The sequence below is a fragment of the Leucopleurus acutus genome (genome assembly GCF_964270905.1).
Source record: "Leucopleurus acutus genome assembly, chromosome: 3".
Lineage (NCBI taxonomy): Eukaryota > Metazoa > Chordata > Mammalia > Artiodactyla > Delphinidae > Leucopleurus > Leucopleurus acutus.
In genome coordinates this window covers 175,567,770-175,699,394 of record NC_139145.1, presented here as the reverse complement: position 1 = coordinate 175,699,394, position 131,625 = coordinate 175,567,770, and the positions used below count along the sequence as shown (strand labels likewise).

General features: G+C 61.4%; 2 protein-coding genes across 3 annotated transcripts; one reads left to right on the top strand and one right to left on the bottom strand.

Annotated features, from left to right (window-relative positions):
* Window positions 1-54,535: 54,535 nt before the first annotated feature.
* NKD2 (NKD inhibitor of WNT signaling pathway 2) lies at window positions 54,536-81,625 on the top strand. The gene is made up of 10 exons (XM_082835557.1): window positions 54,536-54,722; window positions 54,825-54,860; window positions 55,194-55,291; window positions 76,224-76,284; window positions 77,480-77,607; window positions 77,934-78,029; window positions 78,747-78,894; window positions 79,293-79,377; window positions 79,866-79,993; window positions 80,167-81,625. Exons 1-10 carry the CDS (start codon window positions 54,698-54,700, stop codon window positions 80,730-80,732), a joined length of 1,371 nt encoding a protein of 456 aa, XP_082691683.1. The 5' UTR covers window positions 54,536-54,697; the 3' UTR covers window positions 80,733-81,625.
* Window positions 81,626-85,021: 3,396 nt separating this feature from the next.
* Window positions 85,022-127,180, bottom strand: SLC12A7 (solute carrier family 12 member 7). Of its 2 annotated transcripts, XR_014326136.1 has the most exons (25): window positions 127,021-127,180; window positions 112,630-112,724; window positions 112,230-112,352; window positions 109,436-109,582; window positions 108,185-108,239; window positions 107,127-107,257; window positions 106,662-106,903; window positions 105,828-106,039; window positions 105,173-105,340; window positions 103,650-103,748; window positions 103,036-103,093; window positions 102,556-102,730; window positions 101,791-101,909; window positions 101,446-101,544; window positions 101,017-101,136; window positions 100,093-100,197; window positions 99,479-99,647; window positions 94,298-94,493; window positions 93,916-94,085; window positions 93,331-93,462; window positions 92,598-92,705; window positions 91,243-91,421; window positions 87,599-87,732; window positions 85,717-86,490; window positions 85,022-85,685 (listed from the first exon to the last, which is right to left on the bottom strand). XR_014326136.1 is itself a non-coding variant. In XM_082837427.1 (24 exons), the coding sequence occupies exons 1-24, from the start codon at window positions 127,142-127,144 to the stop codon at window positions 86,399-86,401; spliced, it is 3,252 nt and encodes a 1,083-aa protein (XP_082693553.1). In that variant the 5' UTR covers window positions 127,145-127,180; the 3' UTR covers window positions 85,022-86,398. The 2 variants fall into 2 exon arrangements, 1 of the variants encoding a protein (XP_082693553.1); XM_082837427.1 differs by having other exon boundaries at window positions 85,022-86,490.
* Window positions 127,181-131,625: the final 4,445 nt, after the last annotated feature.

Sequence of the window (131,625 nt, the reverse complement as noted above, 5' to 3'; positions counted from 1 at the left end):
CAAAGCAGAAACCACATTGCCTTAAATAAGAATGTAATCATAGCATTAAAAGAAAAGTGCACATCACTCGAGGCAAGACAGCGTTTGCCTCCTGCGTGAGCTTGTTCTGTTCAGTGCAGACATTTGGAGACTGATGAATAAGAAAAACCTGTTCCTATGTTAACAGAAATCGAGAAGAAAATTCTAGGGCAGGTGCTCTTCTCAGTGAGCAGACAGGCTCCACTTGCGGGGAGGAGAAGCTGACGCGGGGCGAGCCTCCCTGGTGCCCAGTGCAGGCCGGCGTTACGGGGACGTTTCACGGTCACTCATGGCCCAAATGCAGATTGACGTTAACACGTGTAAAATAAATTGGCCAATAATTGATGTATTCCACAGAATATCGTGTTTGTTGCTTTCACCTCATGCTAAAATAAATTTCACATTAGTGTTTCGTATACACTTTTAAAAGAACACGTTACCTTTTGTCACAGAACTTAAGTGTTAAAATTGTTTTTCCAAAATTTTCTCGTTTTGATTCTTTTATCACTCTCAAATGCTTTGAGTTTTATTTTAAAATTACTCACACGATCACTTGACTTTTAGCCTGTTTTACGCCTTGAGGTGAAGGTGCATCGTCTGCTCGTGGCTGTGCAGCCCGGGGAGGCCCAGGGTCAGGGCTGGGCTGGGGGTGGGAGGACCTGAGTTTCTGCCCCTGGGCCGTTCGCCGTGCTCTGGTCAGATCCAGGACTAGAGCGACTGCGGCCCTGGGGCGGGGGCCTGGCTCTGTGGTCTCCTCAAGACCCTGAAATAGGGTGAAAGTGGTGTCTGTGGGTCCTGGGGTCAGAAGAGGGGAGGGGGTGCTCCACGCTCCAGGGTTGCTACTGAAGTGCCCAGCGTCAGGTGTCCAGATGGGAGGAGGCGGGAGCGCGGGGGCAGCGGGGGAGGGAAGCCCCGAGAGGGACGGCGGCGGGGCCTGCAACACAGGTCTCAGTGGGCTCCACCGGGCGTCTCCCAGAACGCGGGTATGTCTGACGCCGCCGCCTCTGGGCACCAGGGGTCAGCGCTGCTCCGCGGGACGGACAGCGGGGGCTCCGGGTTCAGCCAGGGCCCCGGGGCGGGGCGACAGTGGTCAGCAGAGATGGCCAGCCTTGCCCCGCGCTCCTGTTCAGGCTCTCTGGCCTCCTCCCCCGCCGCCATGTGTGCCCGTGCCCACGGGACGTCGGCACCCGCGTGCCAGCCAGGTGGGGGCGGGAACGCGGATGCTCGGCGCCCATCCTGCCTTCTCGGGCCCCCCAGGCGGAGGACGCGGACCCCGGGCGCCTCACCGGGCTCAGGCTGTCGTGGGCACGTTCTGGGCCGCGGCCAGAAGCCGAGTGGCTGGGCCCTGGGGCCAGGGTGGGTCCGCGCGGCCCACCGCCTGGGGGCAGGTTCCTGTGGGGGAGCCCGGTGAGCCCGCCGGACACGGCGCCCGCTGGCCAGGCCTCTCCTGAGCCCCTGGCCTGGCGCAAAGGGCTCCGGCCCGACCCCTCAGCCGGGAGGGGCGCCCTGCGGGAGAGGCCGCGGACACGGGGTGGACAGAGCAGAACTTCCCGGGCAGGATGACCTGGAGGACGAGGCGACGGGGATCGGGGTTGGCGAGGGCGATTCTCACGGTCACGCCACCGAGGAGCCAGGTGCTGAGCTGGGGGCGCCGTGGCCGCAGCCCCTCCACCCGGCTTGGAGGTGACACCTCGCAGAAAGGCCCAGGAGCAAGCCGACGGCGGCTCCGCCTGCCCAGCCTGGAGGCCCTTCTGTGGAGGCCGTGGTTCCCACCCTCAGCGGTGCCCCAGGGCTGCGGCTCCTGTCACCATGGCAACATGGTGGCAGCCTGTCTCCTCGGGCTGAAGTGTCCTTTGTGATGGGGAGGTGGGTTTTCCATCCCCCGAGTTCTGATTTCCAACTCAAACTTCCTCCCTCCACCGTCTGGTTACTGTTCAGCACAGGAAATATTTTGTTCTCAGTCGCCTTGTATCATTCGGAATTGGAGCCTCCTTTCTCTCTCACCTGAGCTGTCACGGATGGAGACCTTTATTCTCCATCATCTCCAGATTTATCTATTCTGACCGGAAACCTCCTTTTTCTCTAATGTGACTTATCCTTTGTTCCTGAAAGCTTCTTTGTCTATAATCTGGGTTCGCATTTGTTATTGGAAACCTTCCTCCTCTATCAATCACCTCAGTTAGAATTTACGACAAGACAGTTTCTTCCCCTGTCACCTGAGTCATTCATTATTACTGACTGGAAACCTTCTTCATTATCACTTGCGTCGTCATCTGTGACTGGAAACCTGCTTCCTCTATCCCCCGATGTCATCACAACGCGAAGGCTCTTTTCTCTTTCAGAGAATCGCCACTTCTGAGGGGAATCCTTTCTTTCTGTATCACTTGGGTTGTCTGTGTCTGCAAACTACCTTCTCAGTCGCTCGATGTGCCTCTGTGACAAGCGGTCTTCTGTCTGGACCACCTGAGTTACGATTTATGATGAGGAAACTTCTTTCTGCATCACCCCACTTGGGATTTATGACTGGAAAGGTTTTCCGTTGCCTGAGTGACCATTTACGACTAGAAACTTCTCCCTGTGTCACGGTAGTTAGCACTTAGGGCTGGAGACCGTATTTATCTGTCTCCTGATTTAGCATTTGTGACTGGAGGTCATCTCTTTCTACCCCCGGTGTTGTCACTTATGACTGGAAACCGTCTTTCACCATGACCTGAGCTATCATTCCCTTCTGGAAACTTTTCTTTTTTACTAGTTTTGAGCAACCTTCAGTTTTGCCATCTGAGTTGTCATTTGTGACTGTTATCCTTCTTCCTCTGGCACCCGAACCCTCGTTTACGACAGGACGTCTTCTGTCCTGTCACCTGAGTCATCACATGAGGCTGGAACATTTCCTTCTCTTGACCCTGTTACCTCCGTGACGGACGGTCGTCTTTTTTTCTTTTTCCAAGCGTGCACTGGTTTATTGACCATGGACGGTCTTCTTTTTCCGTGATCCGACTTATCGTCTGTGATGGAAACCTTTTTTTATATATAATGTTGGTTACCATTTATGACTGGAAACCTTCCTTCTCTATCGCCTAGTTATCATTCATGACTGAAGTTTTTTTCTCTCCTGATTGATCATTTATGACTGAAAAGTCTTCTTTCTCCATAATTGATGACTGGTACCTTGTCTCTTTATCACCTGACATCATTCAGGCCTGGAAACCTTCCTTGTCTCTCACCTGAGTTATCATTTATGAGTGAAACCTTTTTCCTCTGTCACCTGAACTATCACTAATTATTGGAAACCTTTCTTTTTCTGTCTTATTTATGACTAGAAACCTCTCCTCTAGCGCCTTAGTTCTCTATTTTGACTAGGAACCTTCTTTCTGTATCACCTGAATGATTATTTATGACTGGAAACCTTTCTTTCTCTATAATAAAGTCTTCATTTGTGACTCAAAACCTTCTTCTCTAGCTTATGAATTATTATCTCTAACTGGAAGTGTTCTTTCCTATTACCTGAGTTACAATTTTTGACTGGAAACATCTCATTTTCTCTCACCTGAGTTTATCACCTGAGTTATTATTCACAACTGGAAACACTCTTTCTCTATCATATGATTTATCTTTTATGACTTGAGAAAGACAAATATTATCACTTATATGTGGACTCTAAAAATTAAAGCAAACAAGTATAACAAAGTGGAAATAGACTCACAGACACAGAGAACAAACCAGTGGTGACCAGCGGTGAGAGGAGTAGGGGAGGGGCAAGGTAGGTGAAGGGGAGTTAGAGGCACAAACCACTAGGAATAAAACAATAAAGTTCCAGGGATATAATGTACAGCACAGGGAATACAGCCAGTGTCTTATCGTAACTTTGGAGTATAATCTATAAAAGTACTGAACTACTATGCTGTACAGCTGAAACGAATATAATATTGTAAGTCAACTATATTCAAATAGAAAAATGTGAAATGAGGATTTAAACCACTTCATAATTAAATTACCTTAGAATTTATTTTAAAAATTTTTTTAATGAATTTAAGAAAATAAAATAAAAACAGGAAATGCCAGTGGGAAGACTTAATCACAGAGGCACTGGCGACTGGCCTAACGTTTCCCAGTAAACGGGGCTGGTGCCGCCCGGGGCTGCTTCATCCCTGCGAGGGCCCAAGATCCCCACGGGCAGAGGGCTCCCCGGGCGGGGCTGGGGTCCCCATGGTGCAGGCCCCACGGCGCGCGTTTCGGGAGCCCAGCGGCTGGGCGGTGGTGATTAAGTCCAAGTGCCGCCCAGCTCTGGACACAGAACAAGCTGATATTAAACTCCTGATAGACACTGACGGATGGCGGAGGCCGAGAGTCTCCCGCTGTATCTGTGAAGCAGCCCGTGTCCTCTGAGGGCCTCACGGGAGCCCCACCCACCCAGCAGAGGGCATGTGGCCCCAGGGATCGCAGGTCCGGCCCTGCTGAGATCCACCGGCCCAGCTCGGTCCTGAGCCCACGGCGGGGGCTGGGATCCCTTGTGGGAGGGTTTGAGCTCTAGCTAGGACCCTCTCCTTCATGCCTGCCGTAACAAAACACGTGAACTGGGGCCTAAATAGCAGATTCACTCTCTCCCAGCTCCGGGGCCAGACGTCTGAGATCCAGGTGCCCTAGGGCCGCGCTCCCTCCCGAGGCCCCAGAGAGGGTCCTTGCCACCTCTTCCGGCTCCCGGGGCTCCAGGTGTCCCTGGGCTTGTGGCCACGTCATCACATGGGTCTCCTCTGTGGCTGTGTCTCTCTTCCCGTCCCTTGTAAGGACCCTGTCTTTGGGTTTACAGCCCGGCGGATAAGCTAGCATTCTCTCATCCTATGACACTCGACACAATCACATTTGAAAGAATCTTTTCCTAATAAGCCAATAAGTTCATAGATCCTGGGGTGAGGCGGTGGACATCTTTTGAGGGCCACCCTCAGCCCACACGGGGCTCTGGGATCAGCCTGCGGCCCTTCCACCCTCCCCTTCTGAAAGCAGTGCATCTGTCGCGGGCAACTTCCTTCCGGGCCGGCCAGCCTTCCAGACGCAGCGTTATTTCCAGAGTTTGGCCGTGTCCCAGAGGTCCTTCAGAATTTGTTCCAGAAGTAGAGCAGCAAGAGAGGAAACCCCAGGCCCTGCACACGGATAGGAAACCCCAGGCCCTGCACATGGATAGGGGTCCCCGCACAAGGCCTGCCCTCGTGGGCATCAGCAGGGCTCACCCGTGGCCTCCCGGCCTGTGGGTGCCCCCGTCACACCTGTGCACCAAGGACGTGCCGGTGTCCCAAGGAACTCGTGGGGTGTGGGGTGCCTCCTCACCCCCTCTCCCGTGGCCCCGGGGCCCTTCGCCACTTCTGGTCCCTGCAGGCGACAGGCCGGAGTGCCACACCTGGGCGCAAAAGAAACAACAGCTCTCGTCCAGGCCTCTGGGCTGTCCGGCCTCCCGAGACAGAGGCTGACTGTTCCGTGGTGGGAGGGGCTCCAGGATGCCCCGCCCCCTGCTCTGTCCGCCATCCTGGGACCACCCTCCTTGTCCACCTGACAGCTGCGTTAGTGACTGGGGCCCAGAGAGCACCCCGAACCCCGCATGCTCGGGAGCAAGGGTCTTCCTCTCCCCGCTCCCCCTCGCCCACTTCTCTGGTTCTGTTGAATCCCACACTCCCCCTCAGCCCCGGCCTGGCCTCTGCATCCCCCCCGCTCCACCTGTGGACATGAACCTGGTGCTCCCTTGGGTCGCCCCCCCAGTGCCCCGCTATCAGCCCCCCTGCATTCCGGTTCCCTGGAGGGAAGCACTGCGTGCTGATCAAACGTGCAAATGGCAGGAAGCCGGGAGGGAGAGCTGGTGTACTGCAGGATGAAGTGAAGGTTCAAGATGCCCTCGCCACCCTGGAGAAAGGGCCCAAGCTACAAGACGGAAGGTGGTGGGAGAAGTCCGCAGTCACGCTCTCGGGCCCACTCGCTTCACACGAGGAGCAGAAAGCCCCAGCCTGACAGCTTGTGAAGAAGATCTGAGAGTGTCAGTGGACCACAAGCTCATCAGGAGACAGCTGTGTGACTCGGCTGCTTAAAAGCCCTGACGTAGCCTTGAGCAGCCAGAGAGAAGAGGACCCTCAGGCCAGAAAAGGAAGTAAGCCTCGCCTTGCCACGGTCTCCACTGGTCAGTGCCCACCAGTCAGACACAGGGTGACAGCAGCCCACGCTGACGGGGCAGTCCTGTGGTCCTGTGTGGACATTTCATGGGTTAATAAGGGTGTGACCCTCACATCGTGCAGTGGGTCTTTCCACCGAAGGGGACAGGAGGTGGGCCCAGGCAGTGGGAGGCGAAGCTCCGCCCTCGGGTGCCTCTCAGGGGTCCTGCAGGGTGTCCGGCCCGGCCTCAGGGTTTCCAGAGGGGCAGTGACAGACTCGTGAGGTTGCAGCAGAAGGGCAGGGTGGCCGGAGTCACGTACTGTGGACTTGGACGTCGGCAGTGGGACCGTAGACACTCAGCCCCTAGAAGAGCCTTCACTGAAAAGGGAAGAGAAATTGTCTTTTCTGCGGCCACGAGGTGAGTTTTCAGAGCCGTGGGGATAAACCAGCTGGGCAGGGGCAAAGGAAGGCTGACTGAAGGGCCCAATGAGCCGTGTAAGCGGCCCTGGCCACATGCTCGTGGTCTGTTCTGTTCTGGTTTGGTTTTAGAATTATGAGATAAAGCGAGGTGACAGGACAGCGTACAAAAGCGCGTGTGCACAGCTTAAGGGACTCGCCCTGACCAACGCCTCTCTCCTCCTCAGCTCTAACCACCACCTGGAGGGTGTGTTTCTACCAACATCCCTGGAGAAGACGCCGCTCGGTCCTGCCCGGCGTTGGCCTCTGTGAACGGGCCACACTCTGCATCCCTGGAGAAGACGCTGCTCGGCCCTGCCCGGCGTTGGCCTCTGTGAACGGGCCACACTCTGCTCCGTGACCTGCTGCCTTCGCTCACTTTGCTTACTTTGCACTGGAGCCTCCCCTGTATTTTCACAGACGTTCGTTGGCTACCACAGGCCGCATCGGTTTGTCCATTCTGCCGCCGTCGAAGCCCCCTGGTCCAGACCCCCCACCGCAGCAGTGACGCACGGCCCACAGGCACTGCGGGCCGCCCGGCCGTGAGCCTGCTGGGACGCACGTCTGAGGGCCTGACTTGACCCCGCGGCAGTAGCTGTTCTCTGCAGGGCTTCGTGGTCTCCTCCTCGCCTGCTGTCGATGAGAAAGCGGGCTCCTCTCGGTGTCCGTTCTCTCCAACTCTTGGTGTTGCCTGACCTGTAAATTCTGCCACACGGTTGGTGTGAAATGATGTCAATTATACTTTTAATTTCCACTCACCTGATCACTAATGAGGTTGAACATCTTACAATGATTGGGTCACTTGTGGTTTCCTTATCGAACGTTGGGGGTCTTCACGTATCCTGAGTATTAACACTTGGTGAAGGGCGGAACGGATACCTCCTTCCTGCTTCGTGGCCTCTTTACTCTCTGGGACGAGCAGATGTCCTTCCTCTGAACGTGGTTGAATACATCAGAGTTTTCTTTGCTGTCTGTGCCTTTTCTGAGTTGTTTAAGGAATCCCTCCATACCTTCAGGGCTTACGGATAACCTCCTGCCCCATATTCTAATTTGTTGTTAACAGTTAGGGCTATGGGGGCACTAGGATCTCTCTACGTGTGGGGTGAGGGAGGAGTGCAGCCTTTTTTTCTTGCAATGACTAACTTCCCTACGACTTTCACATGGGAGTCCAGCCACATGGTCCCCAGCGTGGGCTGGTCTATCCCTGCACCAAAGCCACCCGGCCCCTCAGCAACAGCTCTCAGTATCGGTGGGGAAGGTCCCCGCCGTGGTCTTCTGCTTCTGGTTCATCTCTGCAACTCGCATTCCTCTGCCCATCCACGTGAACTTTAAAGTCATCTCACCAGGGTCCACAGCAAACCCGCTGGAAGCTGACTGGAATTGCGCTGGATCCACAGACCCGTTGGGAGGCCCCGGCTTCCTCACCGCACGAGTCCTGCCCTCTGTCTGCGTGGCAACCTCTCCTGGATTTAGGTCTTTATTAATGCCTCAGTAAAGTGTATGATTTTCTCCTCAATTGCCCTGTTCATGTTTCGTTAGATTTTTAAATGTTTTATCTGGGAGATAGAAACGCAGGTGATTTTGTGTGTTGGGTTCACATCCGACACACTCGCTGCATCTTGCTATGTCTAAAGTATGTGCAAATTCTTTCTTTTGGATTTTCTATCTTTATCTTCTTTTATTTCTTATCTTTATTTTTCTTTTTGTTCATTTTTCCTAATTTCTGTAATATAATAATACCATTTGTGAATAATCTATTTTTTCTTCTTCCCTTTCCAATCCTTAGCCATTGTCTTCTCCATCTTCCTCTGTCTCTCTTTGTCTCTGTCTCTGTCTCTTCCTGTGTGTGCGTCTCTCTCTTCCGCAGATGATATGACCGCCTACCTCTCTCTGAATGTAGCAAGATGTACAGTTGGAGGCATACTTACCAATCCTGTTCTTAAGGGGAACACTTTCTGTTTCACCCTTTGGTGTTATATTTGCTGAAGGCTTTCTGAAGAGACCCTTCATCCCGTTAAGGAAATGCCTTTCTAAGTCTGATAAAAAGTTTTTCGTGGATGACTGTGAGTGTTCTCAGATGTTTTTCTATAAGCTGATCACATGACTAAATTGGAATTTTTGTCTGTCTGTTCGCTGCCGGACGCCCACTGCTTAGAAGGGCTGCGGGGCCAAAGCATCTTGACTCCTCCATCTGGAAAATGGGTTCATCTCGGTGACCCGGGCCTGGAAATCTGGCTCCTGGGTGCTGTCTGTGGCCAGGTCAGGGTGGCCCCGGCTGGGCCCAGGGCTTGGGCCAGTGGTCAGCGTGAGCCGTTAGGCCACCAGGAGGGACAGTCTTCCATCTCTGCCTGCTCTCCTGGCTCAGGAGACGTCCCAGAAAGTGGGGGCCCATCGTTGCCGCTCCTCTGGGGTCTCAAACCCGAGAGGCGGCCTTCAGGGGACTGCTCCGGCACGAGGGATCCACGGGGTCTTTGGACTCGCCCGTGAAGCCCCCGACCCCTGGGGGCAACTCCAGCGCCCATCCCAGGGCTGCTGGGCATGGAGGAGAGGCCGTGGGGCGCCGGGCCCTCCAGGAAGGGCTCCGCAGGCTGGGTCTGGGTGTGAAGAGCACACGCAGCCCGAGTTCACCCCTCCATCCCCCGGGCGCCCTGCAGGCCCTGCCCCTCACCCCGGGCTCAGCCTCCGCCGGGCGGGCGGCCCCCTTCAGCCCCCCCTCCCCTCCCCTCCCCGGCCGGCAGCCAGCGCGCGTCTCCAGGGTGACTGCGCGTTCCTTCACCCCCGGGAAGCGAGAGCGAGCGAGGTGCCGATGCTCCAGTTCCTGGAACGGTTTCCGGTTGCTTGGGCCGAGCTGAGACCCCAGACTGTGGGGCTCGCCCAGAAACCCTCTTCTGTGGCATTTCATCAAACTACTGGGAAAGAAAATGAAAGGCCCTGATGACCGGACAGTGGGGACCTGCCGGCCCCACGGCTCTGGCTCAGTGGACACCGGCTCTGTCCCCGGACACCCGGCCCGGCTACTCCTGCCCCAGGGCTTCCTGTTCTTGACCTTAGTCTGCGGCGGCCACGCTGCAGGGAGGGACGGAGCCTCTTCATGTTTCAAGACCAGAAACACCTGTGTGGGTCCTGCCTCAAAGGGGGCTGTCGGGAGGAGAAGGGCGAGCCCACCCCGAGAAGCCACGTGGTCAGCTGGCCCGCAAGAGCCAGCGTTTGGGAGAGACGGACAGACTCCAGCTGCTCTGTGCGCTCGCCAAGTATTTTAAGCGGTCATTTGATGAAACCCCATGTGGGTTTGGCCAAGTCCATTTCCCAGAACTGTAAACACGCATCACAGAGGGGGAAAAAAGCGGCACAGATGTTTCTGATTCCTTCGCACTTGAGGGACTGTTTCCTGCTGTTCGGAGACTCCAGGCCCCTCCTGGGGTCCCTCCCCGCTGGGCCAAGAAGGGGAGGTGGGTGACCTGGGCGGGAGGGTGGGGAGCCGTGCTGGGGGCTTTGTGAGGGGGACGGGTCTTCCCACGCTGGAATTTCAGGGTTTGTCAAATCTGCAACTGCCCACCTCTCAGGGCCGAACCGGTGCCCCAGGAGGGGCCTGCCTCTCTCTGCCTCTGCTTCCCAGGACCCCGCACCCCTCTCCTCCCCAAACCCACGTTCTCCTCCAAGTCGCCCCTGAGCACGAAAAGGGGGCTCTGTGCCTACGATCTTATCTCAAAACTGAGCGACGTGTTCTCCGCCAGCTTTATGTTAAAATGTTATTGCCGCTGCTCTGGGAATGGCCTTTATGGGGGAGTTTCCCTTCCTTCCTCTCTTCCTCTTACCAGTCCCTCCCTGTTGACGAGTTACAGATTCTGTGCTGAAACTGAGGAGGAGAAAATGCACGACAGAGTCGACAAAACCTGACCAGAAATCTTAGCCAGCCCCCAGTGGCCAAGGGCGCAAGCCTGGTGACACACAGGGACGAGGCTCAGCAGCGCTGCTTGCCGGGGACCCTGCTTGGGACAGCCAGCCCCCAGCACCTGCACGGTGGCCAGGATCGGAAGCCGCTCCCAGCAGATTCCTACCTCCGTCACTTTCTCTGAGGAAAGCACATTCGGTCCAGGCGAGGACGAAAACCAAACGAAACACGGACACGGTTTGGGAAAGTACATCACGTCACAAACGCCAGTGCCTTGTGGTTCTGTGTGATCACCACCAGCTGGTAGATCATCGAAAATGTGTCCGTTCACAGTTACAGTCGCAGGCTGCTTCCAAACAAGGGGAGAAGGGGGCCTTCACGTTTCCAGGAGTGAGGATACAACAGGAGTTTAAGGGACACAGAAACACTGTGACTGAATCAAACTTGGGTCCCCGCGCCCGCGTGCAGTGGAGCCAGTCTACTGACCCCGGGTTGTGGTGAAGGAAAGGGGAGCGCTTATTGCAGGTGCCAGGCGAGGAGTACGGACGGCCAGTTCTCAAAGGGCTGGAACTCCCCGAAGGCTTCCGGGTGGGGGTGGTTTAAGGGCGATCTCAGGGCTGAGGACTGTAGGGTGCCTGGTCGGCTCACGGGCACTCTTCTGATTGGCTGGTGGTGAGGTCGTCAGGCGTCGGCATCATCAACCTTCTGGTTTCAGCTGGTCTGGGGTCTACATGCTTGTGGGCAGCACACAGTTAACTTCTTCCTCCTGGTACGGTTTCAGTATCTGCAAAGCAGCGCAAAGATGTGGCTCAGAACAGTAGCTATAGCCCTTGACGAGGAACCAAAGGTCATTAATTTTGTGACGGGTTCCTTTGTCTCACATTTTCTCACTTCTCTGATTAAGTTTTCTCTGTGGAGCTCAGGGAAGTCCTAGGAGGGCAAAAGCCTTTCTACAGACAAGAGGCAGGAGGAGGGCACGGCAGGGTCCTGCTTGGCCTCAGCATGAGGTTGCAGAACATCCATAGACTCTCTTCAATTCCTTTGCTAAGGGGCTGACCCAAAAGTCAACCTGGCTCTACGATAATGGGAAGCAGAAATGTCGCAGGGAGGGGGAGTTCATTTGCAGTGATATCATTTTATTTGTGGATGTCACAGCAGAGCCACTTCTCAACTCCATGTTCACATTCAATGTTCTCTCTTCACAAACAAGAACCACAGATTAACACAGAGAATGCATCTTTAGTAACCAACAGTCTCTGAGAGCTTTCTATGTACAAACCATCTTCCAATCAGTTCACGCATGTCAATACACCCAGTTCTCTCCTCAACGCTGTGAGGGAGGCGCCTTCCACCCCATTCTACAGATGTGGAAACAGAGGCTCCGGACGAGAAGCAGCACCCTGGAGGGTGCCAGCTGGAAGGGCACACCCAGGATGCCGCATCTCTGAGAAGCGGCTCCCTGTGTTTGGGACTCCTAACTTGGGGAGCAGACGGGGAGGAGAAACGCCCCAGGCGTCAGGGAGCCGATGCCACGTCTACTGGTGCCGACCCAGGCCTGGAGGACAAGGGTGTCCTCGGGACTTCTTCCTTCCAGGAGCACCAAATTCAGAAACTATCAACAGCAGTCTCCTCGGGGAAACTGAGTGATGCCGAGGACTGTTACTTTTCAGCTTTTGTGTACATTTTTAAATCCGTGGACACTATTCTTTTATACTTTTCACTCTGAGATAATTTTAGACTTAGAGAAAAGTTGAGAAAGAGTCCAGAGCTCCGGTGTACCTTGTGCCCAGCTCCCCGAGCCGGCGTCCCGCGGCGCTCCAGAGCAGGGATTAACACGGGGGGAATACGGTCGGCTACGCTGCTGGCTGGGGTCAGGTTTCACCAGAGTTTCCTCACAAGTCCAACCCCTGTTCCAGGTCCTACAAAGGACCCCCCTGCACTTTGTCTCCTCGTGACCTTCACACTTCTGAAGGTCAGGGGTTTGTCAAGTGTCTCTCAGCTGGAGTGTCTGTTATTTTATCACGACTCGGTTGAGGTTACGTATCTTTGGCAAGAAAACTGCAGGAGTGCTGTGCGTTTTCTGGCGTGTCTTGTGGGGCGCAGGAAGCCAGAGTGTTTTGACTTGATTCCCCTGGGAAAGGTGGCGTCTGCCAGGTTCCCCCACTGAAAAGTTACTGTTTCCTTTGAAAGTAATAAACATCTTGGAGAGATTCTTAAAACTATGCAGATATCCTATTTCTCCTCAAACTTTCGCCCACTAACTTTAGCATCCATTGGCGGATTCTGCTGCGACGATTACCCCTGTGGTGTTCTAATGGTGACCGTATTTTTACCTCATTCCTTCTACATTTAGGAACTGGAATTTCTGCGTAAGGAAGAAGTCCCCCTTTCCCTCATTTTCTGCTTATTCCATTATTTATTTACATCAGTATGGATAGCAGATACTCACCTTACACTGAGGTTATACCCCTGTACTGCTGTTACTTGTTTGACTGCTCAAGTGGTTCCAGTTCTGGCCATGGGGCTCTCCCAGGTTGGCTCCTGTGCCCTTTGACACACACCTCCCTCCTCACCATCCTCTTCTGAGCGCTCCCTTGCTTCCTGGCACAATGAGATACTCTGGGCTCATCTCATATTTTCGCCCAGCTCTGGAATCAATCACTTCTCCAAGGAGCCCTGGTGCCTTTTATTGGGAAATGGTATTAGAAACCGTATCTGGGCATTAGGTGTGCTCTTTGCCATTGGGGTGTCATTGAGCAAAGAGAAATTTAAGCAGAAAATTAGCCTGTAATTAGTATTAAAATAAATGTGTATCAGATAAATAAATGAAAGAGTGAATGAAGGAACCGATTCTTCAAAATAGTCAAAAGATAGATTTTGACTGACTCATTTCTTCTTTATAAGAAATAATTTAAAAGTAAATAAACATATTTTACTTGCATTGTCTTTCCTCTCCTCCTTGCGTTTAGAGAAAGAAAATTGCTGAAAATATTTTGACTAAATAATGCTGTCGTTCCCTCTCAGCTCCTTTCCAACTCTGAAACAGCAACTCTCACTGTCAAAAGGAATTCCTGGGGGTCTCAATAACGTAAGTGAACTTCTCAGCTGAAACAAAGTGATCCAGATTGGGCTTTTTCACCTGAAAGTAAATGCTTGCACAATGCCACATAAGTAAGAGAGGTGCAGGCAGCAGTGTATTCAGAAGGCAGGGGCATAGCCCCACAGGGATCTCTGGAGCAGGAACTGTTCCAGATGCACTGGGTGCTCTGCACACACATTGGCTTCTTAGCCTGGGATGCTAAGAAGCCAATGGCCTGCTCCTTGACCTGCACTTATACTGATTTTACTTTGCTTTGGTAATTAAATTATTTTAGTAACATTTTAATTGCATTAGTAGCAATTATACAAAACTTTTGGGAGGAGCTTCTGTCCTTCCTTGAGACATGGGTTGTCTGTGGCAGGCACTGCTCCCCTGCCCCCCGCTGCACCCAGACTTGACTCTGGGTGAGAACACTTGTCACACCGCAGCACAGCCTGATGTTATGTTTTCACATGTGCTTCCTCCATCAGACTGTGGTGAGGCAGGGCCCGAGTGCTAGAGGCCCAGCCGAGCGAGGGCCTTGGCATCTTCCTGTGTGCAACCTGCTGAGACACATCAGAAAGCAAGAGGCGCCCCACTGCGTGCAGACAGAAATGCTGACGAAGACACAGCAAAGCAAAATAAGGGTGGGAGAGGAGTAGCTGAGCTTACGAGAAAGAGACAATACATTCAGAAAAATGCCTGCCTCCTGATAAAATGAGATGGATTCACTAACATAATCGAGCCCACGTTTACATTACTTCTGTGATCCAGGAAGCACAAAGGTAAAATGACAAACGAACACGTTTCCAAGCTGGCGATAAGCCAGGATTCCTGCTGAAAGTAAAGGCCAGGATGTGCTGAAGGGGCACAGCCTGCTCGGATCCCCCTGAACAGCAGCCCGTAATCCTAAGGACAAACGCGCAGGGAGACAGGGGAGCACTACAGAGTGGGCAGAGGCCACAAAGCAAAGGGTTCAAACCCTGGAATCTGCCCCAAGTCACTATGTTTAAAATCATTAATTATAAAGGAGGGACTTGGAGCCAAAATAAAATATAAAAATGAAGAACAAACATGAAATGTGAAAAGTAAACAGGAATAATTTTTAAAAGGAAAAAATAAAACTTTGTCTTATCAGTTCAGCTGCTATGACAAAAACACCACAGACCAGAGGCTTACATGACGACGTGTATTCCTCACAGCTCTGGAGGCTGCAGGTCTGGGATCAGCAGGATCGGGTTCTGGTGAGGACCCTTCCTGGTTCATAGACTGCCATTTTCTCACTGTGTGCCCAAAACACAGGAAGTGTGAGTGAGCTCTGTAGGGTCTCTGTCTTCAGGGCACTGATCCCATCATGGGGGCAGCACCCTCATGACCTCATCAGCTCCCAAAGCTCCCACCTCCTAACACCATCACATCAGGGGTGAGGGTTTCAGCATATTAATTTGGGGGGACACAAACATTCAGTTCATAAATAAACTCCTACGGATGAAGTATACCGTTCATTGAAATTAAAAATACAAAGAATGGGATAAGCAACAGATGAAACATCACTGAAAGTTATGCTTTGAAGAAATAACCCACAGTGTTCATGCATAGAGAAAAAGAGATGGAAAAACATGAAAGAGGAATTAACATACATGGAAGAGAGAATGAAAATGTTCAGCTAGTTTTCATGGGAGTCACAGAAGAACAGAAAAGAAAAACCTTAATGGCTGGCAGTAAATAGCGAAAGAAATAGAATAAACCCAACCTAGATCCATTGTATCGTAGTGAGATTGCAAGATACGAACAATAAAAACAGCTTGAAAGCATGTTGAAAAAAGGCAATTTGCCTGCCAAGGAGCATTTAGACAGACGCAAGCTTCTCAAGATCTGCAGCAGTGGCCAGGAGACAAGACAGTAACACCCAGATGTGAAGGAGAAGGACGTCGGCCTGAGGTCCACGGGAGTCACGGGGTGAGACATGCTCAGCCTTGACAGTGGTGATGGGTTCACAGGTGTGTATCTATGTGATGAGACTCACCAAATTGCACACTCTAAATACAATCACTTTTTGTATTTTTGTATATCAATTATTTCTCCATTAAGTTATAAAAAGAACGTTTAAGACAACTCTTCAGAGGCAGGTTTAAAAGCAGATTACACACAGGAGAAGAGGGGGTTGGAAAGCTGGACTGTAAGACGTAGGAAGTACCTGGGCTGAAGAAGAAAGACAAAAGAATGAAAATAGAAAATAAACATGGTTTAAAAGGTGAAGACGTGATGAAAACACCTAACCCCACGTACATATTTGGAGCCCTAGAGAGAGAGTCGGGAAGCAAGACCAATTCCAACGCCAAGGTCAGTGCTAAGGAAACCATGTATTGATGTCTCGACAAATCACAGGAGAACTGCTGAACACCAAGGGCCAAGGGACATACTTTATTTTGTTTTTTATTGGTTATCTATTTTATACATATTAGGGTATATATGTCGATCCCAATCTCCCAATTAAGGGACATATTTTAAAAGCCAGAGAAAAAACACAAATATCACTTCATAAGGGGCAATAAAGTGATGCAACCCAGAAAAGAACAGACTGGCATCTCTGTGGTGCTAAGAGAAAGTGAGTACATCCAGACTCCTGTACCCATGTGAGTAGCCTTCAACACGAAGACGGAACAGACATTCCAGGCTGAACACCAGAGATAAGACGTTGCCGGGAAACGCCAGGTGAGTTACTCGGGTGGAGGAAGCGCATCCCAGGTGGAGGTACCAGAACGCAGGTGGAGTGGAGGCCACGGAAGGGCCGCCCGCCGCCACATCCGACAGCCGGGGTGTCGTGTGGGACCCGGGATGCTGCGGGCTCACGGGGTGCCTCACGTGGGAGGGGCGGGGCAGGGAGGCACCGGGCCTGCGCTGCGAACACCGGCGGGACCCTAAGGTCAAGGTTGGGGCAGACTGTGGGGCTGGAGTGCTCACGGGGGTGAAAAGGCCATCCAGCGGGCGGTGCGGTGATTCTGATTTGTGCACGAGACACAGCCTAAGTGGTGACGGATGTCAGGTCCACAGAACCAAAGGATAAAGTGGGTGAGTCCACAGTCATCGCGGGAGATTTTAGCTCAGGAAGCTTAGCAACTGGGAACAAACTGCGTAAAGACATAGGTTTGTAAAACACATTTACATAATTGACAAATGTAGACCAGCGCGTTCAGTGCATAGAACACAAGCCTTTCAAAGGTACGCAGGACATTGAACTGACAAAGTGGGTCACGAGGCAAGACTCCGCAGAACTGAAGGACTGGATCGCTGGAGCGTGTTTTCTCTAACTGCAGCGGGACAGCAGAAACACGATTTAAGAAATCCTCGAATGTTTGGAAATGAAGCAATAACCTTTTGGATAACCCGTGGGTCAAAAATAAATCACCATGGAAATTAGAACGTATTTGGACTGAGCGACAAACATATGACATATTTATACTTGGGGGATGCAGGGGTTTTATAGCCTTAAATGAATATTTAGGGGAAAAAAGAATTTAAAAACAATGACCTGACTTCCATCTTCAAAAATTAAAGAAAAGCAAATTAAAGCCAATGAAAGTGGCAGGAAGGAAATAATAAGGATAAGGACAGAAGCTAATAACATAAAAACCCCACAGGCTAAAGCATTGTTTTTAAAAAGATGGCTCTTTGAAAAGATCAAAAACACTGATAAAACCCGACAAAAGTGAACGAAAAGGGGAAAAGGCCTAAATTACTAACATCGAAAATAAAAAGTGATGTTGCTGTGTGTTCTGCGGACAGTGAAAGGCTGTAAGAGCGCACTCTGAAACACTTTGCGCTGTTACATCTGAAAATGCAAAGGAAATGGATGAGACCCTCAATAAACACAATTTTCCAAAACTGACACAAGGGAAAAAGGAGAGACTGAATCCCTTAGCGAAATGAACGTGTAATCAAACCTCTCCCGCGGAGAACACGCTACGCCTCACCCGCTTTTCTCGTGAATTTTCGGGCGAACCCGGGCACCGGAAGTGCTGCCTTCCCTCCCCCGCCAGGCGCTCGGGCCCGGGTCTCAGGCGCCCGGAGAGCACTGGCAGGCCACGTGGGTGGCGCCGCCGCCGCCCCTCAGCCCCGGCCCAGGGCCGTCCGAGAACCGAGAGCACCCGCGGTGCCGCCGGCTCTGTGCTCGGCTGCTTTCGGCCGAGTGACCCGAGGCCTGGGGCCCACCCTCTGCGGACCCAGCCCTGGGGCGTCCGCGCTGAGAGCGTCCGGCCCGCCCTGCCCTGAGCGGCCCCTCCCTCCAGCCCGAGGGCCCGCTTCTCCGGGAGAAAAGGCCCCGCCCCGTGGCCACCGGGCGGTCACGTGGGCCCCAGGGCCGCGCCGGGCCGGGTGGGCTGTTTGTGTTCCCATGCGCATGCGCACCCCTCCCGCCCCCACGGGAACTTCCGCCTGCCGCCCTCCGCGCAGCTGTCGCCGTCCTGCAGGCAGGCGCCGCGCGAGTCCTCTTTCGCTGGCGGCTCCGTGGTAAAGGTGCCGGCCGCTTGGCAGACAGGACCAGAGTCTCACGCGTGTCACGGAACTCACACCTCGCCCTCCAATTTGCACAAAGGGAACCAGATGGCCCACGAACAGCCCACGGAGGGGGAGGGTCTCTGGGTGTGGCACGTCGTGCCCCCTCTTCTCCACGGGAGCCCAGCTGGGTGACGGGACGTGCCCACAGGCCCCTGGCGTTCCCTCTGCTTCGCTCTGAGTGCTCGCCTGGGGAGGGTTGCATGTGCTAAACCTGCATCGAATCCTGTCTTCATGACTTTAAGAGTGTCGGTCCTGCCCAGAGGGCCGAGAGCCGGGCTGCAGCCACTCCGCCCCAGAGCACCCGGAGAGGCCCCCGGAGCGGAGGGAGGACCTGGGGACGATGAGAACCCTGACCCCGCACCACACCCAGCGGGGACGCGTGGGAGAGGCAGGGGTGCCCAGGTCTCAGCAGGGGCCGGGGGCGATGGGCGTGTGTCCCCTTCCTCCCGAGGGGCCGCCCCCAGCAGAGGGACCCGCCCTCCTCTCTCTTCTCTTTGGTGCTTTACTTCCCTCCCTCTCGGCTTCCAGGGCTCTCACAGCAGGAACTGTCTCCCCGATGTCCCTGCGCCCACCGAGCGCCCTACACACACTAGGGACCGACACACGCCGGCGGGGCGAGCGGTGAGCCGTCAGGGCAGGGGACGCAGGAGCTCCGAGCCTCGTACAAACTCTGCGGGCACGGCAGGCTCGCCGGTCTGCCGGCCTTTCTGCAGGAGCCGGAGCCTGGGAGGGCTGGCCTGCCTCACCTGGGCAGGTGACGTCGCCCACCGCCGGGCCAGGTGAGGCAGGAGTGCGCCCCGTCTCCTCGGAGACACAGGGACGCCACACTGGGACTCTGGGTGGGTGAGGGGGCTCCTGAGCTCTAATGAACCGGGGGAGAAACGGGGGCCCAAAGGAGATCAAAGATTGAGACAGATGGTCCGGGCAGCGGCCACATCAGACAGCCTGTCAGCTTTGTCCACTGTTCAGCCCTCGCGGGCCAGGGACTCGAGTTTTGCCTTAATTGACTTAACATGGTGTCATGGAGATGCTGACAAAGAGTGAGTTCCTGGCCAGAGCTTAAACTTAAGAGCGGATTTCCAAGGAGGCCTGCGTTCTCCCCTCCGGGGACTCTGGGCAGAGGAAAACAAGAAGGGAGGCCGAGGGCCTTTAACGCGGTTGGTTTCTGCCCTCCTGGACCACCAGAGTCACGAGATGAGATGCAACACCGACAGGTACATTTTAAAGGATCTTGTGTGCTTTCCGGAGTGACGGGGGTCTCATCCGGAGCCAACGACTAATTCTCAAGTAGGTCGGTGTGATGAACACTTACAACTAACCTCTTATGCATTTTAACATGTAGCTCGTCTTTTTAACAGACTTTTAGTGAATACTCATGCACGGGAGGCCCTGAACTGAAGTTTCTAGAAAAGGCCCAACTGGGAGAAGGGCTTGTTCTAGGAAGTAGCGTAGCCTAGAGCGGACCTTTAGACAGCATGTCGCTGGGCGTTGGGCAGACTCTTCTCTGAGCAAAGGGAACTTCTTCCCTTAGAACAGTGAGGACAGACGTCCTTCTGTCCTTCTGGGCACGAAGCTGTGTGGTGACCGCAGAGGCGGGGAGGGCATGGTGGCCTCCTTCCAAAGTGTTTCGCAAGCCTCCTCTCAAGATTAGACCCTGGGCCGCTGGTCGGGTTTCAAATCCTAACTGGAAACAGATTTGCTTTCTCTGCTTTGATGAAGTTCTGCTGTTTTGTGGGGCTTTGAAGCTTATTTTTTTGTCCTTAAATTGCATTAATTATTTTTGAAGTTTATACTTTTGTTCACGAAGTCTCTGTGAAGGGCATAACATGCGTGTAGGTTCAAGTAATTCAAAGGGATGTGTCTAATAGTTACTTTTAATTGGTAGCAGGGGACGGCATCCAGCGTACTACAAACCTACATGCTATGGTTGAGAGCTAATTAAACTTCCCCTTGAAGCTGGAATTCAAAGCCTCACTCGTGGCCGAAGTGGTATTATCTGGGGAGAATGTTTGTTTCATAATTTGAAACAAGAACCAGGATCTTGTATGAGGCCCAGTATTACTTCCATATGAGGGGGCTGGACGGAAGGGCAGAGCTGGACCCCTGACTAGTGCCTCTGCCCTGGGGGCGCTGGCCCCTGCACTGGGGGCTGCCCTGCCCTGGGCCCAGGGTGCAGCCACCTGGTGAGGCTGGGAAGCCATGAACATGTCTGTGTGCCATGTCCACGCAGCCACCGTGAAAGCAGGGGCCCAGGGCATGGGGTGCGTCCGTGGTGCAGCCTCTGGGCAGAAACCGAAGGCCTGTGGGACGGGGCCCAGAGAACTCCTATCCTGGGGGCAGGACAAGTGGCTTGGGCTGGAGGAAGCTGGGGAGGGCAGGCAATGACCTGGGGCTGCAGGCATTCTGGGGACTCTAGCTCCTACCGGGAGGGAGGAGGGTGGGCACGGGGGGCTTCTTAGGGGGTGGCTCCCCATGGAGGATACACTATGGGGGGCATAAGAGCAAGACCTGCCAGGAGGCTGTGGCCAGTGCCCAGGGCGGCTGGATGGGGACAGGGGTGCAAGTGCCTGGGTCCTGGGTGGGTTGGCAGGAGAGCTGAGAGCATCTGCTCATGGCTGGGTGGAGTGTGAGGGGGCTGCCAGGAGAATCCTGGGGTTTCATCTGGAACCCCTAGAGGAGGGGCTGCCACTTCCTGAGAGCAGGGGAGATATGGGGGACACGTAATGAACGTGCTGGAGGGGCACCCAGAGTGAATGTCATGGAAATGCACATCTGGGGTTCCAGGGGGAGGAGCCAAGGGCATCACGTGACCACCAGAAGGACACATCCATGCATCGCAGTACAGAGACCTAGGCGCTTGAACTCTGAGGCTGGGGACCAGGAGGAAAGGTCAGTGAGGTGAAGGGAACTGCGAAGAGGTGTCCAGCAAACCCAGGAGGCCTGGCACAGCCCTGTCAGCCCACCCAGGTTTTCAGATTTAGTGATGTATTTGGACGTTTCCTATCACCTCTTAAAGTTCAATTTGCTCTACGTTTTCTCATTCATTTTTCTTGTTTTTGCCTTTATTCAGATTGATAGCAAATGCTCGCTCGACCAGAGGAGGGTTTAGTGGCTCTCAGAACCCCTGGTCTCCACGTCCTGGTCCCTCATCTGTTGAAACTACTGGGAGTTCTGGTTCTGGGTTCGTACATACGTGTGTCCATGTTTCTTTTCTTTGGTCTTAGTTTTTTCTTAAGACAACAACAAACTTTATAAAGTTATCGTTTTAATCTTTCTTTTTTTCTTCTCACATCTCTTGCAGCTTTTCTGGGTTTGTTTCTTTATATTTTGAGGTTTCCTCCAAAAATGTTTTCATTGTGGGTTTTGTTGGCAAATCTTTTGAGACCTTGTAGAATAGCTTTATTATGCCCTCAAAATAGTTTGTTCTTTCAACTACTGTGTACCTACTATTTCTACTTTCTTCTTTTTTCAGGGTATTTTTTCCTTTTTCCTATTGCTAATGTCTTCCTTTATTTTTAAAGCATATTGTCATACTTATTTGAGATAATCTGTCCTACACTTCTGCTTCAGATGTTATAAGCTCCCTGGTTTGTGGCTCTCTCTTTGTGATTTTTAAACTTCTTCAGTGTTTAGATTTCTTGACTCACTTCCCCCTAGAAGTGAATTAAGTGATCTTTGGAGGAAAATACATCATCCAAGACCTCTGTTTCCATGCATGGTATCCACAACACCCTCAAACTTTCCAACCATACCAAGGACCAAGTGGCCAAAAACCTTGGGACAAAAAGACAATGTAAATAGTATCGAATGTGAACAGATGCTGGACTCGCCAGATGTGGATTTTAAATTAACTGTTTTTAACCCCTCCCTGCCAGTTTTAAACAATTAAATTAACTATTAATATATAAACAGAACTATGACAGGATGACCAATTTCACAGGAGAACTGAAATCGTTTTTTTAATCAATGGAAATACTAGAGCTAAATCTACATTAATTGAAATTAAGTACTTGAAAGGTGGATTTAGTGATGGGTTAGAGCACAGCACAGAGGTCAGTGAACTGGCAGAGAGGTCGGCAGAAAATATCAAAAGGAGCATAAAAACACCTGAGATTTAGTGAAAAGCTATAACATGCATGGATGGGAATCCCAGAAGGAGAAGAGAGAGAACGAGGGGCAGGAAATATTTGAAGAAACGCTGGTCAAGAAATTCCCAAGGCAATGGAAGACATCAAACCACATATTTGTGAAAATCTACAAACATGAAGCAAAATGGACACAAGGAAAGCACACCTGGGCACATCATAGTCCAACTGTCAAAAATGTAAATAAAGGGAAAATTGTTAACAGGGTTACAGACAGCTGACTTCTTCACAAAATGATGGAAGCTGGGAGACAATTGAAGGGTATATTTAAAATCCTGGGGAAATACAGCTCACCTAGAATTCTCTATCCAGTTAAAATGCTTTTTGAGAGTAAATATGAAGTTAAGATATATTAAAATGAACAAAAATTGAGAGAATTTGCCAATAGCAATTCTCACTAAAATAAATGTTAAAGGAAAATTTTCAGGCAGAAGGGAAATCTTGTTTTTTTAAAGAAAGATAATAGAGAAAATTGTGGAAAACAATAGAAAGGGTACATATGTGGGGAAACCCAGATATTGTATTGCTGCTGACTGACTGCAGCAATACAACATCTCGTAGAATTTAAATAAATGTAAAATTAGGATACAGAAAGAAAAAAAAAAATCTAGGATAGGTAAATGGGATTCAAGAGTTGAAGTGTGGTTGCTTTGTCCAGGAGGCTGAGTACTAACTCTAACATATCAAGGATGCATGGGGGAAATCATTAAAAGAAAAACAGAAATCGTATTTAGGGGAAATAATAGGAAATATTTAGATATTAGTCAAAATGTGTCAGAGAAAGATTTAAAAGGGACAGAGGAGACCACTACAAAGCAAACTGTAATATGGTAACTTTGACACAAATGTACCATTAATTACACCAAAAATAATTATTATTTCGTTAAATCATTAAAATACATTAATCCTCTAACTGAAGACAAAGATTGTCAGGCTGGATTACAAAAAACAAAACAAAACAAACAATTGTTCCTCCAAGTGACGCATGTAAATGTGAGTACCTCAGCATGAAAGGATGGGGAAAGGTACACCACGCAAGCAGACAAAAATCAGTGGAAATATCGAAGATTTGAAAATCATGATAAACAAATCTGACCTGGTTGACATGCACAGAGCCCTGCATCTAATCGATGACTGCAGTATACACTTTTTTTCCAAGTGCACAAGGAACATTTACCAAAACTGATGACCTTTTGCATCCCTCAACAACTTTTGAAGTGTTCAAAACATACAATACTCTATGACCACATTGAAATTAACCTAGAAATCAGTAACCAAAAGGTACAAAGTGAGGAAACCCCAAATGTTTGAAAATAACATGATAAAGTTCTAAATAATCCATTAATCAAAGAGAAGTCCCAATGGAAATTAGGAGATATTTTGAATTGGATGATGATAAAAATATGAAGTATAAAAACTTGTGTGGGGCTTCCCTGGTGGCGCAGAGGTTGAGAGTCCGCCTGCCGATGCAGGGGACACGGGTTCGTGCCCCGGTCCGGGAAGATCCCACATGCCGCGGAGCGGCTGGGCCCGTGAGCCACGGCCTCTGAGCCTGCGCGTCCGGAGCCTGTGCTCCGCAACGGGAGAGGCCACAGCAGTAAGAGGCCCGCGTACCGCAAAAAAAACCCAAAACAAACAAACAAAAAACTTGTGTGGCATAGTTAAAGCTATACTGAAAGGAAAATGTACAACTTTGGGGAATTTCCTGGCAGTCCAGTGGTTAGGACTCAGTGCTTTCATTGCCGTGGCCCCAGGTTTGATCCCTAGTCTGGGAACTAAGATCCCACAAGCTGCAGCCAAAAAAAAAAAAATGTATAACTTTCAATTGCATATATTAGGCAAAATGCTGGATATCAAAGAAATAAGTACTTTACTCAAGAATTCAAGAAAATATTGCCAAAATCTCGGCTTCCCTGTGCACCGAGGCCGAACAGAAATACGGAGACAGGGATTTTGGAGGAAGACAGAGATGGCTTTACTTTTCTGCTAGGCAGAAGGGAAGACACAGCCGACTAGCGCCTCAAAAACTGTGCGCCCCCTTGAAAATCAGGGAAGATTTTATATGTGGAGCTCGCAGTCCGGGGTATAGGATGAGGATCAAAGTAGTGAAGGTCTTGCATTCCTCCTTTCCTTTGCATTATTTCAAAACAGTCATAGCTGGCATCAGGCCACCTGGTAATTGGGGTCCAGCAGTCTGGTAATTGCGTCCGTTTGCCTCTAGTTTATCGGCGGTGACCTTGTTTCTGAAATGCAAAAACTATAGGGGGTGATTTGTTATGAGGGGCGTATAGAATGTAAGTGCTGGACATAGTAAGGTTAGGGAGTGAGAGGCAGGGGGTGTAACTCACACGGAGTCAGGGGTGATGGGTGCCGAATGTAAGTTACATAGTGTCAGGGAGTGAGGTTAGCTTGGTAAAGTACAAATCTAGTTACTACAAATCAGTGAGGGTTAAAGTAAAACAAGGAGTGATTAACTCTTTCAGGCCAGGCTGTGTTTCTTCTCTAGCTGGTTTGCCGTTCCCTTTGTTTTCCTTGCTGTCAGGGAAGAAGAAAGAAAACTCTCACTTCTATTTACATTGCAACAAAAAATTAAACAATAACACTCAATTAGAAAGAATACAGCAATGATAAAATCAGTAATTAATGAAATATAAATCATACAGGAGAAGAAAATCAGTAGCCAAAGATTGTTTGCTTGAAATAGAATAATTAAAATGATAAACTAGAAAGTTTAATCAAGAGGAAGATAGGGAGGCACAATTAACAGTGTCAAAGATGAGAATGGAGACATCACTAAGGATCCCACAGATATTGACTCACAGAAGGACGTGCTGAACAATTTATGCCAATCATCTTGACAATGTAGATAAATTGAACAAATTCTGAAAAATGCAACTTGCCTTAAGTAATACAAGAAAAAAATTTAAGTCTAAATAGTCCTACTGGGGCTTCCCTGGTGGCGCAGGGGTTAAGAATCCGCCTGCCAATGCAGGCGACATGGGTTCAAGCCCTGGTCCGGGAAGATCCCACATGCCGCAGAGCAATGAACCCCGTGAGCCACAACTACTGAGCTTGTGCTGTAGAGCCCGAGAGCCACAACTACTGAGCCCGAGTGCCACACTACTGAGCCCGTGCACCACAACTACTGAAGCCCACATGCCTGGAGCCCGTGCTCCACAACAAGAGAAGCCACCACAATGAGAAACCTGCGCACTGCAGCCAGGAGTAGCCCCTGCTCGCCACAGCTAGAGAAAGCCCACGTGCCGTTATGAAGACCCAACACAGCCAAAAATAAATTAATTTAAAAAAAACACCATAAATAGTCCTACTGAAAACATTCCCACAAAAACTCCAGATCCAGTTGGCTTCACCAGTAAATTCTTCCAAATGCTGTGGAAGAAATGACATCAGTCTTACACAAACTCTTCTAGGGAAGAGAAAAAAAAGAGGTGATACTTCACAACTTGATTTAAGAGAACAGAATGACCTCATTATTCATATCTGACCACAAGGTCATTGCAAGGAAGAAACATTACAGCAATCTCTGACATGAGCATGGACACAAACGTGCTTTAAAAATTAGCAAGTCACAGTCAACTGTGTGTGCAGATACACACCATAGCCAATTGAGGCATAATCCGGATATGCACGGATGGTAAAACATTCAAAAGAATCAATATAAATCGCATGCAGTCTGACGAGAAATGCTACAACGTGGTTGGACCTTGAGGACATTGTGCTGAGGGAAGTAAGCCAGTCGCAAAGAGACAAATACTGTGTGATCCCACTTATACAAGGTACCTAGAGTCATCAGAGAAATGCAAAGTAGGTGGTGGGTGCCAGGAACCGAGGCGGGAGGGCTTACCGTGTACTGGGTACAGCGTTTCAGTTTTGCAAGATGAAAAGAGTTACGGAGCTGGATGGTGGTGATGGGTACACAACAGTCTGAATATATTTAATACCACTGAACATACACTTAAAATCATTAACGTGGTACATTTTATGTTATGTGTATTTTACTAACATTTTTTTGTTTTTATGTTTTATTGTTTTGGCCACGCCATGTGGAATGCAGAATCTTAATTCCCCGACCAGGGATGGAACCCACGTCCCCTCCGCAGTGGAAGTGTGGCGCCTTAACCACCGGACCGCCAGGGAAGTCCCAACTTTTTTTTAATTGGAAAAAGTAATAAGGGGAAATAGCTATGGAAAGAGAGTAAATTTTTAAAAATCAGAATTGATTATTGTCGAAATCAATTTAAACCTCTGTCAGATGGAAAACTTTATAGAAAAATATACTTTACCAAACGGAACTTGAAGACATATAAACTTTAAATAGACCACTTACCATGGAAAAAAATAGTGGAATTTGTCAAAGACCTACCTCTGAAAAAAGCACCAGACCTGCCCTTTAAGCTGTTTTAGAGCATAGAATAGGAATAGACAATTCTAGATTCTTTTTACAAATTGCATATAACATCAAAGTCTGGAATGCATCAAAAATAAAACGGGCCAGTCTTGCATCATGAATATTGATGCAAAAGCCTTTTTAACATCTTAGCTAACAGAATCCAGCAACACATTAGGACCAAATGGGGCTATGATGATCAGATATTAGAAGACCTGCAAATATTATATGTTCTCAATAGATGCTGAAAAGCCAACTGACATATTTCAAGGATAACTTGTCTCTTTTGTAAAAAGGGGGGGCAGACTTGTGTTTTCTTGTATAATATTTCTTGTATGTAAATTAAAAGAAGAAAACCTCTGGAAGCATGCACAAAAAAGTGTTACAGCTGATTACCTCTTGAAGGAATGGAACTGGGAGAGTTCGCAGGGGCGATAATTTTCACTCTCTACCTTTCTATGTATTTATTAAACCATATGGATATATTATTCAGAACTGTTAACTAAATAATAAGTCAATTTATGCCAGCTATGTAGACGAGAAAGCAATGAAAGGGAAGATTATCAACGAAACACCGATAAATTCAAGAACCTAAGTAGAGCAAACTTTCCTGGGAAAATAAAGAATGCCAAAATTAGTGTGAGAAGAAACCGAAAATGTGATAGTCCAATACCCACCGGAGAATTAGGGCTGCAGTCAGAGACTTAGGGCCACCAAGGCCACAGCCCCCACCACGTCAGATGCACTTTATTACCCTCTTCTATGGGACACGCAGCAGAGGAGCTGGTGCACTTCTCCAAGACCAGGAGCAATAAGGGTGACCTCCACCCCCACTGCGTTTCGAAAGAGCTTTGTAGGTTCCTGACTCCAAAGTAGAGGAGTTAGGAGTAGACGGATGATTGGATCGTCTACAGCCAATGCACAGGATCAATCGACAAACAGTCTGACCTGACCCAGGAGAAAGTCAATATTACAGTGTTGTCTTCTACCGGCAGCAGCCAGGTGTAATAGGAACAGACTCTGCAGAGCTGTGACATAGGAAGAGGAGCCGTTCTTGCTGCTACTGACTCCGAGATACGGCGTGGCCATAAGGCAGGGGACTGGTTTGCAAGGACAGGCAGGGAGAGCCAAAGTGCAGCCCCACACGTGGGACCAGCTCTATGCCAGATATCCATGGAGAAAGGATGCTCCGTCCGGTCAGAGGTGTGCACACTGGCTACTACCTGTGGCATCCCTGCCTCACACCATATGCAAAAAGGGGGAGCTGGAATAAAGCTCCAAAAGTGACATCATGATCCTTGAAGCTAACAGAGGAAAATGTAAGGCTGTCTTCACAGCGCAAAACCCACAAACCGTAAGGTGAAACGTGCTGGGTCTGCCTGCGTCAAAGTTAGATGCGTGTGTTCCGTGGAGGGTATTGCAGGCAACACTGTGGATGAGCAACAGGCGGAGGGGAGCCGTTTCCATCGTCAGAAACCTGCCAGGGTCTCTGCCCTGAAGAACCCACCAGAGCCCCCGCCCACCACCAGGCAAGGGGGAGCCAGGACTGGGGCAGAGGAGGTGGGCGGGCGATGCACAGAGGGGCACTCAGGTGAGTGAGCAGCCTCACCGTAACGGGGAGTGGGGGCAGGCAAGGGCAAGCAGCAGGCCGTCACTTCACGCCCACCAGAAGGGGGAGAAGGCGGGGTGCTGGGAAGCACCGCCAGGCGGGGGGACCGGCATCGCGGGCATCTGGAGAGCAGTGGAGAAGAACCTGGGTGACGGGCACTTACCCTGCCCCCGGGGCACCATCGGGGGATGCAGGCAGAGGGCCAGAGAGACGGGCTCGCCTATCACTGCTGCCTTCTCTGGGGAGGAGGATGGTGGTGGCCACTGGCTGAAGGTGCGGTGGTGCCTGACCCGCCCCCAGAGGCAGTGAGCGGGGCAGCCCTTCACCTCTGTGCACGTGGCAACCACTAGGCCTGCTTTTAAGACATGCGGCACCCAGGCTGCACCCCAGATGCCGTCAGTCACAGTCTCTGGGGCTGGGACCAGACACAATTTGTTCTGAAGCCCCAGGCTATTCCAAACGCAGCAGGTTTGAGAACCAGCAAACCGGCTGTGTGACAATAGCGTAAATCTGGACGTAGCTTTAAAACAGTGTTAAGTTTAAAAAATCAACAATTATGAGTAAGATCATTGCAAATATCAATTATGCCACTAAAATCAGTTCAGGAAGCACCCTGTGTGTTCGCACGGTTCATACACAAACAAGGACATACCCAGTCACATTGGGGGACTACATGGAACTCGCTGGAGGAACAGGGCAGGGCATAAAGCAACGTAGCTGGACCAGAAGTGACCCACTGGAACAGCGCACGTTCCAGAAGTGAGAGGTTTGATGAACTCTGCACCCAAGCTCCAAAAGTAAGCAAAAGTCAGAAGTGAAACCATAAAGGATTAGAATAAAATACGGATGGGTATTTTTACATAGTGTAATCAACATATCGGTTTGGGCATAAGACATGAAGAAGAGATCAGTGTTATTTTCAGTGTTAAAATCATTTTAAAAAGCTCCGTCTCTTCACACCCGACCTGAGATGCTGTCTCAGTCAACAGTGACTTCCTGAAATCCTGGAATCCACTGCCGGCTTCGCACCCCTGCCACGCGGGGTTTCATATATTTTAACATCTCTTAGGGAAAGTCACTCCTTCTTACTCTGTCTTTTTAGGACTTCCCTGGCTATTATTGGATTCTTTTCTCCAGATAAACTGAAGAATTATATTGTTACAAGTTTCCAACAACGACCATTGGGATTCACTTTACAGGCCAGTTTGAAGGATGTTCACTGAACACTGCGGACAAGTGTCCCACCTTCTCACGTGGCCTCTGGTGTGTTTGCTTTACCCTTTGTCTTACTGAACGTTTCATGAAGCTGGTACCACGTGCTGTTGAAGCCCGAATGAATGAACTGGATCCTTCCTGCACATCACCACACACAGGTGCGGGGATGCCACACCACAGCCCCTGGGGCAGTTCCCGTGGCAGCCCCCGTAGCCCGGCCCGCACCTTCCGCAAACAGCCACTCGTCACACTGGGAGGCGGTCAGGGCCACCACGTCTGCTCGAGACCCTGTCTTTGTCCACGAGGCCCCTGTGACAGGGCAGGAGGGGACACCGTGCTCTCAGGCAGGTTGTCCTGGGGACCTGCGTGCTGGTGAGAGAGTCAGGCCCAGAAACGAGGAGCCCACGTCCGCTCACGGGAAGCACGTGACTCCTCCCAAATCAAGTCGCATTTGCAGACAGTTGCTGGGACGGGGTGTAGCCGTCGAGCGGTGGTGAGGGCCCAGTGGGGTGTGGACCCGCCCCGTCCGGCCGGTCCACAGGGACCCGTGGGGTGGCTCCTGGAGACCTGCATTCCCTTCGTGCATTTGCTTTTCTTATTTTCATGCATTTATCAACGTACCAGTTGTTCCTTCCCTACAGCGAGGATGACGAGAGCAGTTCTCAAGCCGCCGTCCGCTCTCCCCTGCATGGCTGTCAGCCGGGAAGTCGCGGGCTCTGTGGCCCGCACGGCAAACATCTGCTTTGTCCTTGCGGGCGCTGCCTTTTGAAACGGGAATAAGTAAAAGTTGTTCTGGTTCACTTGCTATACTTTCTTTTCCTCTCGACTTTGGTAGGAATTGTTTCTTCCTGCTGCCATCGAGCTCTAAAAGATGCCGTCAGAGGGAAACGTCAGCCCGCTCCCCGTGAAAGCCATAGCGGCGTGAAGCGGGCAGAGAGGGGGGATCAGGCCAGAATGTGTCTGTAAAAACAGCCTAGTCTGAACGTTTTCAAATAAAGGATTCAATTGTGCGCCTGTATTCCTCTTGTGCCATCTTGGCTGGAGGGCCTCGTTAAAGCTTTCCTGGAAAACAATGCGTTCCTCCTCTCCGGAGCACTTTGGACGCCCCAGCGGCTCATAAAGGGCCCTCTGTGGGGCTGAGCCTGCGGAGGTGATGGGAGATGGGCCTGGGGGGGCACACCTGTCTCCCCCCCCCCCCCCGGCAGCTTCCACACCCCTCAGACCCTCAGGGGTGGGCTGTGGGCGGCCGTGGACCCTCGGGCGTGGGGCGAGGCGAGGCCACAACAGTGAAATGGACCCGAGCACCCGAGTCGCGTGGCCTGGACAAACGCACGGCTGCCCGTAAGGGAAGTCTTCTCAGTAACCGGTATCCAGTCAACCGAGGGGAACACGGACCTTGAGCCACACTTCACATCAAAAACGAAAATAAGTTTGAAATGGATCTGAAAGGACACAGGAAAATAGCCTCATGACCCGGGGGCAGATTTCTCAAACCGGGCAGAGACAGCATGACTCAGAAGAAAAGAGGGAGGAACGGGGCAGTATGAAAGTTGAGAACGTCTGTGCATCCAGGACTCCAGGGAGGGAAGGCCAGCCCCAGCCCGGGAGACTCCGGGACACGCGGGTCTGACGCGGGCGGCTGGAGCCCGTCAGGAGGGAGCTCACTCCGGACACGAAGGCACATCCAGGGGCTTTTCCAGGCGACAGCAAGGGGCTCCGTGTCCCATTAAGCCGGGAGACACAGCTCAGACCACAGCAGCAGACTCTGCGGAGGCCGCGTGGGTGGTGGAGCCCGAGGGGCAGGCATGGGGGCCGCGGGAGGGGAGAGTCGGGCCTCCCGCCGAGGCTGCACCCGCAGCGGGTGAGTTCAGGGCCTGGCCACCCCCGGACGGGAGCTGCACCGACCAGAAGCCAGAGCGGAGAGCGGCCGCCTCCCGGGCGGGGGGCGTGCAGGTGGGGGGCGCAGCCCTGGGCGAAGGCAGGGACCGGGGCGAGCACCGCTTCCGTTTCGGGTCAATCCAGCTGCACGTGGGAGCCGCCCTCCCGAACGTTTACCCGCGTCGAACAGGAGAAACAGACGCACACTGCTTGCCGGTCCTGCCCCGAGCGCCTTCACTCCCGAGGAAAGCACGCGTGTGTCTGGGGGCGGAGCCCTCCGCCCGCACCCGAGTGAGTGGGCTGCTCCTGGCCCTGAGCTCTTCCCTCGGGTGAAAAGGGATTGGGAGATAAAAACACACGGTGAAGACGTTCTCGGGGGCACTCAACCACCCGTTTCCAGATTGGGGCTCCCAGGGCCACGGGCAGCCGAGCAATGCCGCCTGCTGTGTCTGGGCAGCCGCGTCCCCTGCCGGAGCCTCGGCCGCGGTGTCTCCCGTGCAGAAAGAACAGCGTCTCACCCTGAAAATGGCCCAGTCCACACTGACGCTCGCCGTACACTCCGTCTCTGTCTCTATCTCTGTCTCTGTCTCTCTGTCTGTGTCTGTCTCTCTGTATCTCTGTGTCTGTCTCTGTCTCTCTGTCTCTGTCTCTGTCTCTCTGTATCTCTGTCTCTGTCTGTCTCTGTCTCTCTGTATCTCTGTCTCTCTGTGTGTCTGTCTCTCTGTATCTCTCTCTATCTCTTTCTGTATCTCTCTCTGTCTCTGTCTCTGTCTCTCTGTCTGTCTCTCCGTCTCTGTCTCTGTCTGTCTCTGTCTCTCTCAGCCTGGGCAGGGCTGAGTCTGCTCTGGGCGCTGCCGTGAGGGTGTGGGTGAGAATGGGAATGAAATTCAGCAGGAAGAATCCATGATTCCCTGAAACTCCTCAGAGGAACTTGTGGTCCCTGGGAAGAGGTGGCATCAGGCATCCATGCACATTTCCCAAGGTCACCTCTGTGCCCATCTGAACATCCGTGCATCTGAATGCGGGATGCAATGGCCAGAACCCACAAAGACCTCTGCGTTCTAATCCCCGGACCCGGGAGCGGATACGTTAGGCTATGTGGCAAAGGGGGATTAAGCTCTGACCAGCTGGCCTCGAGGTGGGGGTGTGATCCTGGGTCATCGGGGTGGCCCGGTGCAGTCACAGGGGTCCTTCCGGGGCGGGGGGAGACGGAGAGTCAGAGGGTGCACTCAGCTGCGATGCCAGCTCTGAGATGGGGAGGGCTGTGAGCCCAGGGCCACGAGGGGCCTCAAGAAGCCGGGAGGGGCGGGAATGGAGTCCCCCCTGTAGCCCCGGGGGTCTGGCCCCCTGCACACCTAGAGCGGAGCCCAGTGAGACCTGCTTTACTTGTGGCCTCCGGAGCGGTGGGGCAAGAGATGTGACGTTCATACCTGTTCACCAAGGGCTCGGCCACACAATCCGTCAGGATGGGGACCTGGGGGGGGGAGGGGGCAGGGGGAGGGGTGGCCATGGGGGAGGGGACAGAGCTGAGCCCTCCTCCTCCCTCAGTATCCTTTCCCCGGTACCTTCCCCAGGGGCCCCTCCTGCCAGGCCGCAGCCCAGTTCCCAGGGAAGTTCAGGGTCTTGGTCTTCAGGCGCAGCCCGGCCCACGGGCAAGGGGTCGAAACAAGCGGCTGCCCTACCGTTTCCATGCACTCTGTCCTCCTGCGGCCCCTAACGTCTCACACACACGTCCACTTTGTGTCCAAAATGTTTTGCAGTTGCCATAGACACGGGGCCTGTGGTGACTGGTGCGGGAAGCTGCCCCTCGGGGCTGCCCTGCCTGATGTCCCCCGTGACCCCTCGCCTGCCCCGTTCTCCCGGGGGATGTCAGACGGCCCGACAGTGTTTCTGGGCGGGGCGGCAGCTTCCCACAGGGCTGCAGTGGGTGGGAAGGGCAGGGCTGCATGGTGATGCCCACTCCAGGCCGGAACTCTTGCTTATGTTCCAGAGCCTTCTGTTCATCCCCATCCCTCTCTCAGCTCCAGCTGATGCAGCTGGAGGGCGGGGGGGCGCGTCCCCATGAGGGCAGAGGGCACGTGGGATACTAAAGACAGACAAACCACGTGCCCACGTGTTCACACAGCCAGACGTGCAGACAGCCCGCGTTCCCCAACTGATGCTCGGGTACGCGGGGTGTGGCCCCCCTGCAGCGGGAGCCCCCAGCTGTAAAGAGGGACGGGCTCTGGTGAGACCCCGTCATGCATGAGCCTTGAAAACACCGTGGAAGAAGCCAGACACATATTCCATGAATGTGAAATGTCCGGAACAGCCAAATCACAGAGGCAGGAAGTGAGTGGGTCGGTGCTGCGGGGGCTGGGGGAGGGGGTGGGGAGTGGCGGAGCGTCTGTTCGGGATGATGAAAATGCTGTAAACTGGGTCCAGTTGATGGCTGTGCAATTCAGTGATGAGACTGAAACCACTGGAATATACACTTGAGATGGGTGAGTGGTATGACTTGTGAATTATATCTCAATAAAGCCATTAAAATTTTAACAAGACCTCTGAAAATAATAATGTTCCCACAAGTAGAAAAAAATTAATGTAAGATTTTTCGGTAGATTTTGAAAGACCAAAACAGTATATGCTCAGTGTAGAAAAAATTTTAAATATAGAAAGCTACGAAGAATGACATTAAAACTACACCTAGGGCTTCCCTGGTGGCGCAGTGGTTGAGAGTCCGCCTGCCGATGCAGGGGACGCGGGTTCGTGCCCCGGTCCGGGAAGATCCCACATGCCGCGGAGCGGCTGGGCCCGTGAGCCATGGCCGCTGAGCCTGCGCGTCCGGAGCCTGTGCTCCGCAACAGGAGAGGCCGCAACAGTGAGAAGCCGGCGTGCCACAAAAAAAAACACCAAAAAACAACCACACCTACACCTTTCAGTGTAGGTACCACGTGTTTTCTGGTTTTACGTCTGACTTACTCATGTAAAATTACGAGTGTCTCCTGTGTCATCAGAAAGTTTCTCCGACGGCATTTTTACGTCTGTGTGGGCATCCGTGCTCCGGTCACCAGGGTCCACCAGCTCGTCCCCGCTCGTCCCTCCCAATGTGTCCCAGGACTTCGCTGCTGTCAGGACAGCCATGAAGAACGTCTCTGGGCAACAATCCTTCTGTTCAGTGGTTCCTTAGAAATAATATCTAGAAGTAAAATTATGGAATGAACGCAAATGGACTGTATTTTAAAGACCTTTGAAGAAAAAAGGGAGTAAGCGTCCCCAGGCTGTGGGCTCCTCCAGGCTCTAGTGTGATCGACGGCACCTCAGTGAACCTGGTGGATTCTGGCCTGAGTAATGCTGACGTCTCTGACTGTCATTTGGCCACAGCAGACAGCGAGCTGGCTGTTTTCTGTGGAACGACCTTACTGAGGTTAGAACAACAGCGGGGGTTAATGCTCTTTCCTCGCAGATAGCATCTGGCCGCTGGCTCCTGGGATCTGCCTGCTTCTCCAGCCCCTGGCAAAGGCGTTTCCGGGGCCCCAGTGGGACGCTGCAGGGAGCCAGGGCCGCCAGCTTGCCCACAGCCAGCAGGGGTGGCCCCAGAGCAACCCCCGAGCAGGGCCACGCAGACGCCCCTCTGGGGGGTCCCGTGCGTCTCACCTGGCCGTTCCCGGCCTGGGGGAGTGCGTTATCATCCTGAGATGGCCCGGAACTCAGCCAGGGGCCACCCGGGGTCCGAAGCCAGCTGCACCCCCTTCTGCCCCCGGGGCCCCGGGATCATTTCCCTTCTTGGGCCTGGTCTCAGAGAAAGCTCCAGGGCCAGTGGGGGAGGCAGGGAGCCTGGGGCGCCAAGGCCTCCCCAGCAGGGCTGGGCGTGGGGTGGGGACCTCCTCCTCTGCACCCAGGGCAGTCACAGCGGCGCCTCCCCGACGTGCGTCTGGGTATTGCACCTGCTTTAGGCCAACAGTGCAACCCAGCAAAGGAAACCCTGCCGTGGGCACGACCCCTCCGTCCAGAGCTCGGTGTGCAGAAGCCCCCCCTGGGGTGGTCTCCGGGGCCTCCGTGCTGGGCCCTCCAGGTGGGTGTCCCCTCCGCGCCCTGCTCTGGCTGTTGAGGAGAAGCCAGGCCACACGCGGTTGGCCCCCAGCCACCTGGGCCTGAGCTGTCGGGGAGCACATCTGTTCCCCACCACTGTTAGGAGTTCACTCTCGCTTTTGAAATTCAGGGGGAGGCCGTGACCTTTGGCTCTGATGTGCAAAGGGTCGGATGGCAGACGTGGGTGTCTGCGGCCATGGCCCACGGGCCCAGCCGCTCCGCGGCATGTGGGATCTTCCCGGACCGGGTCACGAACCCGTGTCCCCTGCATCGGCAGGCAGACTCTCAACCACTGCGCCACCAGGGAAGTCCTCCCTCTGTTCCTAAGGCCTGGAAGGCTTGATGATGTTGTGCACAGCTGTGTGTGCACGCATACTTGTGTGTGTCTGCATGGGCACCACGGGTATGTGTGTGCCGTGCGTACACCTGTGTGTGTGCGTGTGTGCACGGGTGGGGGCAGGCGCTGAGTCAGCCCTGGGTCCCCCGGCTTCTCGCCCCTCGAGCCCTGTCGGCTGCTGCCCTGCTCTCCTGGCACCTGCAGGAGGGACAGAGCACGGACCAACGACACTTCCCGGGGTGAAGGGCGCGCTGGGAGGTGCAGTGTGTCTGCAGGGGAGGGGCCGGGTCTCCAGCGGGGAGGGAGGAGTGACAGGTGGAGGGAACTGCTGAGATGGCCTTGTCCACAGGGTGGCCCCTGGCCTGGGGGTCCCTGTCCTCTGCTCAGGCCCCTGGTCTCCCTCCACACCACATACCTGTTGCCCTCTCAGCACGTGTGCAGCTGAGGGAAGTTTGGGGTAAAGGAACGAAAGAATAACATGTTTTCTTCCCCTTCAGCTTTGCTTGGGTCTGGGCCATTGGTGTCTTTACAGCAAGAGAGAAGCTCTGTTTCTCTTTCTCTTCACTGAAGGAAGAACACCCACCTTTCCCGGCGTGGCTTGTGAGGCTGATTTACAGAACCACCTGGAAAGAGAAAGGTCTGCCCGTGGGCTGTCCCTGCAGAGCCCCCGTCCCCCTCCAGGCTGTGGAGGCAGCACGGGGGCTGGGGGTCCAGGGTCCAGCCCCCGACGGTCAGAGAACCAGCCCAGCGCTGGAGGTGCGGTCGCCGGAACAGAGGGTGGCGCCCAGAGCCCGGCCGCTGGGCTTGACGTCTGCCTGGTGCTGGTGAGACACTGGCCTAACCATCACCAGAGCCCAGCCGCTGGGCTCGACGTCTGCCTGGTGCTGGTGAGACACCGGCCTGACCATCGCGGCCCTGCATCGGCTGTCACCCTGGACATCGGCGGAGGATCTTGGTACTTATTCTCGTCATGCGTTTAAAGCCAAATGAATAAACCTGTACCCACCCAGGCCACGCAAACTCGGGTCCCATGCACTGGTCTAAAGGAAACAAAGCTCTCAAAGCATCTCCTTGGCCTCTCTTTCTGGAATTGCCCCTGCCCCTTGGCCCTCCCTAGTGGAGGCTGCCCTGCCTGGAGCTGCAGGGCTAGTCGGTTACCTTAGAAGCAAAGTTAACTGCCTGAGCGCTGGCTAACCAGCTAACCAGTCCTCTGAGCGAGACTGCCCTGCAGCGGGATCCTTGCCCACCTCAACCCCACACACAGTCCCCGGAATGAACGCTCCCGGGCAAGAGGGGGCCACACTCTGCCACGCTTCAAGCCTTCTCCTCACACTTGCAATTTTTAAAAGTTTTCCCCCCATCTATTAAAAAAAATGTGTTTATTGTAGAAAAGAAAAAGTCCAGAACTGAAACAAAAGTCTCCCACCCCCAACAGAAGTAACTTCTGCTAACAATTTAATGTGTGTCTTTCCAGAGGTTCCCCACGCAAAGGCAGACAGAATGATTTTTGTACAAATAGGATTGTGGCAAAAATATGTTCTGAGACCGGCTGTGTTTTCTCTCAACAGCGAGCCCTGGACATCCTTCCTCACGAGCTGGTGCAGATTCTGACCGTTTTAAGGGCTGCGTGGTGTCCTACCCGGTGGCGTGGTCACTGTGCTTCTTCCCATTGGCGAGCATTAGGGCGTTTCCAACTATTTCATCTATTAAAAGCAGGGCTGCGATGAGGACACACACGTGCACATGCGCACACGTGTGCACCCCCAGGTGTGTCTGTAGGGGGAGGTCCTGTGGGCGGCGCCCCTGCTTCTCCGCGGAATCCTGGGCCTGACGAGGCCACCACGTTCCCGCTCAAACACCCCCCCAGATGAGCCCGCCTGCTGGGAGAAGGGGTCGCCAAGCCCTGAGGCCCCTTCCTTCTCTGTCACGTGTGTCCAGTGCCCGCCCAAGCCTCGAGGCCTCGTCACCGAGATCAACAGAAGCCCCTGGGGCTCGGCACTCAATGCAACACGGCCCTGGCATTAACAGCTGTCAGAGGCCAGCGCTGGGCCGTGGACGCCAGCTTCTGAGAGGTGGACGGAGCGCCTGGCCCAGCCTGGGTCCTTCCAGGCCACCGTGAACATGGGGCTGAGTTGAGTTCACGGCGCCCGCAGGGACATTGAGGGGACCACCAGAACCGAACTCTGTCAGCCTCATTCGGGGCAGCAGGTCCCAGTCTGGACAGCCGCCATGACCGTGACCGCAGTGGCCCCGGGGCAGACCCAGTGGGTCTGAAGGGTCAGGAAGCCTTGAACTAGGGAGGCTTGGGCCCCTCGGTGGGACCCCCATGGCCATGCCCTGGGAACTCCTCAGAGCGGCTGAGAGGCCCACTCCCGGAGGCCTGGGGGCCCCGAGGATTCTGCCGAGGAGCCGGGTGGCCTGCAGTGCACTCAGCCGGGGGTCACTTTGCTCCCCTGCCCCTTTCAGGGAGGAGGGGACACTTCCTGCAGCCTCCTCTTCAGGCCGACTGGCCACACAGGCCGGGGTCATCCTTTCTCTCTCTTCTGCCTCTTTCTGCAAATTCTTCTGGCCAGCACTTGCCCTGTGCTTCCCAGAAACCAGCCCCCGGGGTGGTGAGAGCCCAGAACAAAGTTTTCCTGGGTCCCCGAGGAGGGGGGCTCCGGTGAAGGTCTGAGGGGCTCACGGGGAGGCCGGCCCTCCACCTGAGAGGTTCTACTTTCTTCAGGGGGACTGACCACAGAGAGGCGGCACCTCAGCGGAGGGTGTCCCCAGGGGCGTTTGACTGCACGTCCGGGACCCTGAGACCCTCTGCACACCAAGGGGGCAGCCTGCCCTGTCCCCTTGAACCTGGGGGATTCTGATGACCTCAGAGAACAGAACACAGCACAAGGGACACCCCACCCCCCGAGCTCAGACCCAGGCCGGAAAAGACCAACCTTTCCCCGGCACACGCCGAGGGCCTTGGGCCTCCAGCACTTCCAGGTGTCCTGGTGTCCGGAGGAGGGGATGTGGCACTTGGAGCCACCCAGCCCTGGGGACCCCGTCCCGTCACCCCAGACGGAGAAACAAGCACCGGGGTAGCCGCTCGGACCACACCCTCGAGGTTCCTGAGAGAACATTTCAGGGGATCCGTCACACGTGGTTCCCACACGCATCCCCCATCCAAGGCGGACGTCCACTTGCAAACTGCCCAGGACAGCTCCCTGCCCCAACCTGAATCAACCTGAGACGTCCAGGTTCCCCCCGGGGAGTCGCGCGGGAATGCCTCCCCTTCTAAGCTGGACTTGGAAGATCCTCGGGGGCCCCCTTGGACCAGAGTATTTCCCCGCAACCCCCTAGGCGTTTAGAATTCTCAATTCATAAAGTTTCTATTGACCACGTGATATGATATGAATGGGATGCCGTGTCCTGCCGGGTTCACACATTGAAGCCCTAACCCCTCCGTGAAGGTGTCTGGAGGTGACTCGGGGGAGGTGAGCCCGTGAGAGTGGGGCCTCCTCGGGGGTCCGTGTCCTTGTGGGGTCGCGAGGGAGCCTCCGCTCTGTTCTCTGCCCGCGAGGCCACGGCGAGAAGGCGGCGTCTGCACCCGAGAGGCCTCACCGGAACCCCACCCCACTGGCACCCGGTCTCGGGCCTCCAGCCTCCAGGACTGTGAGAAATAAGACCCCCCCCCAGCCTGTAGGTTTCTGTTAGGGCGGCCTGAAGGGATTAAGACACACAGCCTCTCCCAGATTCTATATCCACTGGATATAGACTTCACCTGTGAACGCAAGTGCAGGTGACTCCCCTGAAAGGTTCGCTGGCTCTTTTCACTCGCCCATTCACTCGTTCACTCATCCAGCAAGTGATTTCTCAGCACCTGTCCTGTCTGGGCAGTTGTGCAAACACTCAGATTCCCAGGCTCCATGGAACTTAGAGTGGCCGGAAGGTGTGTTCAGGCAGTAAACAAACACACAAGGAGGAGGGGGCTTCCTGGGGACCGAGGACGTGCCAGCCACGTGGAGGAGGTGGGGAGGGGCCGCAGAGGAGTGGGAGGGGCGCCCCAGCTCCGGGCCGCACGTGCAGAGGTGCCGAGGCGGGACCGTGCTGGCACACGTCCTACAGGCAATGAGGCCGCCGTTGCTGAAGCAGAGGGGGCGAGGACGCTGCAAGGGACGTCCGGTCAGAGGGGAGCTGGGAGGTCTTGTGGGTTCTGAGCTGGGAAGTGGCCTTGCCGCCCCACTGGTTAAGGAGTCCCTATGCCTGGCGGGCTGGGCGGCAGCAGCAGGGACATGGGAGAAGGTGCTGCCCTGCCCGGGACAGGGCCCAGGAGGCCGGGGCCACAGCTGCCACGGGCTGTGAGAAGGGGCTGGACGGCACGTGCACACCACAGGCGGAGCACACGGGCCACCACAGGTGTGAGAGGCAGTAACAGCTGGAAGTTTCTGTTGACTTGGGTGGATGCGAGGGGAGATTTGGGGGAACAGGAGTTGGGCTGGGACCCTCTGAGAGTGTCGTCCCCCTAGACAGCCAGGTTGGGGGGCTGCGGGCTTTTGCTCTCCTCCCTGTGGTCACATGTGGGGCCTGGGGGATGCTCCTCAACCGGGTGCCGTGGATGCCATGAGGACACCGCCCGAAATGGGCCCGGCCCGTCTGGGCAGGTCTCTGAGCCTCAGAGGGGTCAGAGCCACCCCTTCAAAGCAAATCCTTTACCTGCTGTGTGCCCTCGGCAAACTCAGAACAGCAACCGTGCGGCGATGCTGAAAAAGCAAAGGTGGGCAGAGCGAGGGCGCCGGCTCAAGCTTCAGGGAGAAGGTGGCTGAAAGCTGGGGGACTCGGGGGCCCCTCTGGCTGCCTGGGGGGGCGGCCCCCCGACACTCCCCCAGACGCAGCCCCGCCGGGACGAGGGTGACACCCGGGGCTCCATCTCCCGCAGGGGGCGAGCCGCGCCCACGTCTCGGGTGCCAGACAAGCCCAGCGTCCCGCCTGCTGACGGCTGCCTTGCCCTATCCTCACCACCCATGTTTGGCTGGAGAGGCCATGATTATCCCCATTACAGGGGTGACAAGGCGGAGGGACCGCCCAGCATCACGGGGCCACGCAGAGCCCTGACCCCGGAGCCTCCCTCCCACTCGCTTGGCTACACACAAGCAGGCACCCCGGGGCCTTGAGATACAGTGTACGGGGCCCCCACCGACCACCGACTCAGACTCCTGGGAATCTGGGGGGCTCACCGGACAGGATGAGAGAGGCGGCGCCCCTGCCCCCGCCCAGCTGAGGAGGGAGCAGGTGCACAGTGGCCTCAGAACGGGGGTCGCAGCAGCACGCGAATCCCCTGCCCTGGGCCGTCCCGGGGCTGCGTGTTCTCCCACCTCCTGTATGTAGACACCACTCAGGGAGGCGCTCGGGAGACTGGAGGCCTCGCCCTAGGTGCCCCCCATGCCCTACCCTGGCCAAGCTGCACTGGGGAGACAAGAGACCCTCTGTGACCGTCAGGCAACAGGAGCCCCGGAACATTCCGGATCTCCCCGTGCTCCTGGTCACTGGGGTCTCTCCCTGTGCTGGTCACAGGCCTGCCCCCCACGATCGCCCAACTGCCCAGCAGGACACCAGACACCCAGACGGCCGGCCCCCCTGCGGCAGGGGCTTCCCCGACTCCCTCTGGCCACTGGGTGGCTGGGTGTCACGGGGCTCGGGGGGTGCGTGGGGCCCGGGGCCCGGCCTCTGTGTCCGCCCAGCCAGCTCCAGGCCCTGCGTGGCCTCCGGCCGTGGGGACTTGCTTACCGTGGCCGGGGGCGGGGGCCGCGGGGGAGGCGGGAGAGAGAAGGCTCTGTGTCGACCCTTCCGATCGCCGAACGGAAAGCAGGTCGTGCCCGGCGCCCCCCAGGCTCCTGGCCGCCTCCAGCTCGGGCCTGGCCCGGGGTCTCTCTACTCTGTCTCCCGCCCCTGCTCCCTGGCCCGCGTCTCAGCGCTCAGATGTGCACCCGGCTTCCCCCGAGTAGGGGCCGACAGGAGGGCCCTGGCCCCGGGTTGGCCCTGAAGGTCGGGGGGCGGGTCGAGCTGCTTCCCCGCTCCCGGGGTGATTTACGGGACTGAGCTGAGTGGGTGCCCAGCGCGGGGATGGTCCTTCATCCGCCCCTCCCCACCCACCCGCTGCTCTCAGTAGCACACGGGGCGGCCAGTTATCACTCCGTTTCCCGTGTCTGCGGGCGCGACACTGCCCCAGGCAGCCAGGGGTCAGCACGCGAGGACTGAGTCCCCTTTCTAGGGGAGCAGAGAAGCCCAGCAGCCCGGGGTGCCCCCGTGGGGAGCCCTTGCTGGAGGTCCCGTCGCTGGGCTCCACGCCGAGGCCTGGGAGGAGAGGCCGGGGGAGGCAAAGGGAAGCACAGCTGGGAGGGGCTCTTGTGCCTGTTCTCAGCCCCACAAAACTCTTCTGAGTCCTCATCGAGGCCGGAAGGAGGGACGTGGGGAGCAGAGACAGACTTGGAGGCTGGGGCCCACTGGCAGCAAGGAGAAAGCGCCCCGAGGGGCCTGGGGACACTGGGAGGGAAGGCCCCCGATGGAGACCCCTGTGCTTGCCTGAGGGCATCGAGCCAGGTGACCCGGGGCAGAGGGAGGCCCTCCGGCAGCAGGGACTCAGTGTTTAAGGTGCGTCCCAGCTTGGGATGTCTAGGACCCCGGGAAACGCAGGAAAGCAGAGGTCAGTCCGGCTCAACAGCGCAGCACCGCTCGTAGGCCCTACTGTGTGCCCTGAGCGTGACAGGGCCCGCCCTCAGAGGCGACGTAATTCTAAGTTCCCGGGGGCTGGCTGGGGCTCCGAGGTGCTGAGGACGGACTGGACACAGGGGACTGAGTCGCGTCCCCCGAGGCCCGCAGCTTCCCCAGTAGCCGCCAGCTGCCGGTCGCAGGCTACACGTCCCCCGCCCAGCCCTGCTCTGAGGGGTTCTAGGACTGGTGGCCAAGGGCACCCTTGTCTGGCGCCAGGGTCCCCACCCCCAGCCCGGCGAGAGAATCCTGGCTTTGGGCTCAAGGCCCTTGTGGTGCAGATGAAGGAGATGATCCCCTGTTAACAGCTGGCCCAGCACGGGGCCCACCTCCTCCCCTGCATCCTGGGCCCACCTCCTCGCCTGCGTCCTGGGGCCCACCTCCTCACCTGCGTCCTGGGCCCACCTCCTCGCCTGCATCCTGGCTGCTCCGGCAGGAACGCACCCGCAGGGCAAGCTCTGGGTGGGCACGGGGCGGAGGTCAGGGTTCAGCCCCCAGAGTCAGCCAGAACGATGGAATTTGTGGCTATTTCCTAACAGTCTTGCGCAAGCAGGAAGCAACTGGAAGGGGGTGATGACAGCTTCAAAACCGTTTCAGTTTCTTGGTTGATTCCAAGTTTTGGAGGCTTGCGGTCGCGCTGGCCCTGCCTCTGCTGCCGGCCTGGAGGAGAGACGGGGCTGCGGGGCAAGTGGCCGAGGTCCCTGCGGGAACTAGAGCCAGGATCCCACGGAGGGGTCAAGACAGCGACAGCAGAGCGTTAAACCAAGCGTGTGGCCCAGGAATCGGGGACTAAGTGCAGAGGGTGGGGGGCCCTGGAAAACACCGAGGGCGCCTGTTCCCACGTGCGTGTATGTGCGTGTTTGTGAGCACGCGTGTGAACGTGTGTGTTTGTACAGGTGTGTGCACATACGTGTGTGCATGTGAGCACCTGGGGGGAGGAGGGAGGAGGACCCGCCCCACAATCCCCTTCTGCCTTCCGGCCCTGAGCTCACCCGGCCCTTCGGGGGCACACGGTGAGGGCCTCCGCATGGGGCCCTGCAGGACCCGCCCCCCCCAGCCAGTCTCCTGAAGAAAGGCGACGTGGGCCCCTATGTGGCTTATTGAGTGCACGCAGGGCACTGGCCAGCAGGCGGGCCTGGGGCCCGGGAAACCGACTTGACAGCACGGGAGCAGGTGGCATCCTGACCAAAGGGCCGTGAGGAGGCCCCTGGAGCAGGCTGACGGGAGGCTGCGTGCGGCACCCCTTTCACCAGGGCAGCTGGTCCGGCCCCATCGAGAGGCAGCCTGAGCTGAGGCCACCCAGCTCCTGCCAGCGGCTCCCAGGGTGCGGGCTGACTGGACCCCCAGGGCTGGGAAGGGCGACTCAGACAAGCAGGGCTGTGGCCGCCTGGCCAGGCTGCGTCCTGCTCGGCCACGACCCCACAGCCCTCAGGGAGAAAAAGCGTGCGTCCCCACTGCTCGGAACTGGCCTGGGGAGCTTCACCCTGGAGTCGTGTGACCTGGGCCCCTCGGTAGCTGGCCAAGGACATCAGGCGTCCAGGCAGGCGGCCGGGCTTCCTTCCTTCCAGGAAACCGGGGGTGGGCCTGGGCCCACGGAGGAGAGACGTGGCGACTGGGGAGTGCGCAGAAGACCCTCGCTTCTATGTCTCCTCTGATGGGGCCTTTTGGGAGCCGGGGGTCCCGGGGCTCCTCCCACCAGGGTCTCCCTCTCTGGCCGGATGTCCTGAGCTCAGGTCATGGGTCCACTCTGAGCCAGCCCTACCGCCGGGACTGCAGGAGACGCTCTTTCCCTCGGGACAGCCCGGCCCCGTGGTGCTCCTGCTGGCTGGAGCTGTGGGCACACGTGCAGGACGACACAACGCCCGTCACTCAGGCACCCCAGCCCCGGGCTCGCCCTTGCCCTGCAGCACATACTCGGCCGGGCCCCTGGTGCTATGAGTCGGTTTCTAGAAGCAGGTGAGCCTGAAAGGGTGACCCCACTGCCCTCCCATCCTGCCGAGGCCGCCAGCTCGGGGGAGAGGAGAGCCAACGGCCTGGTGAGCCCTGCTGGACCTCCAGGTGCTCCAGTGGTGGACAACGGGCGTGGGGACACCACTGGGTGGTCACTGTCCACACCAACTGTAGAGCAGCCTTCTCCATTGGGCAAAGACTCTCCAAGGATAAACACTGTTCAATTAAATAAGAGAAAATGTAGGTTGTTTTTTTTTACTACATAGAAATGTTAAACTTCTGTAAATCAGAAGAAAAAAAACAAAAACCAAGTCTAATGTGGCACATGTATACAATGGAATATTACTCAGCCGTAGAAAGAAACAAAACTGAGTTATGTGTAGTGAGGTGGATGGACCTAGAGTCTGTCATACAGAGTGAAGTAAGTCAGAAAGAGAAAAACAAATACTGTATGCTAACACATACGTATGGAATCTAAAAAAAAAAAAAAAAAAGGTTCCAAAGAACCTAGGGGCAGGACAGGAATAAAGACACAGACCTACTAGAGAATGGACTTAAGGACACAGGGAGGGGGAAGGGTAAGCTGGGACGAAGTGAGAGAGTGACATGGACATATATACACTACTGAGCGTACAACAGACAGCTAGTGGGAAGCAGCCGCATAGCACAGGGAGATCAGCTCGGTGCTTTGTGACCACCTAGAGGGGTGGGATAGGGAGGGTGGGAGGGAGACGCAAGAGGGAAGAGATATGGGGACATATGTATATGTATAACTGATTCACTTTGTTATAAAGTAGAAACTAACACACCATTGTAAAGCAATTCGATTCCAATAAAGATGTTACAAACAAACAAACAAACAAAAAAACCAAGTCTAAGAGCAAACTGGGTGAATGTTTGCAACAAAATGATGGGGCAAACATATCCTTCATATACAAAAAGCTCTTAGTCATCAATAAAAATTATGCCATAATAGCAATAGAAATGTAACTGTAGACATTGATACAGAGGCCAACCTTGATCATAGCCAAAGAAAGAAATATTGAAACAAAAATAAAACTTCATTTTCCAGTTTATCATGTTTTGGAATGTGATGAGCTTGCCTATAGGTTGCCGATGGAAGTGTAAACTGGTGAGGGCTTTTGAAAAGCAATGTGCCTCTAGACATCACAAGTAAGAGAGGTTCCATACCTCTGCCAGGCAGTTCAGGGGACAGTTAGAACAGAGACAGTGATTTGTGACAGAGGACAGGTGTGACGATGTCACCTGTAATCATGACAGGAGGGAACCAGTGACACATGTCCTATGGTCGTGCCACGGAGCATCAGGTAGAAATGTAAATTGTGCTTTTTAGAGACTATTCAGGTGTACAAGACAGTGACCATGAAACAGTTTTCGGTAAAATGAGCAGAAATAAAACCCTGGATAACGAAGCGGTTGTATCTCAGGGAGGTGGCATTGGGGACAGTTTTATTTCCTTCTTCATATCTAATTTCTACATTTTCTAAATTATCTATAAGGATCAGCCAGAACTTTTATAATGAGAAAAGGTAAGGAACTTTTCTTTTTACAAAAACCCAATTCTCATAAAAGTGTATAAGGTATATTGTGAATATCATGAAGCTTTCCGATCCACACGGGCAGATCTCCAAAACCGCAGGTGTTGCTGCCAACGTGCTGGCCCTTGGGCACTGCCGGGCCCCTGGGTGGCTCTGGGCCCCTGCTCCTGCCCGGCTCCCCGGGGGACTGGCCATCCCATATTGGAAAACCTTTCACCCTCCGCTTCACGGCCACCGGGCTTGAATGGAAGTACCCACCTCTGCCCAGCTCTGCTGATTCAAACGCACTGGGCATCCGCGGTGGGAGGCGTATGTCCATGTGGTCCTCTCCTCTCCCTCGAGTTACGTGTGTCATCCTTTCTGGAGGAAAACATTCAGTGTGGCTCTATTTGCAATAACGAGTCAGTCCCACTCGGCGGTGACAACAGAGGAGATCTGAGGTCTGAGGGTCAGAGACCGAGAACTCGCCGCGCTCGCCGGGCCTCCTGCTTCGGGCCGGAGGCGCGTTCAGGACCCGGCAGGTGAGGGTGCTTATTGGCAGAGGGCTCTGCTCATCCTGGTCCGGCCCAAGTTCCCTAAATGAATGGTCCAGGCACCTGGAGCCGCCACAGGACCACAAGCAGGAAGGAGGCTCCCGGGCCGCTTCCCCGGGAAGGTCCCGGCTGGCTGCGGCAGAGCGGGGCCCCCGCAAGCTCGCGGCCAGCTGGTGGCTGCCACCCAACCAAGTGCTTCTGCCCGGGAAGGGGCCAGGCCCTCCGTCCTGCGTCCTGTGGGGTGGCCCGTCCTGGGGGTCCTTACGGGACTGCTAAGCACGTCACAGCACACAGACCCAAGCCTTTACTAACATGGTCAGATGGAAAGCATCTTCATTTAGCAAAGAGGACGCCCAAGAGACGCCTGGCCTGAGGGGCGCTTCCTCCCAGGTTGAGCTCCGGCGGCCCCGTCTGCCCCTCGAGGCTCTGGTGAGCTTCCTGCATGCCTGTGCTCGGGCCTCCCAGCACTGCCCTCCGCCAGCTGCGTGTGGGCCCCTGTCCGTGGACGTGGGTCCTGGCGGGGGTCCCAGGGCGGCCACCCCTCCCCCCAGCACCCAGGCGAAGGCTCGGGGTAGGCGTAGGGCCCACAAACTGTGCTCCCCAGAAGTCGATGCAGGTTTTCAAGATCGGCCACTAAACACACTGGGGGGGAGGGCGTCCCCACGATGGACCCCAGCAGCCACGAACCCCACGCACCACCCCCTCCCCCAGCCTCTGCACTCGGCACGATGGGGAAAGAAGCCCCAAAGGAACGCAGGCGTGTGACCCCGAGCCCCGCGGCGTGGGAGGGTGGGAAGGAACGTCCCAGACCCTGAGCTGGGGTAGGGCCGCTGTGCACACGGGCCCACCCCCACCAGCTGAGCCCCTCACAGCCATCAACGGAGGCCACGGGCAGGGCATCCTGGGAACACAGGGCCCCCAGGGCTACGACGCATTTCAGAGCAGGAAATCCCCCAGCCAGCTGAGAGTGGTCTGGATCCGGCCTCCTCATTGCCTGCAGCCCTTCTCAACAGAAACTCTCCCCGTTCCCCGCCCGCGGATGTGCTGGGTGAGGGACGTGGGGAGGACAGAGGCCGAGCGTCCCCCCTCGGGCTCACCCCACCTCCAGACGCGTCTCCTCGTCTTAGAGACACGCCTGGGCCCTGATGCGATCGTGCCGACGCAGATTTATGACTAGAGACGCAGCTTTGGCACAGCTCTGCCCTTTGAAAGTGCTGAGAACTGATTTCTACCAACAGTGGAACTGTCCCAAAGGCGCCATGCCTGGAAGGGGGCTCAGGACGGGGGCAAGGTTGCCTCTGAGTGAGCCTGAGCTGGTCTCAGCTTCCGGTCTGCCCCGGTTCTCCACCGGCAGAGGACAGGACACTGCAAGTGTCCCCGCCCAGACTGCCCATCCGCGGGGGGCCAGGACGCTCAGAGGGGCTGGGCTCAGCAGAGGGGAAGGGGCCTCGGAGGCACGGGGGGCCCAGGCAGCACGCCCGCCCTGACAGTGGATGGCGTCCCACAAACGGGCTGTGGCGAGGACACACCAGTCAGCGCCACGTGAGGGGGCCACACGCAAACCACACTGGTCTGAGACTTGCGGGAAGAACAGATGGCAACCCCGCAGGGGTTGCATCATAGCGAAAGCACCAACGCAAGCACGATGCCCACCGAACCAGTGGACGACAAGGAGAGGCCGCCCCAGAGAAAGTCCAGGACAGGGACAGTGGCCAAGCACACCCCTGACGACCGGGGTAACAAAGAGGGCGTGGCCGCGTTGCACTGTGAACGGTCACAGCGGCTCCAGGCCTGAGTCTCAAGAACGCGCAAGCCGGGCTTCCCCGGTGGCGCAGTGGTTGAGAGTCCGCCTGCTGATGCAGGGGACACGGGTTCGTGCCCCGATCCGGAAAGATCCCACATGCCGCGGAGCGGCTGGGCCCTTGAGCCATGGCCGCTGAGCCTGCGCGTCCGCAGCCTGTGCTCCGCAGAGGGAGTGGCCGCAGCAGAGGCCCGCGTACCGCAAACAAAACAAAACAAAACAAAAAAGAATGTGCAAGCCAGCGGCTGTGCTGGGCCCTGGAGCTGGTGGCGCATCCTGTAGGGACCCCAGCTAGGCTTGGCCCCACCTGGGGGGACGGTCAGAGAGGGGAAGCGTCCAGCAGGTGCCAGGGGCTGGGAGCCACGCGTCCCAGGGCCACCTTTGAGCGGGGATTGCCGGCAGGGTGGGGGACTGGGGTCCAGTGGAGGGTGGGCGTGAGAGGTCTGGGTTCAGCTCGGGGTGCCCGGGCCCCTCCCCTGGCACCAGCGCATGTGAGCTCTCTCTGGTGCCCGGGGTGGAATCCGTGAGCTGGCTCTGGGTCAGAGCTCCACCCCTTGACCGCTATCAGGGCTTCTTGTCTGCGTCCGTCTTTACATGCGGGGCACTTTTACGTGGCGTTGGTGTCTGGGCTGTGGCAGGCGCTCCATTCAGCTGTGCGCGGTGGCCCTGGTCAGACTCCCAGCGCGGTTGCCAAGTGCGTGTGCTCAGCCTGAGGTCCTAAGTGTGCGTCAGCGCAGAGCCATCTGCAGACTCTTAACTTGGAGGCTCCTCCTGAGAACTGAAGCGATTGCTGCATCAGTGTGAGCAGAGAACTTGCCTTTCCTGCATCCGTGCCCTCCAGCTGGGCGGTGCCAAGGTCAGCGGGCAGGTGGCCTTTTTCGGGAGCCCGCGGCAGCCTGCAGGACCGGGAGCCCAGCTGGGGGACGGCACGGGGTGTGGGGCTCCGTGGGGAGCCTGAAGATGGATGGAAGGCAGCTTGAACCAGCTTCCGCTGAAGGGCCTGGGGGCCTGGGGCCCAGACGGCGGGCGCAGCCTCGGCCCCCGGGGCCTCGTGGGCTTGGTCAGTGATCTGGCCAGGACTCACCCTTTGGTGGGGAGGCTGAGGAAGCAAGGCCATCCAGACAGGGGCGGGCACAGTTAGAAGGTAGAATTTTCAGTGTTTTTTATGGAGAAAAGGGCCTCGAAGGCCAAAGTGCCCGGTCTGGGCTGCTGAGCCCAAGAGCTGGACGGACGCCCGCATCTTCCAAGCCGGCGCTGCAGACCCTCCTTCCTGAGCTCAAGCGGTGAGTGCACCCCGAAATCTGGGGGCAAGGGCTCCCCTCACCTCCCAGCCCCCCTGAGCCTGGGGGCTTGCCGGACCCTCAGGACACCCTTGGCCCTGTGTGGACGACGAGGGACACGCACAGGACCCACCCGCGTGGGAGGCGCCCGTGGGCACTGACAGCCCGGCCAGGAAGCTGAGCTGAGGAGGACTGCGGGCCCTTCCTGCCCCTCAAGGCACCCAGATGCCACCCCGAGCCCAGGGAGCGGGCAGAGCGGGGCTCATGTCCCTCCTGCGGCAGGGGTAGGGCGCTGCGTGCCCCGTAGGGACGTGGCCGCAGCCTTGCCTGGTTGGGAAGCACAGTGTCCTGGGCCGGAGGGCCTTTCCGGCATCTCTGAGGTCAGCGCCCCCAGACAGGGGACCTAGGTGAGAAGGGAGCCCGTGCTCATCCCTGGAGTCGGCAGACGTGTGGTCTGAGGCTCAGGAAGGACCACGTGGAGTCGGGCGGAGTTCCCACCAGCTTTTACAGGTGGGAACAGGAGCCCTGGGGGCCTTTCCGAGGAGCAGGTGGGGGTCGCCAGCGGAGGAGATGGTGGCACGAGACAGCGAGTGACCAGGACGCAGGAGACACGAGCAAAGCACAGCCTGTGGCCGGGCCCAGCCCATCCTAGCTGCTGCCTGGGCCTCGCCGGGAAGGGTCTGCTGGGACCTGGGCCTGAGGGCAAAGGGGGCCTGGAGCCCAGTCTGCTGTCTGCTCTTCTGTCAACGATCTGCCTGTCCAGCTGAGGGCACTGCGGTAGCAAGGGGGGTGGGGGGACAGTGGCCATTCTCTGGAAACTTCAACCCACGCCCTGTTTATGCACCCACTGTGGACCACCTGGGAGCCTTGCTGGGTGAGGCTGGGAAGCCATGGGCCACTCTCCACCCAGAACAGGACCAAGTGGTGGACACAGGACCTTGCAAACAGACAGCACTTCTGCCTGGCCGAGCCACAGACGATTCAGGATTTCATAGACGGTGCACGGGGCACCGCATTGCCTCTGTCCTGGCCGGGACCCACACTCAGACGGGGCTCTGTGAGGTGATGGCCGTGGTCCGTGTCAGTCCTGCCCCTCCCCCTTCCACCATCACCCTCCCCGCACCAAGCACAGGAGTGGACGTTCAGCAGGCTGATGGCCACTGCACACAGGCCCTTTCTTGGGACCTTTCCAGCCAGAGCTGGTGGGACAGTCCTTGCTTCTTCCCCAGTTTTGGGTGTGAGTGGGGCTGCTGGAGCTGCCGTGGCCGTGTCTACACGCACCGGGGGAGCCCAGAATCTTCAGGCAGAGATACGCCCCAGAGTGTCCCGGTGGCTGAGTCCCCTGTCCCGTGCCCAGGCAAGCCCCACCTCTGCTCGTCCGTGGCTCTGGTTCGTGACCCACTTTGGGGTTCAGAGAGTCTGAGTCGAGTCTCTTGCAGTCGAGAATTCCCGGCACCAATAAGCTTGAGGGACTTCCCAGGATGACCAGCTGTGCCCTGCCCCCTGGCTGCAGCCACGTGGGCAGAAGGTCAAAAATTAAGACTCAGAGAAATTGGAGGTATGCCACCAAAAGCACGATCAACAAAAGATGAAATGGATACATTGGAAATATCAAAATTAAAAGGACAACATTAAGAAAGTAAAAAGAGGGCTTCCCTGGTGGCGCGGTGGTTGGGGGTCCGCCTGCTGATGCGGGGGGCGCGGGTTCGTGCCCCGGTCCGGGAGGATCCCACGTGCCGCGGAGCGGCTGGGCCCGTGGGCCGTGGCCGCTGGGCCTGCGCGTCTGGGGCCTGTGCTCCGTGGCGGGAGAGGCCGCAGCGGTGAGAGGCCCGCGTACCGCAAAAAAAAAAAAAAGAAAGTGAAAAGACAACCCACAGGATGGAAAAAAATATTTGCAGATCCTACATCTGACAAAGAACTTGCAACCACAATATGTAAAGAACTTTTACAACTCAACGATAAAAAGGACAAAGATTTAATAGACATTTCTCCAAGGAAGATATGCAAATGGAAAAGAAGCAGGCGAAAAGGTGCTGACAGCGCCACTCATCAGGGAAACGCAAACCAAAACCATGTGAGACACCACGTCACACCCACCAGGACAGCCAGGACCAAACGTCACAGGACGGCAAGGGCGCGGAGCCTCCCACACGGCCAGCGGGCTGTGAGGCGGGAGTCCACATTGAAAACACCTGGGGCTCAGTGGGCTCGTTCTTCTCGACGCGAAACAGAGGCCCCACGTGACCCAGGCGCGAACCCAAGAGAACTGGAAAGCTGTCCACAGGCTTGTGCGTGAACACCCACAGCCGCCTGAGAGAAGAAACAAGCCAGGTGTCCACCAGCAGATGAACAGCCCAACAAAACGGGGTCCATCCACACCACGGAGGAATGAAGCAGTGACAAGCTACAACACGGATGAACCCTTGACACGTTATGCTGAGTGAAGGAAGCATACGTCACGGGACTCCCTTCACACGAAATGTCCGAAACAGGGCAATCCACGGAGGATGAACACAGGTCGTGCGGCTCCCTGGGGGTGGTGGGAAGACGGGGGGTCGGGGACGTGCTCTCTGAGGAGGGCGAAGATGTTCCGAAGTTGCCAACGATGGTTGCGCACATCTATGAAAATACTAAGAATCATGGGTTGTACACGCCACGTGGGTGGATTGCGGGGCATGTGAACTAGATCTCAATACAGCTCAAGAACGAATTTAAAGAAAACAGTCACCAGCGAGCCCAGGTCAGGGTGGAACAGGCGTGGGGTTTCTGCTTTACGGTCCCACTGCCTCACACCATGTGACAAGGTGGCCATGAGGACAGACACCAGGCAGCCCCAGCCTCACGCCACCCGCCTTCCCAGGACCCTCGCTCTCCCTCTGGGCCTTCTCCAGACCTTGTGACATCTGCACGGAACAGGAACCAGAGCCTCTGCAGAAAGAATGAGGCTCAGTGGCCTCTGCCAGCACACCTGGCTGGGCTCCCAGCCAGCGCCCCTCCGTGGAGTACGGGGAGTCCGGCTTTGCAGCCGCTGCACCAGTGAGCACGCAGGTGTCACGCACAGCCCCACCCAGGAGCAGATCTGCACACGGCGTCGCACGCCTACCCCTGAGCTGCCGCCTCGCGTGGACATAAACACGATGCCTTTGGAAAGGCTGTAACCCCCGAGTGGTCGCTTTCACAATAGCGTCATCATTACTGTTGTCACAAAAACATTAACAAGACGCATGAAACCACAAGATGACGAGCCTTTATATTCTCAGTTGGGATCAAAGGCGGTATGGATGGTGGAGACAGAGAGGGAGGGCTGGGAAGAGCCTGGAGCGCTGCTGAGAGAGCCTCAGACCCCGGCCTGGAGCTGGGTGCCCCATGGAAGGCGGCCGTCACCAGGGTCAGAGCCTGGGCCGCCTGCAGGTCCGGCGGAGACCTGTCCCCCAGGGCTGGGGACGTCTGCTTGCATGGAGTGGCCCACTCTGCGGCCGGGCCTTTAGAAGGGACGAAGGGAAGGGCTCAAGGGCCAGGCTGCCCACAGCACTGTTCACGCCTGTGTTCACAGCCCCCGGGTGCAGCTTGGCTCCAGGCTGAGGGTCGGCCCGGGTCACAGGAGCAGCTCTCCAGTTCAGCCTCCCACCCTGTCGCTGACCAGCTGTGCGCCTGCGGGAACCACGGGGCCCCGTGGGCCGCTGTAAAATGGGGCGATGCCAGCACCAGAAACCACACAGCCTGAAACCTGGACCAGATGGTGTGTGTGAACTGCCCCCGGGCTGCCTGGACAGCAGCTCGTCAATGCGTGTTATGCGGGGGCTGGGTGCTGGGGGGCCAGGCAGCGGGGCGGGCTGCAGCGGTGAGCTGGGGAGGCCCAGCTCCGTTGAGGGGCTGACCTCAGCCACCCACGGCAGCCCACCTCCAGGGCTTGGTGCCGGCCCTGGGCTATGTGGGGTCACCACACCACCACAGACTGGAGATTCGGCAGTGACACAGAGTGACGGGCACCTGCTGAGCTGAGGCCCCTGCAGGAGGTTCAGGTGCTTGGCGGGTGTTCGGGGGGTTCAGCTGAACGGAAGGGAGAGGCAAGCGGGGGCCCAAGCAGGAGGTGAGGCAGGGCAGTCTCCGGAGGCAAGCGGGTAGGGGCCGATGCAGGGCAGGCGCTGCAGGGAAAGAGCAGGGAGAGCGCCCAGGGGCTGGGCGATGCGGAGGGGGCCGAGCGCAGGAGACCCCCTGCCCACTGCCCAGGAGTCCAGCCAAGGCCAAGGGGATGGGGGCAGGGCGAAAGCAGCCCTGGGGCCCCACCCCAGCCCTTCCCTGTCCTTGATGAACCCGAGGCAGAAAGAGGCCAGCGGGTCCCCACCAGCCGGGCCAGGACCTGCAGTTGGCTTTTCCCAGAGACCCCCTCCTCTACCTCCTGTTCCCTGCAAAGGACCCTCCCCAGGGGCCTCCTGTCCACTCGGATCCCCCCACCGTCTCTCCAAGACCCAGGCTACCACCAGACAGGGAAGCCGGTTGCCTCTGAAGTACCGGGTGGTGCCCCAGGGTCCTCTCCTGCAAGTGGAAGGGCCTCTCGGGCGCCTCTAGAATGGGGGGTGCGGGGACACGGGGTGAGAGGTAGGGTGGGGTGGGGAGCTGTCCCCCAAAGGGCCCGCGCAGAACCGCGGGGACTACTGCACCCTCGACACCCTAAGAGGCCGCCTGCCCCGGGTCTTCGTCGCCGGCTGGCGCCAGCCGCCTACGCCCCTGGTTTGGCTCCGCCCCAGCGGGAGGCGGGCGGGAGTCCCGGGGGCCGGTGCGCTGCGGCCGGCGGCCGCGAGGGGCGCTGCGGGGGCCGCGGTTAAAGGCCGGGCACGGGGGCGCGCGCTCAGACGGAGCCGCGCCGCCGCCGCCGCCGCCGCCTCCGCCGCCCGCCCCCGCTCCCCGCGGCTGACAGGAACCCGGTCGCCGGGCCCCTGCCGCCCCGCGGACGCCGGCCCCCGCCCCGGACCCCAGCCCGGCACCTGGGCTCGGCGCCGGGAGCGCGCGCGGGCGGGCGGGCCGGGGGCGACATGGGGAAATTCCAGTCCAAGCACGGTGAGATGCGGGGCGGCGGGCAGGCGGGCGGGCGGGCGGGCGGGCGCGCGCCGGCCACTCACTGTCCCTTCCCTCTCCCCGCGCCCTCCGGCCGCGCCGCAGCCGCTGCAGCCTTCAAGCGGAGAGAGAGCCCCGAAGGTGAGCGCGCGGGGCGGCGGCCAGGGCGCGCGACTGCCACCGGGGCTGGGACCCGAGCACAGAGCGCGACGCGCTTTCTGCCGTCGAGGCCGGGTGGGGTGGGGTGGGCGGGGGCGGGGAACCTTGCCTTGGGGCCTCCGGGAGCGCACAGGTTTCCCCGCCCCAGACCGCGACCCCGGTCCCCCGCCGGAGCCCCGCGCCCCAGGCCGCGCGGCGAGGGGTGGACGCGCCTGGCGGCGGGGCATCGTCCAGGCGCAGCTCCCGCGGGCTTACCGGGCGTCTCCTTCCCTCCTCGGCGCCCCGTTTCCCGCGCGTCCGCCCACGGGGCCGCAGGGGACAGCTTCGTGGTGTCTGCGTACCTGGGTGGCCGCAGAGGCACGGAGGAGGCGGAGCGGCGGGGCTGCGTGGAGCACGGCACAAGGGACAAGCAGGTAGGCGTGGTGGGCCCGGCGGCCCCGCCGGGGCCAGGGGACCTGAGTAGCAAAGTTGTGCCCTCTGACCCGGACCCAGGACCCCAGGACAGAGAAGGCGAGGGCCCCGATGGCCCAGCGAGAGTGACTCGGGCTGGGCCAGACGGCCCCTCCCTCTGGGGGAGGGGATGTGGCGCGAGGCCTCGCTCTCCCAGGCTGGAGGAGTGGGGGCAGGGCTGGGGAATGACCTGCTGTAGGATCCGTGTACCGCACAGCAGTGGCGGCCACAGCGTTAAAGGCCACCGTGCTGCCCATCTGCCGTGTGGGTGACCGCAGGCCTGCGGGGATGCTCACGGGAAAGCCCAGGGACACCCGGGCTGCAGGTGCTGTCGGGTCGCAGGGGTCCCACTCAGGACCCAGCGCCCCTGAGAGTGGATTTGGAAGGGTGTTCCGTCCAGGCCTGGGGCACCAGAGGGGCCTTGGGCAAACCAGACTGCACACGTTCGCCAGGGAGGAGAGAGGCCGGTGGATGGCCTCGGGCATTAGTGTGGACTGGAGTTGGGTCGGTGGCCGTGCCAGACGACGGAGACCCCCTCCTCGACCACTGCTTGTTCCCCTCAGAGTCCCCTGCAGAAGAGTACAGCAGCGCACGGGCGTGTCAGCTCTCCTTTTGGAAAGACACTTTTCTGGCCGGTTGATAAATGAAAAGTTCTGAGTGTATCTGTAAACACTTGTGTGGCCTCGTCCCGAGAAGGGGCCCAGATACGCCCTGAGATCACACACACAGTAAAGTTATGATTCCTGTGTCTGGGAGTGAAATTTGAATCCCACGCCCGTGAAGGTGGGAACTCCAGTTGACAGTGTTTGCCGGGCACTCATGGGAAGGTTGCGTGGACGTGTGCTCCTGGGCACCACGGGGCCGCCCCAGCTGCTCTCTGGCCCTCCTTTGGTCTGATTTAGTTTGCCTGGGCAGGTGGGTGCTGATAACGGGACGGTGTTTCCTTCCCACTTGGTCCTCCTGTGTGTAGGGGGCGGCAGGCAGTCCAGAGCGGTGAAGGGCATGTCCACCACCTAACGCTGTCCTGCCAGCCACCCGGCGGGGCCGTCGTCAGCTCAGCACAGCAGGTCCCACACGCAGGCGGTGTTCGTCCCGGGCTGCGGGCTACGGAGATGGAAGACAAAATGCTTCCGCTCCGGCCGCGGGTTATACTGCCAGGCTATGATGGTTTCTTAGGCCAGTGGACCCCGCGCTCTCGGGACGCTCTTGAAAGAACAGTGTGGGGTTTGGCTTGGGTTGTTCCCTTGTTGTTTCGTTCTCAGCTCTGGTCTGAATGTTTGTGTCCCCCCAAAATTCATGTGTTGAAACCCACCCCCCGTGTGATAGATTCAGAGGCTGGCCTTTTGGGAGGCGATTAGGCCCCGAGGGCAGAGTCCTCACGACGGGATCAGTGCCCGTATGCGAGCCCCAGAGCACACGTGGCGTTACAGGCAGAAGCCACGTCTGCCGGCCCCTCGGGCTCGCACGTCCAGCCTCCGAGACCGTGAGCAATGAATTTCTGTTGTCTATAAGCCACTGCTCTGTGGTGTGTCGTCGCCGCAGCCTGAATGTACCGTGACAGCCTCATTTCGTGACGCCACGACGTAGGAAGAAAAGAATCTCAGAATAAGGGATGGGCCTTTAAATGTAATACATTTGATCTTTTCTCGCCTTTTCCCATCTTTCCTCATCTGGCCATGGGGCCGTGAGCCACGCTGGGAGTTTAGACCCCCCCGGCCCAGGTGCTCAGGTATCGCTGCCGCACCGCCGACCCCCCTCGCCGGGCACCTCCACTCCTGCCTCTGCCCGGAAGTTGCTCTGTCGGGGGACATTGGGGTGTCAGGTCCTACGTTCCTCCTGTTTCCTGTCCTTCCCCTTGTGTGGTGTCCAGAGCCCCGTCACCGTCCCTGCCCTCCCAGGCGATGTCCCAAGGAAGGCCAGCCTGACTGTGCAGTGCCCCCAGAACACCTGACTGGGGTCAGCGAGGGGACACGTCCTCCTGTGCTTCCACGCAGGTCAATCCTGGTGCGCCGTGTTGCCACAAGAACTGTCCCAAATGACCTCGTGGAAATTAAGTGCATGTCCACCACCTAACTCTCACCTGCCCTCACTCACCGTCCACCCCCCGCCCCCAAAATAAAGGAAATGAGGTTGATTTTGCCCACTAATTAGTGAGCCATGCTGGCCCCTGGTGCCCACGTAGTGCACGTCTAATAAGGTCTCTGATAACTATTAGTGTTTTCGGGCAGGTAGTTGCCCGCTTCATGGTCTAGAGTGGTCCTCCTCCTTGATTCTGAGAGACGCTGCCTCACTTCATTGCCACGGGCCCCCAGGGGCCTGGGGTTGTGCAGGTGCCGTCCAGCGACACGGGACATTGGCAAGAGCGGCACAGAGGATGCAGCAGTGGGTGACTGAGGCTGCACGTGCGTTACAGTCAGGAGGAGAGACGGCGGGAGACGGTGGTCACAGCGTCAGCGCTTGACTGTGCTGTTCCAGAGGTGGGGCTGGCGGAGGTCAGGGCGAGGCCCTGTGGGGGTCCAGCTGCCCCTCCTGGGCACGTGCTCACTCGCCATCTGCCCATCTGGTTTCTCCATGCTCCCTGCGGGGCGGGAAGAGTCCAGAAGACAAGAATCACCACTAACAACTGAAACTTTGCTGTGACTCAAACACAGATTTCTATTGAGTGAGCGCAAGAAAGGGGATTCCAGCGGCTCCAGAGGCGTGGGGGCGCCCCGAGGCTTCTGGTTGCCCCCCGTCCCCTGCCCCCGTCCCAGTCACCGTGGAGCCACGGTGTGCGGTGTAAACCACACGTTACGGGGCTGTATCCTGTCCTGTGGGCGCCAGGGCTCCTCCTCAGCCGTCGGGCCACAGCCACGTGGAAGGAGTGGCCTGGGTGGACAGGTGGTGGCGCTGTAGCCACCGTGCAGCTCCACAGGCCGACCCCTGGCCTTCCATGACCCGAGCTCTGGGGACGCGTGATCTGTGGAGTCCTGGCCTGTGTGGGCGTCTGGGCACCACTCCAGGACCAGCCAGGGGGGCTTGGCTTTCTCTCAGGGGCCCTGTTTCTGCCCTTGGATGTGGCCTGGCCGTGTGCGAGGCCAGCACAGGTGCGCACAAAAGCCTGCGGGCTCCTCTGGGTTTGGGGGGGCACCAGCCACAGGCCTGAGGGCCCAGACCTCACAGATCGGCAGGGAATCCCCCCAAGGTCGGGCGGTGTCAGTGTCCCTCCCCCCGCCCAAGCTTCCGGAACTGCAGATGGCCTCCCTGGATGCCGCTTGGCCTACGGATGAGCCAGGTGGTCCTGACTGAGGCACCTCTGGGGAGCCGCCGGGCTGGGGACCCTGGAGCCACAAGGCCGCTTTGTGGGAAATGCCTGGAGGGGGTGGGGAGGACGGGGCGGCCTGAGGACCCCGGGAGGCAGCCAGCTGCTCAGCGTGTCCAGGGGTGACTGGCTCACGTGTGCCTCTTCCTCACCTGGAAACCTGGGTGGGTGCTGTCTGCAGGCGGGCCTCCCGGCGGGGAAGGGGACCCACCGTGCCCCCCTGGCTGTCCCCGGGGTCGGGGGTGCAGGAGGTTGGGGTCGTTTGTGGGCCTGCAGCCAATGGCATCTGACGGCCAGTGGGCGCCGAGGGCACGCGGACGGGCCAGACGCCACGCACGGGGCACCCGCCCCAGCCAGGTGCCCAGGGAGGGCGCGAGGGCAGAGCGTGTGCCTGCCTCGCACGTGCTCTGGCATCCTCACGTGGCTGGCAAGGACTCTGGGATGTGGACCCGGCGAGGCTGCGGCCGGCGCCCCGACCTCAGGGCCCGGGTGGATGGGCAGAGGCTGTGCCCCAGGGCAGGACGGTGGTGGACGCAGACACCGCCCTCGGGGTGCTGGTCTCTGGAGAAGCCCCCAGCTTCGGTGGGAGACGTGGCATTTGCCTGCCTGCCCTGGGGACACGTTGGCACGTGACACTGACCCACCACTCTCACGTGTGCCCTTGGGGGCAGCCCCTGAGAAGCCCCGTGTGCAGACCAGGGACGGTGGTCGAACGGAGGCCGGGGAAGTTCATGGAGCGCCCCAGCTCGGGGACACTGTTTTGAGAGGAGGAGCCTGCAGGACGGCGGGGGGTCTCGAGCAGCCCAGTTGGCTGCTGCGTGAGCAGAAACGTCAACTTTGCAGGAGTGAAAGCAGAGACCCGCCGTCACCCTGCTCTCCTCAGGGCGTGGCAGGCCGCCGTGGGAGACCACGGTGCCACATCCAAGCGGCCCCTGTCCCTTGTCTCACCTTCGCTCTCCTTCGTGGAGAAGTAGTTAAAGGAACGACTTAGAGGGCTTTTGTCGAAGTCTTGCCTGTTATCTTCTTTGAAAATCCATGCCAGTCTGCAGTCTTCAGAAATCAGCCCTCAGCCCTGGTAGCTGCCCGGCGAAACTACCAGCTTTTAAGCGGGGGTGAGCGCAGACCCAGATGCAGTGGGAAACCCAGAGCGTCGGCGCGGCCCCGGCCCCCAGCCCGGCAGTGCTGCGCGGCCGGCTCGGAGCTCTGCTGAGGGGCGAGCCCGGCCCTCACAGCCTCGACGCTGTGGGGTTCGCGGTGAGGTTAGGGCCGTGAGCGCCAGCGGGTAGATTCTGTCCTGGGCGCCGTGGCCCCGCCGTGTGTGCCGAAGCAGACTGATCTCTCATCTGAGCCGCAAAGTGACCAACGAGATCTGTAGTTTAGCTTCACGTCCCTGTCGGCGGCACCTGGTTCTCCAGCCGCCGCCACCCGGGCGGCCAGCGCTTCGCAGGGCAGCACGGCCGTGGCTCAGCCGGTCCGCAGACCCTCCCTGGGTGGGGAGGGGGCGGACGGTGCTGCCCTGTCCCTCTGACCTGCCTCTCCAAGGGCCAGGAGTTAGGCCACGGGTCCCCATTCCCCGGGCCGGGCCGCACAGCAGGAGGTGAGGGGCGGGCGAGACAGCGAACCTTCACCTGCCGCTCCCCATCTCTCCCCACTGCTCCCTGCCGCTCCCCGTCACCCCCATCGCTCCCCATCTCCCTATTGCTCCCCATCTCTCCCCACCGCTCCCTGTTGCTCCCCATCGCTCCCCATCGATCCCCCTCGCTCCCCGTCACCCCCATCGCTCACCATCGCTCCCCATCTCTCCCTATTGCTCCCCATCTCTCCCCACCTCACCCCACCGCTCCCCGTCGCTCCCCGTCTCCCTGTCGCTCCCCGTGTCTCCCCGTCGCTCCCCATCTCTCCCCACCTCGCCCCACCGCTCCCCGTCGCTCCCCGTCTCTCCTCGTCACTCCCCGTCTCTCCCTGTCGCTCCCCATGTCTCCCCGTCGCTCCCCATCACTCCCCGTCGCTCCCCGTCTCTCCCCATCGCTCCCCGTCTCTCCCCGTCGCTCCCCGTGTCTCCCCCTCGCTCCCCGTCTGTCTGCGTCTCTCCCCGTCTCTCCCCGTCTCTCTGCATCTCTCCCGGTCGCTCCCCGTCTCTCCCCGTCACTCCCCGTCGCTTGCACTACTGCCTGAGCCATCCCCCACCCCCGTCCGTGGAAAAATTGTCTTCCACCCCACCAGCCCCTGATGCCAAACAGGTTGGGGACCGCTGGGTTAGGCCGACTCTTCCTCTGGAGGTGAGACATCGAGGCCACCCATGTCCCCTGTTCTCACTCCCACCGTATGGCCAGGGGGCAGCCCCAGCAAGGTTGTCACAGAAACACTGCCCGCAGGTGACGACTGGGAGCCCCGTGACGTGGCCCTTTTGAAATGTGGGCGGCTTCCCCACCCCCAAGCCTTCCTCTATCCCGTTGTCCGCGGGAGGCAGCCTGCGCGGTGGCCTCATTGCCACCCAGACCCCGCTCTGGGCCTGGAGCTGCCCGCCTGTCACTTGCCCTCAAGTCTCTGGGCCACAGCCTGTGCTCCGTGGCGCGGAGGCCGCATGCCTCTGCTTGGGTCCTACGAGGAGACATGAAGCGAGGGACGTGCGGAGAGCAGGACGGGAGCGGGCGCTGGTGCCGCGGGGCAGGGGCTGTGGTGGACGGCAGCCCACCCGTGGTCAGTAAGCGTGACGGGCCCGAGCTTCCTGCCTTTCACCCCAGGGCCCCGAGAGACTGGGTGCTCCAGGCGGGCCCGGCGGGCGTGGGGTCGTGCTGGCCCCTTCCTCTCCTTCTCCCTGAAGAGGGGAGGCCTGTGGCTGCCGTCCCCAGTCCCCGGTCCCCGGAGTGGAGGTTCGGTCCCGGCCAGGCACGGCCCATCTCCTAGTTTGTCCTGCGCTGGGTCCGAGGGAAGCCGCCTGCTGGGTTGCTGCATGTCGCTGCCCCGGGCCTCGGCCCCTCCTGGGCGTGAAGTGGAGCCTCTCCCAGGTTGACCCTGCATCAGACAGTCGCTGGCTTTGGAAGAAAACGCCTGTGTCGAATGGAAGCCCTTGAGAAGGATGCCGCGGCCGGAAGCAGGCCTGGCGTGTGGGTCACCGCAGCGCAGCCGGGTTGGTGACCAGCCCCCAGGAGTGCGCGGCGGGCCTGCCCTCCCCATGGGGCCCGGACGCCTGCGGCCCTTTCTACCCAGCAAGGTGCCCTCTGGACGGCTACGCGTGTGGAGCGAGGGGCTGACAGCATCGCCGCAGGAACCCTGGCTGCTGGGAGGGGAGGAGGGTGCCCGGCCCTCGCGGGGAGAGGTGGCGATGGGCCGAGTATGGGTTTCCTGGGGCAGCTGTAACAAAGCCCGATGGACAGACGGACAGACGGGGCGGTGGCCTGCTTGTCTCCATCCCGGAGGTGGAGGGTCCAGGTGTCCACAGGCCACTTCCCACCAGGGCCTCACTCCCCTGCCAGGAGGCGCCGCCCCCCCCCCGTGTCCTCCCAGAGTCACCCCCCTGAGACGTGACGGTCTCTTCGTCAGGACACAGGCTGTGGGATCCGGGTCCGCCCCTGTGACCTCATCTTACCAGAGGGCCTCCGCGGTGACTCCACCTCCGCACATGGTCACCTTCTCGGGAATTGGGGTGCGGTGCGGCCCTAATGGGCCTGAGGCTTTCCTTGGCTCAGGGCCGGCTCTGTGCCCTGCATGTCCACCCTCCACGTGCACCCCGTGCAGGCCCTGCCGCTGCTCTGACAGCCGACACTCAGCCAGCTTTCTGGGCTCTGCCGTCCCGACCAGGCCGGCGGCTTGAGTCCCTGCGCTGGTGCATCTCTGGGGCGGGGTCTCCTGGGGACAGAGGCCCGAGGGGGGCCTGGGCCTCGCACAGGGGAGGCTCCCGTGGCCATGCTGACCAAACGGTCATCCGCCCTCGTGCGGCGGCTGCCTTTGCACCCCTGCTGGGAGCTGCACGGGCGTTGCTGCCCCGGGTCCCCCTGGAAGGGCTTCGGGGAAGTGGGGCCTGGGGGAGGGGACCGCGTGCCTGCCTTTCTGGTTCCTGCCTCCAGAGCTGAGGTCTGTAATCCTCCGGTTGTCGTGCTTGGAAGAGGGTGGATATTTCTACGCTGGTTCCACGGCCTCCCTTTAACAGCTCTTGTAAAAGAGCCTTCTCTGTTCTGTGGAGAAGAAACCCTTGAAACGCGCCTCCCTCCCTGAGCACTGATTTCCTTTCCCTGCAACCAGGAGGCAAAGAATCTCTAGGAGGGCTGGGCCCTGGGGTGTCCCACAACCCCCGGGTCTAAGCCTTGCCCGTGGGGGTCTGTCTGCAACTCCCGGTCTCACCCGCTCCGCTCTCTTCTCCCCCCACCCCTTCCCTTCTCCCCCTCCCCGCCTTCTTTGGGCTGTAGGAGGTTGGCGACCCTATCCAGAGACCAGTGGACCCTGACATCCTGGGGCACGTTGCATCCTGGCCTGAGGGCCATCTGCCCCTCAGATCTTTCTCCCCCAGGAGGACGGAGCCGTCCCTGCCTGGGGGGTTGCAGATGCCCACGTGTACACCCTAAACCCACGAGGCGCCGGCCCACTGCCCTGGGGTCCCTGGATCCTCAGGTGAGGGTTGGGCAGACCCCAGACCTCACCGGGAGGCGTTGGGAATTCTTCCTGAGGGAGGCTGGACCCGTGATCTTCCCTGTGGTCAGCAGGCACTGGGGCATCTGACCGTGGACCTTTCCAGAGTTCTAGGTCTTTGATGGCTAAAAGCACACGTTGGGAATGCCTTAAAGTTAAATGTTTTAAAATAGTTATGTAGAAGAGAAGCCTTGGGCTCCCTTCGTGGGTCTCTTGGGGTGGCCGTGACAAAGTACCACCAACTGGCCGGCCTAAAATGACAGACGTTTACTCTCTCTCCCCGTTCTGGAGGTCAGAACTCGGACACTGAGCTGTCCCAGGGCTGCGCTCCCTCTGCAGGCCCTGCGGGGGGTCCTCCCTACCTCTTCCAGCTTCTGGGGGCTCCAGGCCCGTGAGAATGTAGTCTAACGCCGCGGATTTCTACGTGGGCGCGAAAGGGATTCCGACACTTTCTTTCCGCGAGCTGGTCGGGAAGAGGCCCTGCACCTCGCGGCCCGCGGGCCTGTCCGGGGCACCTGGTTTCTGTGTTCAGGGCTCGCGGCCTGCGCCCTTTCCTCTCGGCACGCGCCCCTCGGTGGCCCCTCTGGCCCTTTGGCAGCAACAGGTCAAACGTCTGCGTTGGCCTCTCCCCGGCCCGGGAGTACCTGTCCAGCTGCCGCTGGGACGTCCACTCCCCACAGCCTGGGCAGAGCTCCTGATGCACCCCTGGGCCTGCGTCCACAGCCTGGCCTGCTTGGGACAGCCCCGTGGTCCCCGGGCCCTCAGTCTCTGGCATCCCCATCGCTCAGCAGATCTGCCAGCCCCCCGGTCAGCCTGGAGTCGAGAACTGCCCATGTGGGCCGCCTGCTGGCCTCTGCGCCAGCCAGCTGTCCACACGCGGCCAGGTAGGCACGTCCCTCCGCCCAGAGCCGCCTGCTGCCCCTTGGAGCCTGTGCCGACCGCCTCCCGCCTGCCGCCCCGGCCACCCTCGTGTCCGGTCTGCCGGGTTTCACGTGTTGCTCCGGCCCCTGGGACTTTTGCTCAGTCCTTGGCCTGGGCCCTGCCTTGGACGTCTGGCCTGTCCGGGGGGCCTCAGGCTGCCTACTAGGACTGTCCGCCTTGCCTGTGTCAGACCCCCGCCCTTCTACCTGCCCGACTGAGTCATCTTCCCAGCACTGGCCAGCCGGAGCTGGGTCACTGAGGTCCCAAGGGTCCCAGGCTGGGGAAGCCCCGCTGGGGGGCCAGAGTCCAGCTGGCGACCTCTGTGACCTCGGCCGATCGCCGCGTCTCCACCTGGGGGTGGGGGTGGGATTCGGGTGCTCCCAGCCGGCGCTGGATGTGGGCTGTATCCACGCCGCCCACAGCGGTGGCTGCCGGCCACGCTGGTGCCTGGAGTGTGGCGAGGGACAGGGGAGCTGGGTTTCTAACGTGGTCTCATTCATAAATTCAAATGTAAGCAGGCACATGTGGCTGTGGCTGCCACGTGGACAGCACAGCTCCAGAACGCTCCATTTGATGTCTGCTCAGCCCCGGGCCCTCCCCCTGCAGCTGCAGTCTGGAAAGTGCAGAGCCCCAGTGAGCTTGGCGGGGCTCACGTATCTCAAGGAACTGTCAACGGCCAGTGTCCGCAGGCATAGGCAAATCCCTGCTCATTTTTCAACATGCTGGAGGTTTGGATTTTCACATTGGCCGGAATCCTTTTAGATGCAAGAAAGCAAGGCAAATCGTTAGCACCAGGGGTTCAGTAGTTTTTGTTTGGTGAGCATGTAATGCACCTAAATGTACAAACGTGCAAATGGGGGAGAGGACCGTCGGAGATGCACACCTCGGCTCGGAAAGGGGGATAAACCGAAGTTCAGCAACACTGACCCCCCTCCGTCGCTCGCTGGGGCCGTGAGGAGGGAGAAGGCCGTCCTTGGTGACCTCAGATCCAGATGATACGCCCCGGTCTGCTTCTAACCCACAGAACCCTCTCCCCAGAGGGCTGTCAGCAGAGCAGCAGAAGCGGTGAGGAGTCCGCCTCACACCACAAATCACGTTGGCGGGGCCGCTGCCGAGGGGCCCACGGGAGAGAACACGGGCGGGCACGGCCGTGCAGCGATCGTCCTGTCGCGGCTCTTCCCACACCCGCACGTAAACGCACCCACGAAGTCAGAGGTGCTGGAGTTTGTGGGTGAGGAAGGAGGACAGTGAAAGGAGATCTTGGAAGAGAAAGTCTGGGGTCCAGACTCCACTGGCATCAGCGTCCGCGGCTGTCGAGTACACGGAACCCTCCCGGGCTGCCCGGGCAGCAGGCGGAGGACGGCAGGCTCAGGGTTCCTTCATGGGACGGCACACCCCGCATCTGAAGCTGGTGTTCGTCTGGGTTTTTCTGAGTCACGTGGGGAATCCCAGGTGACTGTAAAGGGCGGGCAGAGGGTGCTAGGGTGTCCGTATGGTGGGGCAGCTCCTCCAGGGGTACTGAAGGAGGGATGGAGGACCCCACGCCCACCCATGAGCCGGGACACCCGCTTCTCCTCTGAGGCTTCTTGAGGAAAACCTGGAGAAGGGCTGTGAGGCAAGAGCGGGTCTCCTGCGCTCGGGGTTCTTCCCATGCTCCCCAGAGTCTCCCAAACCACGCGGCTGCCCTGGGCCCGGTGTCGGTTCTGAGGCGAGATCATCGTTTAACAAAGACGCTTTTCAAAGGAAGAAATGCAGGTGGCCAACAGGCACACGAAAAGGTGCTCAGTAGCGCTAATCATCACGGAAATGCAGATCAAAACCACAAGATGTCACCTCCCACCTGTCAGGATGGCCACCATCGAAAAGAGAAGAGATAGCAAGTGTTGACGAGGGTGTGGAGAAAAGGGAACCCCCGTGCACTGCTGGTGGGAAGGAAAATTGGCGCAGCCCCTGTGGAGAACAGTCTGGAGTTTCCTCAAGGAGTTAAAAACAGAACTACCACGTGATCCAGCAATCCCACTCCTGGGTATGTATTCCAAAGAAAGCAGAAACACTAACTCAGAAAGATAACACGTGCAGCCCCACGTTCACTGCAGCACTGCTCACGATAGCCGAGACATGGGAGCCACCTGAACGTCCGTGGATGGACGAATGGATAAAGAAGATGCGGTGTGTATGTACAGTGGAATGTTATTCAGCAACAAAGAAGAAAATCTGCCCAAAACATGGACGGACCTTGAGAGCATTATGTGAAGTGAAGTAAGTCAGGCAGAGAAAGACGAGCGCCACGCGACCTCTCGTGTGAGGACCAGAAATATGCCGAGGCGAGAGCTCTGATTGCCGGGGCTGGGGTGAGGGTGGGCGGATGGTTGAAGGAGGGCTTAGGCAAGGCAGTGCAGGTCTCCTCAAAACACTTTCTGTCTTTCACGGGTGGGGTCTCAACTCCGTTGCTTGAAGGGTGGGCTTTGGTTCCTGTGTGTAGAATTGGGGAGGGGGCGCTGGGCTCTGTCGGCCTTGACGCACGGGGGCCGGAAGCAGCCTCAGAGCCACGAGGAGGTGTTTCCACCTGACACCACACAGGTACTGCCAAAGAGAGGAAAAGCCTGATCGCTCTCAGAGCTCGGCCCTCGGGCTCCGGAGCCGTGACCAAGTGCAAACCGTTAGCATCTCCAGCCTGTTGATCTCTGCTGCGGGCCCTGGCATCACTCGTGGACACGTGGGGCCTTCTAAACTAAAAACGCAAGTGCATGGGGTTCTTTTCCACTTTGGAGTTGATCTTCCTTTGAAATAGAAAACATGAGGCTTAAATATGAATGAAAGAACAAAAAGCCCAGTGGTTTTTCCAGAGGAAGAAGCCAGATAGAGGAAGATGAATCTGGGTCTGCAGCCCAAACCCAGTGGCGTTAAACGCCGTCTGAACGGGAGCGCTGGAGGGCATGGTGGTTCAGGCACGTGGGGGACGAGGGTCTTGTTGGTATTTTGCGTGTTGTGACCGCTGCGGCCAGGACACTTGGAGGGCAACAGTAGGCCCTGGAAGGATGATCGCCCGCGATCTTCCGTGTTCTGTGAAGTTACTCGTTAGCTCTGAAGATGGAAACAGGAGCAGGCACGACCAGGAGAAAAGCCGGTCGGCAGATTTGTTGCGAAATGATTTAGTGTTAAACAAAAAACAGAATTGCAGGGTGCTGAGAACTGAGTCACTGAAGACGTTTCTGGCATGTTTTATGGGCGCTTCTCAGTTATCTGGGGTAGAGATTACGTGGGGGGGGGGCATGCGTGTGCCTGCATATGTATGTGTGCATGTATGTGTGTGTACATGTGCGTTTTCATGCATACGTATGTGTGTGTACATGCACGTGTATACATGCGTATACATATGCAGGGTGTGTGTGTGTGTGTGTGTGTGTGTGTGTGTGTGTGTGTGTGTCTTCTCACTGACCCTCCTCTTACTGTTTTCCTTGCACATGTCTCAGGGTGGAGTTATTTCCCCAGCAGGTGGCCTGTGTGCCCCTACCGCCCCGCTGTAACTTACCCACAGCCGTGGGCTGAGTCCCCCGGGGGGCGTGTTTTCAGGCTTTCCTGCCACACACGTGCCAGCCGTTCTCCGGTGGGGTAAGGTGACCTCACCCAGGAAGCAGGTTACGGCTGTGCGGGCACGTGAGGTCTGTAGGCATTTATTTTAGGAGACCCTTTGATCCTCAAACGACTGAGTTTCTAGACCTCCAGTTCCAAATGTGGTTATTACCAGCCTGGTTAAACGGCGCTAAAGCAGGGGCACCGATGGGCAAATCTAGAAATGCCCCTTGGCTCCTGAAGTGCGGTTGTAACTTGGAAAGCAAGACGCCGAAGGCCTCTGTGGTTGTGGGCAAGCCCCGCACCGCCCCTCCCCCGAGGCCTCGCTGTCCTTAACTTTCGCTTTGAAATCAGGAGGTCACAGCCACAGCCGCCGTGGCCCCTCGAGTGGAGACCCTCCGTGGCGTCGTCGCACCTGAGTAGGAATTACTAAGCCCCAGAGCTGCATCGTCACATCTGAAACTGTTCCGCCGCTGAAGCCGAGACTCCCATCACCTGGCGTTTCCAGACAGACGCGCTGGCCCGGCGCCTTCCAGCCAGTTCTGCCCAGGCTGTCTCGGTCTCCCTTGCGGGTGTTTCTGAGATGTGTGCCCACCAGGCCTTCAGGCAGCGGGGTGGGCAGACCCCCTCTGCCCTCCGTTCTCTCCCGCCTGAGGCCACTGTCCCCCCTCCTCCCGCTGTCCCACCCTGCCTCCTTCCCCGTCCACTCTGCTGTACCCCTGACCTTTGACTCTGGGGCGTCTCCCCCGCCCAGCGCCCCAGCCCTTGGGGTTTCTGCATTTGCCTTCTCCCGCATGGCCCAGTTCTGTCCAGTGCATGGTGAGCCCAGGCCTCCCCACCTCTCACCCCACACCAATCCCGCCACATCCGGCGTCCTGACAGCCCCGAGCTGGAGCCCGGCTTCCTCTCCGGTCCCCCCACTTGGCCCAGGTCGCCCTTGCCTAGATGTCACATCGCCCCGCCCCTTGCCCAGCCCCAGGCTCCTCCCAAACTGCCCCGAAGTAGCCTTGGTCGCCTTGGTCACTGAAGTAGCACAAGCCTGCTGGGCATGTCCCCTGAGGACCCCGGCCTCCTCGCTGAGCCCCCGAGCCCCTGGCTGCCTGTGATGCCTGCTCCGGCCCCGCATCTCCACCCTCTGCCACGACCGGGTCCCCATCCCGGTCGCCAGCGGGCCGCCCAGCACCCGGGGCTGTCGTTTGCAGGATTAACCACGGGTGCGGCTGCCGTCCAGGGCGGGTGCGGCTGCCGTCCAGGGCGGGTGCGGCTGTCCTCGTGGCTTCTGGGGAGCCAGCTCCCTGGCAGTGCTGACCGCAGAGCCGGAATCAGTGTGGCTCTGACGGCCCCTTCCAGCCGTCCCCAGGGCCCTCCCCACATGCCGCTTCAGAGCTACCTGCTTCACCTGCCCAGGGCGGGGAGGTAAGGCCAGGCTCTGTCTCTGATGATCAGAAACCCTGCTGGACTGATCGACATTCCACGGGGGCCAACAGCCCACGCGGGGGGCCGGTGTGAGCTGGGGCCGGGGTGGAGAGCCCGTGGGGCAGCCAGGCGGTGTGGCTGGAGAGGTGCCCTGCGTCGCTGGGAGGGGCTCGCTGGGGTGGTGGGCGCGGCAGGAGCGATCCGTCTGGTTTCCGAATGGGTGGGAGCGCGTGGTGAACAGCAGCTTCGGGATGGTACCTGTGACCCTGGGCGTGGGCCCCGCAGGCCCCGGACCCCAGGCGTCCTCCTGGCATTGGGGCCACCCTCTCCTGAGGGAGCTGGGGAGCACCAAGGATGTCCTACCAGAAGCCATTCGCTCTGGAGGGTGCCCCCAGCGGGCCTGCTAGGTCCCCCTCCTCCCCGCGGCCCTCCCGCTGCTCCCCCGGGGGAGCCCCTCCCCTCCCCCTCCCCCCTCCTTTCCCCTCCCCCATCTCTCCTCCTCTCTCTGACTTCCGGTGTTGTTCTCCTCCCCCTGCTTGAACTCCCATCCACACTGGGCCCCCCTCCTACCCCCTCCTGCAGACATCTCACCTCGGGACTCCGGAATTCACCCAGTCCAGGCTCTCAGAAGCGGCCTTGAACTTACATCCCATGGGACTGTATTTCCAGACCCCAAGATGCTCTATGGGCTTTAGCTCCTGAGCTGCAGGGGGGCTGCAAACTTCTCTGAGTGGATCACCCCGTATTTTTACTGTTCCAAGATCAGCGGTGGGACCAGAGCCGTCCCTGGGGGTGGGTGCATGCAGCCCGGCTCTCGCAGGGGGACCGTCTGGATTCTTGAGACAGCAACGTGTCCTTGGACCCTCCGCAGAAAGGAAATTGGACTCAACACACAGAGCTAGTTTTCCGTCCTCTGGGGAAAACTCGTTCTCAGAAACGCAGGCCTGGGGCCCCCTTGGAGTCCAAAGAATCCACTGTGGGAGCAGACGCGGCTCTCAGTCCGCCCTCGTGGTTTGTGCTGTGACCCTGGCTTTGGAGCGGGGCTGCGGTCTCCCCGCCCCTGAGGCCGGAGGAGGGGCCTGGTCGCAGCTGGGTTTCTGGCCAGTGTGCTTCCCTGTCTCCCCTACCTCAGGAGAAGGCCCTGTGGTGAGCGTGTGCGTGGGCAGTCACTCTGCACCCCGGCCTCGCGTCACTGGGAGGACGGCCGAGGCCGCGCGGCCAGCGGCCGGTTCAGGATTCTCGGCCGCCTTTCGGCTTCCGGACGGTGCTGGACTCATTCTCACCCCGGGGCCCACGACTGTTACCGTATATGGAAAACGGGTCTCTGCAGATGTCATTAAACTCAGGATCTAGAGATGAGAGATGGTGCTGGTGGCCCAAACTGCCCCCAGGTGTATCTCTGTAAGAGGAAGGGGGGGGCGGGGGTGCTGACCCAGAATGGAAGATGCGTCCTGGAGAGGCCGCGTGGCCACAGGGCGGAGGTCGGTGGGATGCGGCCACGAGCCCAGAGACGCTGGGCCCCCGGGAGCTGGGAGGGGCAGGAGGGACCCTCCCTGGGGCCTCCGGGGGAGCCCCTGCTACACCGTGGTTTCTGTTTCTCTGTTTTAAGCCACCCAGCTGGTGGCCGTTTGTTACGGCCGCCCCAGGACACGGACACACTGTCCTCCGGGCCCTGTGACCCTTGACAGCTCCTGCTTATTGAAGCCCAAATCCCCCAGACCCCCGCGCTAAGCCCTGGTGAAGAATCTGGGTTGAATCAACCTGGCTTTTTGAAGGAAACACAGTGCAGGGTCATCTGTTTGGAAAAGAGGAGATGCCTGCCCTTCCTGGAGCAAACCAAGGCCTGAACTAACCCCAAGGGCTGCTGCCTGGAAGGGCCTTGAGTTTTCCCGGCAGCATCGGCGGGGGGTGGTGGCGAAAGGCCGGGATGTGAGCCCCCACCCGCCCCGAGGCTTGTCACAGGCCCGCGGCCACGTCAGGACCCCGGGTGGACCTGGGTTCAGAAGCCAAGCAGCCTGGTGGATGCCGGGCACCCCTCATGGCTGACTGCAGGGAAGCAGGTTCCCATGCAGGTGGGCGGCCACAGGAAGGGGCGGCCGGGCCAGAGTGGCCGGGGAGCTGGGCTGCAGGATCGACCAGGAGGTCCCCCTGGGGTCTCGAGTTTGCAGCGGATTGTAAGGTCCTTCCAGGATGCCCAGCATATTTGTCGAGCAGTTTCTAACCAGACCCTTTAACAGGCCGATGAAGAAGCAGGTTTGTAAAGGCCATCTTTTCACATGCTCTGCCCGGTTCACGGCTCCATGGGAAGAGCAGAAACTCCGGCTGCACCGTTCCCTCGGGGATCTTCCCGGGAGTCAGGGGGCGGAGAGCCTCTGCTCCGTCAAGAGTGTGGGGTTTCCAAGGAAAACGGGCGGCCCCGAAAACCCGGGAACATGTTTCCTAAGGTCGCAGAGCCGCTGAAGTTTGAAGGAATATGTGAACGTTGACGTTTGGAAAGCGGACGGTGTTCAGGAGGTGATCGTTTGCATCACCGAAGGTTTCTCCTTCTCAATCAGCCAGACATCCCCACATCCACGTGGCCTTAAACAGGAGCCCATCTCCTGCCGCGCAGCCAGGCTCGCGTGAGGGGTGGACGGCCCGGCGTCGACAGCTCTGGCGGCTGGAGGGGGCACCCTGGCCGTGGGAACGGGCGGCCAGACCTCTTGGCTTTCTCACGGGAGGCCAGGGTCTGAGCTTTTAGGTGGTATGTCCCAACACCTGTGTGCCCGTAGGCCTCACCTGGGCAGATGGGCCGTCCTGGGCCTTTCAGCAGGACCTGGCCAGGCGAAGGGCCGCTTGCTGGGAAGGACCAGGAATTCAGTTTTGTGCCGTGGCTCATGGAGCAGATGTTCTTGGGAGTCTGAGCTCAGGACAGAGGCACAGCAGGGTACGTGGCCTCTGGGCCCCCCCGAGAGCCCCTGCGGGTGAGGGGGCACGGATGGGACCATGGGGACCCTGCAGCGAAGGCTGCGGCCACCTGACGTTGATGTCCAAAGAAGGACAGGGAGAATAAAGCTTCAGGACGCGTGGGCCCTGGTGCCATCCCGGGGGCCCGGCAGAGCGCCTGGCGGATGCCGGAGAGTGGACGCAGATGCTGCAGGGGCGAGGGTGGAGCTGCCCCTGCCTGGTGCCCCGGGGGTTGGCAGGGGCTCAGGCCCCGCATGGATCGTAGAGCGTGGCGATCTCGTAGCCCTGCTGGCTGATGTGGGAGTCCCGGGGCCGCATGGGGATGGAGCCCGTCACCAGGAGCGTCAGGAGGTGGTTGGTGCCCAGGACCATCCGGTCAGGCGGGGAAGCGGGAAGCGGGAAGGTGGGGGCCGGACCGGAAAGCGAGGTGAGGGTGGAGGATTCTGTATGCAGGAGGCCGGGGCTCCTCTGGGGGCGCAGAGGGGAGCGAGGGGGGGAGGTTGACACTGGGGAGGGTCAGCAGCGGGGGCTCAGAGCAAGGGGGGTGCACGCCAGCATGGGAGGGGCATACCAGGAGGGGTGGGGCTGGACCGCCCTGGGGCAGGCGCTGCGGCGGAAGCGGGGCCCTTGAGCGGGGCCATCAGAAATGGGGCGTCTGTGTGCACCCCGGTCGTGCTGGAGGGCCCCGGTTTTCGGGCCACTTAGGAGGTCGCCCTGCGGGGAGTGGCCGCGCATCTGGTCAGCAGCCCTGCGGGAGGTTTTATATGTTGCAATTAAAGCCCTTGGCCCTTGTATTGAGCCAAAGCGGTGAAGATTAAAGGGCATTTTGGTGCAACCAGGACGGATGTGAAGGCACCAGTCGCGGGAGAAGCTCGGTTGCGTTCCCTGCAGCGCTGTCTGTTCCCTGAGTGCCGTGCATCGCAGCGGTTGCTGTCGACCCAGATCTTAAACACCGCGTGTTCTAGCATCGGGGTGTACGTGGGTGATCTGCGCGCGCAGCTGTATCAGCGAAGGAGGTCACGACGGGCTGTCGTACCCGTCCTGGCCCGTCGTGTCCTGACTGTGTCTGTGATTGTAGGCAAGCAGCTCAGGGTCCAGCCAAGGGTCTGTGCAGACCGTCTCTGTCTTGACCCTCCCCCAGCCCAAAGCATTGGTCGTCTTGTCTGTAAGCAACACGATACCCCAAAAGCAAGTCTCAAATCATTTTAGAACAAAAAATGGGATGAAGTTTTGAACTTGCAACTGTTTTAAGCTCACACGCAGAGGACTTGGGTGGGTCTTGTTTTTCCTCTGACCTCTCAGCCGGGCCAGGCGAGCGATGTGGAAACCCTGGCTTCCTGCCTGTCGCTCCGGCTGCTGGTGGCCGAGGCCTCCGGGCCAGCCGCTCCACCAGCCGCGAGCCCCGGCGCTTTCCCAGAAGTGCGTCTCGGGGCCTCAGCTGTTCCACCCCGAGACTGGCTCTTCTAGCAAGAAGTGCCGTGCTCTGTTGCCAGCTGACCTGCAAGCCTCCGGCACCTGGTCCGGAAGCCACCGCTGCTCCCCACAAATGCCTGGGACCTCAGCTTCATGACTTATTTTGATTTTACAGAAAAAAATTTAACCAAAAATCAGGTTTTCAGGAAAAGTGACTGGAAGTTATCTTAACGTCCACCCGGGAGAGAGCTCAGCCCTGTCTTTGGGCGGGAGAGGACCTTGTGAGCCCGGGCGCTGCGTGTGCAGGGCGTTCACAGGACCCCAAGGACGCTTGGAGCTATAGGCGAAGCGGGTGCTTTCGATGCCAGCAGGCTGGGTGGCCGAGGGAGTGGCGTCTTAATAATCGGGTGACTTCCTATTAAAACAAGTTCACTGCCCGCCTGGCGTGCTGAGAGGACTATGGAAGTAGCCTTATTCTGAAGGGTGTGATGTGGAGGGGGTTAGGGCAGGGGATTAGGAGAGAGGGAGACGCCAGGGGCACCTGTAGGGGCTCTGGAGACAGGCGGCAGGGGTCCCCCTCCTTCCTGGGCCCAGTGACACCGGCTCCACCCCGCATCCTCCTCGAGGCTCCGTCTGGGCAGCGATGGTCCCTGCACCGTCCGGGTGCTCCCGTGGTGCCCACGGCCGTCAGAGCCCCAGGCCAGGTTCCCTGATGTCACGTGCGTAGGGGCCCCCAGCACAGCCGGGATCTCACCCGGAGCCCGCGCTCTGTCCCTCGGCCCTGCCCTGCTGCACCCGCGTGCCTGGGGGGTTCCCTTCCCCACGCAGAGCGGGGCCCCTGGGCCGGTCCTCGCTGAACCCAGGCGGCACGTGCGCAGAACAGGAGGTGTGCGTCTGTCTCCTCGTTCCGTGGGCCCAGGTGTCTCAGGGCGCGTCTGTCATCAAGGTCGTCTTCAAAGCAATGGGTCTGGGGATCCGGGCAGCAGCATCGCAGGTGCTTCTGGCGGGCTTTGTTTCATCTGCTTGCTCTCACAAAGAACAAGCTAGAGACGCAGAGCTGGGCTTGAGGCTGGCCTGTGTCCCCTCTCCTCCTGCCGACGGACACGGCCATCCCGAGGGCCCTGGGGGGCCTGGCGCGAGGGGCTGGGTCTGGCTGGTGGCATCAGGCCCCTAGATGAGGGGCCTGGGAGCAGGGACCAGTGTCACAGCCGCGTGGGCCGAGCCGGCACAGGGCCTCCTGCTGTTCCGGTGGCGGCCGGGGCGCCTCGGGCTGGCAGAGGCTCTGGCACCCACGGGCAGGGCAAGGATGCCGCCAGGCCGCCCCCGCGGGGCGCAGGCGTGGTGGCCCCCTCTCCCTGCCGCCCAGTTGGTCCCGCACGTGGTCCCTCCCGGCCGGGCCTGGTCAGCACCCTCCGAGGCACCGGCATGGGCTCACTGCTTCCCACCCCCAGTCCAGCTGCGTGAAAAGGCGGCAGAGGGACAGTCTGACCCAACACCACCACCACGTGGAGATGACGTCAGGCCTGTTTGTGGACAGGTCGGGGCTGGTCCCCGGCCACTGCCCGCAGCCTGAGGGGCAGCGGTCGGAACCCTCCACCATCCCCTGTGGGGCCCCGAGCTTGTGGGGTGTCAGGCGACCTGGCGGGGCAACCCCACTGGGTCTCCTGCCGAGTTGACTCCAGCCTGGGCCTGAGCCCTTGGGAGAGATGAGGGGCCCCAAGTGACCTGGAGGTGCTGCGTCAGGAGGTGCGATAGCGCCTTGGGGCCCAAGAGGGCCGTGTAGCCAAGCAGCCTGGGGGGCCGTGTCCTCACACACATCTGAACGGTGCATCCTCGGCCGGGCTCTCAACAGCTCTGTGGCTTCGGAGTCAGAACGGAAACGTGGGGGACAGAGACGTCCGTCTGCCCGAGAGTCACCTGGGGAAACACCCGGGTCCTGGGGGCGACGCCACGTGACCCGCCACTGGGACCCTGGATGGAGCCGGGATCCGAGGCAGCTTCCGTGGCCGTGTCGCCCCTTCTTCCCGTCTCTGTGCTCTGACTTTTGTGGGCTGTCTCCACGGGCCACGTGAACTTCTGTTCTGTGGTTTCCCGGCTGAAACACCCTTTGGATACATTGGAAGTCTTGTCCCGTTTTTCCGTAACTGGTCTTGGGATCGGCCCTGGAAGCCGAGGGGCTTCTGTCTGTGCCCTCGGCCCGGCCGCCCTGGAGGAGATGCCGTCCCCCTGCAGCCCCGGCCCCTGGGTTCGCGGGGGTTTCGGGGGCAGGTCACTCGGGTTCTTGCCCGGCTGTGACAGGAGGTGCTGCGTGCGGGCCAGGGAGCGGAGGGCAGGCGGCTTCTGTCCGCAGCCCAGGCTTCTGGTCTGTGCCCACCTCTCACAGCAAAGGCCAGGCCGCAGCTTCGTTCTCACTGTGGCTGCGTCCTTGGGCAAAGGCCGTGCCCCTCGTGCGGGGCCCCTGTTGAAGCCCCGGCGCTCTCACGGGCGCCATGTCTCGTCCTGGAGACACTTCTCGTGGAACCAGACAACATCCAGGATGTGCGTGTGTCTTACGTTCAAAAACCTGAGGCTTAGTGAGTGCAGAGAGGTTGATATTTCTAGACCAAGGACTCTTGGCACCCCAGGAGGTGGGGTCCGGTTCCGGCACCCAGAGCTCATGTGGGGGTGCACACCGTCTGCCCTGTCCTCTCTCCCTGCAGGGGCTGCCTGGCGGGGACCCCAAGGAAGGACCTTTCCGGGACGACCCGTGTCCCCTAGAGGGTAAGTCCTGCTCTCCAGACCTCACTGACGCCACACCGTACCCCAGGCACCTGCCCCCAGGACACCCTGGCAATGGGGCCCACCCACACCCCACTCTCCCCAACGTATCCCAGCACACCCAGGCCAGCGCTGGCTGGTCGCGGGTCCCCACCAGTGGCCGTTTGCAGGTGCAAGCCAGGTTCCCCGGTCTTAAAAGCAAATTGTTCTGAGATGTGCTTAAAAACACATCTCACGTGGGCTCCTCCATGGAGCAGATGACGTGGACTTCGGTCTGGGGGTTGGACAAGCAAAAGGCAAAGCTCAGGGCCTCTGCCCGTCCGCGTCGCTGGAGTCCGCGAGCCCGTGGCTGGAAGGACAGGTTCCGCACGGGTGTTTCGGTGAATCCACGGGTCACCTGTGGGTGTGATGTGCCGCATTAGCGTAAGGCGTCCAAAGTGGTCTGCGTGCGAAGCATGACCGCCCTAGTCACTGCCACACGTGTGCATCTGCCGTGGAGTGGGTCCCCGTGGCGTATGACAGTGACCACCAGGCTTGTCCGAGGGTCGGGTGCCGGGTGAGTGTTCTCAGCATTACGTGGGTGGGGAGGCTGACCGCAGGGCTGCCTTCGCAGGGGCTCCGTGAGCCCCGCCCAGGAGCTCCGTGAGCCCCGCCCAGGAGCTCCGTGAGCCCCGCCCAGGAGCTCAGGCCCTGGGTGTCTCCTGGCAGCTGCGTGTCTCCCAGACACGCCCGGCTCCCGTCCTGGGGAGTAAGTGAGCCCAGAGACCAGGGCACTCCTTGTCCGTCGGGCCCGGAGATTGGGGAGGGGGCTGCCCGGCGCACAGGCAGCCTCCCAGGCTCTGGTGTTGCGGGCTGTTGGGAAACCGGACCGTGTCGCTGGGGAGGGGAAGCCAGACGGTGAGTGCAGCAACCCTCCCGGGGGCCCCTCGGGCCGGGCTGCCTGCCTGTGGGCCTGCGGGGCCGCCCTCTCCCTGCCCCAGGCTTCGAAGCCACTGCAGCCAGGGAGGCAGGAGCGCGCGTCCGGCCGCGGCTCACCCCGGGGAGGGCCGCCCAGGCCCTCAGCTCAGACCCGTCTGGAGAGGTCACAGGCCCAGCAAGGATGCGGTGGCCCCGGGGCCACACCCCCTCCCCAGCCCTGCGTCAGCCCCCGGGCCAGGCCAGGGGAGACGGGCCCGTCCCACCCCTCTCGTCCCTGCAGTGGCACTGCCGCCGGAGAAGGCCGAGGGCCGAGAGGGCCCAGGACAGCTCTTCGGCACAGACGATGGAGAAAGAGCAGTGAACCGCGAGGGCCCCCGCGGGCCGGGCAAGCGGCGCCTGAACGTGGACGTAGGTCTTTGCCCGGCTGCCCCTCCTGCAGGCGGCCAGCGCCGGGGGAGGGGCGCGGATCGCGCTAACGTGGGGTCCCTGCGCCCTGCAGCTCCCACGCCGCAGGCTCTGCTGGGTGGAGGTGTCGCCCTGCACTCGGCCAGAGCTGGCCAGCGTGGCCCCAAGTAATTCAGGGGACTTGCCCGGCACCAGTGCCAGCACCACGGAAGTGACCCAGGAGTCGACTGTGCAGACCTCTCAGCTCCCCAGCCCGCCCGCGGTGGGGGTCAGGGCCCCGGCGCGAGGACGAGGCTGACCCTGGCTGCCTGTCCCCGTCACCCCTGCAGGCGCTCCAGTGTGACGTCTCCGTGGAGGAGGACGACGGCCAGGAGTGGACGTTCACGCTCTACGGCTTTGACAACAGTGGCAAGGCCACCAGAGAGGTGACACTCTGCGTCTGCATCCCACGGTCCCTGGAAGGGCTCTGGCCGCAGACAGACAACGATGCCCGGGTCTCCACGATGGGGACAGGCTGAGCCCCTCCAGGGCGGCGGGAGAGGCTGGCACCCTTCATAGACAGGCTTGCGCGGGGCGGGAGGGGAGCCACCGCAGGACCCAGGTCACCGACAGAGCCGGCTGGAGTCCATGTCCCCTCCTGCGCCCGGCTGCTGTCTGTGCGGTTCCTGGCAGAGCCCTGCACGCCTGTCTCTGCCCCGGCCAGCAGCCCCTCCCCTCTGCAGGGTGGTGAGGGCCCCAGGGGTGCCCCCGGCGCTCTGCTCTGCTGGCTTGTGTGTCCAGGAGGGGCAAAGTGCCTCTTGAAAGGAAGCAGGCACGTAGGATGACTGAAATAAGTGTGTTTGGGTTAAAAGCAGAATCTGATAGTTTATCTGACTGCTAGGTCTTTTGAACATAGATTCGGTTTGAAATTGAAAAGGTCGGAAAGGCGTGATTCCAGCAGGGCTGCTGGCTCAGGTTGCGTGGTGCATTCACAGGATGAGGAAAGGCGTCTCAGATGAGCTGCCTCCTTTAGCTGGGCTCTGCTGGGATGCCGAGTGAATCAGGCAGGCAGGCAGGCAGCCTGGAGGTGGCAGCAGGCAGTGTGGGTTGGGCGGTCCTCCCCCCGGTCTGCCCGTGTCCGTGACGTCTGTGCCCGCCCTCAGGACATGTCCAGTCTGATGCACACGATCTACGAGGTCGTCGATGCCTCGGTCAACCACTCCTCGGGCAGAAGCAAGACCCTCCGGGTGAAGCTGACCGTCAGCCCTGAGCCCTCCAGCAAGAGGAAGGACGGTCCCCCCGCCAGCCAGGGTGAGGGCCTGGCTCCTGGGCTGCAGCAGCTCCCTGCCCAGATGCCCTGAAGACCCTGCTTACACGTCAGCCCGCCCCTCCTCGCAGGCAGGCTTCCTGCACCCCCTGCCCCACACTGCATCTCCCCAGAGCTCCCACCCACCCTGCCGGGGGGTGTTAACTGTGTCTACTGTTCAGTGCCCCCATCACAGAAAAAGTCTCTGTGGCCTCCTGAACATGGAAAGCGGGGCCTGGCACCTGGCGAGGGCTTGAAGCTGTTTGTTCAGTGAAAGAATGAGTGCATGGGTGCCTGAATGAGTGAGCGAACGAGTGAGCGAACGAGTGAGTGAGCGAACGAGTGGGTGATTGAATGAGCGAACGAGTGAGTGAGCGAACGAGTGCCCACCTGCCTCTTTCAGACCGGGAGCCCACGCGATGCAGGATGGAGGGGGAGCTCCCCGAGGACCCCAGGGTGGCCGACAAGAGGCTGTCCACGCACATCAGGTGAGGGGCTGGCGTCCAGCTCTGCCCTCCCGAGATGCGAGCAGCCCAGCCACACTCCTGTGCCCCACAGGCCTCAGGGGCTGGCCCCTTGGGGTGGCCCCCCGGGACGGGCACCTGGGCACAAAGGCCGGATGCGGCCAGGGGGCCCCGGTCCCTCCCTGCCATCGGGTGGGCGGCCGGCACTCGGGCTGGAGCTGGGCGCTTCCAGTGTCGTCTGAGAGGCCATGGGGCTTGAAGGGCAGCAGGCGTTTGGCCTCCAGACCCTCAGCCCAGCTGCTCCTGTGCCCTACGGCTCCACTCACAGGGGCAGCAGCCACGGAGCCCTAGCTGGCGTCCTAGGTGACGCAAAGACAGCAGAGGACACTGGGTGGGACCGTGGTCCTGGGGTCCCCTTGGGCCCCTGCTTGTCGTAGCGCCCACCCTTTGTGGGTGGGCGTGCTGCTCAGAGCATGAGAGCGCAAACCCTCGCCCCCCCCACGCTCCACCAGGAGGCCCACCGCCGACCCCCACCCCTGCCCCGAGCGGGGGCCCTACTGTGTGGACGAGAGCACGGAGCGGAGGAACCACTACCTGGACCTGGCGGGAATCGAGAACTACGCATCTAAGTTCGGACCAGGTGGGTTCTGGAGACTGGGCCCCTGGCGCCAGGCCTGAGGGTTCCGGGTCCCTGCGGCGACCGAAGCTGGGGCCCCGAGTCCCAGAGTGGGCCATTCAGGTGTGCGGGCAGGACCGGGTCCGGGTGGGACGTCCCAGGCCCTGCGAGGGGTCTCACGGGTGCCGTGTCTGCAGGGTCCCCCCCGGCGCAGGCCAGGCAGGAGCCCCCAGCCCGGGCCGCGCACCCGCAGGGCCGGTCCCGCTCCCAGGAGTCGGAGGCGCACGCCGCGCACCATCGCCGCTGCCTGGGGCCGGCCGAGCCCGCTCTGCTGGCCGCGGAGCCCGTGCCGCGGGCCCTGGACCTGCCGCCCCGGCCGAAGGGGCCGGAGAGGCCGTTCCTGAGGTCCCCGCAGGGCTCGGGGCGGCCGCCCGGGGCCCCCGGTGGGGGCAGGCCCGGGAGAGCCTTCAGCTTTCATCCGCCGGCCCCCCAACCCCAGGCCCCGCCCCAGGACGGTCACCATGTCCCGCAGTCCCTGCCCCCGCCCTACGGCCACAGGCGGTGCCGGCAGAGGGGCCGGGAGGGCCACTCGCCGCTCAAGGCCGCACCAGGCCAGCCCGCGGCGCTGGAGCACGAGGCAGCGCGGGAGCTGCCGCCCGTGCTGCTGGGCGAGGCCTGCGCGGTGCCGGCGGTCCAGCGCCACGAGCACCACCACCACCACGAGCACCACCACCACCACCACCACCACCACCACCCGGCCTAGCGGCCCCGCCGGTGCTGGGGAGCCACGCGGAGGAGCCTCCTCCCTCCTCGGCGAGGAGCATCTCACGCCAGCGGCGTCCCCGTCGCGAAGCTTTCTGTGTCATCCATAAACACATTTGTACACTCGGACGCCTGCCCCTGCTCCTGTCGCGATACCAAAGCAAGGCCCACGGGGTCGAAGGGACCCTGCTCGGACGGCCTGGGCGTGTTTTCCTCTCGGAGCCCCGCTGGGGGCGCTTCTCCTGCGCGGCAGGGGGCGCGAGGCTTGTCACTGGCCCCGGGGGGCCGGGGGCTTTGTGGTTCCTGGGGCTCATCCACCCTGAGCCGGGGAGGGGCGGCTGGGGGGGGCAGTCGCTGCTCGGGGCCGCGTGTGCGAGGCCGGCACGGATCACGGGGAGAAGGGTGGCCCCGCGGGGGGCCAGGGAAGCGGCCGGAGTCCAGAAAGGCGGAGGTGAAAGCCAAGAGGAGGGGCGGCCAGGCAGGGCCACAGGCGGTGCCGCTGGCATCCTAGAGGACACAGACGTGGCCGGCGGGGGCCCGGGAAGCGTGGGCGCCCCCGAGAACCACACACGCCTGGACAGCTGGACAGGAGGCGGGCAGAAAACCTTGAGTGCCGGGCACAGCCTGAGCTTTGGAAAAGCACGATTCCCTTTGGGAGGCTGGGAAGAGGGCCGCAGGCGAGCAGGACGCCTGGGTGTCCTGGAACCTCGGCCCGCGGGTCCCCCCGAGGCAGGACGTGCCGCTGCTCCGTCTGAGGTGAGCAACTTGTGCATTGGCGCAGCTGGTTTTGTATTTGCCTCCTTGGCGCTGTTTTTAAGGCTACAGTAAAGTGGTGGTTGATCTGTGATTTACTCCCCAGTCATAATAAAAATACGTGCATTTTGTAACATGTCACACCTTGTTTTAAAGTGAGTTTTCAGTCGAATCGGTCTGATCCCCTGCACCAGCGTGTGGCCACGAGTGCAGACAGCTGGCCGCTCAGCCGGGACGGGCCCACGGTGCTCGGAGAGAGCATGGCCGTCGCTGTTCGTACGTTTGTAGAAGTAAAATTAACGCACGCACAGCTCCGCATTTCTGCGTAACTCTTCCCCCACTTCACTGCTCTAAAAGAGCAAAATAAAACCCTAAGCCCGAGGTTGGGTTCGTGCTGTGGGGACACTCCACGCCTCTGTGGGGCTGCGCGGGCGGAGGCTCAAGTGGAGATGCTGGCCCTTTGCGGATGCGCCCCCTCCACCTCCTCCGCCCCCTTCTAGGTGCCGTGTTCGTGGCTGCTTAAAGAACCCCTCCGGGCTTCTGAGTAGCTGGCGTCTCCGTGAGCTGCACCCGCGTGCTTAGGGAGGCGCAGGCGTCCCACACCTCAGGGCTCCGGGGGTCTCAGGAGCAGACGCAGGCCGGGCCCAGAGGCCAGCGGCCGGGTGTGGCCCCGCGCAGACGAGTCCACGTTCCATTCTGTTGTCGTGAACCCAGCTCCATGTCACCTGCCCCTCGGCACCAAATGTTGGCCCCGACCCCGGTCCCTTCGTCTGCGTGCAGAGCTCCTGCACCCGGTCCCCACATGAGGGGACTTGTAGTCCCAGCAGACCCATCCAGCCCTGCCACCGCCCACACCGCCCTCAGGCGGAGCTTGCTGGCCGGTCGGGAGTGTGGTGAGGCCTCAACTTCAGCCTGAGTCCAGACCCCGGTTTTAAGGACAAAATGTAACTGAAATGCCATTGAACGGACCAGAAGCTGAGTGTGTGTGTCTGCTGCCTGTGGATGCGTGGAGGAGAGAAGCCCACCCTCCCTGCCGCCAGTGCGGGTCCAGGACGGCTGAAAGGGACGGAGAAGCTGTTTGAGAGCAGCGACGAGAAAGATCACTTACGAGCACACAGAGGGCGCCGTGTGGCCGTGGACACATTAACTAAACGTCCACATGTGGAGAACAGCTTGTCCCTCGTGGACGCAGCGGCTTGACCTGGGGCGGGGCCCCGGGACCACATGCATCAGGGGAAGCAGATGCCCTCCTGGAAGAAAGGCTGTGAGACAGAGGTGGACGGGGTCAGCGGAGCTGTGTCCAGCCTGCTGCCCGCTGGGCCTGGGCGGGGGTGACGGGGAGGAGGCCCCAGCGCCGAGTCCACCAGGGAAGCCTCGTGGTGACTGGGCACGTACAGAGAGATGCCTTCTGTAACAGAAACAAAGAGCCTCGTTACTTATTTAAGAGTAGATTTGGCTACTGGACGATCCCCGAACTGGACCAACCCGAGTCTTACTTCCTAAGGAGGCCCTCCCGGAGAGTGTGTTGCCGGAGAAACCTGGCACGAGCGAAGGTCTTCGCGACACTAGGGGGCGTGGGCCCTCGGCTCGGCCACCCCACCTCCTGGTCCCCCGTCCGCGCGCCGGCCTCCCTCTTGCCCCCTTCCCGGGCCCGTGCTCTTGGCCGCTCCGCTCGTGCGTGCGGCCCCTGCTGGCCCCCGAGCCCGGGCGTCTCTTTCCTCGTGTTCCTCTGAGCACAGACACAACGTGGTCACTTATGTCTCTGCACCCGGGGCACCTGGTGTGGGACGTGGGAGGAGACCCTGGACCCCACTCCTGCTCCCAAGGCCACTCTCTGCCTCATTCCCTCACTTCTGCCCTCAACCCTCGTGCTTCTCTGCACCTGAGATGAGCCCCGCGCCCCGACCCCGCGGGCCGGGCCGGGCTCGCCTGTGCCTGCTGCCCGCGGGCCCCGTTTCCGTCTGCTCCTGGGGGACCCACAGCTTGTCCTGGGACCAGGCTCTTCACGAGGGAGCCCAGCGAGCATGGAGGGTGAGTGAGGGAGTGAGCGGGTGGATGAGTGAGTGGATGCCGCCCGCCACCACCAGACACAGGACGTCTGCTGCCCAGTCTGAGCCTGGAAGGATGGGGTGGGCGGTGCCCGCCACTGGCCATCGTCCAAGAAGTGGGACCCAGGGCCTCCCGTGGGCTCCGTGAGCCACACGCTCCCACCGTGCGTACGCCCACGGCACCTCTGTCAGGGTTGGGGTGGCTGGGAGTCGCTGCCCCGGGGGTGCCAACCAGGGACGAGCCGGCGCCCCCAGCTGCCTCTTCGCCCTCCGAAGCGCCTGGCGCCGAGTCTGGCGGGGCTGCACCCCCACGGCGACCCCAGGCGCTCCAGGCTGCGGGTCCACGTGCACCGCGGTGACGGCCTCGACCGCTCGGTGCTTCTGCACACTCGGCGACCAGCAGGTGGGAGACACCGCAGGGCGGCCGGGGTTAGAGCCGCTGCTGGCGTCCACGGCGAGGGGGCAGCACGAGGGGGGCCGCTGGGACGGAGCAGGGGTCGGACGTTGCCAGGGAAACCAGGGAGGCCCAGCCGCCAACACAGAGGTGGGGAGGCAGCCACCGGGGGCAGCGGCCGGGGAGGCTGAGGAGTCACCACCTTCTTAGAACATTTCTCTTCATCCTAAAGAGACGCCGTGCCCACCACGGGCCCCCAGTCTCCACCCCCGCCCCTGTGGCTGCACCGTCAGCCAGTCTGGCTCTGGCTCTGCCCACCCTGGACGTGTAACGGGAGCGTGACGGTCGTGCCCGGCCTGGACGTGTAACGGGAGCGTGACGGTCGTGCCCGCATCGTTCTCACAGCAGAACGTTCTCGAGGCTCAGCTGTACTGCAGCACTTCAGCCGTCTCAGGACTGAGCTACCTACCGTCACACGTGTGCACTGTGCTCGTCCACGTGCGTCGGCTGACAGGCACGTGGGCTGCTCTACAGCAGGGTGGTTGTGAGCGCTAGGAACCGGCGCTTCCACGTCTGCTCGGGCGTCCGTTCCTCCTGGCTTTTACGTCCAGGAGTGGAACTGCTGGGTCTCCTGGCTTCACACACGTAGGAGCTGCAACACTGTCCCCACAAGCAGCTTCTCTACGTACGGGCAACACTTGTCAGTCTTCCTTTCTTTGGTCACGCCTACACCCTCGCAGGCGGGAAGGGCTGTCTCGCCACGAGCCCGTGTCAGGACAGAGGGCCCCGGGTCACAGACTCTTTGCCGATTCCACCCTGACAGAAATTACAGGTGGAGTCGTGTCAGCCAGCAGCAGGATCTCACTGCTGTGCTGCACACCCAGCCGGCTGGGACGCGGGGCAGCTCCCCGTTGACAGTGGTTTGGTTTTTACTTCTTTCCGCCAATTCACCTGCTGACTCTTTCGCCATCTGAGTGTGCTTTGGCTGATAGACCTGAAATAAAGTCCTCCAAGAAGAGAGGGGGAGGGGAGCACCTCCAAACGTTTAATTTCTACGCTGAGCGAGTCGCGGGAGATCCTTCAACATACTCAGGTTTTATACAATTTTATTCTTCTACTAACAAAATCATACAAAGGACCTAAAAAAGGAAAACGTGAAATCAACTTTAAAATGGCTGCAGTTACGGTTACACAGTTGACAGTGTGGAAAGGATGCCCCGTGTAGACGGACACAGCAGGAAGCAGGTGGAGGGCGCGGGCACCTCCGTTCCACGGGAGCCGGGGTCATGTGACTTAGGAGAGGGACTGGCAGGCCCCTCCCCAGATGCGCGAGGGGTCTGGAGGCCTAACTCGGCACTGACCCAAGACCGCCCCACTCCCCAGCCCAGCTGTGGCATTTGGCACACGCTGTGGCCGCCGAACGCTGCCCAGCCACCCCTCAGAAGCGTCTGGAAGCACATGCCTAGCCCGTGCTTGACCTGAAATCCATGCACCAGGCCGATTCCCCTGGGAGCCCACGGAAGCCAGAGAAGGCCAACGGCTGGTCTGTTTGGAGCCCCTTTCACAGAAGCTATCTCCTTAGGGTCAACTTTTATCACTCAGACTCCCCCAGGTGTTTAAATAAATAAATAAGCCATGGGGAAGTGAGGCACGAATTACTGCGACAATATACAATGGACGTGATCACGTGCGTAAAGTGCAAACAGTCCAGGATCATTGGAAGGTATCGTGTCAGTGCCCCCGATGTCGCTGGGTCCACCTGTCAGTGCCCTCAGTGTGGCTGGGACCACCTGTCAGCGCCCTAAACACAGCTGGGACCACGTCGGTGCCGGTGGGAGGGGACACACAGGCTCAGCTGACAGCCGGGTGCTGCAGCTGCTGACGTCACAGTCCTCCCACAGCTGCAGCCTCGTCCCCTTTCTCCAGCGTGAAGTGTGGAAGCTGAGATCACAGGCAGGCGCACGTCAGATGCTACAGTGTGTGGCGCTCCCAGCCCCGAAGGCTCCCCCTCTTTGTCTGCAGGTTCCCGGAGCATAAACGCAGGCAGACACCCAGCTGGGAAGCGCCGGGGCCTGAGCCCGGGCCCCTGAGGAGCCTGCACGGAGCCCCAGCTGCCGACGCTCAACCTCAGTCTGTGCGGCTTCTCGCGGGTCGGGGGGATCTGAGTGAACGTAACTGCACGACGGCCCGAAGATCCAACCCAGGGAAATCGATTCTAGAATCCAAGGGGCTTCCCAGCTCCTCTGTCACCACGAGACGGCCAGCCACGTCCCAGGTCACGGCCAGCCTCGCCGGGGCGGGGGGGAAGGGGGGCACGAGGGCTTCGCGCCTCCCCTCGGCCGCGAGGAAACCCTGAGCCACGTGCCGGCTCTTGGCCTGGACAGGAGAGCCCCCGGGGGCATCAGGTGCTGGTCCGCGAGCATCGCAGCGCCATCCGCACACCGCCGGGCACATCCCCGGTGCGGCCGAACGTTAGGAGTAGATGGTGACCACCTCCCGGCCGCTGCCCCTGACCAGGAGGACCCTGTTCAGCCCCTCAGTCAGGACCTCGAGGAACTCCATGTCTGGGGGCACCGAATTAAGGACAAAGCCAACCCAACCAGGGGCTGAAGGGTGAACGGGGCACCTTCACCACCCAGGAGCCCCCGGCCAGTTAGGCCTTGGCTGGAGAGAGAGGCGAGGACGGGACCGGGAAGGCCGGGACCCAGGGCTTTCGGGGGAGGAGACGGCCAGTGTGAGGGAACGAGGGGCACTGACCCTGCCAAGGAGGGGCCTGTCCACCCCCAAGACCCTGGATAGGCCGGGGAGTCCTGGTTACCACGAGGCACAGACCCGTGAAGCGTGTGGTCAGCCTGAGGCTCAGAACCCGGGACCAGGCTGCGTGCCTCCTCCCACCTCGTCCTGCCCCCGGGGGACCGACCTGTGACCCCGAGGCCAGGATGACAGCCTCGCGCCCCGCGGCTGACCCACGAGGGCTCCACCCGCCAGGGGGCTTCAGGGCATCCGGTGCCGGGAAGGGCTTGGGGGTGGAGCCACGGCTCTGCCACGTCCTGGAGACGGGCAGGAAGGGACCCGGCCGGGCGGGAGCTCAGAGCCCGGCGCCGACGAGGACCCAGAGCCGGAGCTGCAGCAGGAAGGATCGGGGTCGGCCATGCGGTGACTCCCCGCCGGGTCGGTCTCTGAGCCCACGTGCTCCTCACACACCACCCTGATCCAGGGGCCACTGTGATCCTCGTGGAGGCCCCGGAAGGCCCCCTCCTCAGCCACGTGGCCACACTGCCCCTCGGCCCCACTGCTCACGCCCGAGGCGATCAGGGGAGACTCCTGGGGCTCCCCCGCCCAGCTGCCCTGGGGTCCCAGCAGCTCAAACGTGGGACGGAGAAGCACACTCGCCCGCTGGCTCGCGGCCCCCTGCTGGCCACGAGGGGCCCAGGCAGCCGGCAGGAGCCGCCCGCTCGCAGCCTCTGCGTGCGCCTGCCCACGGCCCTGCGGGCGGCCCGGGGCAAAGCGGCTCTGGTCTGGGCCACCTGGGCTGGCCGCCCCGCCCGACGTCGAGGGCCCTGCGGCTCCTGACCCCTGGCCCGGGTGTCCCCGCTGAGCAGGAGAGGAGGGGGTGTCACCCTGCTGCGGCAGCGGTGCCCCGACGTGGGGACGGCGCCCGGGAAAGGATACAGTTCTCGTCCCCCTGCCGGTTTCTGGGGGGGCCCGGCATGTTCAGCAGGACCAGCTGGGCATCCTGGGACTTGTCAAGGACGACGCCGTTGAGCTTCACGGCCGTGTGCATCCTCCGCACGTTGGACTGGTCCCTGTGGGAGGAGGACGGTCACTCGGCACCTCCAGCCGCGGTCCTGGGTGCCGGGCTCAGGCCCCACCCTGCCCGCTCCACTTCCGTCAGGAAGGGCGGGTGAAAACAGATCAGACCCGCCACCCGGAGCACCCCCGGCACGGCGATTGCACGCGGAGGCCAAGATGACAGCCGGGCACGTCAGCTTCTGCTCCCCAAGCACCGCCCCTCGGGCGGGAGCAGCCCCTTCGACGGCACAGCGTGCACCTCCAGGTCACGGAGTGTCTCCCGTTGAGACCCTGCCCTGCAGCTGAGCCTGCCCTAAACGCTGCCCCTCGCTGCTTCCGACGCAGAGGGTGAGCGAGGAAGGGCCCAGCCCTCCGCCCGCTCTGGAGGCCCCAGGCCTGGAACAGAGCCAGAGGCGCTGGCTGAGTGTGTCCGCCACGAGGCCCAGCCCGGCTCCGTCCACCCGGCCGACGGCTGAAAGACGAGAGCCCCCGCCCTGGGAGACCCGGACCCTGTGCCCGCTGCTCACTGCCTGCCCGGTGCCCACACTCCTTGAGGCGGGCGGGGCATCCACTGCGCACCGGTGGTTCTCAAAGCGTCCCGGGCAACCAGGTCTGGCAGCGGCCCCCAAAGCAGGATCCCCAGGGAAGCAAGACTGGGGACACCAGGTGCTCAGGCACCTGCGTGCTTGTCCTCCCCCCTCCCCAGGTCCCTCCCCAGTGAGCTGGGTTCCGAGAAGCAGGGGGCAGACGCCCCGGCTGGGAAGACCCGCCTCACTGCACCAGCACCCCGCCTGCGCTGGGCGCTCCAGCACCACCGCCAACTCTGGGGCCGCACACAGGATACGTAGCTCAAAGGCCACCCGTGCCTCAGACATAAGAGGGACGGGCGGATGGGCAGACACACAGACAGAGGCCGCCACACAAGGGGTCAGGGAAAGGCCCCCAGGATGCATTCCAGGCCACACCCTTTGATCAACCCAACCCTTAAGCTAAATAAACCCAATTACAGCCTCCAATCACCAGGAGGGAAACAGGGAGACGGAGCCTTGCTGTCCTCTCTCCAATTTTATCTGGTAAAATTACAGCTTAGGAACCGTGAATCAGGTGCCAGGATGGACCACAATTACCAGTGCGTTTGGGGACAAGGCGATCCCGGGAATGCGTATGTAACACTGAAGGGCCTCTCAGGGTTAACAGTCTGAAAACGCTTATAATCTTAAAATCAGGAGTTTGGGTCTGGACAGACCCGCAGCTCCAAGATGACAGGCCCTGTGGAGGCGAGAGAGGCGTGGACGTGGGGCGGGGCAGCCCGTGTGTCCAGGAAGTTAACGGAAACCTGCACTGCCTCCACAACCGGCCACGAGGCCACCAAATGGAAGCACGTGGCCATGTGCTGAGCCTGGAGAGGGGCTTCCCACACAGGGTCCTCTGAGGCTGGGAACTGCGGCTCGGGCGGGGGCCGCCCGGGGCGGAGGAAGGCTCCGTGGGGGCAAAGGTGGAAATCCAGACCCTTGGCTCCAGACGGAGACACGGAGGAGGCTGGCGAAAGAGAGAGAGACGCCCACACGCCCGGGGGCCAGCGAACCCGCTGCAGGGCGCCCACCGTGGGGAGCTTTAGTTGGGCGTGTGCCACTTGTGGGCCGACCTCCAACCTTCCGGGAGCCCCTCCAGCCCACCCCGAGGAGAAGCCAGACGGGAGTGGGGTTCCGTCTGCCGCTCGCACCCTGCGGACCCCCGGCAGGCGCACGCGGGGCACGGGCCCACGGCTCACCGCGCCTTCTGGGGGGGACACGCACTCCTGTGTCCACGGGTTTGTTTTTGTCTTTTTAATTAGGAGGCTTTACTCGTGGGGCACTTCAAGGTCGTGAAAACACGGCAGGAAGGGCAGGACTCGGCCCAGCGTTGCCCGACTCATCTGCACGTTTTGCTCCCTCAGGGTGTGATGCACTCGGGTTTCGGGGCTGGAACAGGAAGTGCACCCCAAGTCCCGAGGCTCCACGGAGCACGCTGGCCGGGCTCCCACGGGAGGGACAGCAAGTCGGAAAATCATGGGGGAACAAGGGGTGGACAGATGCACAGACAGACAGCAACCCCAGGCGGGCCCTGGAGGCCTGGCCCTAAGCCTTCAGGGGCCGGCCACGCAGAGGTTCATCCACATCCCTTCCCACGAGACTAAAGGTAGCAGCTTCCTATGGGGCAAAGAGGCACCCGGTGCTGGGCAGACAGGAGGAAACGCCGTCCCGGACGAGCTGAGATGAGGTCCGAACCCCCAGCCCCAAGGGATGTGGGTGAACGACAGCTACCAGCTACAGGCACAGCACACGCTCTGCTCCGCTGCAGAGCTGCTCGGGCCAACCTCCCTCCAACCTCAGTCCTCACGTGCTGCCCAGAGAGGGATTTGGGGGGCGCCCTGAGCCGCTCCAAACAGAGTGAGCAAACTAAACAGGCGAGCGCCACCTGCACACGGACATGCGCACGTGGCCCAGGCACATATACACGGACACGCACACACGGGCCAGACGCATATACAAGGACGTGCACACACACCCGGACACATACACGTGGCCCAGGCACATATACGTGAACACGCACACACACAGACATGCGCACACGGCCGAGGCACACATACACGGACACGCGTACACACCTGCTGAGCACACATACCGGGACGTGCGTGCACACACAGAACGTGGCACACACATGTACACGGGCACACACACAGGGCCGAGCACGTATGCATGGACACGTGCACACACACTGGGACGTGCGCACACATGTACTCACGGGCACACCCACACATGGGGCCCTGCACACACACAGGGCTGTGCACACACTCGGACATGCACACACGGTTCACAGGGGCTGTGCGTGCAGCGCATGCCAAGGCAACCACGTCTACGAGGTCCCGCGTAAAGGGAGTGACTTACAGGCTTCCCCATTCTCTACATGGAAGAAAAAACAGAGAGCACGTTACTTTAAGCGGAAACACGACACGCGCTTTGAACCGCTACTCGGCTCATCCCCGCTGCCCCTCTCATCTGACTGTGGCCCTCCTCAAGCACACTGACCCCTCGGGCCCCCTCGGGCCCCCCAGGCCCTGCCGATGACTCAGGGCTCCAGGGCTCTGCTCCGCCACCGAAGACCCGGGAGATACTGTCCTAGTCTCCCACTCGGGACCCCTCCCCAGGTCCAGCCACGCCACCGACTGGCACCTGTGCCAGCCCTGGGGGCCCTCAGCTCAACAGCACAGCCAAGAGCCGAGGAGGGGGACGGGCCCCGGCCCGACGGGCAGCCTGGACGTCACCGTGGGGGTTCAGGCCTGACCCCTAGGTGCTGGGACACCCAACAGGAACACTGACGGTGGCACCGCCGCCAACCCGCCACCCGTGTCCCCGCTGACTGGCGCTGGAAGGAGGCTGCGGCCTGGGGCCGGCTCGGCCTCTCCGAGGCTGGATGTGCCTGCCGCTCCTCGCGGAGGCAAAGGGGCCCCTCGTGGCTGCGGGCTGCTGCAGGTGGACACTCACGGCTTCAGGCTGAAGAGGTCCTTGAACCCAGACACGCTGGTGTCCTTGTTCCGGTACTTCTCGGCGACCAGCTTCTCCTTCGTCCAGGTCATCTGCACCTTGTCCAGCGTGCACGGGGCCTGGGTCCTGGCGGCCACGGCAGAGTGGGAGGTGGTGTTCCTGTCGTGGATTAGCTGAGCCTGGAGGGAGAGCAGGACAGTGACCAGCCTTGCCGCGACGGCAGGAGCCCAGCCCGGGGGAGGGCGCGTGCACGGGGAGAGGAGCCGGCCAGCCCCGGGCCCCAGAGCACAGCCGACGGGGCCTGGGGACGTCTGGACCGGCCCTCCCAGGCCCCTCCTCCTGGGCTTCCAGACCAAACCCATCGTTACACTTCTGTCTCCTGTCCCAGCTCTGAAAGCCCCTGAGAAAGGACCTCTTCAGACGTGCTGACGGGAGATGTTGACATGCACGTCTCCGCACTGCACGTAGCCCCGCCCCCCGCACACACAGGCTCTGCCTCGACCTGCTCATCCATCGATCCATCTGTCCATTCATCCGTCTGTCCAACCATCCTTCCCCTCACCCACCCACCCATCTATCCGTCCATCCTTCCACCCACCCACCCACCCATCCATCCATCCTTCCCCTCACCCACCCATCCGTCCATCCTTCCATCCATCCATCCTTCCCCTCACCCGTTCACCCCCCCCTCACTCGTCAACAGCAAAGGGGCTGTCAGGGAGCCCACATCCTTGGGGTGGGGCTGTGAGCGCCATGGAGTCTGGGGAAAGGGAGGTGCAGGGGGAAGGAGCTCCCATGTCACACGACATGCCCGGGAGCTGTATGCAAAGATGGCACTGACGACAGCTAGGAGCCGGAGGCCTGTGGGGGTGAGGGGTCAGGGCCCCCAGGAAACCGCAGCTGCCTGTGTGGCGAGGGCGAAGGTCACTCAGGCAGGGACAGGGTCGGGCCGTGCAAGGCCGCGGGGACACGTGAGCCGGGACAAGGCTGGGAGGGGTGTAACGAGTTGGTGGCTGCTGGTTTGAGGATGGAGGAACAGGAGGACGCGGCCGGTCGGGATATGATGTAAGAGAGGCGGGGCCGTGCACGAGCAGGACGGCCGGGCAGACACGGGCCCTGACCCTGGAGGCCTGTGAGGGCGTGACCTCGAGCCACGTGGCGAGGGGAGGTGGGAGCAGAAGCCGCGCCACCAGCTGTTCGCAAAACCAGGTGTGGGGACAAAAGCTCGAGGAGGCCTCAGGGACGCTGTCCTGACAGTCACACGGGGTCCGGGAAAGGACAGGCCAGTGCGGCAGCGGGGGACACAGCCCACGCTGTCCAGGGGCCCAGCAGCACCCCCGTGTGGCCCCACGCACCTCCCGCTCCTGTTCCGTCTTGGACAGCTGCATCTGCTTCAGCATCTGCGACCTCTGCTCCATCACCAGCGTCCGCTCGTAGGTGAAGGCCGAGATGTCGTTCTCCACCTACAGGTTCCGAGGCACGGAAGCAGACGCGAGCACAGACCGATCACCACTCACCCCCCGTCCCCCAGCGAGCGTGCTGCGGGCCTGGGGGCCCCCGGGCCGCCCTCTGTGGCTCACAGCCCCGGCCCCGGCGTCCCCACCCCTACGTGTGAGCGTGCACGTCACGACTGAACGTCCTCTACCTGCCCCGGGACTCACATTCACTGACACACGAGACACCCACGAGAAGGCACCACAACCGTGGGCTCCGGACACAGGCCGGCCCACACACGCCCCACAGGACCGGCCGCAACCCTCCCGCTGGCCCCGGAGCTCAGATTCCCCAGGAGGCGGCCAGCCCCGTGGTCAAGCCCGGTCCAGCCGGGTCCTCCTCCCGTGAACCCACGACCCAGTCCAGCCACCAGAAGAGCACCAGGCGAACCTAAACTGAGGGACTCACTACACATCGCCTGACCCTCCTTGAAGCTGTCGAGATCACGGAAAAGGAAGGAAGGAACCCGAGCCGCCGTCACAGCCAGAGGACAGAGAAGATGCCGCGACGGCCCAGCAGGCCGGCCCTGGGCTGTAAGGGCCGTGGGGACCCTGCAGGTGAGAGCTGCGTCCGCCCGGTGCCCGGCTCCCTCACCATCTCCACCACCTCCACCTCGGCGCTGATGCGCAGGTGGTACAGGAACGTCTGCAAGTCCTTCTTCATCTGAATGCTGTTGTCGTGCACCTGGGCCACCGTGAAGATGCGCATCTGGCACCTCCTCCACACCTGGGGGGCGGGGGGCGGTCACTCCTGCCCGCTGTCCACTCCCTTCCCCAGTGGGGCCCCTCCCCCGTGTGGCCCCTCCCCGTGACCCCGCTCCCCGTGTGACCCCTCCCCCGTGTGACCCCCTCCCCGTGTGACTCCTCCCTGTGTGACCCCCTCCCCCATGTAACCCCCTCCCCATGACCCCGCTCCCCGTGTGACCCCGTCCCCCGTGTGGCTCCTCCCCCGTGTGACCCCGCTCCCCGTGACCCCGCTCCCCGTGTGGGCCCTCCCCGTGACCCCGCTCCCCGTGTAACCCCCTCCCCATGACCCCGCTCCCCGTGTGGCCCCTCCCCCGTGACTCCGCTCCCCGTGTGACCCCCTCCCCATGACCCCGCTCCCCGTGTGGTCCCTCCCCCGTGACCCCCATGACCCCGCCCCCTACGTGACCCCGCCCCCACGCGGCCCCGCCCGCACCTTGTGCTGGCGCAGCAGGAAAGGCAGCAGCATAAGCAGACCCCCGTCATGCACTATCCACCACACGTCGATGTGCCCGTCGCTGAAGCGCTCCTGGTTTTGCGGAAACAGATCCACGTTCTTGGCCACCAGCAGGGCCTGCTGCGCCGCCGTGGTGTCCCGGACAGTGTCTGTGGAGAAGCGGGCAGGTCACGGGGTCACAGGCCCACCCAGCAGAACCAAGCGGCCTGGACTCACCAGCGGGATGGGGGCACGAAGCCCCTCGTGGGGCACGCCCCCCATCACTCTGCGGCCCAGCCGGGGCGCCCCCGGGAACCGCCCAATGGGGGCAAGGCCAGGGGGAGGGGCTCCCGTCACGCGGCTTCCGAACGGCCCGACCCACCAACGAAGTTCTTCCAGGAGAAGGGGCTGTCCTCCCGCTTCCAGGCCTCAGGCCAGGCCATGAGCACCGTGTTATGCTTCATGCCCCCCAGGCCAGCCGACTGGATCAGGTGGGACATGCCGTCCCGAAGGTTGGACGACACCACCAGCTGGCAGAAGCCCTTGGCCTTCTCGGCGCCCATCAGGGCCCGGATGTTCTGCAGACACAGGCGGGTCGGGCTTGGGGTGAGGGCTAGGCTGGGGGCAGCAGGTCCCAGCACACACCCGCCTACCACACGGGGCCGGGCGGGCCCCAGGTGGACTCACAGCCTCACGCATGGGGGCCAGAGGCTCAGCGGGCGCCCCTCGGTACCTGAAGTCGAGGCCAGGGCCCGGCGCTCTCGGGTGCTGCCTGCGTGTGCGCGTGAGCACCAGTGCACACACGTGTGCGTGCCCACAGGAGAGCGGGGTCACAGGCCACCCCCTACTGCACATGGACACCCTGGCCCTCACTCCCAGCTTGCGGGAACCTTGGTCAGGAAGCATCAACCACACAGCTCTTCCTAGAAGGCGGTGGTGCGGGTGTGAAGTGCCCGGCGGGTGCACTGCTGCCCCTGAGCCACGTGCCACGCGCCCGACTGGGGCAGCTCCGCGTTACAGCGCAGCCCGGCACACCGTGACCACGGCAGGCCTTCTGTCGAGGTAGCGCCACCTGTGCAGCGGGTCCTCTGCCGGCCGTGCCGACTGGCCCTCGGGGGCCTGGCTTGGGGGCGGGGCCTCAAGCCACAGGGAAGCACTGCCGCCCGACACCAAATGGAACTGCCCCTGGAGTCCAAACCCCCCGGCTCCTCCGATCTGTGCCTCCCCGGCTGGGACGTGTCCCCAGTGCAGGTCCCGCAATGCACTTTGGAACGCGGACTGCTTATCTCCGAGTCGCACAGGCTGTGGGCAGAGGGGTTCTGCCCCAGGATGGACTCCCCTCAAAACCTCACCCACACCTGAGCCAGGTGATTTAGAAGACGAGATTTGGGACCTTTGAACTGCGGGTACTTAGACGGCATTCCTCACTTACTTGACGTTGTAAGGGGTTGAGACTTGGGAGGATGAGATAAACGTACTTTGCACATCAGGCAGGTGTGCATTCTGGGGGCCAGAGGACAGACCACAGTGGGTTAATTGATGGTGGCCCCCAAAAGATACACCCACCTCCTAATCCTGAGAACCTGTGAATGTGGCCTTATTGGAAAAAAAGTCTTTGCTGATGTAATTAAGTTAAGGGTCTTGACGTGAAACCATCCTGGATTATCCGGGTGGTCCCAAATCCAATGTCAGGGACAGGAGAGAAGGCAGACACAGAGAAGCCATGTAAAGACAGAGGTGGAGGGCTTCCCTGGTGGCGCAGTGGTTGGGAGTCCGCCTGCAGATGCAGGGGGTGTGGGTTCGTGCCCCGGTCCAGGAGGATCCCGCGTGCCGCGGAGCAGCTGGGCCCGTGGGCCGTGGCCGCTGAGCCTGCGCGTCTGGAGCCTGTGCTCCGCACAACGGGAGAGGCCACAACAGTGAGAGACCTGCGTACCGCAAAAAAATAAAACAAAAACAAAACAGAACAAAAGACAGAGGCGGAGACCGAAGGGACGTGGCCAGGAGCCCAGGGACACCTGGAGCCCCGGGAGCTGGACGAGGCAGGAAGGACCCTCCCCTGGAGCTCAGGAGGGAGCTTGGCCCTGGGGCACCTCGATGTGTGACTTTTGGCCTCAGAGCGGAGACAGAGGGAATCTTGGCTGTTCTAAGCCCCTGTTGCTGATACTTGGGATGGACGCCCCCAGGACCTCATATGGAAGGTTGGAGCCACGTCCCCCCTCGACCACCCGGACTTGAGCCACCACGTCGAAGGGCTGCTGGCTCAAGAAGGAAGAGTCCAAACAGGTGCTTGGATGTGACCCAGGGCTGCCGTGGTGCAGCCGCAGTGCACTTCAGGGATCCCTGGACCCACGCTTCCTGGAGACCAGAGGCTGGGGCTCGGCCCCATCAGGACACGGTCGCTCAAGGTCGCATGCTCTAGCTTAAAGGTCGCATGCTCTAGCTTTGAGACCAACAGCTTCTCAGGTCACTGGTGGAAATGCTGACCTGATGCTATGGCTTCAGGGAGACACAGCGGGGTTTTGTGGTTCTTCTGTCCCGCTGCTGGAAAGCCCACTCCGCTGCCTTGTGAGGTGTCGGCGCCCCCGCTACCCTGGCCTCGCGGGAACTTCGAGGGCCCAGCGGTATCTTCGGGGCCTCGGGCACTACCTACACACCCAGCTCCTGGGGCCCTGAGGACCAGGCCCTGTGGGACCTCAAAGTCAACGTGTGAGCCCTTCCCTGCCCCACAGAAGACCAGCCTCGTTCACGCCCCCGGGAAGGGGAGCGCAGAGCGCAGCCTCTCCCACATCCCGGCCAGCACGTCTCGGCTGCTGAGCCATCTGACGTGAGCGGCTCAATCCCCCTAACCCAGCAGGAACCCATAGGGCTCTCCCCTCACGAGGCCTCTGCTTCCGCGGCGGGACACAGGCTGAAAAACTCGAGGCAGGTCCAAGTGCACTGCCTAGTCTTCGACCTACAAAACCGGGTGGGTGCCCAGTGACCCTCCAGCGGGTGAGGTGCTGTGGGCTGCACCCGACTGCAGCATCCCTGGGGTCCTCACCCTCTGAGACCCCGTGAGAGCCTCCACCCAGCCCCTCCCCTCGGGAACACACTTGGCCCTGAGCTGCATCCGTGCGGGACATCTGGGGCGAAACCCAGCTGTGCCTTCCTCTTCCCATGGGAGCAACGGGACAGAGCCCTCCCAGTAAGAGACGCGGCAGAGAGGGGTCTGGGGCCCCCTGTTCCCGGCCACACGGACCGGCCTTTACGTAAACTACCAGGCAGACCAGAACTGGAACCTGGATCGGAGCCTCAGGGGCACGGCACCAGGGAGGGAGGCTCTAACCCCAAGAACCCATCCTAAGAGCAACCCCCGTGGACTACATCTAAGTGGTGCTCACACCACACTTCCTGACACCAAAGCAACGGGAACCACCTCCGTCCCCAGGACAGCAATTCCACGGAATAAAACTCAGAGCACGTCCACGAAACAAACACTGTGCGGCCGTCATAAACAAAACAAGCACCCGGCCGACTGGAAAAGCAACAGTTCAAAGCAAAGTAAGTGTGTGAAACGGTATTTCTGCGGGATCGTCTGTTTAAAAAAAACCAACAGGAGAAAGTCCAAAAGAACACATACCGGGCTATGACGTTCCTGTCTGGAAAGAGGGCTATGAATCCAGCCGAGTCAGCGCCATTTCAGGCAGGGGCCCGGAGCCTTCGACGCCCCGCTCGGTGCTGGAGCCCACCTCCCCAGCCCCACTGTGCCCCCTGCCCATCCCCAGAGACGCTGGGAGGACAAAAGGACCCGCGAGTGTGCGAGAGGGAAGACGCTCCGTCAGCGCCTGGGCAACGTCGCAACGAGAGCTGGGACCTTCCCACCCTCGGACACGGGTCTAGAGCTTCACACCGATGCAGGGAGCTGTCGAGAAGGCCGAGGCGCCAGCACAAGGAGGCTGTCCCACCAGCGAGAATGACACACCACGCCTACACCCAGGGTCACGGCCACGACCCCGGCATCTATACCCGGGATCACGGCCACGACCCCGGCATCTATACCCAGGGTCACAGCCATGACTCCAGCATGTACAGACAGGATCACGGCCACAACCCTGGCATCTATACCCGGGATCACAGCCACCACCCCAGGGTCCACACCCGGGGTCATAGCCATGGCCCTGGTGTCTACACCGACATCACGGCCACGACCCCAGCGTCTACACCCAGGGTCACAGATGTAACCCCAGTGTCTAAACCCAGGATCACAGCCACAACCCTGGTGTCTACACCCATGGCTCACAGATGGCCAAGGTCACCAAAGAAAACGTGTGAGATCCCCCAGGGAACTGTAACCCCTAAGGGTTGGGCAGGGGAAAAGGAGTCCAAGAGTGAATGAAACTGGAATACCAGACAGGGAGGATACAATTCTCAGACAACCCTGGCATCTACACCCACGGCTCACAACCAAACCTAGCATCTACACCCAGGGTCACAGCCATGACTCCAGCGTCTACAGACAGGATCACGGCCACAAGCCCCGCGTCTACACCCCCAGCCAACACCAACAACTACCCCGTTAAAGCTCTGGGCCACGACGATGCTGAGAGAATGGCTGGTGCCGCTGGCTGCCAGGGCGGGTCCCCGGGGGCCGGCTGTCCGGCCAACCAAGGAAGGGGCTGTCGACGCCTCGGGCTACACAGGCCACGACCCCCTCCAAGCAGCCGTGCCTCCCCCAGGTGCTCTGGAGACCTCTGGGCGCAGCCCGCTTTACAGACACCTGGACAGCAGGGCTGACCCGGACGCCCGGGCACAGCGGGCAACCCTGACGTGGGGACGGCTGACGAAGGACCCACCCGAGAGCAAGACCCCGACGCCCCAGCCAGACGGGAGCCGCCCGAGGCCAGCAGCCGGCAGGCTGCACGCGGCCTGTGGACGGACGGGCGTGGTGGGGCTGCTGTGAGAATCGCCTCCTGTTTCCGAGACAGACACGCGGGGTCTGGGGTGAAGAGTGAGTGGTGGGTCGGTGCTGACACTCCCGGGTGGGGCGGGCAGGCAGAGGTGACAGGACGTGGGCCACGCTGGGACGGCCATGTGGTACATCTGCTGTTTCTGTGTGTCTGAAATTGCCCACGAGACGGGGTTTGAGGCTCAGGCGCTGGGGCTGCCCCGGACCGAGATCAGAGGTCGCAGTGCACCAGCTGAGCATCTGAGTCAGGGTGACGGAGGCCTGGCCTGGGTGCCCGTGACCCGCCGCCCCCTCTCTGGTCCGTGGAGCCTCTGGACGGGCTGACCCGGCAGCACAGGCCCCAAACGTGGGAGCAGACGCGACAGGTGTGGGGCCCGCCTGTCGGGAGACCTGCCCCGAGGCTGCTCTCAACAGCCCGGAGCCCCACCGCCGTCTGAGGTCCTGGGGCCACGCACGTCACACTCTCCTCCGCAGGTTTCCCTCCTGCTGGTTTCAAACTGAAAAAGTGCCGCCCAGATTGAGACAGGACGCAGCGCGACACGCGGGGCTGCGCTCGGGCGCACGGCTGGAAACGTGACGGCGCGGCCCCGCCGCCCCCCCCCCCGGCGCCTGGCCCACCTCTTCGGCCTGCCGGGCCTCCACGTGCTGGTCCAGGAAGGTGCCCTCTAGCACGGAGCCCACGATGGTCAGGCCCTTGCCGGCCTTGAGCTGCGAGGTGAAGGACAGCAGGCGGGGGTGCTTCACGCACTGCTCGGCGTTCAGGTTCACCAGCACCAGCACCTGCGGCCTGCCGGGGCGGGGGCAGGGAGCTGTCACCACGGCGACTCGCCCCCACTCCCACGCCAGGTGAGCTGCGTGAGACCCCTCCCGGGCCACGTGCCCCAGGCTCCCTGCTGGGCAGCGGGCTTTCCGTGCAGCTAAGCCTCGGGTTCTGCAGGGGCAGCCTCCCCTCCCTCCTCCCAGAGGCGAGAAGACTGTCAGTGCCCTCCATCCACGGCAGGCCCCCGGGTGGGTCAGCTCGCCGCCCTCGTCCCCCTCCACCCCCGATGCATGACCAGCGGGCGCTGAGACCCGAGCTGACCAGCCCAGGCTGACGCAGGGACAAAGGTGCTAACAGCTTCCTTGACAACCGTCTCCTGACGGGGGTTGCGGGGGGGTGGGCACCGTCTTCTCTCTGCAGCCTGCTTTTAGGAACAGGCATCCGTGGGGTCAGAGGGCATGGGGACACTCACCTCCAGTTCTTGGTGTGGAGGGGGCCGTGCTCCACGTGCAGCAGGGCGTAGCGGGCGGCATTCAGCGACAGCCCCCGGATGCCGTCGCCCCACTCCTTCTCGGCCCTGCGGTGGGGGTGCAGTGGTGAGGCCCCGCCCACAGCGCACCCAGGTGGCCACTCAGGGCCTCTCGGCGCTCCTGTGACAGAGGAGGGGGCTCCCCAGAACGGGCGGGAGTACGAAGCAGCAGGACATGGGGAGGGGCACCTGGTGGCACAGGGAGGGTGGCGGCGGCACTGGCACCCACGCGGCATCTCAGAGTCGGGGCCGTCGATGGGGCAGAGGAAGGAGAGGATGTGGGGTGGGGGGGGGGACTCTGACTCACAGGCCGTGGCCCGGCTCACCAGCAGGAGTGGTCACGGCCCCCAGACCCTCCTTCCAAGCCACCCTGGAAGAGCTGGGAGGGACTTCAGGCAGTGTCCCTGGAGGCCCTCCCACCCCCCGTGCCCTGAGAAACCCACCCCAGGTCCCACCTCCCCAGGGCCTCGCCCCCTGGAGGGGTCCAGGGGGTCCAGGGGAAATGCCCCAGTGACGGACCAGGGGCTCTGAGATGCCCACCGTTTCGGTTTTTTACGGTGTACCTTTCAGAAACGACTATTTCTGAAAATCCATTGCACATCAGTGCTACCGTTAAATAGATTTCAAAGTTTACAAGGAGCACTGCTAAAAAAGTACGTTATACTTACACACAGATACACGTAAATAAACCTGACGAAACGTCGTAACCAACGTGGAGTCAATTAGAAAGCGTAAACGTGGCCATCCACTGGTTAGGAGCTACAGGCCGAAATCCACGCAGCCCCCAGCAGGAGGCGTGGGCTTTGACCCCTCCGCCGCTAGAGGCCCCTGAGCCCTCACCCGGGAGAGGGGCCGGCAGCAGCTCACCCACGGTACTCGATGTACTTGTAGATGCAGCCGGCAATGAGCATGGCGCAGAGCGCGTAGTACCAGGAGCAGATGAACATCAGGGCGAAGCACAGGCTCATGCCCAGGAAGGAGAGCGTCCTGGGGGACACGCAGCTCAGAGGGGGCCCACCTCACCGCCCGGACCCCCAGGCCGGCACCTGAGCAGCCGCCTCGGGCCCCAGCAGAAACCCTGCTTTGGTCTCAAGACCACAGCAAGGACGCTGGACCGGCTTCTCCCCCCGGACCATCCCAAGGGCTGAAACGGCCCCGAGGCGCCTACAAGAGACCCGGCTCGGAGACCGGGCTGGTCCCACGAAGGCTAGCCAGGGACCCAGGTGGCAGCTGGCCCCCAAGACGCACCGCGTGCCCCAGAGAAGGGAGGGGACCGGGCTCCCCACGGCCACTCACCAGTGGTAATACTTGAAGCGCGGGCGCCAGTTGGGTGTGCGCAACAGGGTCTGCAGGGCGCAGGCCAGGTTCACGAACATGTAGCACATGAGGAAAAACCTGGGGACGTGAACAGCGGCGTGAGGGGCGGGCCAGGTCCCGCAGGGTCCCACTGAGCTGCCTGAGCCGCCGCCACCTCCCCCGGGAGCCCCCTTGCCCACATCGCGGTCCCCTCCCGTGGGGTCCGCCTGCCCCGTCATCCACCGCCTGGCCCCCTCCTCTGCCCTATGCCCTCCCGTCTGCCGTCCCCTGAGCAGGGGCCTCACGTCCCAAGAGTGGCTGCCAACGGGGCCAGTGGCCACTCACATGGAGAGAATGGGGGCCACACTGTCCAGAGAGGCAATGAGGATGCCGGTCTCACAGATCAGGGCCGTCAGCAGCAGGGCCCACGTGGGCTCCCCGTTGGCCTTCCCGTGGCCAAACACCTGCCAGGAGAAAGGCGGGTGGGCTGGGGCCACAGGCAGGTGGCCGCGGCGGGCGTAGGACGCAGGAGAAAGAGCTCGTGTTCAGGCGAGAAGCCGAGCTAGTCGGGTCCAACCCGAAAGCGGTCTCGGAGTTGCGGCAGAAACAGACGGACTTTTCACGACATGGCCTGGACCTCACCCAGCCACGTCCAGGAAGAAAGCCCGACACCCAGAGGGCAGACGGCGGCCCAGGTACCGTCAGACCCCAGACGCCCTCATCGAGCGCAGGCAAGGAGGCGACACCCTCGAGCACTGGACGGGGCTCTCCCCACGGCACACACCCGCTGGGAGGATTCTGTGAGGGCCCGGCTGCAGGCCCTGGGTCCTGGAGCACAGCCCTGCGGGAGGGCAGGGCTCAGGAGGCTTTCCCACCAGCCTTCCCCCTGCGCAGCAGTCCTGAGAAGGGAAATTCAGAACATGCAGCAGACACAGGGTGGAACAGAAATGCAGGCCTCGGGGTGGGCTGCCAGTCTGGAGGCGGGGATGTGGGTCCCACCATCTTCAACCGTAAACATCACGCTGCCGGGCAGGATCTCTGGCCCCTCCTGACGCGCTCCTTCCGGGGGGGAGTGGTGGGGGCGGTTCCCGCTCTCAGCAGCGGGCTCACCTGAAGGAAAGGGATGATGCCGTCCCGGGCGATGGCCTGCAGCAGGCGTGGGGCCCCCGTCAGGCTCTGCAGGCCAGCCCCACAGGTGGAGAAGAAGGACCCAATGACGATGACCCAGGGGGACGGCCAGGCCAGCATGCCAATGACGAGGTTCCCCTGCAGGGCCTCCCCGAACCTGGAGGGGCGGCGAGCTTTCAGACACGAGCTGGAGACAGAAGCCTCCTCCCACCTGCTGAGTGGGAACGGCCTCTCCCGGGAGCTCCCGCACCCCAGCTCTACCGGGGTCTGAGGTCACTGTGCGGGCCCCCAGCTCCAGGCTTGAGCGGGAGACAGATGCACAGATCGGACCCCAACACGTGGCCACAGCGCCACCTGCGACAAAGCTAGAAATCCTGGGGTTCTCAATCTCAAAGCTAAAATCACCTTCGAGAAATCCAGCCCTGGCCCCGGAAGCCCCCAGAAGCCGTAAATGAAACGTACTTATCCCGTAAGACCACGCCTTCGATGCAAGCCCCGAAGAGCACAATGCAGGACAGGTCTGCGGCTCGGGTCAAGGACGCGGCGGGCACGACGCAGTAGCTGAACCCGCCCTGGACCGACCCCACACCCTGCCCACCCCGCCCTGGGCCCCGGGCCGTGTCCTTGCTCTGGGGACCTCAGGTCAGTCACGATGGGCCTGGCCTGCAGGGTGACCACCACAGGCACCGGGCTGGAGACCTCGCCGGCTGGAAAGGGATGAGCTCAGTGAGAAGGGCTCCGCTGGCACCTCAAAGCCAGTGAGCCCACCTAACAAGACCGTGACGTGAGCACACGCGTGGCTACACGTTAGTGACACGTCACAGTGTGGTTACTACGCGCGGTTCTCGGACAAAGCCATGTTCTACCACCAGCCCAGGCTGGCGTCCAGGAGTCTGTTTATTTTCCTAAGTCAGGCCAACGCCAGCCCAGCCCCCCCTGAGAACGGGTGTTGGGCCAGAACTACCCAAAGCAGGGAGGCCCGCCCGGAGGCACACAGGGCCCGGCAGTGAGTGGAGAAGGGCACAGAGCCATCGACCCTCAGCACCCGGCCCCCACGCTCGACCCCCCAAAGATACAAATGAAAGACGTGGTCACGATGGCCAGGATGGTTCCAGTGGGGATGGACTTCTGGGCGTCCTTGAGGTCCCCGGACCGGTTAGAGCCCGCCATGATGCCTACGGAGATGGAGGGAGAACGGATGGGTCACAGGTACTGATGGCGCCTGGGAGATGCCACCCTGGCCCATCTGGGGCAGAGTCAGAACGGGCCTGGGACTTCCTCACGACACGAAGGAGAGACCCGCAGCCTGCACGCCGGGCCTCACAGAGCCAGGCTGGACCTCTCTTCACGTCTTGGGCAGGCTGCTGCAGGGCACGTGGGCAGGTGCCCCAATGTCCCCCACACTCTCCACGGGGACAGCCAGCCCAGCTGTGAAGTAAGTCACGGTGGAGGCTAGGGCACGGCTCATCCCAGACACTCGCCACGGACGCCAAGACCAGACCTGGCCTCCGAGTGTATCGGCCCCGACCGCATCCCCACTGTGATCTCTGTTGATCCCCGTGGCCGGGAGTGAGAAACTTCCTGGAGAGTGAGGCCAAGTGCTGACTCACTTCTGGGGCCAGGCCTGGGTCAGAGCGTAGCTCAGCCTCAGCACAGACTCCTCGCTGGCCTCAACCCTCCTCCTTCCCACGCGGTGACTGGCCACCGCCTCTGCCGCCGCCGCCGCCGCCCCCCACCCCGCACCGGTCACTCCACTTGGCACATAAAGTGTAAGTGATTCCTACTGGGATCAAAGAAAATCCAGGTGGCGGCAGGTTCGTTCGACACCTGTGATCCTATCCCAGGCGTGGCCTGACGCGCCAGCAGAGAGCCCGTGGGCGTGCCACGGGGCGTGGAAAGACCCACATCCACAGAGGAGGTCTCCCCACCCTGATCACTGACAGCGGGGGGACAGGAGTACAGGAGAAAGGCCCCCCAGGGGCCGGGTCCACACCCCCCCACGCCCGTCCAGGTGGCACCGGGGCCTCGGGGAAGGCGGAGGTGACGTTCGGCGCAGGGCAAGCAGCCCCTGGCAGGCCAGCCTCCCGGAGCGTGGGGACAGGCCTGGGCGGGGGCCAGGCGCGAGGGTGGCCCCGGGCCCCTCGGTCGGCCAGCGCCAGCCTGGGGGGCCGGGGCTCCACTGTGCTGCGCCAGGCTGAGGAGCCCCCAGGAGCAGGTGTGCGCCCACGGGTGCGTGTGTGAGCGTGCGGACCAGTGTGTGTGTGTGTGTGTGCACGTGTGGCGGACTGTGCACCGGGGCCCTCTGGGCGGTCAGCAGACTCTCTTATAAGGACAAGGACGCTGCAGTTCCCGGCCTCTGACGGCCCTCGGGTCCACTGCTAAGGGTCAAGGTCGCAGGGCCACTCCGAATAACCCGGGTCTCTCACAAGAACACGGACAAGCCCCTTGACGCCCACAGCTCCTGAGCCCCCGGCTCAGACACGTGGGGAACGGAGACCCCGAAGCTCGTCTTTGAGCCAAAAGGAAAAGAGAGACGGGGCGGGGGCGGGCGTGTTGGAGCCGACGGGGCCCTGACCCGCCGGGAGCGCCGCGGCCTCACCGGTCACGGAGGGGAAGTAGATGCCGACCAGCATGGTGAAGTAGGTCGTGATGTCGGTGAGCACGTAGGGCAGCCCGCCCGCCCTGCTCTCCTCCGGCACGGGCACCGAGGGCACGCCCTTCTTCTCCACAAACACCCCCTTCTCCGCGTAGGCACTCCACAGGTTATCTGGGGGGAACAGGCGCGTCACGAGACTCCACACCTGCCATCAGGGCTCCGGCGTCGGGTGCCCATCCCCACCCCAGCCTCCAACTTCACACCAGGACAAGGACGACTGACCCGGAGAAACTGCCCTCTAAGAAAACCATCCTCTCCTGATCTCTGAATGACAGATTTTGGTCCTTAAGTCAAGTCTGATGAAAAAACTGACCTCGTACCCCTGACGAGCTGCCTGAGGGACCCCACCCGTTAATTATTTCATGTTGTTGCCTGCCGCTTTGCAATTCTAAAGATAAAGGGTCAACTCTGAAGCCCTTACCTGCTGCCTGCAAGATTCGCCTGGCGTCTATGGCTCTGGGGAGAATCAGCCCAGAGGGACCCCAGTGGGCCAGCAGCTGGGGGCGGGGTGACGTGGCCACAGGTTGGGCAGAAGGACAGGACCCAAGGGACTGGGCTCAGAAGGCCCGGCCCCGGCGGAGACCCGCCGGACGCTCACCCAGGAGGACGCCGCTGACCACGCCGGGGATGCCCTGGACCTCCGTGACGTTGTTCTGGGCAAAGTACTGGTCGCAGGAGATGCCGGCCGTGGAGCCGTTGCAGAAGAGGCCCCAGAGCGCAGTGGTCACCGAGCCATTGTTGGTGGCGTGGACTTTGGCACAGACGTCGAAGCTACGTCGGGACAGCGTGCGGTTCCCCAGCAGACAGACCCTGGGTGGGAGCAGGGGGTAAGACGCCTCGCCCACCGCTCTTCTCCGTAACCGAGTGGAGTTTGCAGGTCCCTCGTGAGGCGCTTCGGATCCCCTCCACTCAGGGCAACAAGGGCATTCGTGTGAGGGACCGGCCCTCGGCAGGTTTCTGGCAGCACCGGGCCCCGGTCCGTCCTGCCGCCCTCCGCTCTGGGGCGCCTGACGCGGAGTGAATGGCCCGCGTGGCGTGTCCACGTGCGCAGAGCGGCCGCCCCCCACCCCGGGCTCCTCCTGGCCCAGCCCAGTGGGGCCGCATAGGGGCTCGTGCGCTCGCTCTGGAGCTACCCCGTTTCGCGCAGCATCCTCTCCCGGAAGGGGACAAGAGAAGACCCTGCTCAGGGGCTTCCATGAGGACAGGGCCATGGCCGGGAGGAGCTCGGTGCTGCTGGAGTCACCAGGCCTGTCCTATCCTCGCAGACAGCACGGCCACGAGAGCACCGTGACCTGTTCGCCCTCGACCTGGCTAGAGTGGGCACGTCTGCGGACACAGGGCGCCGCGCCCAGCCCAGCCAACGTGGTCAGCGGTTAAGGCCCGGGCCACAGACTGGGCCGGAAGCCGGCCCGGAGCCGGGCAGAGGACTCACGGGATGTCAGGTGGGTCGAAGGCGGTCTTGATGACGCCGGCATAGATGGCAAGGATGGACAGCACGACGCAGGCCAGGAACACCAGGGCCAACTTGTTGACGTACTTGACGCCCACGAAGACCACCGTGGCCATGAGGGCCAGCGTGCAGGTCCCGTACACACGCATGTTGTGCAGCAGGGCTGTGGCCTCGCCGCCCGCCCCCTCAGCCCGCACGATGGCCGCGCTGGGGGAGATGTAGGTCTGCAGGGCAAAGCGCAGTCACCCACCCCTCCCCAAGACGACCGCACGGGAGCGCGGGGCCAGGCGCGCCCCTGCACCTCCCAACGGGCCCTCTCTGAGGGGGCGCGGCACCGGGCTCCCCCCGCCCTGTGAGCCTCCACGCCAGCAGACGCCTCTGGGACACACCCCCAGGTCGCGCGTCTGCGGCCTGGACAAGGGAACCCGCCCGAAACATAGCACTTACCAAAAAAATCTCAATGGTCCCCAAAATGTACATGGCCCCCGCGAACGTGGTGCCCAGGTAGAAGCAGAGGCCCACGGCGCCCCCGAACTCCGGCCCCAGAGACCGCGATATCATGTAGTAGGAGCCGCCCGCTGCAAACACGCCAAACGGGAGCAGCGGGTTACGGACCTGCCGCCGACCGCGAGCACAGACTCCCGGGGCAGACGGCCTCGTCCGCGGAGCGGGGAGCCCGGCCGCGAGGGTGGGGACACGCGCCTGCGTCCACCGGCGCCCTCCCCCTGCTGGCGGCCGTCTTTGGAAGCTGTGACTAAAGGAGAGCGAGCCACAGTCAGGGGCCTGGACCCCGACGGCCGTGCCCGTACGAGGCCTGCGGCTGACATCACACCCGAAACCTCAACTCAGCTTTCGCCAAGAAGATTTAAAATACCAAGAGCTCGTCAGTCATCCTTTGTGTGTCACACCTACAGACACAGTGACACCCACGGCCTCGCCAGCCCGTCCCCGCTCGTCCTGTCGGCCGGCTGAGACCCCACTCGGACACTGACCAGGGACCGTGCGTGACACTGGGCACCTGGAGGACGCCTCAGGGTGCAGCCCCCCCCCAAGAGCAAGCAGTGGACAGCGTGAACGCGACAAGAAAATCCCTGGAGGCATTACGTAGACTCCCCGAGGAGAACCCCAATTTCTCAGGGACCCCAAGCGCACGGGCAGGCGCTGGGGGACGAGCCGCAGGGGTCACCCCTCCCTGGCCTTAGAAAAGCCCCACTGTGCCCTCGACGGGGGGGCACGCGGGGGGAGCGTCAGGTGCAGGTGGGGGCCGGGAGCCGCCTGAGTTCCGCTGCCCAACGGCAGGGTCACTGCCGACGGGGCCTCCGGAAGGGAAGGGGCTGGCCGCACCATGGGGATGTCCGCCCCTCCAGATGTGGGGATCCATCCTGCAGGCGGGTGAGGGCGTGTCCGCGCTGGGACCCGCCCTCTGCCGCCACCCGGGGTGAAGGGTGACCGTCACGCTCCGTCCACAGCGGAGCCCGCTCGCTCACTCCCCGCGGCACCCTCACCTGGGACCATGCCATTGGTCGCGATCGCACTCATGGAGATTGCGGTCAGCATCGTCTGCAGAAAGACGGGGGCCTTTCAGAAGAACGAGCATTTCCAAGAGCCACCCCGGGAGGCGGACGGCACCAGGCCTGGGGCGGCGCCCGCCTGCCGACTCCCGGCTGCCGACCTCAGAGCGCTGCTGGGTAACCGGGCGCCATCATGCTCGGGACCGCAGCCCTGCTCTCTCCCACTAACCCCCAAAGCCGAGCTCCCGTGAGCCCCCCAGGAAACACCCGACTCGGGACCGCCTCCTGCTTCCAGGGGGACGCCCTGTAGGCCCCCACCCCACGGGGCTGGGGGACTGTCAGAGCCTGTCCAGGGCGGGCCTTCTCACCCGCTGCGCAGGAAAGCGGCCACACCTGTGGGCTGGGGCGCAATTACTTCAGAACCCGAGGGCCGGAAGAAACAGCCCCGGGAAGCCTGCAGCCTCAGCGCCCACCTGGCTGGCTCCTGCCAGGGACATTTCTACCTTGACAGAGGCCCTGCTCTGTCTCCTGCTTTTCATCGGCTCTTATTGGGGGAGAGGCGGGGTGATCGCTCCAAAGACACTTCCAGGCTCATTAAGCGAATGCAGCACGTGCGCAACAGCGAGAGCCTTCAGGCAAGACCTTCAGACACGACAGCACAGGAGCGGGAAGGCCGTGGACACAGAGGCGGCCCGGGGCGGCCGGGGGACGCAGCTGGGGGACAGGCAGGGCAGCAGGCTGGGGTCGAGGGGACCCTGGCTCATCTGCGTCGTTGGATTCTTTCAGGCAGGTGGCACTTGGGGGGCTCAGAGCAGCGGAGTCACCCTCCTCGTAACAGCGATGGAGAAAGGGGAGGAGGGAGGCGGGGGGGGGCAGGTGCTGAGGGCCACTTAGGGGTTGAACCAGGCACGACAAGCTGTCGCAAGAAAAAGCTCCTGGGCCGCTAAGGCAGACGGGGACGTGGGTGCGGAGGCCACGTGGAGGAGGGCCTGGTGAGCCGGGTGCAGGGCTGAACGCGTCACCAGCGGGCAGGGGACGTGGTCTAAATGCAGGACGGGATGGCCGTGAGTGGTGGCCACCAGGGGACGCTGACCCTCGGCTTCTGCGGAGGCAGGCCCACGAGACTGCCCCCGGCCCGTCAGCAGCCGGGTGCTGACCTGCGCCCACACCAGCGCAGGTGAGGGGTGCCCTTGGGGCCGGGGACCCCGGAAAGCCCCGACGTCCAGCCGCCCCCGCCCCACTCACGCAGGTGCAGCACATGGACACGATGAGGAAGGACTCCAGGACGCCGGCCGCCCCCACGATCCAGGTCAGGCGCAGGAAGAGGATGACACCCAGGATGTTCTGCAGGCACGGCAGGTAGACGCCGATGAGGGTGCCCATGCGGGGGCTCTGCAAGAGAGCGGAGCAGGTTCCGGGGCCGGCAGCGCCTCCCAGAGCCCCCCGCCCCCGCCGGGCGCCGAGTCCACACCGTGGGGCCCAGAGCCTGTGAAGAGGTCAGGGGACAGGGAGACGAACGAAGACCAGCAAAGGCCCAGCTTCAGCCACGCGGAAAGCGGCTGACGGGAGGCCAGGGCTGGGACAGAACCCACAGTAGGACCCCCTGAAACCGTGTACAAGCCCCTGGGTCCTCGTCTGACTCAAGAGTGAATGACTGGGAAACGTGAAGACGTATCAATAGAGACAGACAATAGCTGTTGGCCTGGGGAACTGGCAGTAATTCAGACTGTAATTCTGCCGCGTCTCAGAGTCACGAACTCCCGGTTCCCCGAAACACATAAAGGCCTGACACACCTTCCTAGTTGTTTCTGCGGGAAGCAGACGCCCACCAGATGGAACCTGCAGATGGAACCTGCTGGCCACAAGCACACACACCCCAGACCGGCCGAAACCAGAAGGCGGACGATGCTTGAAGCTTCACCTTGATGCCAACCAATCCGAGAGCTGTCCACGAGCTGACCACGCCCTGCTCCACGAGCTGACCACGCCCTGCTCCTTGACCACTGTAAGACTACCCCTGCAGGGTGGGCAGTTCCCGAGGCGCTAGCCCGCTGTGTTCCCTCTTTGCCTGGCAAAGAAATAAAGCTACTCTTTCTCTTTCCTCCAAAACTGTCTCCGTATTTCTATTCAGCACTGGCGTACAGAGGCCAAGATTTGGGCAACACCCTCACTGCCCAGGAGCAGGGGGGCAGGGGCAAAACCACGTCACTGCCCCGGGGGAAGGGAGGGGAGAGAAGGGCTCGGCGCCCCCTCCATCAGGGGCACAGCGGGAAGGTGGGGAAGTTGGAGAAAAGACGAGGAGCAAGCCGACCGGGGCTCTGCCCGCAGCGACTGCAGCCCAGTCCTCAGGAGAGCGCCAAGTGGGGAGAAACGAGAGGCCGGAAGGAAGGGTTAGGGACCGGCCACCACTCCCTAGGCTGCAAGGGCGCAGAGGCACCAAGTCCAGAGAGAAATCTGCCGCGTCTTGACCCACCTGCAGGAAGTGCCCAGCGAGGGGAGGGGACCCAGCGAGAGTTCAGAGAGGACGAGCCCCCTGTGAGCGACCCCCTTCCCGAAGGCCCCGCAGCACAGCCGACCAGATGCGGCCTGGGAGAGGGTCACCCCGCCGCGGGGTAACCGCAGGAGGGTGCCTGACAGAAACGTCTTCCGTAACCCCAGACAGACTACAGCCGAGCAAAGCTGCCCAGAGGGGAGCTCGGGAACGAGGCCGGGGGCCAGCCCGTCCTGCCCGCCGGCCAGCGCGACGGCAGCGTCAGGCTACACAGCCGGGATTTGGGGACACCTGGCTAAAAAAGCAAGAGAACGTTGAATGGGGAAGCTGCTTAAACTTAGGTGAATAAAAGGAAAAAAAGCTGGAAAGATCTGCTTTGAAAACATTTCCTGTGAAAGGGGCCATGCTGCCTGAAACGAGGCGTCCTGTGGAGGCTGGGGAGACGTGGCCCAGCCCGCTCGCTGGGCCGAAAGGCGGACCCCCCTCAAAGGAAGCCGGGGGGCTTCTCAGGGTGAGAATGGAAGGTCGACCCACAGGAATGCCCGCAGCGAGAGAGCTGGCATGGGGCTGGCATGGAGCAGAGACCCCGGGGAAGTAACCCAAGGGGGCGCCCGGGGAGCGTGGAGGTGGGTCAGAAGCCTCGGGCAGACTCGGCCTGAGGCCTGGACAGCACCCGGCAGCTGGCGTTTCACGCCTGGGCCCTGAGCGCCAGTGTCCAGGGCAGCCCGCCCCCCCGCGGACCCGTGTCCTGTTTGTGGATGACGGAAGCGTGGCGGTTCCTGGCCGCGGGCGCAGGACGGTGGAGAAGGGTGAGGGCAACACAAGCTGAGAGCGGCCCCGGCCCCTGCCTTTGGCTCAAGGACCGTGAAACACCAGAAGCAAACCCTCCAGTCTCACGGGCGCGGGGCCCCCACCCGCCTGGCCCGGCCCTGTACAGTGGCGAGATGACCCTGAGTTGTCCTGAAAGGCCGTGACGGGGCCCCCGGCACTCCCATAAAAGGCAGCTTTGAAGGATCAACCTGGCCGGTTACGAGGCCCAAGATACTAGAGGCGCCCAGACCCTGGAGAAGGCACTTTTGGGGGACCGACCCCCCATCTCTGTGCCCCCTGGTCAGAGGGACAACAAGGGCCGCTCCCACGGACCCATGCCCGGGGGTGGGGCGGCCGGGTCATCCCGCCAAACCCGCCCACCTGGCCACACACGGTCGTGCTGAGGGTCACGGGTGGCCTGCGTCAGCCTCTGGCACAGGCTCCCGGGTGCCCTGGGGACAGAGGCCAGGAGCCGCCCGCTCGGGTCCCGATCTCCCCTACGCACTGCGCGCAGCTCGGCAGGCTGGGCTTACGGAACCGCCCCAAGGTCTCTGCACAGAATCCTCGGAGAGCTGGGCGCATCTTAGGAGAGGCTCCCAGAGGTAAACCCTCAGAAATAAGGCTCCCAGGAAGGTGGCAGCAGGACAAGTCCCGCGACTGAGAAGCGAAGGGGGGGGGTTCCAGGGGATCCGGTGGGGGAGGGCAGCCCTGGCGCGGGGCGGGGCTGGGCTGGGGCACCTTGGCCTGGCGCCGCCGGCTGTCTTCGGCCTCCTCGTGTTCCACCACGCCCTGGCTCAGGTTGGTGTAGTTGGCCAGCTTGTTGAGCAGCGAGGACACCATGGGGTTGCTGTCCATCTCCTCCTGTTTGGGGCCGAGGCGTGGAGTTAGTGAGCCCCCCCACCCCGAGACGCCCCAGACCGACCAAACCAACCTCCCAGCAGGGCTCCCGCTCTACGTGCCCAGCGGGTCAATGGTCAGGGCTCAGGGCCCCGGGGCTCCCCGGACGGCCCAGGCCCAGCCCCACCGCGGGGCTCCCTGAGGCCCCTGCCTGGACCCCAGGGCACCGTTAGGCCGGGCTCTTCTCTCGCGGGCACTGCTGCCTCCGCTCTGAAGGGGAGAGCAGGGGGTGGTGACCCACCTCAAAGAGCGCCATGCTCTTCCTTTCGAAGGCTCTCTCTCCGTCCACGTCCATGCTGCCGATGAACGGGCTGTTCTCCCCGGGGTTTCCATCTCCTGTGGGGAAGGGCCCGCTCAGATGTGAAAGGAATTAAAGGAGGCCACGAGGGAACAGGAGGAGGGCCCGCCAGGCGCTTGTCTACGTGCCTCGGACTTTCCTAAGTTATCTGTCAGGGGGCGAGGGGCCAGGTAGAGAGAAGGCCAAAGGTGGCGCTGGGTCCAGGAACCTCAAGTCCCACCCCGGCCCTTTTGGGTCCCGCGGGACAAACGGCTCGAGACCAGCAGATCCGACAGGCTGGCCCGTGACCGTCCTCGGCGGGGACGGGGTGGGGACCGGCACTTGCACCAGGCGGCACAGAGGTTCGCTGCTTTGTTCTGACAGCAGCTTCAGCTGTCCAATCCCCCCAGTCCTGGTGAATTACGGCGGCCTCACGGGCGACCCCATTGGCTCAGAGCACAGTCCCCGCGGGGAGTGTCACGGAGCCCACACGTAGGCGCAGGGCCGGCAGGTGGCCCATCGCGGCCCTGCTGTCTCCATGGCTGTTTCTGTCAGGAAGCCCTGGCCCGCCGTCCCCAGCTAGACTATATCAAGGCCCTCGGTGTGGCCAGGCCACAGAGGAGCGAAGGGTCAGCCCTGACTCACCCTGGGAGCTCCTCCCAGATCCTGAAACGCGAGCCTTACCACGTTCTCCCCATCAAAGCAGAGAGAAAAACCCGATGGCATCGCTCTGACTCCCAGCCCTGCCCCGTCCCACTGGACCTGGAGCAATGCCATCCCAGAAGCCGCCAGCAGGGACGTGGGGTGAGCTCGGAGACACCGGCACCCCTACCTGGGCCCACCTGCACGTCAGCCCCACCCACAGGCCTTCCGCGTGTGATGAGGCCCGGTATCAGAAGGACCGAGCGAGGACACCAGGAAAAAGCGCTCCAAACTGGCTTTTCTCAGGCCCCCAGGGGCCCTGGGGCAACCCGGAGCATGACCTTAGCGAGGAATCACCTGCTCACCGGGTCCCGTCAGAGGTGACACCCAAATCCCCAGACGCACAGGGAAGGGGAGCCCACGGTCCCTCCCCTGTGAACTCACGTGCCTGCCCCTCACAACGGACACAAATTCGGGAGCCACCAGGGTCCAGGCATCGCCCCTCACCCCCCACTCAGCTGTCCAGTCCCCCCGAAATCCACAGACCCCCCCCGGAAAGTTCCCAGGGTCCAGCCCGCGGAGGCCGCATGGCAGGCAGAGCCCTGCCCTCCTGCCGGACGGACCCTGTGCCCCTCACTGCCGAGCCCCAGTGACCAGCTCAGGGGCAGCAGAAAGCCCGAGGAAGCCAGTTGCCGGGGAACCGCTTGGCGAGGGAACCACCAGCAGATGCTGGGACCAGGGGCGACACCTGGAGGGGACGGGGCAAGGACCCCCCCACACCACGGCCCCACAAGCTACCTGCTCAGTACCATGGCGCAGGGGCAGTGCCAGGAAGAACCACCCACCCACCGACCCAGGGGTCAAGGCGAACACGAGGGTCGCAGGCTGACCGACACCCAGGAGAGGACATGACTGCCTGGGCCCCCGGATTCCAGCATGAGGAGCTTGAAGCAAAGCAAAGGAGCCACCGGCCCTCTTCAGAGGCCTCGGAGGACACGGGCCGGCCCCGGAACGTTCTGGAAAGAGGAAGAAGATGGAAGCAGCCCGATGCTTTCCATAAAGGACATTACTGGGCTGACGGCAAAATCTAAGTAAGACCTCAGTCAATGAAAACGTCCTGACTTTGGAAACCGTACTACAAGCATCACGAGAGGAAATGTGCTTGTTTTAGGAAACACACAAAGGGCATCGCACCTGCTGCCTGTTCTCAGCACGTCGGGAAGGAACGTGTGAAAAGGGGGAGGGGGAGGCATAAGGCAGGTGGGACCAGTGCTCAGGCAGATGACACGTGATCCCGTGCTCTTGAAAGTTTTCTCAAGTCCAAGTTCTGAAGTTGGGTCAAAACAAAGCTTAAAAAATGCAACCACATTCAATTAAACAAGAAATCCCTCCTGAGCGCCCTCCCCCGCTCTGCAGGCGTCTGCGGGAGGGCGCCAGCCTGTCTCCCTCCTTCCTGCTTCAAGCGGGCTCCTGCCCGGCACCTTCTTCCTGGTGATAATGACTGTATTTTTCTGGTGGTAACAATCCTGTTTCCGACTGGGTTTCTGGTGTAAACGGAAGCCGCAAAGAGCTCTCTGCAGACCAGACTCTGGAGGACACGTAGGCCGGCTCTGTCCCGGTCAACAGGCTTCAGCCACGCAGGCCAGGGTGCCGGCCACCCCGGGAGGGGTGTTGGGTTCTCCCTCTGCCCCAACCTTGGACAAATTCGTGGCTCCTGGGTCTTGTGTTTCTCGTCCAGGGAGAGGCGGCCACCACGGACAGGGCCTCCACTCAGCTCAGGCCCGGCTGCCCCGGTGCCCCTGCCGCCCCCGCCCGGGAAGCACAGCCTGGTCCAGGGGGCCCTGGGGGTCTGTCTGAATGCCCACCGGGCACGGGGCAGATGGGCACCTGCAACCACGTTCAATCCACAGAGACAACACCTTTCTTGGAGCATGTGATGCTCCTGCTGGCTGGGAAAGTGAACCACGACCTCAAACAGGAGCTGAGACAGCTGGCCCATCCGCCGCGATGAGGGCCGGGGGGTGGCCCGGAGCTGAGGGTCGGAAAGGAGCAGAATGGGCGAGAAGCGCCTGGGCGAGGGGGCCCAGGGAGACGGCCAGGATCAACTGATTCGAGGCAGGCGGACGTCAGTGGCTTATTTACACACAGGACGACCGTGGAGACCGGGGAGTGGGAAACGGTGCCGTGAACGCCCCACAAAGGCCAGGATGGCCCGCCCCGTGGGGACACGTGTGCTGGACACGTGTGCACAGGAAGCCCGGGGACGGCCAGGACTGGGCTGTCAGGCCGTGAGGCTCTGGTCTTCCGGCTTGCTGCTTATAACCAGAATTAACGCACAGAGAATGGGGGAACACACACAAAACGCACCGGAGGAACAGCAACACACGCCCCAGCGTCTCCGGAAATCCCCACCCCCACCCCCAGACTCCCCTGGTTTGGGGGCTGCACCACCCACACCAGAGGTTACGGCCAACAGGGAGTCTCCTTATCCATCGTAAACCACCGTCTTAATCGCTAATCCTTTAACGAGAACACGCTTCCCTTCATTTCTGAGAAGGCAGTCCTCGGGCGTGCTTTCCGAAGCGCTGGGGGACCCAGCAGAGAGAAGAGGCTCCCGAGGGAGCCTCGGGCAGGCATCTCCTCCTCGACCTGCTGGAGCCGAGACTCTTGGTTAAAAACCAAACGCTTCGGGCTTCCCTGGGGGCGCAGTGGTTGAGAGTCCGCCTGCCGACGCAGGGGACACGGGTTCGTGCCCCGGTCCGGGAAGATCCCACATGCCGCGGAGCGGCTGGGCCCGTGAGCCATGGCCGCTGAGCCTGCGCGTCCGGAGCCTGTGCTCCGCAACGGGAGAGGCCACAGCAGTGAGAGGCCCGCGTACCGCAAAAACAAAAAAAATCAAACACTTCTACCTGAGGGACACACCTGCGATCCCATCCCACAAAATGCAAAACCGTCACAAGCTACCCGGGTGAGCCTTAAAATTCCCTTAACTGCTTTCACCGCTGGAGAACACTCAAATCTCAGTTATTTTTCAAGGGAGGGGCAGGTTACAACTCAAGTCTTCACAAAGGAAACTGGTACAAACCCCCCCAGGGCCTGAGCCCTTGATACACACTGGGGGCTCTGAAGACCTCAGGCTCCGGGTGGACACCCCTCCCGCCTCCACCGGGACTCTGATGGCACCCGGCACGACCCTGCCAGGCCCGGTCGCGGCTCTGAAGAGCAGGGGTCCTCCTCTGGCTGAGACCCTCCCCCCACGTTTCGGGGAGGAGGCTGCTCACCTGGGCTTGCGCCGGCTGCGTACTCTGCTTGGTCACGACAATGAGGACCTAGGACAAGCCCGAGCAGAGGGGATCCCGGGGGCGCAGCGCCCGCCTCACCGGCCCCGCCGCCTCCGTCCTCCTGGGGCGGGTCCCCCGTGGTGCCCCCGCCGGGCACACAGCCCGGAGGTCACCGGGCGCCCTCGCTGCGCAGCGGTGGCTGCCGGGCCATGTGGGAGGGGCCCCCCGACGGTCAGGTGTCCTGGGCCACGCCGGCCAGGAGGGCAGGACCCACACCTGCTGTCTCCGGGCAGGAGCGCTCAGGCCTCCTTCACCTTTCACCTGCTCTGTCGGACGGGCAGGGCTGGGGCGTCAGCTGTGTAGTCAAACAGAAACGGCCCGGAGGCCACGCGATTAACACTCCCCACCACCAGCAGAGCTGGCTCCCCGCCTCGCGCACAGGTGGGGCTTTCGGCCTGCTCCTTTCACGCGGCAGGGGCGCCGCCGGTGGGGCTCACTGCGCAGAGATCACAGCCTGATGCGGTCCAAGGTCACAGCCCCCCGCAAGCCCGGGACCCCCGGACCCCTAGTGTCCAGCCGGGCGGGCGCAGTGGGCGGGGAGGCCCTGCCAGGCCGGGAGGCCCCTCAGAGCCCAGCCACCTTGCATGTGACTCACTCCTCTCGTCACGGAGGAAGGGGACTGATCTGGTTTTAAAACAAGGATCCTTCGTCCAGTAAACCCACGGGACACCATGGCCGGGACACGTCCAACCGGAGGGGGTGCCCGTGTGCTGGGGACGCCCGAGAACGGCCACGCTGCGGACTCGGCACCAGGAAAGAGGGGCCGAAGGTGCCCGGGGTCCGAGGGGACAGGAGGGAACTGGGGGTGACGCGCAGAAACAGCTGACGACCACGCAGGACACGCCCACAGCACTGCCCCACACGCCGGCATGGGTAGGGCGGGCGCCCGTGCGCAGAGCTGCCCGCCAGGGAGTCCGGAGCCTGGGACAGGTGACCCCCAGCCCGCTCACAGCTGGTGAGTTCAAACAGCCCAGGGGCCGCGGGCACGCAACACATGGCCCGAGCGCCGGCCGCTCGGTTTATGGCCCCTTGGCCTCTGGCTCCACCACCAGCTCTGGACTGCCGACGTGCGCGCACACCCGAGTTTTGCTTTTCCAGGACACAGCAGCCAGGTGCCGTAACTAACCTTTTTAAGCCTTTACGATGTACATTTACTGGCCGCCCCTGCAGCGCGGGCAGCGGCAGGCTGAGTAGGAGGACAGAGCGGCACCGGGCGCTGGCTGAAAAGGAGGCGCCCACAAAGCCAGGATCCACTCGTTCCAAAGGCTGGGGCGGGGGTGCTGCAGAAAAGAGGGGCTTCGCGGCAGAACCTGACGGACACCCCAGTGCTGAGCCCCGGTGCCGGTGAGAATTCACGTTCCCTCCAGGGCCTCCCGTTAAACCCACACCCCGCCGGGCCGCGAGAAAACCATCAGACAGATGCCAGTCGACGGCACCTGCAACACACCTGGCCAGCAACCCTCAGAACTGCCCAGATCACAAAAACTAGGAAGCTCTGAGACACCGTCACAGCCTAGGAGTAGCCTGTTTAAAGCCCCCTCCCGTGCCCCCGGCGCCCCCCGCGCTCGAGGAGCCCGAGGAAGCCAGCACTTCAGGGGTGGCTCCCAGCGCGGCCCAGCCAGGCCTTAGGGTCCACCCACCTGCTGGTCTCCCTCCAGGTTCTAAAGAAAGTTCCAGTAACCTGCAGCACCTTTTGAACACGGCACACCAAGCCCACCGCCCCCAGGGGCCGGGGTGGCATCCTGCCCTGGGCTCCCAGGATGACTGGCCAGCAAGGCCGGACCAGACCAGGCCCAGGACCCAGAGCTGCAGACCAGCCTCGGCCCAAGGCCACCGAGGAGCGCCCCCAGAAACGGGCGGAACAGCGGGTGCCTGGCAGTAAGAGCCCAAGGCCCGGGGAGCAACCGTGGCCAGGAAGGGGCGAAGTGGGCAGGGCAGCCCTCCTCCTCCCCGCGAGGGGAGGCAGCAGCGAGCTTCGCATGAGGCCGTGTGTCTTGTGTCATCACGGGCGTCCTGAGAAGCCCCCGCGCCCGCAAGCGCCGGCCACACATCCAAGCAGACCCTCCCCATCCGGTGCAGGCCTGACGCAGCTCAGAGCACCGCTGCCTCCACCAGCCCGCGCGCCCAGCCCTCGGAGACACACGGCCCCCCGCCGAGGCGGCCTCTGCTCTTTCCACCCGTCCTCGATCTGCTTCTCCCACATCCGTTTTGATGCCCGGTTTCTGGCTCCATGAAATGCAAACTTAACCCTGAGTAAACATGGTGGTCACCAGGGACAGCGTGGGACCCGGTGCTCTAGACGAGGGGGCGGGAACAGGAAGCCACCAGGAGAGGCGCGTGCGTCCTCAGCATCGAGCGAATGCAGCAGGGCCTTCGGGGCGGGAGGGAACGGCCCAGGCCAGAGAGGCAGGCGGGACGGGGGCGCCAGCTCGGGGGCCAAGTGGAGCCCGGCAGGCCCGGACCCAGTGGTCAGAGCCCCAACCCCACTGAGGGTCCCGAGTGCAGCATCCTCGTCTCTGGTCACAGCCTCCGCCAGCCCCGCTGCAACCTCTGCGCACAAGCCCTCCCCTCCCAGTGCGCCAGCCTCCCCCACACCCTCACCCCCGGGCCAGCGTTCGGGATTTCTACCACCGTCTCTTTCTCTTCGGGAAGAGCTCCCAGGGGAGGAGCAGAGAGTGACCTCTGAGGCTCAGAGCCAGAGGCGTTCCCGAGGGTCAGCTGGGCCGGGCCTGCACCGAGGCACGGGCAGTGGGCGGCCTGCAGTCCTCCCCTGGGGCCGCGGGGCCCCCTCCCACCTGCCAACCTAACAGTGCGTCCGACTGGCCGGCCCCCGAGGCTGCATCCCCTTCCAAGTGGTTCAGCACCGCAGCGGAGTTTTTAGGTTCCACGACCCTCGGGGTTAACTAATGCCCTCTGGCCCTTGCCCCCTGCCCTCCGTGCTTTGCAGCCAGGATCAATGCTGGATCTGAAATCCAGCGGCCTGGCCACCTGGGCCAGTGGACTCCCCGAGGGGCACAGCCTGAGAAGAAACCGTTTGGCGTTCAAGCCAGAAAAAAAGGAAATGCTTGAGGTCGAGGGCTCCCGTGCTTTCACAGCAAGTTTCTGGCTAAAACAGAAACCCGTTCTCTGGCGAAGACAGGGGAAACACTGACAGGACAGGAACCACCCACAGCCCGGCCAGCGGGACGCGGCCCCTCGCCAGGGCACCTCCCAACGTCCTCTCCCGGAGGGCTGCCTGGGCCTCCCACCCAGGCCTCTGGAGCGAGAACTTCCTGCCCACAGGCGATAGCCGAGAGGGCAGGAGGTGGATGTGCCCCTGCCCCTCGGACCTCCATGGGCCCTTGCCCAACCCTCAGGCGTGGCCTGCGGGGGCACCTTGCCGGCTGGAGGCCCAGACGTCCAGAGATGCTACTTCCCAAGGGCTTCGCCAGGTGACCCTGTGCGCCTGGCCCCCAGCTGCCCCCACCAAGCACAGACCCCGCTGCCTGGGGCCGGAAGCAGCACCGTCCAGGCCCAGGACCACGGGCACGCGGGTGGCGGCAGGCCGGCTCCGCCCTACCCGAGAGTGCTGTGCGCGTGTGCCGGCACCTGGAACCCAGCACCTGGTGGGGCGCGGCGGGTGTCCGCTGGGAGAGGCGGGCAGGGCCGGATCACAGCACCTCTGCGAGGCCTTCCGGAAATGACACAGCCCTCACTTCTGGGAGCACCCTGCCACCAGCGCCCCCCGTGACACCAGGTCCCAGCCAAAATCAGAAGCAGGCGGCACAACCGAGGGGAAAGAGGCTGCCTGGCCCAGACGTGCCCCTGCGCCCGCTAAGCTGCCCCCGCCGTGCCCCTGCGCCCGCTAAGCTGCCCCCGCCGTGCCCCTGCGCCCGCTAAGCTGCCCCCGCCACCCTGCGCCCGGGGGAGGGTTCTCCCGGGCGACCCCAAGGACCGGGGTGCACGCACACAAGGACTCAGGAAGGCTGCGGGCACTGGAGGGACACAGCCGCCCTTCAACCCGGACCAAGGTCACGGCCGCCGCCCCGGCGTCCGCTGCTCCAACCAAGGGCTTCGGCCCAGCCGTCGGGCCAAAGACACCAGCTCTGGCACCTTCTCCTCAAACCTGACACTCGCACAGTCGAGACAACAAGGAAAGTACCGGGATTCTCGGCTACTAAGAGGCAAGAACACAGAGGAACCAGCCAGCCACACACGTTAACACACGTGTGCAAGCACACAGAGGCACACGGGGCACGGCTGGGGACCACAGCTCTGTGGGCTGCTCCCCCAGAACAGTAAGTGTTTCAGGGACTTCCCGCCCGTCCAAAGGACCTGCCCTCCCAGGCTGGACGCGCTCCCTCCTGGGCAGCGTGGGCCTCCGGTGGACTCGGGGACCCGGCTCCCCGCCACCCCTCGGGGTCTGCTGCCGATCCCACCTCTCCCTCCTCGGGAACTGGCAGTCGTGATGCCAGCCTGGGGGTGGGGGGAAGGGCTCAGGACGGCAGGGCCGGCCCAGCGGGGGCAAAGGCGGGAGGTGGGCAGCCGGGAGCCCCACCAGCCTCCCGGGGCGGCTCCCGTTACCGACTCAGGCTCCTGCCGGGCTGCGGCCAAGACCCTCCATCAGAGGGAAGAGGAAACCCAAGAACCACCCGGCGCGTCTCTCCTCTGATATCGGCTCCACAGGCTCCCTCCCCAGTGACCGTCCCGAGAGCCTCCCTGAGAACCCAGGCCTGACCCGTGGGCGCCGTGACCAGATGGGGCCCAGGACACGGCCACCTCTGGGACAGGCCGGCTCCAGGAGAGGGAGACAGGCACACGGAGAACCCCCAGGACGGCGCGGGGCCTGCACCGGGCCTCCCCATCACCCTGGGGGGGCGTCCCGCTCACGTGGACTCGTGGGGTGCCCCCGCCTCGCAGACGGCGCCAGGCCACAGGCACACGCGGACGCCCAGACGGGCTCGGCTGTGGGGCGGCTGCAGGCCGCTTAGACGGGAAGCAGTTCTGGCTGCGAGCAGTGCACGCAGGCCCAGGGGCCCAACACCCAGCAGAGACCCCAGCGCCACAGGCACAGGGAGCCAGGGGCTCTGCCCGAGAGCAGCCCTGAGCACGGGGACTCACAGCTGGTCGCAGGGCCCACCCAAGCCTCAGGAAGCTCAGAAACAGAGCTTCCCCCTCCTCCCCGACTGTGTTCTCAGAGAGAGAACCGCCCCAGGAAAGAAAGAGGAAACAAACCCAGCCCAGGGCCCCAGGGCCCCAGGGCCTTGCCACTGAGCCTGGCCAGAGGCGCGCAGCGAGGCCACGCAGACGCACAAGGCCCCAGGCAAGACCTGGCACCCACACTTCACCCCCTTCCCGGCCAGGAGCACGGCCCTGCAAACCCCCCCAGCCACAGGGGCACCTGGACGGGGCCCCTCACCAGCGCTCCCGGCACGGGGCTCCAGGGCCGACACGGCGCCAGGGGCCACAGATGGAGGAGCGGCCATGGATCGGGGGACCCGGGCGCCTCATTCTTCGGCTGGTCCTGCTGAAGCTGCAGGCTTATCTGCACAGACCAGGCCTCTGCTCTGAAGAGGGAGTTCCCGCTTCCTCATAAAAGCAAGGTGCAACCCTTTGTGCTCTGCTCTCTGTGCCGGGCGGCCCTGCCCCAGGGTCCCCCAGAAGGGAGCCCAGGGCAGCCACCTGCTGGAGCCCGGGCGGCCCCTGACCGTCACCCTGGCCGGCCTCACACTCCCAGAGCCGCTTGCAGACGCCTGCTCCCCGCCAGCAGCGCTGCTGCAAAGTGACTACGAGAGGGACGCCCCCAAAAGGCACCTGGCTGCGCGCACGGCAGCTGACACTCACGCCAAACAGCAGCCTCTGCCCTCCAGCCTCACGCGCCCAGCAATGCGCAGCCCTTCAGGGGGGAACGGGAGACCCCCAGAGACCAGCCAGCGGCACCGTCTTCCCATCCGCCTGTGCCTCCAATGTCCGCCCCGAGCATGACCACAGTCCCGCTGCTGTGCCCCGAAGACACCGGCCCTGGGAAGGAACCCCCGGCCCAAGGCCACCCACCGCCCAGGGCAGGAGCCCGGGCCAACCCAGTCAGGTGCCAGGACCTGCTCGGGTCTGCTCAGGACTGTGGCCACAGGCCTGCTAAGCAGAGGCCTCCCTCCACGGCCTGGTCCCCCGGGGGCAGGGAAGTGAGGACAGCCCCCTCGCCTACTGGGTCCGACCTGGCAGACGCCCCTGGCCATCCCGGCCACCCCCTGCTCAGTCTGTGATGCCCTGAGCTGCAGTAAATCAAGACCCTGGGTGACCCGGGCCCACACAAGGCCCCTCACCCTCTCTAGGCAGGTCCCTCCTCCAGCGGCCCCACGAGAATTCCCCCCCACCACCGCCAAGCGGAGAGTAAGCCCGCTGCCCACCTCCAAGCCAGGGACACGTGGGATCAATTATTTGAAAACAACGGGGTCCGCGCGGAGACCATGGGCTGTGGGGCCATTCTGGTTCTGAAGCCCTGGCCGTGTGACCGTCCGGCCAGTGGGGCCTCTGAGCTGCAGGCTCTCTGTGCGATGGGGGCCCCGTGTCACTGGGAGCTGCTCTGCCCAGGTGGGGCCACCTGCCCCCATTCATAAGGTGGCTGCGGCCTCAAGCGCAGAGCGGCTGGCCCTGCAGACAGACCCCCTCTGCTCGTGTAGCCACCTCCAGTGACATGGGCACTCTTGTGGGCCTGGCCGCACAAGGGGACCGTGTGTAACAAGGACCAGCAGCAGCCTGTCCCCTGAAATTCAGCCCCCGGGATGGGACGGGGTGAGCCGGCCTGAGACAGGCCCCTCGGGGCAACGAGTCAGGGTCTGACGCCATGGGGCGCTGAGCTGGCCCGGGGGACTCCACAGAAGGGCGGCATGGAGCCAGCTGGGGTGGGGCTGTCCTGCCGCGCGCACGCGCGCGTGTGTGTGCATCTGGGAGGACTGGCAGGAGGACTGCCTGGTGTGTGTGTCCTGGGCGGCCCCTGGCAGAGCGGAGCCGTGGGCTTGGCTGGGCTCTCTGTTAGGCAAGGAGAGGGCCCCAGCGGCCAGCAGGGCTTGCCTGTGCCGAGCGTCCTGGGGCACGCTAACTGCCTCTCTGCCCGGCGCCTCTTGGGGGCTGGGGGTCAGTGGAATTCCCTGCTGCTCCAGCACCTGGCGGAGCCCGCTGGTTGGTGATGCCCTGTGCGCTGCTGGAGAATGGGGGACCCCTCCTCGCCCTCGGGCCCCGGGAGACACACGGCACCGCCCACTCTTCCCTCGGTGGATGAGGTGCAACCGATTTTCAGGGGTCAGCCCTTCGGACGGCCTGCGCCGCCTGCCCTTCCTGCTCAGACGTGCCCCGCGCCAGCATGGCGCACCCCTTCCTCCCTGGACCCAGTGGCGGAGCGCCGCTCGAGGCTCTGCCTCGGGCCCACTCTCCGGCCGCACTCGCGCCCCAGCGCCCAGGGCCTCGGCACACAGCCCGCCCCCCGTGACCCATGAGCCCCGCAGGACGAAGGCGATGCTCCCAGAGCTGCCTGGGTCAGAGGCTGGGGGCGCGGGTCCCCTCACAGGGGCAAGAGAAGCCCCCCGGGTGACCCACGGGACCTGAGCGGCAGAGCATGAAATCACGGGAAAGGAATCCAGAAAGAGGAACAAGGAAGGAAGAGGAAGCCCCAGCAGAGCTGCGGGCAGCTCCCGGGAGGAACCGGCAGGAACAGCGGCCCTCCAGGGCCCAGCCCACGGGCCCTGCGGTGGGGGGCAGTGTGGTCGGGGCCACCCCTCTGGGGGTGCACGTGGACCCCCCCACCTCACTGCCCGCAGGCCACCTTCCCAGCTCTAAAGCACCAGCTGTGGGCCTGCCGAGCGGACACGGCCAAGGTCAAAATAGCAGGGGCAGTTCAAGGTCAACACGTGGTATTGGCCGCCGCAGCCTGATGAGGCCCAGAGCCTCCGACAGCCAGGAAACGGGCCCCGGCTTCACAGGCTGACAACGGGGCTCCCCGGCAGGCCCAGCCTGGACACTGGGACCAAAGGCAGCCCAGGCGGCCGCCCCATGTCGCAGGCTCACCGCCTAGGCCGTCAGCCTCAGGCCAGGCACAACCAAGGCCTGTCCCACCAAGCTCTGGGTCAGCCAGGTGGGCCTGCAGACGTGAGCGCGGGCCCCCCTCACCTCCCTCCCACCCTCGCCCTGGCGTCCCGCGCTCCCTATTCCCACGACAGCCCCAGGTACACCTAGGGGGGGTATCCCCAAACCTGCTTCACCAGCACCACCGGGAGGCCCACCCAGAAAGCCAGGTGCCTCCCTGGAGGTTCTAAGGCCGGCCACGGAGTCAGGAAGGAACTTCAGTGGCTCTGCGATGAGGCCACAAGCTGGACCGCAGGGTAAGGGCCCCGCACGCGGGTCTTCCAAGGGGCTCCACGCAGCGGTTCCGGCTCCCGCAGGACTGTCCCACCAATGAGCAGGGCGTGGGGCTGCTTCCCAGGCTCCCCCTGTCACGCGGGCGTCACAGGGCCTCTCGGGCACCGACTGGTCTGACGGCTTGCGTTAAAACTCAGAACCCAGCTGAGCAGACCCCGAAAGGCAGCAGCACGCCTGCCTGCGACCCCGTAGCGGGCTCCGGCCAGTTCCCCAAGGCCTTCTGCGGCTGTCTCTCTAAGGACACGAGGACGAGCGAAGAACACAGGCTTCCCAGGCTGAAGTTCTGCGCCAGCTCGTCTGAGTGTCACAGGTGCAGCTCAGACCCTAAAGGGTTTGTTGAAAAGCATGCAGGACGCCCACACCTAGCGTTTGCCGTCGCTCCCGCCTCTGAGAGCACACAGGCAAGGCGGGTTCCAGACGAGCCGGGAGAGGGATTAGGGCTGAGAGACCAAGAGCCGTGGACTGAGGGCAGCTGGGGGCTCGAGGCCAGCCGGGCAGGCGACACCACGGCCCTCCTGGCAGCCCTGAGCGCAGGCCCAGGGGCACCGAGCTTACAGAGAGCCACCGAGGCCCGTCCGAGAAGCAGCCGGCAGGCAGGGGCCGCACACCCGGGAGGGCTGAGGGTCCCCGAGGACACGACGGCTCCTGGTGGCCGGTGAAACGCCGCTCGCCCGGAAAGGCCACACCGGGACGCGCTAATCGGAGCCGCAGTGAGAGAAAGGCTGGGCTTACGGACTCTGCCTTCAAGTCCGGCCTGGTTTCGGCCTCCGTGCCCACTCCCACACCCACACCCACGTGCAGAGGAAAGCCGGCGGGCACCCGAGGGGTGGGGCGGGACCCTGCCGACCCGCCCCTGCCCACTAGGACGGCGTGCTTCCCGCAGGGGGTGCCCGGCCTCTCCTGCCAGGCCCCAGGACCTGTGGCCTCCACTGACCTCGCCCCTTTTCCTGCCTGGAGCAGGACACCTCTTCCCCAACCCTCCGTTTCTAGAGAGGTGCTGAGCCCCAGATGAAGCAGCGGACTCAGGATGACCAACCTATCAGCTGCAGAGAAGCCCGGGCCTGGAGCCCAGATGATGGAGGAACAGGCCTGGGGATGCCCCGCACCAAGAGAAAGTGAAAGTGCCGGAGACCTCCTGATCCCAGGAGCGAAGTGGGCAAGGAGGACCCTCAGCCTGAGTGCGGCTCCCCCCCGCCCCGGCAGGGACCTGCAGTCCTTCCTGCTCAAGACCCCCCGGAGTGCCGGCCTGTCCCCGGTCAGCCGGGCTTATCTGACTGGCAGCCCTTTGCCCCACCGCCCGAGAGCAGAGACGAGCAAAGCAGAGGTGGCTGGGAAGGAAGCAGCCAGGCGCTCCTGCCCCGAGGAGCCTTACCACGGGTGGGGACCCCACCCGGCCACCGGGCCTGGGGGGCCGGGCAACTCTCGGAGGAAGAGCCCCTCCTCGGTCTCCACAGCTACCCAGGGCGTCTCACACCTCCCCAGGGGCCCACCCCGAGTGGGAGAAAGGTGCTTCCTAGGCCCCGGGGGGGGGGCATGGGGGCGCAGCAGAGGACGGCCCACCGCCCCTGAAGCCCTCGCCCAGCGCCTCCACCACTAAGCCTGGAGAGGGGGCTCGGCGGCAGGAGTGGGGGGCGGTGAGACGGGAACCGCAGAAGCAGGCAAAGCGGTGGAAACTAGTGAGGAGTGAGAGGAAGGCGCGGGCTGGGAACCAGGGGGAGGGGGAGCGGAGAGCAGCCCCACACCCCTTCCTCGGGCGACGTCCCGGGCCCAGGTCGCCCCCCCCCCCGCCACCCATGCCACCCCCTCCGCCGCGGCCTCCCTCCCCCTCCCCCGCCTCCCACCCCACCCCCTCCCTCCAGGGCCGCCCCCTCCTCCCTCCCCTCCCTCCCTCCCCTCCCCTCCCCTCTCCTTCCCACCGGCCGCCAGCCCCGCGCAGCCCGGCCTCCGCCTTTGTCCCGCGGGCAGGTGCGGCCGCGCTCACCCTGGCTCGGGCAGTTGGGCTCACCGCCCTCGGGGGGGCCCGGCGCCTCGGTCTGCTCGGGACCCTCATCCTGGCCGCCGTCCGCCCGCGCCTCCACAGGCACCACGGTGAAGTTGGTGGGCATGGCTCGCCCGGCGCCCCGGCCACTCCGCGCGCTCCCGCCGACGAGGCCGGACTAGGGCGCAGGGGCGGGGTCAGCGCGGTCCGCCCCCGCCCCGCCCCGCCCCACGTGACCGCACCTGGCTTCCCCGCGAGCCCTGGAAAAGTTTGCGCTCGGTGGGCCGGGGCGGGGCTCCTTCCGCTGAGGACCCGCCCCCAGCCTGCGTCCGGGCGCTGCCCGCGCCCCCGGACCCCCAGTGCCGCCCCACCCCCAGCGGCTGACTTTCGGTTCCTGCACAGCCCGCTCCCCCGCTGCCCCAGGCAGGCCTCTGGCCGGTCTGTCCCCCTTGCCCCCGCCCGCATGGCCATCCCCCTGCCCGCAACTGTACCCCCCTCCGCCCTCACTGTCCCGCTCACCCCGAGAGTGGGACTGTCCACCCCGGCCGAGATCTGATCTCCCCTCCCCTCCCCCTTGCCTGACTGAGGCTCACCGAGCGCTTCGTTTAGGGAAGCGCTTCCAACTGAAGGCAGCCACGGTTAGCAGGGCGCCGGGTCCACAACGGACACAACCGCGAAGCCACAAGTCACCAGGGCTCTGCGGCAGGACCCGGCCCACCGGGGACCCCAGGCCCATCCCTGCCGGCTCGGGGGAGACCTCCCCTGCCCCCACCCCACTAGGTTCTGTCTGGGGAGACCCCCGGGAAAGGAAGCTTGTAGGCTAGAGCAGGGAAGGCACAAGGTGGGACCCAGACCCAAGCCAGGCACTCCCCAGGATGCCACCTGCCTTGTAACCTGCCATCACCTGGTAGTTTCTTAAAGACACAGGAAATCTGTGTCCAAATGTCCATCAAAGAAAAATTAGCCCCCAAAGTTGCAGCATTTAGGTGCAGTGAGTCACCCCAAAACAGTTTTACAAAAGTAAGGCAGAGACACAGGTGGTGTGGGCAGGAACGGCCACGACGTCCTGTAGCAGAAGAAGCCGCCGCTCTGACCCTGTTTGAAGGTGCACGTGAGTTTCTATGAAGACGGGGGAGGCCCATGCCTGTCTCTGGGCAGGGATCGCAGGGAAGCGCCTTTCCCTGCACTGTGCTCTGTCAGCGGCCAATCGCAGAAAATCAAAACCCGAAAAGCCGCCGCCTCCAGGCAGGGGGCCCAGGCTCCCACCTCTGTCCCGGGTTCCTGGCAGAAGGGGGCCTGGCCCCCCGGGAGTGCTCCCCTGTCAGCAGCCCCACCCAGGAGCAGCACCTGCCTCCTGAGGTGGGGGCGCCCTTGGCCTGGGCCGTGGTCATAGCCCACCTTGCACCGAGGGGGGATCTGCAGGCCCGTGGAAGGGGCGGCAGTGTCGGACGTTAGAGATCAGGGCTGCGATGGTGCTGGGTGGCGTCAGCGGCTCTCCAGGTCAGCAGCGTGGAAGGTGGGGAAAGGGCCGCCCCCAAAGGACGGGAGCGCTTCCAGATGTCCTTCGGTGAGGGACCAGCTCCGTGGGGAAGGTGGGGGCGCCGCCCGGGGGCAGCACGGAAACAGATGTGGCGGTGAAGGGGGTGGGCGGAGCACAGACCCCCTCCCTGACATTGCCCACAAGGACCCCATGTCTGACCCCCATGTGGTGGCTCAGAGATGGGCTGTGGCCTCTTCCCTGGACCTGCGGCCCTCTGCGCAGGGGACCCCGGCCCCCGCACACCCTTCCGGACAGCAAGTCCCAGCCTGGAAAGATGAGGCTGCAGCTGAACCTTGGGCAGCAAAGCCGGAGGACCAAACACAGGCTCTGAACAGGAAAGGAGATGCCCCCCCCAACCCCTGCCGACGACCCTCGGCCTCTAGCCTCGGTCTCCTCATCTGTAAAATGAAGGGGCTGGACTTGCTGATGAGCTCCCGTGGTCACCAACACAGCTGGACGAAGCTGAGACCCCTGGTCTGTGGGGAGGCTGGCAGCCCCCCTGCCCTCGGGGCTCTGCCGATGAAACCTCAACCCCCACTGCCCCCCAGAGGTGGCAGTAACTTGGGGTGGCAGTCAGTACTGAACTTGCAGAAGCCTTTGTCGGTGACCCTGCATCCAGCTCCCCACTGTGACCCCCTCTGTGGCCCCAAGTCCAGGACCCCCACCCTGGGCCCCGGCTGTGCTGACCCAAGGCCCACCCACGCAGAAGCCCTGTGGCCAGGCTGCCTGCCCAGGACCTAACTGGCCCTGGGTTCTGCAGAACAATGGCCTGGCCCCTGAATCACGTCATTGTCACCTGAGAAGCAAAGGAAACCCAGCCCTCAGCAGGTGAAAGGCGTGAGGGGTGGATGGGACGGCAAGGGCAGATGTCAAGGACATCACCGGGCTGACTGCGTGTCCTTGCACTATTCTTGCGCTTTTCTGTACGTTTGGAATTTTTCAAAATAAAATAATTTTATAATTCTAGGTAAATAAACTTCCTTGTTTCACTACACGTAAAATGGATAAACGACAAGGACCTACCATATAGCACAAGGAAGTATACTCAGTATCTTATAATAAACTTTAATGGAAAAGAATCTGAAAAAGAATATAGCTATGTGTAACTGAATCACTTTGCTGTACACCTGAAGTTCACACAAGTTTGTAAATCAACTAGACTTCAATTAAAACAACAAAACAAACAGAAGTTCCTTGTTTCTAAGTGACGCGCAGCCGTATCTTGAAACTCGGTCTCCACACCCTCCTTTCCTCCTGCCCCCAGCTGGCCCCGCTCTGCCTGTCCCCAGCTCAGGACGTCATGTGCCTGGTGGCTGGGTGGCCCGCTCTTGGTGCCGCGATGCCCCAGGCTCGCCCACCCTGCCCCTCCGCCTCCGGGATCGGGGTGTGCACACAGGAGCAGGCAGCATCTCCCCGAAAAGTCCCTGTCGGGTGGCATCTGAAGATGTGCAGGTAGGACCCCCACCAGCAGCCCTCCCCCCGCCGAGAGACCTTGCTGGGCGGAGGAAAGGAAGTGACATTAAAAGAACACACAGGTAGAAAGCACAGGGCCTGAGCACTAGAGGGCAGGGATCCAGTCATAAGGCCCACCCTCTGGGAGACCCCACTGGGCCGTCCGGGGCATCTCATGGGGGTGGGGTAGGGGGATGGGGATGGGGTGGGGGTAGGAGGGTGGGGTAGGGCAGGGGGATGGGGTGGGGGTAGGAGGGTGGGGTAGGGCAGGGGGATGGGGAATGGGGTGGGGTAGGGGGATGGGGGATGGGGTGGGGGATGGGTGGGAGATGGGGGTGGGGTAGGGGAAGGGGGAATGGGATGGGGTGAGGTGGGGTGGGGTGGGGGGCACAGCCCTGGGAAGCCGGTTTTGCCCGAGTTCCCCCAGGAGGACCCAGAGCCCCTTGTCAAAAGAGAGAAGCCCCCGCCCTGAGAAACCTTTCCCTGTAACCTGAGGAGTTTGCAAAGAGCTTTCCAAAAACTGCAGGGAAGGAACGCAGGCCAGCTCAGCAGAACCGCGAGCGACCCGGCCAGGCCCAGCAGGACTCGCGACAGTCACCCCATGGAATGTTCTGACAACCGGACAAACTCAATCACCAACCAGGGCCAAAGAAGGCTGCTCTGGGCATGACTGGTCTCGGGGACTCTCCTGCCGGAGACTGGGGTCTTCCCACCAGGAAAGTGAGAGTGGGTCTGGGAGGAGGTGGGACATGGCCCAGGACAGGCCAGGGAGGACTTGGGGGAGTCGCCGGCTACAGGCTGACCCCAGACAGCCGCACTCAGAATGAACTGAGCTGAAACCCCGAAGACGCCGACCGTTCCTGGGGGTTCTCCCCGGTGCGCCTGGGCAGCTGGCGAGCCTCGGCCTGGCTTACGGGAAGAGAGTCGGGGTCCGACCAGTCGTGGGAGGGACAGGGAGAGAGGCAGGCCCGGCTCCCGGAACCCCACAGCCTCGGTGATCAGAGCCCTATTGTTTTAATTCTCAAAAAAAGGAAGTGGTGGCTCCCCGTGGTCAGAGGAGAGCACGGCAGACCTCCCCGCCTGGCGCACGGTCTGGCTCTTCCAGACCGTGGAGCTGCATTTTATAACTGGGCCAGCAAGGAGGGCCCTGACCCATTTTTGTGAAACCGAAGTCTGGTATGTGAAAATTCAACCTGGGAAAGTACAAGTGCTCCTCCTAACCTGAGACCATACGTGCTGGAGGCGAAGACGTTCTAGGCGAGCTTAAAGAATTCGTTCTCTGATTCGCAGGACATGTGAAGTCTCACCGGTGACGCTGAAGGAAGCACCACTGACAACACAGCGTTTTTCAAGCAACTGGGATCAGGGATGCAAAGGCCAGACCCATGGTCACCGCCGCCACCTTCCCCAACCCTGTCCTGGGGGCCACAGCCGGAGCCCAGACGCCCGGGGCCCTCGCCAGCACCCCACGGTGCTCCCCAGAACCCCCGAGGACCGTCAGCTCCATGGAAACTCTGGGAGCAGGCGCACGCCTCCGCTTGGCAATGCGCGCGTGTGAAACCATCTCCCGTCCACTCCTGTCCACATACAGCTATCACGCTGCCCGTCTCACCCAT

Excerpts from the sequence above, each read along its gene's own strand:
- SLC12A7 (XM_082837427.1), bottom strand. The coding sequence starts at position 127,144 with ATGCCCACCAACTTCACCGTGGTGCCTGTGGAGGCGCGGGCGGACGGC. Across the intron at positions 112,725-127,020 it reads GCCCAACTGCCCGAGCCAGG|GAGATGGAAACCCCGGGGAG; the intron begins GTGAGCGCGGCC and ends CCTTCCCCACAG. Across the intron at positions 101,545-101,790 it reads GTGGCCCCCATTCTCTCCAT|GTTTTTCCTCATGTGCTACA; the intron begins GTGAGTGGCCAC and ends TCACGTCCCCAG.
- NKD2 (XM_082835557.1), top strand. The coding sequence starts at position 54,698 with ATGGGGAAATTCCAGTCCAAGCACG. Across the intron at positions 76,285-77,479 it reads CGACCCGTGTCCCCTAGAGG|TGGCACTGCCGCCGGAGAAG; the intron begins GTAAGTCCTGCT and ends TCGTCCCTGCAG. Across the intron at positions 79,378-79,865 it reads AGGCTGTCCACGCACATCAG|GAGGCCCACCGCCGACCCCC; the intron begins GTGAGGGGCTGG and ends ACGCTCCACCAG.